This window comes from Hevea brasiliensis, chromosome 8 (assembly GCF_030052815.1).
Source record: "Hevea brasiliensis isolate MT/VB/25A 57/8 chromosome 8, ASM3005281v1, whole genome shotgun sequence".
Classification (NCBI taxonomy): domain Eukaryota; kingdom Viridiplantae; phylum Streptophyta; class Magnoliopsida; order Malpighiales; family Euphorbiaceae; genus Hevea; species Hevea brasiliensis.
Genome location: NC_079500.1, coordinates 97,028,056 through 97,172,234, shown reverse-complemented (window position 1 = coordinate 97,172,234; position 144,179 = coordinate 97,028,056). Strand labels below are relative to the sequence as shown.

Here is a 144,179-nt window from a genome sequence, read left to right as displayed (position 1 = left end):
GTAGTCATCAACCATCATGGCTCCTCAAGTAACATTAAAGAAAAAAAAAGTACCTGTAAGATCATCAACAGCATTTCTTGGATATATTTCTCTAAGGGGAGGTAAAATAGCAGGTACACATGTCTGCAGGGAAAAATGTATTTAGGAAAAAACAAAATAATAGATAGGATGGAAATTCTAACTGCAAAGAATTTATTTTGTTATCAGACGAACATGTTTTTCTTCTTGCTGGAAATTGGGTTGGGGGGAGGAGAAGAGGGCAACCATACACAAAATACTTGGAATGATTTAAAAGGGACATGCAATATTAACTACACAAGTGAATAATAATGGGTAACACAATTTAAATTTTACTGCAATTACAAGGTAATGTAATCAATTATATAATAAAGTAAATGATGCAACAGCCATTCCATTCTCAAGTTTGGTTAAAAAATAAGAAATATATGAAATATAATATAATGATAATTTTTATTTCAATGTCTAATTTCCTTGTGGTGGTATTAACAAGGAAGTGATGGCAGCGATAGTGATTGGTGATGACAGTGATTTATGGCCGGACGGTAGTGGTGGATTGTGTATGGTTGCCGAGTGGTGATGATTGTGGGAAAAAATGTGGCAATAAAAAAATAAATCAAAATAAATAATTATGATTACAATTTTAATTATTTTTATTGGAAATGATCATTACAATAATAAAAGTGTAATTGATTATATGATGTAATTGTTATTTCATATTGTGTAATGGAACAAAGTAATGGAATAAGCAATATAATTGCTATTCCATTACAATTTTGATTAAGTCCTATCAAAATGCATGTTTTAGAGAGAGAGAGAGAGAGAGAGGCTTCAGAAATAACCAGCTAAAGGAGTAAGAAAAGCACACTTCCAATTCCAACAATTATTTCAACTAATTAGTGCAGTGCATATAAAGATGTAATCACCTGAAAATGGAATATAACAAGTAAACTGAGGGAGTATGAGTTCAATGTCCCAGCCTTTGAATTATTGATATTGTGAGTTTTGGCCCATTCCTTGACCTACAGAAGAAAAACATTGCATGAAAATGAAGTATTTATATCTTACTCATTACATGTCATGTTTGTCGCTGATAATGTACTAGTAAGACCATATCCCGAAAGCGCCCATCTATCTGGTTGATCCACAACAAGAATTTGGACTTCATTTGACCGTGCAGATTGTCAACTGAAATATCACAAGAAATGCTCTTGGGGCCACACTCAAATTTTAAGATGGGAACTCTGGCACTTGGGACAAACTGTAACCTGTGAAATTTACCTGCAGATCAAAGACATTATGAAATAATAACAGTGACACTTTTCTAAAGAACAATCAAGCAATAATGAGCATCAATTTACTCCCAACTGTCTCCATGCTGAAATTAATACACAAGGAAAGGATTCACAGCATAACCTAATGACTATCATGCAGCAAAAAGTGAAAACAATTGAATTAAATCACCTTTCTGCCTCAAAGCTCTTAGTAACTCTCCAAGTAAATTCTGTTTGCGCTTCTTTCCAGTGGATGAAATATAAGAACCATTTGATAGCACAATAGAGATATCCAAGTCTCCCCATCGAGTGAAGAGATTGGACACAAATGATCCAAATGGCTCCACAGTTGCACCTGTTGGTTAGCACGAATTAAGTCATGCTTCAGTATTGTTAAACGTAGAACCTTTTATATATGAAACAATCATCATGACTAATTAAAAAATAGATATGAAAAAAAGAGCAGGTGGGTGGGTGGGGAAAATAAATAAATGTGATGCATCTTTTTCAGATGTTTGCAAGAGTTGCATGTTTTTCATTCAGTGGTTAAGGCAGAAGAAAAACAGCATATTGTAGAGGGTTTCTCCAATAAAGGTTATTTAATACTCAAACCTGTAAATTGAGGATAAAGTGTCTTGCATCCGTCAAAGTAGAACTTCAAAAAATTGAGGAAGGTTTATGCCACCAAAAAAATTCATGCTATCAGATTTACCCAAAAGTCACTATGGGATGGATGCAGACATCCTGACTTTACATAATCTAGCATCTTAAGATTAAAGACAATATTGTAAGCAGTTGCTCAGCTAAATCTTAATTCCATACTAGCGGGGGTCGGCTATATAGACTTTTTTTTCTTCTCATCATTTAGCCCTATTAAATACTAGGTCCACTTAAATAGTAGCAAAAAAATATGGTGAAACAAATCATAAAGTTGACCCAAACTAATTTGGAATTAAGGTCTAGTTGTTGTTAGTAATTTGTATGAATGGAAACTATTTTCTGTTTTCAAAAGGAAAAATTCTTCTTGTACCATTATTTACACCTCTACTGGAATTTTATGGAATGCTGAAAGCCTGAAACAAATTCCTTGCCAAGGCACATACAAATAAAATCACCATTAAGCATACAAAAACATTAAAAATCAGAAATACCTCTAAGACTTTCCACAGAGGTAACAACATCTTTTAACTCTTCAATTATTTTAGATCGCACATCCCAATCCTCTTGTAGAGGTTTAATAACCTTGAGCATATCCTTAAGAGTAGGCTCCAATGTGTTGTAGCCATTCATTTTTGTTCACTGTTTGATAAAGCTGAAGACACATTTAAACAAGCCAAAACTCAGGTGCAGCACTAATCACTAGTTTGGGCTTACTCAAGCACTACCCAGAAAGCAAACATAAACATAAGGGAAATTAACACCAACCACTAGTTAGGGCATAGTAAGCACAACCACTAGGTGATGCAATATTCAAAGGAGACCAAATCAAGATTTTATTATGATATATAATGTCCTTTTTATTTAGGAAATTTAAGTTGATTTTGAGATTTCTAATTAATATTGGTTTAGCATTTTTCTTATTTTTGGAATTTTAATCCTAGCAGTAGAAGGATTATATTACACTATAAATACCTATTGTGGCATTTTTATTAATAATTAAAAAAAAATTAATAAGATTTGAGATTTTTTTTTTCTTTAGTTGCAAATTTGTTTTCGATTTTTTTTTCTTTAGTTGCAAATTTGTTTTTCCACAAAATGTGTTTCTCTATTTTCTAGAACTTTATTTCTTACCCTTTTATTCCCCTTGTTCTACCAGTTCTACATCGCTGTATGCATTGAAGTGAATTGCTGGTGGATGTTTCACTGCATGTCATGAAGCTAATGATGACAAACTAGCAGTGATATCATAATCAAACACAAAAGGAAATGCATATGAAATACTGGAAGGGACAAGTAGTGACAGGTAACTAAAGCTATCTAGGTCTGGTATATATAATATGGCATTTTAAGCAAGAACAATACGTAATACTAGACTTATCCGTCTACTTATCCACTCGCTTACGTTCTGCCTACAGGTTATTCTATTGCAGTCATTCTTACGCATACCTTGGTTATTCATCAAGGTACAATATTTTCAATTCCATAATTAAAGCCCATCAATATCAATTCTACCCATCAACAACTCAGCAAACATAAAAACAAGAACTAAGAAACCACATCACCATATTAGAGAATCATCAGCAATAATTAAGAAAAAAAGCACACCCAACATCACAATTGAGATAGATTGATCAAAACAACAAAATTAGGCAACACCCATATCCCCTGATTGCAATCAATACCAAACCAACAGCTGAAATCACAAAAAGAAGAGCTCAATAAATAGAAAACTGATCAATACCAGTAAGCAGAAGCCCTTCTTACTCCTTGACCCTCTTTTGCTATACGGTCAACCTGGAAGTTCTATAACCGAACCAAACAAGAAAAGGGCGCCCACTTCTCACCCTGCGCTTTCTCAAGCTCCAGTGGAGAACCCTATGAATACTATATACGTATATATAAGCAGATTTCATGGATTTCATGGTACGGCACCTGTCCTTTTCAAGGCAGTGGAATTATTAATGGGAGAGGGGAGAAAGGAGGGTCAGCAACAGTGTCATTCGTGGAAATTCCTTCAACCATGACTTTATTTTCCCACTTCGACGGATGATTGGTTTCTTTCTTTTCTTTTTGGTACACATGATTGGTTTCTTTTTCTTGTTGGGATAGAGATGGCCAGAGAGTGGTAGAATTTGGAGGTGGCAAGTTTTGAAATTTACGCAGCTATCATTGTGGTTAAAATCTATTTTTCTGAAAAATTATTTTCGTATTTAAAAAGTATTAGAATTTAATTTTAAATTAAATTAAATATATTTTAATTACAATTTTTTAAAAAATTATCTTTTAATAGCATTTATTTTTTTTTATATTTTTTTGAACTTTCTAATCATAATTTTAAATTGAATCAAATGTTATTAGAAAAAACTGTTTATCTATTTTAAAATATTTATATTTAAAATATTTAAATTTAATTTAAAATTATTTATCTAATAATATTTAAATTCTTTTTTATTGTTGAATTAAGGAAATTACACTTAAAAAAATAGAAAAAAAAAAAGAAATACAGTAGGTAAAAAAAATAGGATGTACTGTAATTTTTTAAATAATTGTATTACATCAAAGTAAATCTTATTCATCTCTTGTACGATTCAATGTAATTACTAAAATTTTTAAAATTTTCTAAAAAATTTACTTTCAGCTAGTTGCCCATGATCCATGGCTTTTTCATATTGCAAATTGTATCCCTTTATTAACATGTTTAAAAATTTTTATCTGGTAAAATTGATATATATATATAATAATTTCATTGTAATCATTTATTATAATAAAATTTATACAAAATTAATTATAATAAAATTATTATACATATATATATATATATATTGATTTTATAGAACTTAACAAGTAATCAACATGTCAATTTTGAATTCAATTTCCATCAAGTTTGATGTAAATGGACCTACGTTGATGCAATGGGTGAGTGTTTTTCTACTGGGTTTGTGCTTCATGTGCAAGGCATTTGGCCCAAAAGAAAAGGCACCCTTTTATCTTATGGGCCTCAAGAATGAATGTGTTGTCTTGGTGGTCGTCATTTGGATTGAGTTGTGAAAAATGCCATTGCCATCCCCAGCTTCAACTTTCATGACTGGGCCTCATGTGTTTGTATTAGTGATATTCACTTTTGAATTTCAGTCTAGTAACATTAATGATCAAATTTTACATATTTATAGTATTAAAGCTAAGGTCATGAATTCGAATTCCTGACAGACTTGGGAGATTATTGGCATTGAATGGATATAACTCAATGGCCTAACATTCTACCAAGAGCCATTTGAACAGTTACATTATAGAAGTTGAAGTTGTGCATATACTTAATAGCTTAAACTTCTAGGACGATATTAAGCGCTTGATACTACATTTATCTATTTAGTTTGATGCAGGTCTATTATTTGTGATAAAAAAAAAGGATTTGAAAAAGAAAAATTAGGAAAAACCACTTATATAAAATGATAATGAGATATCATAAGCATTATTTTTCAGAAATCTGATTCTGTATAATTTCTGGACTGATAACAATATGTGAAAGCAAATATGGAACATTCTCTAAATTCAATACCAAACCAACAGCTGAAATCACAAAAAGAAGAGCTCAATAAATAGAAAACTGATCAATACCAGTAAGCAGAAGCCCTTCTTACTCCTTGACCCTCTTTTGCTATACGGTCAACCTGGAGGTTCTATAACCAAACCAAACAAGAAAAGGGCGCCCACTTCTCACCCTGCGCTTTCTCAAGCTCCAGTGGAGAACCCTATGAATACTATATACGTATATATAAGCAGATTTCATGGTATTGCACCTGTCCTTTTCAAGGCAGTGGAATTATTAATGGGAGAGGGGAGAAAGGAGGGTCAGCAACAGTGTCATTCGTGGAAATTCCTTCAACCAAGACTTTATTTTCCCACTTCGACGGATGATTGGTTTCTTTCTTTTCTTTTTGGTACACACGATTGGTTTCTTTTTCTTTGTTGGGATAGAGATGGTACTGCACCTGTCCTTTTCAAGGCAGTGGAATTGTTAATGGGAGAGGGGAGAAAGGAGGGTCAGCAACAGTGTCATTCGAGGAAATTCCTTCAACCAAGACTTTATTTTCCCACTTCGACGGATGATTGGTTTCTTTCTTTTCTTTTTGGTACACATGATTGGTTTCTTTTTCTTTGTTGGGATAGAGATCGCCAGAGAGTGGTAGAATTTGGAGGGATTTTTTTAGTGTAATAAAAAATAAATTATAAAAAAAGGTGTGAATTTGAGAATAATTATTAAAAAGGATGCTAAATATTATTTATAATAGTATTTTTAAGATTTCAATGTTATTTATAATAGTATTTATATAAAAAATTTTTAAAAAAATTTGGATCTTATTTAAAATAATATTTAATTTTTTTTAAATAATAAATAATTAATTAAAAAAATTTAAAGATTGAACGTTAGTGGTGTTTTTTTTTTAATTATTTATTTTATATTTTAAATAAAATATAAATATTATTTTAATAAATCAAATAATAATATTTAATATTATATATTATAATATTTTTATTATAAATATTATTTTTTAATTTAAAATTAAATTAAAATTTAATAAATTAAAAATTAAAAATTAAAAAAATTTAAGAAAAGTTATAGGCTACTTATAGTAGTGTCCAACTTTTCTTTAAAATTTTAATTATTTTATTTTATATTTTAAATAAATTAAAAATATTATTTTAATAAATAAAATTATAATATTTAACATTATATATTATAATATTTTTATTATAAATATTATTTTTTAATTTAAATTAAATTAAAATTTAATAAAATAAAAAATTAAAATTAAAAAATATAAAATTAAAAAGATTTAAAAAAGTTGATCAATTTTTCTTTTTTTAATTATTTTATTTTATATTTTGAATAAATTAAAAATATTATTTTAATAAATAAAGTTATAATAAAGATATTATAAATAATTAAATAAAATAAAAAATTAATTATTTAATATTAATTATTATAATTTTATTTATTAAAATAATATTTTTAATTTATTTAAAATATAAAATAAAATAATTAAAAAAAAAATTGGACGCTATTATAAGTACCATCCAATTTTTCTTAAATCCTTTTAATTATTTATTTTTTTAATTTTAATTTTTTATTTTATTAAATTTTAATTTAATTTTAAATTAAAAAATAATATTTATAATAAAAATATTATAATGTATAATATTAAATATTATAATTTTATTTATTAAAATAATATTTTTAATTTATTTAAAATATAAAATAAAATAATTAAAAAATTTTAAAGAAAAGCAGCGTCCAATTTTTTTAAAATTTTTTAATTATTTATTTTTTTAATTTAATTTTTTATTTTATTAAATTTTAATTTTAAATTAAAAAATAATATTTATAATAAAAATATTATAATATATAATATTAAATATTATGATTTTATTTATTAAAATAATATTTATATTTTATTTAAAATATAAAATAAAATAATTAAAAAATTTTTTAAAAAAAAGTTAGACAATAGCGTCAAACCTTTAAATTTTTTTTAATTAATTACTTATATTTAAAGAAAAGTTGAACGCTATTTTAAATAGTGTCTAGCTTTCGTTTAAAATTTTTAATGCGGATACTATTATAAATAGCGTCCAGGCCTTAAAAATATTAGTATAGTTACTATTTCACATTCAACTCGTTCAACTCAGCATAATTCTCTCCTTTTTAATAATTACTTTCAAACTCACTTTTTTTTTATATAATTTTTTTATTACACTTTTTGGTAAAAATCCCGAATTTGGAGGTGGCAAGTTTTGAAATTTACGCAGCTATCATTGTGGTTGAAATCTATTTTTCTGAAAATTTATTTTCGTATTTAAAAGGTATTAGAATTTAATTTTAAATTAAATTAAATATATTTTAATTACAATTTTTTAAAAAATTATTTTTAATAGCATTTATTTTTTTTTACATTTTTTTGAACTTTCTAATCATAATTTTAAATTGAGTCAAATGTTATTAGAAAAAACTGTTTATCTATTTTAAAATATTTATATTTAAAATATGTTAAATTTAATTTAAAATTTTTTATCTAATAATATTTAAATTCTTTTTTATTGTTGAATTAAGGAAATTACACTTAAAAAAAATAAAAAAAAATAGGATGCACTAGAATTTTTTAAATAATTGTATTACATCAAAGTAAATCTTATTTATCTCTTGTACGATTCAATGTAATTACTAAATTTTTTTAAAAAAATTACTTTCAACTGGTTGCCCATGATCCATGGCTTTTTCATATTGCATATTGTATCCCTTTATTAACATGTCTTAAAATTTTTATCCGATAAAATTGATGTACATATAATAATTTTATCATAATCATTGGTTATAGTGAAAACTCATATAAAATAGATTATAATAAAATTATTATATATATATATTGATTTTATAGAACTTAACAAGTATCAACATGCCAATTTTGAATTCAATTTCCCTCCAAGTTTGATGTAAATGGACCTATGTTGATGCAATGGGTGAGTGTTTTTCTACTGGGTTTGTGCTTCATGTGCAAGGCGATTTGGCCCAAAAGAAAAGGCCCCCTTTATCTTATGGGCCTCAAGAATAAATGTGTTGCCATGGTGGTCATCATTTGGATTGAGTTGTGAAAAATGCCATTGCCATCCCCAGCTTCAACTTTCATGACTGGGCCTCATGCGTTTGTATTAGTGATATTCACTTTTGAATTTCAGTCTAATAATATTAATAATCAAAATTTACATATTTATATTAAGTCCATTGTTCGCTCCACTCAGTGTGTCAGCATCCTACCCAAATTTTTTGTTATCTATGATGCTTGAACTATTAAATTATAAGGAGTTAAAATTACATCTTTGCTAATAACTTAAATTTTTAACATAGTGATAAACGATCGATCTTACAGTTAGTATCAAATTTAAGGTCATGAATTCGAATTCCTGACAGACTTGGGAGATTATTGGCATTGAATGGATATAACTCAGTAGGCCAATATTCTGTCAAGAGACATTTGAACTGTTACATTATAGAATTTAAAGTTGCGCCTCTACTTAATAGCTTAAACTTCTAGTATGATATTAAGATACTATATTTATCTATTTAGTTTGATGCAGGTCTATTATTTGTAATTAAAAAAAAAGGATTTGAAAAAGAAAAATTAGGAAAAACCACTTACATAAAATGATAATGAGATATCATAAGCATTATTTTTCAGAATCTGATTCTGTACAATTTCTGGACTGATAATATAATTATTCTCGGTATAAGTTTACAGGATTATCTGAAAACTAATAAGTGACATAAAATTAAAATGGAATTTCACTTGTAAATTTTCAGCATAAACTTGTTATATTTTGTGAAGGCAAATATGGAACAATATGGGTATGATGCTTTTGTCAATTGGGAAGAGGATTTGGTTCTTGTTCCGAACCCCCTGGAAAATTGACAATACTAAGATTAGGTACCCTTTTCCACATACAATCAAACTGAATCGGCCGATTTTGATCTAATTTAAACTTTTTTTTTATTAAATTGATAATTTTTAATAAATTTTAATTTTAGGTTGCATCAATTTAATTATAATTTCAATTTTAAATCGAATCAAACCGTAATCATATATATATGTTGGAAACACAAAAGGGCATTAAAGAGATGCAAAATCTAGAGCAAAGAGAATGAGGGAAAAGGAAAAGGTATGGAAAGAGATAAGGTTAGGTCATAGAGCAATTGTTGTGATGATGTTAGAGAATGTCTTTCTACTTCACACCAACATAAAGTAGAGACAATATGCCATTTTCTTTTATTTTTCTCACATATAGTAGAATAATATATTTTTAATCAGTTAAGTTAGGCAATATTTTAGAATTTATTACATTTTCTGCAATGATATCAAATGTGTTACGTATCTAATATAATTTTTCGTTTTTTCTGTAATATATTGTGATTTTGAAGGAAGAGAAAATTAAAATAGCTTAAAGATTAATTTCACTATGTATTAATTTAGTTTAATTTATTTTTAATTTTTTATTTAAATTAATTTAAATTTTTTAATTTAAATTTAATTCAGTTTAAAAATAAATTAAGAAAATTAAGAGATTGAATTTTTTGATTTTTTGAGAAAATAAAGAAATTGAAGTTCTTGATTTTTAAACTCAAATCAATAAATTTAACTCGTAAATTTTAATTTTTAAATTAAATTAAGTTTAAATTGAAGTGTCTAAATTAATTTAAATAAAAAATTGAAAATTGACTAAATTAATTTTTTTTCAATAAATACTGAAGCGAAATTCAACATTTTGACAAACTAAATTAAGCCATTTCTTTTTCAAGTAAACTCCATTATAGCATGCCTTCAAAGTCTGCCTTGCATTGCATCTTCCTCTCAGTTGATGAAAGTATAAGTAGAAGGTGAACGGAACCAATGCTCCATCTCGCCACCATCATTCCGATGCTTTCCGCACTAAAATTTGCTTTTTGAATATAAATATTCCATTAATTGAAAATTGGTGCATTACCAGCAGATTTTAAATTAGTTCTTTATTGGCAGCCAAATTTTGCAAGTTGACCTCTAATTAATTAATTCTTGTATAAGGATAAGGAAAAAAAATCACCGAATCGATAATTAATTAAATTTACGAATTCAGTTATATTTGAATTTCAAAAATTAATAACTAAATAAATAAAAAAATAAACTTATTATATTTTTTAGCTTAGATTTTGAATATATTTTTTATAAGCTCGAATTGTGATCCGACCTGAAAGTTTTTCACTGTATTCCGATTAGAATAAAAAATGAGATTTGTGGTAGTAGCGGACAGCACGGACCGATACCAATATAAATATCTTAATATTTTATCATTTATTGTAGAATTATGAAAATTTAAAAAATATATTGAAATTAGAGAGAGTTTTAATTAATTATATATTACTTTTTTTTATTATAGTGTAAATTTTTTTTTTATCTTATCCATTAACATAAACTTTACTGTTGAATCACGTTGAATTCTATGTTATTTTTCTTTTTTAATATTATGTGATTTATATATATCTTAAATTTACATATTTATAATAAAAATAAACATATATAAATTAATATCTTATTATTTAATATAAATTATTACAAATTTAAATTATAATTCCTGGGAATTTCATAGCTGCCGCCTGCTGAGAGACATCAGACGAGTTGTCATGTGTTTTTTGTTCTAACTACTTTTTTTTTACCAAAAAATTAAATTGATTTTTTTAAAACAAAATCAATCAAACCTAATTAACAAAAATCAGTTGGTTGTCGACTGATTAATTAATTTAAACGATTCAAATTATGAAATTAAGAAATTACCGTGACACCCTCCCATTGTATCTCTCCCTTCAGGGCCGCGTGGCAGATGGAGGGTTTTTCCAGTGTAAAGAACCCAGCTGTTCACGTGTTAGGCTGGTCAAAACGACGACACCTAATCAGCTAAAAATATGCAAAATATGGGCCTTAATCATCCAGTCTGATCAAAAACTTCCAGCACAATCACCTTCCCATTTTTTTTTTCACCCCCTCCACATTGATGAAGGGTTCATATGGACAAAAAAATTATTGCATAGGAGATGACTGAGAAGATGGGTTGAGCAACGAAAAATAAGAAAACATCAAAAGATTTAGTAAGGAAAACTGAACTAGAGAATAGGATTAAATGATGAGGAATAAAATGTCCTTACCCTAAGATTTATACGCATTTTAGAACCATAAAAATTAGTATTCCCCACCACAACTCTACGTCAATAATCATTCTCCAGCCTCAAAAACCAAATCCCATACGGAAATTTTCGATTGTCCTTTGATCCTTTATCCCCTTCTTTCAGAAGGAGACTTTACAAATATACAATTTAAAGCTAAATAAAACTACTCCATATTTTTCATTTTTTTCCTTTTCATTATTTTTTCATAACAGTTCCAATTACTATATGTACTATTATTCTTGTTCATGACTGTTGATTCGTTCTTAAATCAACCACGATAACGCTCACATTGTCCGTACTATGCCTGGCCAGGGCTAGCTTCGTCAGCAGCATTGAAGCATCCGAGCAGACCTTATCGGAGCTTTCACCCGTACCACTGCCCACGACAGACTCGCCGCCGGGCAATCCCGGTGGTGATGGCCGCTTCTGCCGCTGTGCACGTAGGCACATACGTGCGACTCCACATGCGGTGTCATTTGATACCACGTCCCACAGGCCATCACTCGCCAGTATCAAACACTCATCCTCCGCCGCCCGTTCCGTCACGGTAACCTCCGGCTCCGATATTACATACGGTTTCAAATAGTTATCACCTGGAAAAAAATAAAATTGAAGATCAGCAATTAAATTTCCTCGCTAATGCTCAAGTATATTGAGTTGATTTAATTCAAGACAAGTCTTCGTCCATACCAATTGCTCTCGACATGGCCAAAACTCCCAGGACTCTTGCACCGTCCCAGTAGATTACACGGCCACCAGCGGCTTGGATTCGAGCCAATTCATCCGGTCGATCAGGCTGCAGATTTACAAAATAAACTAAATGCGTTAAAAATGAACCTAGTAATGTGTATGACACGCTCCAACAGTTGACCCGACCCACATGTTTCACGTCTTATCTTTTGAGTGGCACCACCACTTTTGCCAAAAGCGATGGGCCCGTTAATTCACGAGCTACGCAAAAACAAAGACCTAATCCTGATTCAACAGCGGCGCGTATCGCCGGAATTTTAAAAAAATAAATTCTAGAGTAGTTCGGGAATTAAAACTCACCTTGTGATCGGAAGAAAGGGGGATAGCTACTCCGTTGCGGCATAGTACGGCGCGGGAGTCGCCGCAGTTGGAGACTACGATCTTGTTCGGCGTTACAACTGCAACTACAGCCGTGGATCCAACGGCGTCGCACTGCGGAGTCTGGAGCTCGCACCGGCAGTTAGTGTTCTTATCTCCTTTGTTGCACCACTCCTCCAGCTCATTGTCCATCTTCGCATAGCTTCTCGCCATCGCTTCCTTCCACTCAACGCACTTCACTTCGTCGAATCTTTCGATTTCTTCTTTCATAATCTCGTGTAGCCGATCTTTACACTTCATCGCCACCTAAAAACCAAATAAATTAAATTAAGATTGACGCCAGAGCTAAGTGGACAAACCCTAAACAAAAACCAAAACTAGAAGAGCTAGTGATATTTACATGAGAGCAACCGTGACCATCAAATACACCGAAGAAAAAAGTTTTCCCGCCGGCAAAGGACGTCCTTATCGAAACTGCGTCTTCCATGTCTCTTCTTCTACCACAAACAGAAGTCGTGCCAAATTTGAGGGACTGCTCTGCCGCTTTATGATCCAATTTTTCAGAATCTGAGCTACCGTTGATTGATTGATGATTTGAACTCAAGTACTCGTTCTTCTTAGAATTTTCAATTTGTTCATTTTCATTACAATTATCATCTCTCGGTTTGCAAGTCTCTACTGCGTTGTCGTGGTCACGGGGAGACTTTGATGCATGAGAGCCGAGTGGAAGAGGAACAGGATCGAGTTTCGGCCGTTTCCTGCCGTTTTCCAACGGTGGTTGCACAGCAGCATCGGTGATGACCTTGAATGGCCGGAGTTCCAATCTTCTCCGCCTTGAAACTCGTGAGCTTGGTTCAACTACGGCAGCTGCCTCACTCTCAGCAACAACTTCACAGCAAATCCCAGCCATTAGCGTAATTCTCCCTCTTTCCAACTTCAAAAATCAATTACCAAAATCAGAAGCGCAAATCTCAAATATATGTTATTAGCAAGAACAGGCTCTCAAGAAAATGAACAGAGAAACGAACTTAGATAGAGAGATCTTCTTCCAGAGACAGAATTGACCCATTATATGGCTTTGAGCCTTAAAATAAAAAAATAAAAATAAAGAAAAGGTTTGTCACCTGGGGGCCACGCTAACAATACGGGCAGTCCGCCGGTCCCCGTCACGGGTAAAGATCCGACATGTACAGTTGGTTTGACGTCGAAATACTGATTGCTAGATAGCATCTTCACCGTCCATCTTTCTCTCTCCTCCTGTGATTTAACCACGTGTTCTTTTCTTTAAGACAGTATACGTGGCCCAATGGAATTCCAACACGAGCAGTTTAACGACCTTTCCTTTCCTGACACGCATGCGGTACTGAGAGAGACGGCTTCTCTCTCTCTCTCTCTTCCTTATTATTGGTCTCAGCCGAGGCATTATAATTAATATTTTGTTTTTTTTTAATTATATTTTTTAATAGCCAGCTTACTTTTTTAATTACATTATAGCCAAGGCCCAAGGATTGTAACCACGTGGCGAAGATCGTCAAATACGAGATTCGTGTTTGATTCCGCTCCATTGACGCGCCAGGGCATAGAGCGAGTAACAAATTTGTTAAGACGTTTTACAGAATATTTTCCTCTTCCTGTCCTTTTTCTCATGGGACCGTGAGGAGGGCGCGTGGAGCAATCGATAATCTGGTGTTTCTCGCTTTATTCTGGTGGTTCCAGTTGAGGAAGGAAAGTGTCCACGGCAACAAGTGAGATTAGGACACGTGGTGGGGAGTTCATGTCAAGTATTGATTGACGCATAAGAATATCTGATGTTAGGCAATTTTATATTGTGACACGTGGAAATTAACTGACGAGGAGCTGAGGGTGCAAGTGCAGGCCCCCTCGCCCCTACCCTTCCCTACTACCGGTCTTTTCATTCCTTGTGTATAGACACGTTTCGAGCACACCTCGTTGCCGTCCATTCAATAATTGTTTTATATTTGGGAATTCGGCCGTCCGATACCGTGATTTTTCGACACGGAAGCATCTGCAGTTTGGTCAAAAACGTTAAATAATCTTAAAATTTTAATTAATTACCACATAAATTAATAAAAACAATTGATTGCTATGATTTATAATCACATGTGAATGTATTTATAATGTGACAATTAAGCATTGACAGGATACATATAATTACATATAAATTAATTTTTTTTATATAATAAGCAAATATAATTATACATATAAAAAATAAAATAAAACATCATATATTTTTTAAATGTTAAGACCAAAAAATTAATAGAAAAAATTAAAAAAATGAAAAACTAATTATTAATTTTTGACTCTTAATTATTGACTATAATTATTTAATTTTAACTGAATTATATATTTCATTATTTTAACAATTATATATTTTTATATTTTTTAATTTATTTTATTTTATAAACATTAATACGTTTATTTTTAAAATTAAAAATTATTAAAATTGATTCTTCTTTTAATGGTGACATATATAATTTGCATCTAACGCCACGTTTGGTAACTTTTTTGAGGGGAATAAAAATAAAGAGAGAAAAATAAATAATATTTTCTCTTTTTTTTTATTTAAATAGAAGGCAATAATTTAGGGATTGATGCCCATGTGATGTGCTGACACGTGATAAAGAGATTTTATGTCAGCATGAATGAATGGGTATTTTTATCTTAGTACGATTATTTTAGTATGGCATGATTCTATAGTAGTTTCTCTTTGGAAGAATTTTATTAGAATGGGTGACCCCTTAATGAGGAATGAACGCTTCTTACTCATAGCCATTCTCGTCACAATTATCTTATATATATTTTTTAAATAAAATAAATAAAAAAGATAATTTTATAATTTTTTAATGAAAAAATAACTTTTTTCTTTTTTTTGTTATATTCTCTTTAAATTAAAGATAAAATAATAAAAATAATATTTGTTTTCTTTCCTTTTAAAGGAAAAGAAAAAGGGGAAAAGAAAGGGCGGAAATCAGGAAAAGAAAGAAGAAAGGAGCCACGTGGGTAGAAATGCAAGGAGATGCCCATACTCCTTATCACAAGTAGAGATCTTTCCTTGCACATAACTGCATTGGAATCCCACCCATCTTCCACGTGTGGGGTGTCCACCATCGGGCTATGATAGCTTATGACAGCGGCAAGCAGATGTTGGGTGCCACGCCACTCACAACTCGCCACAGTATGATGGTAAAGCGAAGCTGTCGAGCATTGACTCGCTCTCTTTCTTCCCTCGTGTGGTGACCAATGACGTAACCGAAATCAGTGCCACGTGACTTAGCCAGCAGAAGAAAGTCAGCCACGAGACCTAATCCTCACTTTTTTTTAATTAAAAAAAATTATTTACTTTTTATTGTGACAAAAATAATTATTTAATCTTTCGATTTAATTTTATATTTAACTTTCGTTAATTAAATGATATATAATATTAATTAAATTATTATTTAATTTATATATTTTAATAAAATTAATTAATTATTATATTTTAAAAAATAAATTAATTAATTTACATAATTCAATTTTATTAATTTTTAAAATTTTTTTATACTTAAATTATGCTTGTGTTATGAAAATATATGAATTAATTAATTAATTTTATTAATATAAAAAAATTAAATAGTATATTTTTAAAATATAAAAATTAATTAGTTATTTATTTATTACTAAAATTGAAAGACAAATAGTATTTTAACATGCACAGACTAAAAGAAAACTTAATGGAGATATTAAATAATTTAATAAAAATTAAATATAAGAATTAAATAATATATTTTTTAAAAATTTAAATTAAATATTTAATTTTTATTAAAATGTATGATTAAATAATAATGTTTACTTAAAAATTATTATTGTTATCATTGTTGTTTTTGTTGTTTAAATTAGGTATGAAGGAGGAGAAAAGTCTCCTTTCTTTTGCTTAAGGTATTTGTCTGTGTCTTTGCTTATTGGGAGACTGTCAAGCATTATTGAAACATTATTGATAGGGCGGCACGCAACAGTTTAAATTGAAAAAGTAAATTAAATTAAATTAAAATAAATTAATTTTTAATTATTCAATTTAATATCGATAATAATTTATTAGAATTTTTATTTTTTAATTAATTTTAGTTATTAAAATTAAAAAATTAAAATAAATGAACATATGAATAATACACCATCATTTATTTGTTTGTGTATTGAAAGTCCATGAATCAAATCGATTTCATTTAATTTCTTGTTATACTTTTTTCGGTTTGATTATCATAAATTTTAGATTCTATTTCTAAATTATTTTGGTTAGCTCGTCTTAATTTATTAATGTAATTATTATTAAAAAAATTAATAATAAATTAAAATTTAATGTGTTTTAAATATTAAATTTTAATATAATTAATTAATTGTTATTTAGGTCAATAATTGATTAAATTCAAAATTGATTGATTCTGTTTTCAACCAAATCACATATATATATATAAAGAATATAATTTTTTTTAAAAAATTATTTATTAAATTTGATGAGAATTGAAACTGAAACTAAAAAGACTCTAGGAAGTCGATTTCGATCCCACTTGAATTTGAATAATTTGTTTACTTACAAAATAGACCATTGGCACTTAGGGCTATAACAAATCAAGCTGTTTGTGAGCCACTCGAGGTTTGACTCGATAAAAATTTAACTCAATTCGATTTATTTAAAAAATGAGTTAAGCGAGCTCGTTTAATAAACAAGCTAAATTTGTTTGCACTATTTGAGTTAAGGCTTGTAAACAGACTAATTTATAAAAAAATATTTATATTAATTATTATATTATAAAAATATTTATTATTTTATTTATAAATAATTGAAAAATAATATATTATTTAATATATAATGTACATTTTGTTAAATATAATTATTTGTAATTTAAATTACTTTTTTTTTATAGAAGTTAAGTTATTTTTTATTTGATAACTAATAAAATTTACTTAGTTTGAACTTCATAATAAAAATTTAAAATTTACCATTTAAATGAGCCGAATTGCTAAGACTTAATTTAATAAAAACTCAAATAAACTAGTATTATTTTTTAAATAAATTAAATTTAAATTTATTAATATTTAGTTCAAATTTATAATTTATGAAAACTCGACTCAGTTTATGCCATTTACCACCATCATTAGTCAAAAATACCCATTTATCATATAAAAAAGAAATTATAATTTAAAAATTGGAACAATGGATAATCACAATGTAATAAATCCATCTTTTAATCACCAAGGGCTTTCTTCTGTATATCACATCAAAATGACATTATAAATTGACAATTAAAAATAAATTATTTATATGTTAAATTAAAAATTAGCCCCTTTTAATCTTCAATTACTAATAATTAACTATCTGTTTCAACAAGTATGATGTTTGTTTTTTTTGAATTTAAAAGTCAGAGAATGAAGATTCTGAATAAATCTTTTGCTTAGATGAAATGACAGTTAAATGAAACAAAATTAAATCTAATGGCTGATATATTGTCATGTTTATTTTGTAATGCTCTCAATTTAGGTAGTCCGTATATTCTATTATTTTGAGGACTAACGTCTATTCGAACAGTTAATATGTCTGAAACTACATTTAAACTAAGGTGAGAAGACAAAAATTGACTGAATTAAGACTAAAAAAATTAAGAAAAAATAAAAAAAATAAATGTTAATAAATTAAATGAGCTGAAAGTCACAGCAATGGGTGGCCCTGATGGAAAATGACTGCAAAGACAATTGCCAATCCAAAATCAATGGGAAAACCCTATAAGATAAATATTGAAACTTAATTGAAGAAATTATGAAGTCTAAAAGGCAATAAAAATCCCAAGAAAATTTAAGAAAATTAAGTCAATTGATAAAGGAAATTATAACCCGATAAGTATAATGAAGGGCATTTTGATTATTTCACTCTCAGTGATAAATTTTGATCTAAATATTAATCAAAATGAGAGAGATTAAAATACATAAAATAAATGAAAAAAAAAACATGAAATATGCAATGGAAAAAGGAAAAAGAAAAGAAAAGAAAGAAAATCAAAATCTAAACGAATTATTACATGAGTATGATGTCATAATGACATCATTAAAATTTATAGCCAATAGATATTAGACAACCACATATCAATAGAGATAAAAATCACATAAATGAATAAAGAAATGATCATCTTCTTTATTTTTTTTTCTTTATGGCTGAACCACCATTTCTAAGACCCTTAACCATTTTCTTCTTTCAAGTTTATTCTTCTCTTAATTCTCACCATATTTTTCATAGTTACTTTCACTAAAAATTATCACTAGACCTTAAATGAGAGTTTAGAAGTAAAAAGAAGACAAGAACTTGAAGTTTTGGTTGGCTTAGACTTGAGCTACAAGAGATTAGTGCACTATACACACTATTTTTCTTCTTTAATTAGTATAAGCATGCCAAACCAAATTAAAATTGCATGAAATTAAAAAGAATATCATGTATATAGGGAACCCTAAAAAATTTAGTAGCCATGACAAGATAAGAGGTTTGATGATTTTGATGAAATTAATTGAACTTATTGGTGTTATTGATGAGTATATGTGATAATTAAGTTAATTGGCATGTGTTTGCAAGAGATTGTGATTTTGAGTTATGGTTTTTTTACCTAACTTTGGGGAAATTTGTGTATGACATGAAATTGATGATGTTGATATGAATTGTTGACTATTAGAAATGCTATAAATGTCAATTGAAGTTTAAGAGTTGGGTGAAATTGAAATTGGGAGTGCTGATTTTCATGCAGGATTTTCGGACTCATGAGTTCAGTGTAGTTTTTAAGCTACAAGTAGAGTTGTGTTGCTCCAATTGGTGTGAGGTCAATTGGAGATGAAACTAGGGTCATAAAGTCTCATTTTTCATGAAGAGACCATGCCCAAAAACTGTCATAGCCTGACCTAAAAACTACTTGAATCTAGACAACCTTAATATGGACTTAGGAAAATGACTAAATGAATATTAAATGTTCAAATGGCCATAACTTTCTCTAGAAAGGTCAGAATGACTTGATTTTTGAACCCATGGAAATCTTACACATAGTATAACAACTTTCATGGAGAACAGAAACTTAAATTCTGATCATAACTAAGTCAAATTGCTAATCAAAGCTAGCTTGTCAAGACTGCCAGAACCAAAACTGCCCAGAATTTCTGGACCTGAACTTATCCGACCTGTTTTGGAAAAAATGTCATAATTTGGTCCACAAAACTGCAAATACAGTGAAACCAAAGCCAAAATCTCTACAAGACCTAGAACTACAACTTTGGTACTTTGACCAAAACCCATAACCTAATGGAACTAGGCCAATTAGCTAAGACAAATCAACATATCAAAACCTGAAAATGAACCAAATAACCACTTAACTCCAGAACAGTATTTATACCACAACTTTTAGTAGAAAACTCCAAATGGGATGAGCCCAACTGTTCTAGAAATCTAAGAGATAGGACTCCAACTTTGATTTAAGAATCTTCCTCAGATTTTGAGTGTAAGAAACCTAAAATGGGAGACAAAGCCATTGACCTGAACCTGGAATCCTGAAGGTACAAGATACCTAAGTCTAGGCCAGTTAGTTTGCCATAATTAATTCTACAAAATTTAAAAAATTATAAATCTTAAATCTGAGTGATCCTAAGATATAGGGTAACAACTCTTATGAAGAACATTAGGCCTAAAAGTGGCTGTAATATGTCCAAATAATTAGGAAAAAATTGACTCCAGAATCTGTCTGGTTCTAGAACTAGAGCGAGTTAATGAACCAGTTTTGGTTATTTGACCATAACTTGAGTTCTAAAACTCCAAATGACATGAATCAAAAAGAAAAACAAAGACAAAACATCTAGGAACAACTTTCATGAAGGAAGTGTGGCTAAACAGTGGCCACATCTTGAATAATTTGCTAGGTGAAGTAAAGATACCAAATTTGGACATTGAGAAAGGTTCATAAAATGACTTAGCATATGATATGAAATTAATCAAAATAACTTGTTAAACATAAAAATGATATGAATATATATGTGGGACTTAGGTTTCCCATTACAAGTGACATGAAAATACTATGAAATACAATTAGTATATAATATGAAATAATGAAACTATAAGTACTTAAAAATATTATTTTGCCCAAAGTATACCTAGACTTATTTATATAGTATGGATCAATTGGTATACCAATTAGGGACTGCATATTATAGTACTGCCTACAGGAATAATTATTTATAGACAATATATGTCTGATATGGTTATTCTACAGGCTTTATGCCTGCCCGTTGGCCATTGTGCCTGATTTTATTTCTAACTTTATGCTTGCCCACTGGCCTTGTGCTTGAAGCGACAGATGTATACATGTTAGACATACGGATATTTAACTAGTATATCCAGTCTTTATAGTTTGTTATAGGTTACTTGAGCACAGATAAGAGTAATAAGCCTTAAATTTAAATAAGTACACAAAGAAATCACATATATGGGAAATAAGACTGAACATGGCATAAATGAACAGAAAATATCATGATTAACTTAATTGCTTCCAAAGTTTTATAAACATGTAAAAGACTACAAATTCATGAAATCTATATTTCTTTATAAAGCTGTACTTAGAATAATCATTTCAATTATTTAATTATTTTTATTTCAATTATTGCACTACTAAGTAGAAATGCTTAGCGCGATAGATTGTTTCCTTGCGTAGGTACAGGATACCACTGGTAGCAGCAGCAATAGCAGTAGAGCACCAATAGAGGATTGATCAGATTTGCTAGAGTATCGGTGTCACCTCAGCAGTCCATTTTGGTAGGACTCATGTATATTTAGATTTTGCATTTTGATTCTTGTATATAAGTAAATGATGTAAATTATTTTAAGACCTGTAATTAAATTTTTTAGATTGTATATAAATTATACATTATGATATGTAAATTTTATATGAATGAAATAAAATTTACTTTCTTAAAAATTTTATGAATAATGAGATGATATGACATGGCATATAAAATGAATGAGATGGATAGTATAGTATATGATATAAAATTGTTTTTAACAGGTGAATGGTGAAACTCGCCATGCACTAATAAAATATATGAGACTCTGTTTGGATATTCACAAAAATTAAATGTGATAAAATTCTCATACATGAAATAATATAAATAAATAGAATTTAAATTAATACAGTATAAGACAAGATAAGATAGAGTGCTCCAGCACCGAATATAGCACACGTTGCTCGACTACACTGTAAACGAGTGAAGGGTGTTACACCTTTCATAAAACTAATTATTTTTAAATTATGTGCAAAATGATAATAATAAGTAATGTGAGGCATAAAAATCTTCTCCATAATCATTCATAATCTTCTAATAATAATAAAAAAGAAAAATCATTATCAGTAAGATATAGCTAAATTATAATATCATAGATTAGTTTACTAAGTAATAATAATAAAGCTGTAAGTCTTTTTTGTTAACTTAATTAAAATTTAATCACAGAAATCGCTTATAGATAAGCTTTTTTATGTATTATGAATTTTTTTAGGCTAATAAATCAAAATAAAAATATGTTTATCGTCTCACATTAATTTAAATTAAAATATTTAAGTAAAATTTATACAAATCTCTTCCTTCAAATTCATTTTTAGGTGAAATTAAATTATGTCAAATTTTCATATTGAGTCGCCTGTAGATATATTTATTTATAAATTTTTTATAAAAAAAAGTAATTTATAAAGAAGCGTTTTGACTATAGTTAGTAATATTATATTATTATTTATTATATTTAATAATTAATTTAATAATTATTTTTATTAAATATATTTATTTTAATAATTATATAAATAATTAATAATTAATAAAATAATTAATAATTATTAAAAATTGTTAAAAAAAGCGGTGATTTCAACTATGGAAGTTTTGTCCATGAAAAGAAGAAAAGATACAGACAGATGCCCAATTCTGCAAGTGCCACCGGTGACAAGAGCAGTCATTCCTTGAAGATACCATCTTGGTTGCTTAAAACTGCTCTCTGCCTCTGCCATGATACTGTTATGTGTTGCAAGGAAGATGAAGATGACATGGTGACTAAGTTCAGTTTGTAGCTTCTGCTGTATCTAGTTTAACTTCGTTCAATGAAGTATAGCCTTTATTTATTTATTTATTTTTGAAAATTCGAAACTCTTTAAAATAAATCAAAGATCCCACATATGGGCGCCCAACGTTTGATCCACTGATCACAAACCTTATCCAAGTTCATATGCATGGCCTAGAACCTGCAATCACAGGTTAGGTTTCTTGCCCTTCAGTCTCAAAAACACCTGCTCGATATTATAGCCCACTGGGCCTTAGATGAATCTGAATTCTAAATCCGACTCACTTTTACTTTAGCGGCAAGCCTTAATTAAATCGGATTAATTAAAAAAAAAACTATAAATAATAAAATATACATGATAATTGTATAAATTCATATGAGTGAAGGAAAAATTAGTTGATAAATAATTAATAATTTTTATATTCCCTATAAGGAGCCTTTATTGTCACAACCAAAAAAAAAAAATGGTCACAGGATAATATATTAATTAATTAGTCTAAAATACCCCTGTGAATGCTTTGGTGTTTGCCCATTAAGGTAAATTATTTTATTAAAAAAAATATTATTAAATTTATCTATTTTAATAAAATTAATTATTTAATATTTTATTTAAAAATTACATTAATTAATTTTTGTGTTTCTATTTAATTTTCTTCACTTTTTAATCACTTCAATCATTTTAAGTGTTAATAAAGTATAATATAGTCCATACCATTTAAAAAATACAATTATATAAACCTTCTCTTTTTTTATGCTCTGTTTTTTTTTCATGAAAATTTTCATGGAAAATATTTTTTATTGCTTGGTTATTATGTTAAATTAATAGCATGTATTTATTTTATATATATATATATATATATATATATGTATATATATATATATATGTATATATATGTATATAAGTATTTTCATATTTTAATAATATTGTAAAGTTTTAAAAATAGAAAATGACCTTTTTTTTTTGAAAAAAGAAATTATTTTTTAAAAAATTATTTAATTTTACTTTTAACTAAGAAAATATTATCTGTTGATAAATTTTTTTGAATGCGCTAAATGCTAAAAAATATTAAAAAATATTTTTTAAAAATATATTTTTCGTGAAACAAATGGTGCCTTAAATATTAAATTATTTGGTGCCCATAAAAGTAATTTTTCTTTTTTAATTATACATTTAATAGAAAACTTGATTTAAACTTATGAAGAAATTAAAAAGCAAATATAATAAAATATAAAGATTAATTAATATATTTTTTAAAATAAAAAATAATTAATTAATTTTAGTAAAATAGAAATTAAATAATAATTTTCTATCTTGTTTTGATCATCACCTTTTTATGGTGCAAGGAGTTTTTCGTAATCATTCATAAAAATAAGTGAGGACTTCAAACTTTTAATTTTTTTTTAACCATTTTTCCTTTCTCTAATATATTTGTTCTTTTCTATTTTTATTTTATTTCTTACAGTCAGTTTTTTTAACTTTTATTATTTTTTTAAATTTTCATATTTTATCCAGTAAGTTAAAATTTATAAAGAAAAGTTTGTAAAAATTTTTATATTATTTTTTTTAAAAAATTAAATCTAATATTTTATATATTACAAAAAACAATAAGTTTTACGATCGATTTTACAACCGATTGAAATTAATTCCTATGAGCAACTGATTTTGTAACTGATTTGTGATTTTGATTTTTTTTAGTAAAATAGTTAATTTTTAAAAATTTAGCAACTAATTCAAAAACAAGTTATTAAATCAGTTGTTATTGACAACTGATTTATAATTAGTTACTAAATCGATTGTTAATTGAATTGATATTAAAATAAATCTAAGATATATTATTAGCAATCAATTTCGAACATAAATGTATCAAGTGAATGATGTACTTTTAATTATATAACTGTCACGACATAACCTATGGGCCAGCCTAAAACTCCCGAGGCCCGTAGTAAGCCTAGCTATTCCTCAATCCAACTCTAAGGCCTATTTGGACCCAATTTCAAGAATTCAACCGGACAGAGTTCGGCCGTAAAAATGGACCTTTCAACGGGGAGTTTTTGACTCACCGGACCTGTAAACACAATATATAATCAATTGGGGAGCTCAGCTCACCCTCCACATACTTATAACAACATAAAAATAAATGGGAGCTTAGCTCCCTCATCAAGTCCAACAAACATGCATAAAATAATAAGTTTACAGGTCCAAAATAACAATTTATATTACAGACCCAAATCAAATAAATATTTCTAACACATGCGGAGTTCTAAGAGTTAACAGATTTATACAAATATTAATAAACGACCTGCGAAGAAGAAAAGCAGGTTAACCTCAACAATTATCCTCCTGTAGCCTGGAAAAATATTAAACAGGAGTGAGCGTTCGACTAAGAGAGTAAAATATCAATTTTAACCATAATCTCTATAACTATCTAAAGCTAATGTACCCTGTAGAGTGAAATGCAATATCGGCAATATTTTCACATCATAACAGTAAAAAGGTAATTTGAAGCGCTCACACACCCGATAATGTCAAACAATACATATATGGGAGCTGATCCCCTATACAGCTCTCTTAATCCAACCTGTGCCAGTGAAGAACTCAACTCGGACTTCCACTTAAATAACCAAATCGGGGTCCCAGCGAAGAACTCAAGCTGTGTCTACCCCGAATGACCGGGTTCCAGCAAAAATCTCAAGCCGTGTCTACCTGTCCTATCCATAGCCAACACCATATCACACGCACGCCAATGCACGCACAATACTCCAAATTATCACAACAGCATCCATGGTACTTTAACAATTATGAATGCAATATAAAATGTCGCAAGGGGTTTTGCGGTCGCCTGGACGAACACTCACCGAAGTGGGAAAGAGTAAGGAGTCGCCACTTTAATTTTGAGGGAAATTAAAGAAAACCATTTGTGAATGTAAATTTAAAATGAAACCACTTCAGAAACAGAGATTCTAGGTTCGGAGTCCGTAAACGGGTGGGGAAGGTGTTAGGCACCCCACCTCGTCCCTCAATGAGGGTAAGCAGATTTAACTTCAAGCTCTTTATAAACTAAAGTTAATAGTTAGGAGGGTTCGAATGGAAATGTTAATCCTTTTTGGTAAAAGGGAATATTTGATTTTTCACCAGTTTGGGTTACCCAGATACACGAATAAATGAGATGGCCCTTAGTGAGTTGCTGTTGCGTATCAGTTTTGTTTAAGGGGTTATTTCGCATATTTGTTAGAATTCAATTTAAGAATCGGATAAGAACTCTCCTCCGATCTCTTTTTGATTAAAGTTTCAATTGGAAATCGGATAAGAACTCTCCTCCAATTTCTTTTAGATTAAAATTAGAATTTTTGGATTGAGAATCGGATAAGAACTCTCCTCCGATCTCTTTTAAATATTTGTTAAAATTTTGGATTGAGAATCGGATAAGAACTCTCCTCCGATCTCTTTTTAAATATTTGTTAAAATTTTGGATTGAGAATCGGATAAGAACTCTCCTCCGATCTCTTTTAAGTATTCATTAAAATTTTAGGCTTGAGAATCGGATAAGAACTCTCATCCGATCTCTTTTAAGTATTCATTAAAATTTTTAGGTGAGAATCGGATAAGAACTCTCCTCCGATCTCTTTTATTTTAATGGGAGTCGGATAAGGACTTTTCTGACCTCTCGAAATTTGATTACAGCTACACATCATAAGAGCCTAAGACTAAGGGTTCTGGCATTCAAAGATGCCGGGGGTCGGAATAAGGCTTCTTTTAACTCCTTGGTACCTCGTGACTAGACAGGGAATACCAGACTGAATTTTACCGACCTCCTATGTGGTCGCCTAGCCAGTACCTTTTGATACCTGATCTGTTCCATTTATTTATCTGAGATTTGGTTTTATTCCGCCTTATGGCGTCTTACCCAATCGTCTTCTGTGTTAGCCTAGTGATTCAACTTTACTATTTTCCTGACTTATTATTAAGACCTTCAATTTTTAAAGAAACACTTAAGATACAGTTACCTACATTTTATCCAACTACTTATACGCTACTCGGGACTAGAACTCTTGCATTTAGAAGTAACGAAGATTAACTAAAAGAATGGACTGATTAACAAAGAAGTAAACTCGGGAATAACCTTCTTCGCATTTTTTTTAACGCAATATAAACTTGGTGAAAATTACAAACACAAAAATAAAGGAAATACGTAAAATAAAAATGAGCACTTGATAAAGCAGCGATATAAGCACTCACCTGTAGGGAGTCGAATCTATTGAACTAACTACGGGATCACAAAACGTAATAGGGCTACGGGCTGATAGCTTGAGGACTAAGGTTCGCCTTGAAATGAAGGATACTTTGCTAAAATGTAGTCCGATCAAAATTATAACCGAGTTTGAATGAAGTTGAGCTTGAACAACGGGAGTGGAAATAACGATAACAAAGACAGAAAGTGAGAGTGTCATAGGATAATGAACGACCTAAAAATGGAGAGTTTCAGTATTCAAAATCCCTTTGCAAGAAAATACTTCAGAAAACTAGTTTCAAAAGTTTTTCTTATGAAAGCTCAAAAATAGCAGAGTAACGAACTGAATTAAGTTTCAGAGTCCTTTCGCTATAGTCACTACCCTTTTTTCGTCCTCCCTGAACAGTTTTCATGCAGGTATTTATAGGAACTGGGTGCTCTCCATGAAGGGTCAGGATTTATTTTGAGGGAGATGGAAGGTTAGGATTTTAAATGACATGATCTGAGGCTCGGGAATTAAAGAGAATCAAAACGAACGGCTGAGATCCCTTCCAGAATATTTGTCCTTTCTCTCTTCTAATCTGACGGCCCAAAATTTTCTTGTCAAGGGCGATCCGAGGGCTAGGAGTGAAAGGCGCTGGTCTTGTCGTCTTCTTCTTTGATCCAAGGGCTCCGAGCTCGTCCTTACAAGTAAGATCAATGGTGGAGATTAGGATGTACAAACCTTTGTCATGACATACTCGGCACATGTCGATGTCACGGCGATTAGGGCATGCGGTGGAGATTTAAATGCAACGCTTTAACTACCTCGGCTCTGATTATGACGACAGTTAGCGGAAGTTGTCTTATTCCCTTTGTTTTCCGACCTCCCCTCCTTTCCGATCTTTCTAACACGATCCTTTTCCGCTCTCTCGTGCCGGGCTCCCCTCTTCCGACTTCATCCGGTCCGGTTCAGTCAAAGCATTTATTCCTTCGATTTTTGAGGCATCCGCTTCGTTTTCTACTTGCAATAAATGCTCAAATTTTCCCTATATATATACCTTCAACCGGGAAGCCCCCCCCCGCATTTGATTTTCTCCTCTTCCTTCTCACATTTCCTGTTCTAACTGCTCCGGCAGTAGTCCCGGCCATGATAGTGGCTTTTGATCTTTTTCCGATTGTTCTTTTTATTCCCCAACTGAAAATTTACGATCCCGGTGATCGGGAAATTATGATAACCTCATTTGATGACAGTGAGAGAATCGGACTAACTTACCGACCTGGATCGAGGACTTCGATCGTGTCGATCTCGAATCGTTCGACCGATATAATCGACGAACTGACTTCGGGCGAGAAGACTGTTAATATTCCCCTTAACATCAGTGACTGCCCCTTGAAGTTCATTTGGCTCCTCACCACATTGGGCGTCCCGACTATAGCTCGGTTCTGGTCGATGACAGTGGAGATGACTGTCCATCCTCATGGGAGTCATAGTCACCCCATCTGAGCTGTACATCTATCCGATGTCGATGGCCGGTCTCCTGATCAAACACATCTTTTGATTCAGCCACGAGACTAGGCTTTGACATAGGTCTTTATTAGATGGGATGTACTGCCGATCTCTAGAGATCACCCAAATGATGTAATTTGACTTTCAATGTAATCCGATCTCTAGAGATCGCCCAAATGATGTAATCCGACCTTTAATGTAATTCGATCCCTAGAGATCACCCAAATGATGTAATCCGACCTTTAATATAATCCGATCCCTAGAGATCGCCTAAATGATGTAATCCGACCTTTTCGGAAAAAAAATTTTATTTTGACAATTATCATTTTTATTATTATCGCATTGATTATTTTCCAATATCTGATGTGTTTATCCGATCCGGTTCCTAACTGAACAACCCTTAATCGATCCACCTTAATTCACCGATCTGTAACTAGCCGATCCCTTTTATTATGGAATTTCTGGAATATTTGTGAGACGTGTCAGAAAAGCTGGCGAATCCCGCTAACTGATGCACCGCCTGGAACACTGTGAGCATTAAATGCTCAGACGAGTATAAATAGGGGATGGGTCAGCCAGTTGCTCTCTTATGTCATTTTCGAGATCCATGAGTGATTCCAAAATTCTCTCGATTTTTCAAGTTCTTCCGACACCGATCAAGCTCCGGTAAGGGTTTTGATCCTACTTTTAGTTTAAATTCTCTATTTCCTTTGAAAATGAGCGGCGCTGAGGGTCAGAGAGCGGCAAGCCCCCCTTCCATTCAGATCTCGTGGTCGTCTGATGAAGTGGAGGTGGTCGGACCAAGTGTGCGACCTGAACCTCCTAGGGTCTCTGTTCCAGCTCGGGGACAAGCAGCACCATCAAGGCATGTACCTTCTTCAGGGAGAGAAAATCTTCCCATGGACGAGCTGCCATCAATCCTGCAAGAAAGCGACTGCGATCGTTCGGCCAGAGTACAACATCGGCTTTGATTCATACGAACTGATTAAGTGTCACGGCGATCTTCGTGCCGATCATTTCTTCGAGGAGAACGATATGATCATGGTATACGAAGAACAATTAAAGGCCAGGCTGCGGTTCCCCCTTGATGACTTCTTCAAGGAAGTTTTAAAATTTCACCAAGTGTGCATCGCCCAAGTTCACCCGAACTCGTGGCGGATCCTAGTAGCCTTCAGAGGCCTCTACCGAGCTAAGGGACTCCGTCCTACAGCTAAGGTATTCACCGAACTACATAGGTTAACTCGTCGAAAGGACGACGAGTATTGGTTCTTCCAAGCGAAGCCACATTGCGGGCTTTTTACCGATCTGCCCTCCTCCCTGAAGAATTGGAAGAATTGCTTCTTCATTCTGAGGAGCAAAATTCCGAACGGCTTTGAGGGCTTCCCTCGCAGTTGGCTGCACCAGGGCCCTTTACTTCTGAAGCGCATCACCCTAAATAGGGAAGAAGGCCTGATGGTAATGGAGCTGATAGATCAGGCGGCCAGAGAGAAGTTCTCTTGTTTGGATGTAGAGTAACTATCGAACTGCATCACTGGACAATGGAGTTGATCACTGGTGAAGATCGCGGGCTTCAGCTCTCTGACCTGGCATCGATATTTTCTATATCTCAGATCTTTGGACCTTAGCGATCTCACTGACCTCTTCTTTGTGCAGGTATGGCAAGCGGCAAAGCTTCCAAGGAGAGCCGAAAGTGGAAGAGGGAGGTCTCCCAAAAAGTGCGGGAGATGAAGCATTCCGAGCTGCTTCAAATGCCCAGTCATGATCCCGGGGAGATGCAAGGAGGCTTGTCTCAACCTTCGGGACCGTCGGTCATAGAAGTGGTCCGATCTCCTCCTCGCCAAGAAAAGCTGCCTCCACCTCCTCCAGTTGCTTCTAGTGCGGAAGGGGGTCCTTCCCAACCTCCTGTAAGGACCCTTTCCCGCGGTGCCCAAATCTTGATCCACTCGCTGGAGAAGAACCGCATGGTTCGAGAGAACCCGGGTTTTGCTAAGGTTTTGGGGTCCTCCATCTGCCTTCGGGACGATCGGGATAGGCTGTCCCCGGACAATCTTGATGATATCCTGACTCGATCTATGAGCCTGAACGTGGAGTGCTTGGTGAACCAGCACATTATCCGGGAGAAGGCTCACCGCCTGGGTAAGGAGGTCGAGAAGATGGGTCATGAAGTGGCTTCCCTCCGATCCCAACTCTCATCCACTCAAAACTACATATCTGAAATTGAGGGGTGGATAAAGTTCTACGAGGATAACCTGGCCGAGCAAGCTCATATTCTGGCCGAGCGAGCTCATGTTCTTGAAGAAGTTCAGGTGCTCCGGGCCGGTGAAGTTGCTCACCTCACTGAGGAGCTCAAAGTGAAAGAAGAAGAGGTGGTGACAAGGGAGGCCGGCGCTTATGTGAATGCTCACAGGGATCTCTTGGCCGAGCTCAAGAAGCGTTATCCCGAGGAGGACTTCTCCTGGATGGTCGACCTGGCTCCCCAAGACGAAGAGGAAATCGAGGAGGAGGCCGAAGGTGAGAGAGGGAGCGAACAAAATATAGATCAGGCTGGGAGTGATCCCCCAGCCGAATGACCTGTATAAATTTTAATATGAAATGAAATGAAATTCCCTTTTTGTTCAATGATTGGATGTGATCGGAAAGTCTCTAAATTGCATAAGCACTTGATTGTCTGAGCATATTAGAACAACATCTAAAAGTGATTATTAATCTAAGTGTAAGAGATCAGAAAACACAATAAGCATGAGATCGGCTGGGAACCAACACTAAACGGGACTCGATTAAAATTGGAAATTTAATTTGGATACTTAAGATCGGAATCATCATTAAAGCAGATTGGAACCTTAACTTGATTATTCCAAACCTTTTAAAAGGGAGATCGGTAATAAAACTGGTGACATAAAGATCTAGTGTTGGTTCAATTTCGTTTGACAAGAAAGATCGAAAATGTAATTGACTGGTCAGGGGATTTGACAATTAGTTTGAGAGATCGGTGAGACTTTAGATGATATGGAGACTTAGTATTGATTAGATTCCTTTTGAGGAGAGATCGGAAATGTGGTTAGTTGGCGAAGGGAGACTCAATGTTAGAGATCGGTTTCAAAGTTTATTGATTTTAGGGATCGGCCAAAATATGGTGTCGACATAAAACATGCCTATTATTTAACTACATAGATACATACATATAAGTGATGCATGGGCATGCTTGAAAATATAATAATATCGAAATTACAATTAAAATTAGTATTTTACTCACAGACTTGACAGTAGTCACTGTGGCAGCTGGGCGAAGAAAGAAAGCTGTCTCGACTCACCTGACAATTTTATTATAATTATTTAATATAATTGACTCAATACAAACCAAGAAAAGACCAAATACGTCCTAAGTCGTGCCGAAAATCCGACAGAGTCTCCCCTATACCTAGAACCTACTCAACCTGCAAATGGGTTTAAAACACACTTCTATATTCACCAACCATACACCCACAACTCAATCATATCACACAGCCCCTCCTGGGCCCATCCAAACAGTCATCAATCACAATATGTAAAATTATAGTTTAGTCCTTATAATTGACATTTTTTGTAAAAACTACCTAAATAAACTCTAAAACTTTGCCCCGCGGTCCTTAGCAATATTACTAGGCTAATGCAAAAAGAATCATAATTTTCTGAGCTACCATGAATATTTTATGGATTTTTAATCCCATTTAAGCACTAGAAAATTATGAAAAAACAAGGTTCGGGTTTACCTATGCCGATTCCAACTCCGGAGACGGGCTTGGGACGTCTGACAACGGTGGGGTAGCCAAAATCCTGATCTAATTCCAAGACTTTTTAGGTAGCTGGTCTGTCTGGCTGGAAATTCACAGACTCGGACAACTATTGAATTTTCGCAAATTGAAGATGCCTACACGAAGCCCACAATACGGGGGTTAGTAAAAAATTTTTACAAAATTTTCTAAGCTCATTTAAAGCTCGGAAAAACACTACGAAATTTCGTAGAACCCATCGAAAAATGGTGTCGAAAAATTTTGAAATTTATATTGCCGCGAAGCTCTTGACGAGTGGAGCGCTCTGGTACTCTCGGGTTTTTCATGGGGTTCACGATTTGCGAGAAATCTAGCCCAAAAGTCGAAATTGGCTAAAATTTTCCGGACAAAAATTGGATAAACCGCTCAATAGATTTTGGCGTTCTTGGTGTCTATAGAAAGCTCTCGAGGTATAGATGGTGTTTGACATAAGACCCGGCCCAATAGGTGGCCAGATCGGCCGGGAAGCTGAAGCTTCGCGCTCGAGCAGGGGAGGAGTTTGCGTGTGTTTTCCGGCCACCTGGGATGACGGCCGGCCTTGGGGAGGCACTGGGGCGGCGCGCCGGCGAGGTGGGGAGGCTGAAGAGGCGGCGGCACGGCCTAGAGAGGAGGGAGGAGAGAGAAAACGGGAGAGAGAGAGAGAGAGAGAGAGAGAGAGAGGGCGACGGAAATGCACGGGGCAGAAGAAAAAGGAGAAGAAGGTCTGTCCGATTCGATCGGTTCGATTCGGCCAGTCCGATTCAGGATACAAAATTTTGAATTTTTACTCTGCCTTGGGACAAAAAACGAGGCTCAAAAATTCTGAAAAAATTCTAAAAAACTCAGAAAAATTCTTAGACTCCAAATATATTTTTAGTTTTGCCACGTGATCTTTAAATTAATTTTTAAAAATTATCAAAGTTTTATATTTTTGGGAAATCAAACCCGATTTCTAAAATCTGAAAAATTTCAAATAATTTCCTAAAATTTAGATAAAATTAAAATATTAATATTACTCAAAAAATAATACATTTAAAAATTTGGGGTGTTACAGTAACTAAGCCAAGCTAGCCAATTATGTAATCCAACTTGGGAAAAGAAAATGATTCAAAAAATTTTCTCATTTTGTGTTATCTGTTTAATCAAAAGTTATCATATATAAACTATTAATCTTTTCCCATATATGTAATGATATTGGATTCAACTTATAATGTTTAATTTATAGAAGGACTCATGAAAAGGAAATAATAAATTTTATGATCAAGTTTGAAGAGGTAAAATTTACGGTTATTTTGAAAAAAAAGTGAGATGAATTATAAAATGAAAAGTAATATTAAATTTATAACATAAATAGAATTGCATTGCGTAATCTGATTTGATTTTGATTTAGTGGCTAAAATCATATTATTTACCCTTAGACGGAATAGAAAATGCTGAACAGCGTGTATTGTCTACCTTTAAACTGACCATAACGTAATTGGTATCCACTGTGCCATATAAATTTCTCTTTATGTAATCAGGAACCAATAAAAATAAGGTATTAAAAGGCAACAATTAAATTGTATCAACCCATATTTAGGAATCTCATCTCCTAAAGAGTATGGTACCCATTTGGACTATCCTGTGTATTTTAATCCCTCCAAAGAAGATGAGAATAAAATTGATGATGAATTGGACTATCTCATCTGATGTTCCTCTGCATTGCAATGTGGAGAATTTGAAGGAGAAAGTGGAAGACAAATATCAGAATATCCTGCAAATTCCATGCATATGTACAGTTCTATTTTTCCTGCATGAAGATGTTCATTTGTACTAAAAGTGCAAGGTAAAACTAGCTAGCATAGCCATTTCTTCCTCTCAGTTCTCACACTCTCTCTAATCCAGCAGACTAGATACTGCTACCCAATAGCCAAAAGCTGTCAAAAAAGATATAAAAAGTAATCTAAACAATACACCGAAACCAACAGAACCATGTACTATATATAAACACTATCCCATTTTTCAAACAACCCCAAATAAAGTAACAAAGCCGATAGCTAGAGAGAATATATCCCTCATTCCTCTCTATATTCCTATATATTGAATCTTTGAAAGCAACACAGAAGCAGACGTATCATATGCCCCATGTGCAACTTCTCAGACACCACTGAGTCTTGTCTCAGATTCATAATAACTAAGCAACGCTACTCCTTAACCTCCATACCAGACAAAATCCCCAACCAATTCTCTTTAACTTCTGTTACACAAACCAGGTATTTCATAGAAACCCAAGTAACTAACCTCACTTTCCCTTTATGTCACTCCCTGTATCTATCAAAGCCTAGAAAATTGAAGAAACCCCACCTCAAGAATCACGCAAGAAAACACCAGAACAATCTTGAATGTCGTTGGGTAACTCAAATTCTCTGTGTTAGCGCTAGCTATTCCCTCCTCCTCCTCCTCCTCCTTCTACGTACCCATGAAGTCAAAAGCCATGTTTCATCAATTTTTTCCCTTAACACGAAACGGGGAAAAAACGAGAATAGAACACTAAGAACTCGCCGTGTATTGTGGAAGAACCATCTATGTCAAAAGTTGGCTAAATGGCTATTCGTTTAGATACTAGTGCTGAGATCCTATAAGCAGACAGGTCTCCAGTGTCTTTATTTATTTATGGACAATTTTAGGGTACTAGGGTTGGTCGTTTGAGAGTGAAAACTGTGAAATAGCCAGCATAGTAACACGTACTTACAAAAGTAGAAACAAGAGACGCGTAAATATTGTCAGCGATGTGATATAGACATGTAATTTTTATTTTTATTTTTTAATTTTCTTTTTTCCCTGTGGGTAAGTAATAAATTAATATATTCGGTTGCGTAATTCTTTATTCAATTTGATTCCATGGAGTTGGTGGACTTTTTGGAGAGTCTAGACAGAGGAAAGTAGATGAGAATCGATGACAGAAATGTTTAGGCTCAAGTTGAAGGGAAACTGAGCAGGAGTAGCAGCTTTTGGTGATAGTAATGATACAGTTAAAGGAAGGGAATTCACATAGATATGGTGATGTTTCTTGAAATAATTGTGAATTTTTCTGTTTGCCACCCATTTCAAAGTTTTGAAATATAGAAAAGGAAGAGGGAACTCATGCAATGATATGTCCCTTGTAATGTTAGACCATTAGGCAAGTATATGTAGCTGAAGTGACTAACTGTCATGTTCTTTCACCTCTTTTTATATAACCCCACACTCAAGCTCTTCCGTCTCAGGGTGAAAATGGCTTCCTTACACTTTGGGCATAACCTCATGATAGATTTGGGTTCCAGAGGTCCATCTTCATAGCGGTGTTGTCAATTAATGGTTTGAATGTTTGTTTCAAATATACTTAATTTCCATTTAGTATGAGAATTTAATGAACTTAAATTCAGCAGAAGAGTAGCAATCTTTATTAGCACATGAAGATATAATAGTATAGAAGAATTTATGGATTAGAACTTTAATTTTTTTTTCTTCTGGATCACACGCACACACACACACACATATATATATATACACACTAGTTAATAGTTTATAACTCTTCATCAGGCAATAAACACATCGGATTGAGTGCAAAATCTTGGAAGAAAAGCTTTTCATTCTACTCAAAATTCAATATTTATACAAGATTTCAGCAGAGGCCTTTGCCTGTCATTCTTTAGATCAAAGGGGAAATTCTAGAGAAGAGGAAAAGAAAAGAAAAGAAAAGAAAAAAAAAGAACCAAATTAAGATGAACATTAATTTTTTTTTTCCTCCTTATTAAAGAACTTCAATTGCATGCACCACTCTACTTCACCTTTGGTGGCTTACCAAGCCTGAGCTCAAGATCTATGTCTTCCATGGACGTAGAATTAGGCTCAATTAACTCTGGTTGGTAATTGTATCTATCACTAGAGCATGGTTTAATCAAGAAGGCAGTGGCCTTAGGCCTCTTGCAGCTGAAATCACCATAAGAACCACTTGGTGGTTTTCGGCTAACAACAGAATTGAAGCCCATAAACAAATCAGTTTCAACAAAATCATCACGATTCAAGCCTGTGGAATCCCTTGGATTCTTCACTTCTAGTTTTGAATCTGGAATATCAAGAAGCCTAACTCCTAAAGAATCTGACCCAGATAGATCATGGATATGAGGAGATACTTTACGCTTTTCTTCAATTATGGTACAAGGATGGGGTGACACAAACGTATGATCACTTAAATTTTCTTGAGAGGACATGGCTGAAACCCTAGAAGATGTAAGAGTGGAAGCAACAAGACTAGAGCCTGAGTCTAAAGTGAAAACCTCAGATGGGAAATGAGAATCAAATGATTTAAGAGGATTTTGGGTATGATTTTGATATTGAAAAACATCATTTTGAGGACTAAGAGATTGCTTAAGCCTAGCTCTATCCCTCCTATGGACATTCATATGACCACCTAGGGCTTGAGCTGACCTGAATTCTCTTTTGCAGAAGCTACAGGAATAAGATCTCGGAGGCCATATGCATCCGCCAAGAGTCGCAGAAGCATCTTCAGCAAAAGCTTTCTCTTCCCAAGAATCGATAATTGGGTTCTTCCATGCTTGAAAATTCGAATTCAAGAATTGCCTCCTCTTCATCCACATCAAGTATTGAGCTTGCTCCATTGCAGTACTCCTAGAAATGAAAGAATTGACAGGAAATTAAAGAAAACAAGAGGTAACCAGCAACAGCAGGTAATTGGTTGATGGGAAACTTTAATGGAAGGTCAAGAGGTAAATATAGAGGAAAAAGAAGAAGGGCAGTCCTGTATTCAAAAATTGAATAAATGAAAGCTACAAGAGAATCTATAGATGAAGGGAAAAAGTTGGAACGAAAAGGTCTTATTATTTGGTACTTGCAGTGAAGCTACACTGTTGGTATTTAGCTGGTTTCATACACAGTCACTATTAGGAGGTATTATTTTGGAAATTTTTTGAGATTAGGACCCATAGAAGCAACTGTCAAAGTGATTGATACACATGCATGAAAGACCTAACGGCCATTAATAATGGAGGAGACATTAGATTATAATCAATTGGCTGGAATCATAATATGCATTTAATTTATTCTAAGGCATTATTCTAGCTTAGGGGCAGGGTTGCAACTAGAGTTGCATGAATGGCCGGGGGGCCATTTTTTACTTAAGAATGAAAATAAATTAAATTATTAGTGAAGACAATAGGAATAGCTTATTCCCTTTTCTTAATATATAAAAAAAGGAATTACATAATATATATCTTTGTAAATATTCTGGAATATAAGTTATAAATATTAATCATAATAGGCTTTGTTTGTTTTGTTAAAATACTGCAAAGAAATTATTTTTTCGTTCGTAAGAAAATATATTTCAAATTTAGGAAAATAATTTTTTGTTCTAAATTGAGAAGTCATTTTTCTCGCTTACTTACTATCATTTATCTTCTTTTTTTTTTAATTTTTAATCTCTTAAATAAAAATAAAAATAAAATAATTTTTAATTTCTTGAATATGTTAATTTTTTTGTAAATTTTTTCAATCTATTTTTACTAAATTAATAAAAATATAATAAATGAAACTAATAAATCTCTCTACTATCATATAACATAAAAAAAATATTTATAACTTGGATGTTTTTACCATATAAAATCAATCCAAAAGCCCTTTAATACATTTTAAACTCTTTTCAATGGGTACCAAACACATCCAGAAGAATAAGAATGAGGTATGAATAAGAATAATAATAATAATAATTAAACCATTTACAAATTTAATTTTCTCCAGCCAACAATTGTCTCAATCTGCAGCGGTCTTTCTGGTCTCATCTCCGCAATATTTATATGCCCATCTTTTCTCCACTTGTATTGAGATTTCATATAAGAAAATTAAACAAATCTCTCTCTATATTATTAGAGATAACTAGAAAATTATATATTAATTAAAGCCTATATTGCTATAAATATGTAGAGATGATCAGTAGGGGACAACACCTACCCATGAAGACTAAATCATGACAAGACAAGCACTTGTGAAAGATTTTGATTAAAACATGCAAATTTTTAATGATAATTCAGTAGGTATTTGTCATTTCTTGAATCTTCCAATTCATCAACTTAAAGGGGTTTCTCATTTCTCACTGCAAAAATGATCTAATTATTCCTTTTGGAAGTATACATAATATAAACAAATGATTAATTAAGTACATATCTATAAGATAAGCCTAGTCTTTGATTTAATCATGTTTGTCAAGACCTATCTTTTTGTATGTTTATTGAATGTGTATAGAATCTTTTCGTTTTAAATTTCTTCCGTGTCTCAAATTAACAAGTCAATGAATGAATATCTCTATTTTTCATATAGCAGAGCCGAAAGAGAGCTCTGGGTTTAACTTCAATTCCGAGAAGTTGATTTCAATAATGAGATGACTTGGGCACTGAAGGTTACAAGAATAAATTTGTAAGGAGAAGCTACACAAATTTGACCCTTTTAAGAATCTGAAACATAAGATCTGAGATAGATAATCAGAGCTCTTTATGTAAAAGCACTATCAGAAAATTTCCAAATGGAATTGTACTTGAATGGGACAATAGAGAACAGACAAAACCACCAAGTTAACGTATTGAATGGAGGCACTAAGGAAACAGAATATATAAAATTTTTGGACTAATAAATTTGAATGGTCGTAATTGTTTGATCTTCTAGGACCAATGAAGAACCTGTTCAAAATTGGATGACGATTTTTTTTAAAATTTATTTTATATAAAAAAAAAATTATTACCTTAAAAGCCGTTAAAGAACCCAAGCTTCATTTCGTATTGAGGTTGAAGATTTTTTTTTTTAGAGGAAAAGGTTTAGATATTATTGAAAAGATAATTTAGAGAAATTATTTTATTATTTTGGTGTTTTTATAGTTTAAATAATTAAAATTTAATTTTAAATTATTTTTTAATAATTAAAATATTTAAAATTATGTTTTTAATAATAACAATTTCAACAATAATATTAAATAAAATAAACTGAATGGCCACATCATATTCGAAATAAATTTATAAATTATTAAAATTATTGTTTAATATATTTTAGTGGAATTAATTAATTAAAACAATTGTTGTGAGACAAAGAAAAGGACTTGTTAATTTTGAAAGAACTAGCCCTTCCAAAAGGCAGTAGCAATTTTATTCCATCTTCAATATGCCATTCCACAAAGCAAGACAAATCAAAGACAAATCAATCTCATGTATTCAAATGTATAAGGAGACAATATTAATTTCCTCTTTAAATCTTATATATTTTCTATCATTGCAATATAGTCTTATTAACCATATTAATTAATTATGTCCAATTGGTAATCTCATGTGGAATTTTCTTTTTTTTTTTTCTCACACGTATTGTTGAAGAATTTTTTTTTTCTTTATTATAATATAAATTATATATTATTTGCGTGTAATATAATGCGTAACAAAATATCTAAATTTATATATATAATGACAGGATTCACACAAGCAGTGGAGCATTAAGTTTAATTCGATGCAAAACAAAGAATCTTATTAGGGATTGACATGTCGCGAATCCTCTTAAAAAATAGAGGAGTGTCTTTGGGAATGCGGACACCGATAATACATGACTGTCATCAACTTATGCCATAAGATGTTGGGTTAAGACCCGCAATAAATGCAATCCTTATATTTAATTATCACTGTTGAGTTTAAAATCTTGAGCAAATTTCCGAATCATATACTTTTGAAATTTCATATAATCCTTTCTCCTTCTAAAATTTCTCATTACAAAACTAGAATCCATTAAAAAATTAATGATTCATGATGTGGATTAGGGTTTCGTTAGTCAACCTATTGCCTCCTATGCAATAGTAGGACATTATTTTAAATTATGGGATTTAATATGCTCTTCTCTATAAGTTGGATTTTTGGATGTACACGGTAATTGGAGTCAAATGTGACATCACATTGGCAAGATAATTGGTATATATCTAATGGGATTTCATCAATCTATCAATATCATCACCATTACCATTTTTTTAAACATGGTTTTGGTTGAAATTTTGTTAGAAAATTATATGACAAGTAATAATGGGATTCATCCATTCATATTATAGCAAGAATCACTTAACCATAGAGTCCCAATAGGCCATAGAGCTAGGCAGCTGATGAAGTTATTATACAAATTTTTTGTAAGCAATAATGTTATTAAAAAGAAAATAATTCAAGAAAAACTTAGCATCAATCATCCTTCTAAACTCGATTTTAAATATTCTGATACATCTAATTTAGGACGATGCATGAAATTATTATGCAATTGAGGATTCAATCGGAGATGAAAGAGAGTCACCTTTTTCTTTATTTATACCATTAGTTTTGATCTATCGGCCAAATAAATCCAAACATTTACTTGTTGATTATATCCAAAATTTTTAATTTTGAATAATTTAATCTTTCAAAATTGAAAAATTTGGTATGCCATGTCGCATTTTCTGATTTTTTTATTTGATTCATCTCTCTTTGTCATTCTCTCCCTCTATTTCTCATTCTCTCTCTCCCAGAAGGAAAGGAGAGAGAGAGAGAGAGAAAGAGATGAATCAAATAAAGATAATTAGAAAATGTGACATGACATCTCACATGATAATTCAGGCGTAAAAAATCAAAATTCTCAAATTAATTTTTAAATTTTAGATAAAAATTCTTTAATTTTAAAAATTATAATAAATTATTCAAAATTAAAAATTCTGAATATAATTAGCAGAAAACGTAAAGGTTAAGATTTATTTAGCTAAAAGGTCATTAATTTTAATTGAAATTCAAATTCGAGACTTCACAATTCTATAAAAAAAATAGATTTTGACAGGCATCTTATATCTTGAATTAAAAAAAAAAAGGAATCCATAAATTTCATTAGTAGAGTCACCCCTAATTAATCCACAATTGCTTGGTGATTGGATTTTGAAAGAACAAAGGGCCCATAAAATCTCAACAGGTAGAAACTGTTCACGGTTTGGTATAATATTGAAAAATTATAATAACCTTAGCAACTTGCCTAGCCATGCATATAGGCGACATGAAATGGATTTCTTTTCCGAGTATTTGGATTGAGTTTCCTTGAAGTATTCACTACATACAAATCAAATGCAACTCTTGTATATATTTTTGGTTTTCTATTGGCTTCTAGCTTTATATTTATTAACTCATTTAAAAAAAAAATTTAATGTATTATTAATCACTAGACTACGCCAATTATCGGGACAAAATTGCAAGATAAGATTCCTTTCCACCAATAGCTAGAACCCCATACACATTTTCATTCTTTATTGTGGCATAAGTCAAGGTTGCATATATAATTCCAAGAGTCTAAGCAAAAGTAGAAGGGGCATGTAGTAGTATTATACTTACATTAATTATCAAAATCATTGAATTCTAAAGACTAATCCTTAATTAAAAAATACTAGAAGGATTGTCTTCGTACATTGATGGATTGGATTCCACCTAAAATATGTCTTCATTCTTGATCAACTTGTGGAATAAGTAATTTAAATATAAAATTAAAATTCAAAAACATGACTTGATTACAAAACAACAAATAGATGGCCTAAAATAAAACCTTTTATTTTGTGGATATATATATTGCTTATACTAAATAATTATTTAATTTGGGCCGACTAAGAGGAAGAACATAGTCATAGGCGTTATTATTATGACTATTACACTCCATGACTTGATGAATAATGCAGTTAGGCAATTGATTAGTAGGTTTTGCTTATAAATTATATATAAATATGCAAAATTTTCTTCCATTTATACTATACTTACGTTTTGCAGTGGATTTTGTTCTCAATATTTTCAGTCTAACCAAATGACATAGGAGGAATTTGCTAATCTTTTTATGCAATAGATTTAAGTACAGGTACTGATCCATGGTGTATGGTAGTAGAATGATATAATCTAGTTCCAAAAAATCGAGCTTAATGGATCGGATCGATCGAGTCTAGTTTCGATCTATCATTGACTTGAACTGATAGGATTAGTTAAGAGGCCATCTCCAATAAGAAGGCTATCCCCATAAGCTTGAAATAAAATATACCAATAAGGAAATTGGCATTCTTGGAGATCAAAATGACTAGAAATTACGCTGAAAATCACGGCTAAGATCAAATAAGATAATAAATGTGCATGTCGTTATATGCAAATAAGAAAAAGGCAAAGATTCAGCCGGGATTTCGGATAATTACCCATAATCTCTGCATAAACAGGTGGAGAAAAGGAGAATCCAGGAACATTTTCTGAATATCTTGAAAAGCTAATCATATTCCATTATCTTAAAAAAAAAAAAAGAACTTCATTGCTGATTTGAGCGTCGAAGTGACTATCAGATAGCCAACGGACCGCACTTTTCTTTTTGGTTATAGGCAATCCAAATATTGAACATCGAGCATTGATTAGGGATCCAGAAATCCTTGGCAACATCATACAATCTATTCCTTTATTGATGTTTGATGGTTTAAACTCTTCTGCAAGTACATAGATAATAAGTTCTCAAAAGAACAATATTTTAAATTTTTTTTATATTAAAAATAAAAAAAGGCCTGTTATCATTCAGAAAATTATTCTTCCTTGCTCATATCATCTTTAAATAAAAATTTTTGATATGGGTTCAAAAATTATTCAAAAATTTTTTATTTATCAAAACACTTTTAATTCAAGTAGTATTCAACTTTTTGATATGGGTTCGTTGGATCATCGTGGAAACTATTCGAAACTCTAGATACTGTAACAAGCTTCTTCAAAACCTAACCAGAGCTGAATTGAGTCGTTGCTTGTTGAATTTCAATGGGCCTGAACTAGTCCCCTTCAGGTTACTGCTTCGTCTAATTCATTCCAATTTTGCACGTATTATGGATCAAATGTGAATATTCTATATGTGACAGTGGCTCTCTGGCTAGCCTAAAAATAGTTCCACGCAATCTAACCTATGGCCCAACATCCAAATATCCACAATTTCTTAATTCAGAGCCCAATTGCAGTTTTTACCCAATAAACAGAAGGAAAAATTTACAATTTAACCCTCAATTTTATTCTATATTATACTTTAATTTTTAAATTTTAAAAAATTAATCATTTAATCTATATATTTTAATATATAAAACATTTAGTTCTTGTAATAAATTATTCTATATATTAAAATATATGGACTAAAGTGTGATATAGTGTAAAATTCATTGACTAAATAATTAATTTCTCAAATTTAGGGACTAAAATGTAATATAGTATAAAATCTAGAGCTAAATAGTTAATTTATCAAAATTCAGAGATTAAAATATAATATCAAGTAAAATTTAGGATGAAGTTCTAGTGGAAGTACATCAAATTAAAAAATGAATATGGTTAATAATATTAATGGTTAAATTTAGAAAAAAATTTGGATAATAAAAATTGTAAATGGAATCTATTTCTTTATCATTTGATCCACCATGAATTCGATTTTACAAGAAATTTTCCGTTAAATAGAAGTTGTTAATTAGAAGCCATGGAATTCTCCTTATTTCAAGTTTTCCATGGCAGATTCACATTGCTCTTGCATGTGAATGCTTTAGTTTTATCTAACCCTGTGCAGTTCCGGTTTTGATTTGATTATTGTAAGAATTGAAAACAGAATCGAATTTTGGTTTTTTTTACTTTTTGAAATAAAAAAGGAATCAAATTTCAGTTTTGGTTCTAGTTCAGTTCTAAGTGCTTCTAATTTCGATTCAATTATAATTTTGATTGTGCTTTCGGTTTCAATTCCATTTCCGATTGCAGTATAATTATATTCCTTTTAAAAAGATAAAAACAATCATATACTTTTAACATTAAAATATCAATGCAAATAATAATACATTAAAATATCAATGCAAATAATAATACTAATATTAAAATAACAATACTAATATCAAAATAAAATATCAATAAAATAACATAAACATAATAATTTGCTCAAGATAAATACTAAAATTAAAATAACAATTATTACATAAAAATGCAAGATGATACCAAATATCCATAATATTGGCACTGCATGAGGATAGCTCAATGAGCTAGCATCATGCTCAGATCCCTTCAATCCATGGTGTTTGGGCTATTACACTATAAAGGGTTAGAGTTGTGCCTCTAATAAAAGCTTAAACTTTTGGCATGGTGGTAAGCACTTGATCTTATAATTGGTATCAGAGCTAAAGTCATGAAGTTAGATCCCTGGCAGGTGTGCTGAGGGTGAATTGTTGGCATTGAATGAGGATAGCTCAGTAGGCCAACATTCTACCCAAATCCTTTCGACCCATGGTGCTTGAACCACTATGCTATAAGGGGTTACAGTTACACTTCTGCTAAAAGTTTAAACTTTTAATACGGTGGTAAGCGCTTGATCCTACACATAATGAGTTCTATAATATTTCTATCCAAATTATAAAACAACAGCAAATCAATGAATATAATATGAGTTAGGATTTATGTAATCTAAGTCAAGAGCACAAAACTACATAATTTTTTACTTTAGAAAAATTCATTATTATATTCTCATTCGACTCTTTAAATTAAAATTTTATTGGACAATGTATAATTTTTACTAATTTAAATTTTGATTCACAATAGTAAGTATTAAAAATAAATTTAAATTTAATATAATTGATGTTTATAAAAATTTTTGTAGATTATAATTAAAATTTTTTTAAATTAAAAATAAAATAGCTAATGTAATCTTAAATTTAGTGAATTTAATTATTAATATTGATTCTTAAATATTATTTTGGCATATGCTTTCCATAATTACCATATACCTTACAAAATATTTTATTCAGATTGCACTACTGACATTTGAAATGGGCCTTAATTTAATTATTTGAAATAACACATACATAAATTAAGTTACTTTATAACATATATCTTAATAAATATATTCTACTATCTTATACATATTTTTTAATCATATAATTTTTAATAAAAAAATATACTACTTGATTAAAAGGCAATTTAACAAGATAATTAATAATTATAAAGTGATTTAATGTATTTATAATTAAAAATAATAAAAGTTAATATTATGTTACATATATATACTTATAATTAATAATAAATTCAATTATATATATAACAATCTTAATTGTATATAATATATGTAATTTTATTTAAGTTATCTAAGATATCTAAAATATATATAAAAAAATTACATATGTATAAAATCGATTTCTCGATTCAGTTCAATTTCAATTCGATTTTAGCTCAAATTTTAATGAAGAACCAGAACTGAACTAAAACAGTAAAACAACTTGGGTTTAGTTTAGTTTGGTTCCATTAGTAATAGTTTTTTTTAAGTAACGATTCGGTTTAGTTCAATTCGGATATTCCAGGAATTGTGCACAGCCCTACTTTTACTACTATATAATTTTCTTTATTTGAAGAAAAAAAATTTAATATTTAGTCCTTACATTTATTGAAATTGATATTTAGTACTTCCATTTTAAAAGTATATTGTTTAATTCCTTTATTTTTAATTCGTTAAATTATTTAGTTTTTTTTTATAATTTTTTTATTTGTTTAAAATTTTAATATCAATCAAACTACTATTTAGTCTATCTATTTTAGTGAAATTAATTAGTTAATTCTTATATTTTAAAAAACATATTAATTAATCTCCATAATTTGATTCAATTAACTCTTAAATCCCTTTAATTATTTTTTATACCCAAACTACTCTAAATCCTTATTTCTCTTTTAACCTCTCTTATTTCTCTCTCTCTCTTCATCTTTCTTTCCTTTTGCATGGCTGTACCCATACTCTTCTCCCCCTAATTCTCTTTTTGTTCTTCATCTTTTAATCGAAAGTGGTGCAAATTATTTGCAAAACAAGATTAATCAATTCCCTCAGATCTCCAAGTAATCAAAGTAATAATATAGAAAACTTGTTTCGCAATAGAAAAAAGACAAAAATAATGTGCAAGGAATTGAATTAAAAATACTTGAATAATTTGAAAAAAAAATACTAATTTAGATTTAGTCTCTACACTCAAAGTTTTTATTTTTATCAAAGAGTATATTTTTTAAATAATATTTTTCAAAATATAATAACTAACTAATTAGTTTTACTAAAATAGAATGATTAAATAATAGTATTTTTTAAAATATAAAAAATTAACTAATTAGTTTTATTAAAATAGGAGATTAAATAGTAATCTGACTGACATCAAAATCCATTAACTGATAGAAAAATTTAATGGAGAGATTAAAAATTTTAATAAAAATAAAATACAAACTAAGTAATATAATTTTCAAATATATAACAATTAATTGTCTTGTGTGCAATCCGTTTTTGTCAAATTGAATCCAAATTTACTATGGGTATTATCAATAGTCCTATGTATAGACTGAACATAAGCTAACTACAATACTAAATTTAGAAGTTGGAAATTGCAAGTTTTTAAAAAATTAAAATAATTGTCTATCTTTATTTAAAAGTATCATTCATCTGACAGAGTTAAATTCGAATTAAGTTTTCACTTTTTTATTTTTCACTAAAAAAATAAATTAAAAGTTTAAAAATTTTCCTTTATAAATTTGAATAAAGTTAGGGGACCAATTGTATCATAATCATGGAAAAAGTTGATAGAATATATCTATCTAGCAATAAATATCAGGATTATGCATAAATGTAATTGTGCTTGGTCTTTCTAGCTATCTCGTGAGCAAGAATTCTATTTCCTTCTTTTTAGTAATATCATCACCTTCTGCATCATTTTTATTTTACATTTTATAAAAAATTAATCACTTGGAAATTTATATTTATCCCTCTTAACAATGTCTTATCAAGAATCAAATTATTAGAATTCTTCCCTTAGAAGGGTAGTGAATCTTATCACTGCACCCAGCTAGGGGAGAGCAGTTTTCGGTTTAAATCGAAAAACTGAACCGAATCGAGTCAATTCGGTTCAATTGGTTCAGTTTTAAAACTCAATTGGTTCGGTTTGGTTTATAATTTTAATAATTTTGGTTAATCAGTTCGATTCGATTATTTTCATAAAAAATAAAAAAACCGAACTAAACCAAAATTATTAACATATATATATATATCAAGGAAATCAAAGAAAATCGAACCGAACCATAAGATTGAGGTTTGATCAGTTTAAAACTGAACTGAACCCAATTGGAAATCAAATGCTCAATTTATAAATTTCGGTTTGATCGGTTTAAATCCGAACCGAATCGATATTTATCGGTTTGGTTCGATTCAATTTTCTCTTATTAATCGGTTTGATTTGATTTTTAAAATTTTTCATTTTTAGTTTTCGATTTTATCGGTTCGGTTCTGTTCGGAATCGAACCGACTGTTTGCACACCCCTACACCCAGCACAACACTTATTAGTTAATGTATTATTAATTTAATGATTTTAAATTAATTAAATATCAATTTAATAAAAATTTAATTTAATAAATTGTTTTTATAAAAAATATTTATACAATATTAAAATTACGTATTTGAAAATAAATTATAATTATTAAATAAAACTTTTTCATTATAAAAATAAGGAGAGAGTCCATCTTGAATTTTTCAAATTCAACGTATATATAGGTATCATTAAATTATGCTTATTCTTATTGTTAAATAAAAATTAATTAATAATCCAATTTTAAAAATTGGGTGAATAAAAAAGGGTGAGTCAAGCAATTCGTGGATTAAAAAAAGAAGAAGACTTGAAGGCCCACATTAGAAATCAAACATGGTATACTTAGAAAAGCTAAAGAGAAAGGTTTTGATTGGATTAATGTTTGCAAAGGATTTTCTTCTCAATCATTAATTATTAGATGAATGAAAGTAAACTCAATTAAAAATGAGAAGTATACACATTCTCAATCATACACACAAATAGGAGAGAGTAGTTTTCGGTTTAAACTAAAAAATCGAATCGAACAAAGTCAATTTAGTTTAATTGATTTGGTTTTAAAATTCAATCAGTTTGATTCGGTTTATAATTTTAATAATTTCGGTTAATCAGTTTGGTTCGGTTATTTTCATAAAAAATAAAAAAAATCGAACCGAACCGAAAATTTTAATATATATATCAAGGAAATCAAAGAAACCGAACCAAACCCTAAGATTTAAGTTTGATTGGTTTAAAATCGAACCGAACCCAGGTGGAAATCAAATGCTCAATTTATAAATTTCGGTTTGATCGGTTTAAAACTGAATTGAACCGATATTTATCGATTTGATTCGGTTCGATTTTCTCTTATTAATTGGTTTGGTTTGATTTTTAAAATTTTTTATTTTTGATTTTCAGTTTTATCGGTTCAGTTCAGTTCGGAACCGAACCGACCGTTTGCTCACCCCTACACACAAATGACTATCATATCTTTTATTTCAATTATAACATATAATTTATAAGTAATAGAGGAATATTTTCAATATTAATCGAAAGAGACAGTCAATTCACTGTTTAGATTTAGAAAAGAAAATAACAGAAATCAAGGGTTAAAGTCGGTAAGCCTGCCATCTTTGTCTCCAGATCCAAAATTATGTGGAAAGTAAATTATTAATTAGTTAGACCGTTATTAATTTGATTTTGATTGAAATTTGAATTTAATAATGTATAGGTTTAGGTATAATATTAATATTGTTAAATTAAAATATAGCACTATAAGAATTTATGATATAGTAATGAAATTTGTTGTTAATTTATGAAAAAAAAAAAATTGGGTATTGAATTTAACAACCAATTTGGAATTCATTGGTAATTTGTAAGACAAAAAAAATTGAATGTTGAATTTATGAATGAATTTGAAATCCGTTGATAATTTACTAATGAATTTAAAATCGGTTGATAATTTACTTTTCCCTTTTAGTTTTTACCTTTTATTTTTATTCTCATTAATATAATTTTCCATAATTTCATTTTCTCATCTCTTTTTTTTTTAAAATAAAAATAATAAAATAAAAATATATTTATAATAAAAAAATAATTTTACAATCTATTTATAATAATTATTAGTCATAAAATAAAAACATTATTGTAATAATAAAATAATTTTATAATCTATTTATAATACTTATTAGTCATAAAATAAAAAAATATTTATAATAATAAAATAATTTTAAAGACAAAATTAATCTAAAAAATAATAATAAAATTTATTATTCTAACTGAAAATATATATTTTTTAATTTTTTAAATTGCCAATAAATTTTAAATCCCTTGATAAATTTACCAACAGATTTTAATATTTGTTGTTTTTTTTTAATTCTTTTAAAATTATAAACAAATTTACCAACATATTACAATATTTGTTGTATTTTTTATTTTTATTTTTCTCTCTATTTACCAACAGATTCTCTAATATTTAATCCATTGGTGACCCTAAAAATTTTTTGTACTATAGGTAATTCAGTATATATACACAAGCAACACAAGAATTCCTATCAGCATCAATATGTAGTTCATGTTTTGTGCTGTGGCTTGATTTTCAAATCTCAAATTAGGTGCAAATGCAATAACCCAACATGTGCACCACTCAAAACTTTTAATTAGTCCTTTCCTCCTTTCTCTGTTGTTGCACTCTTTTCTCTTTTTAATAAAGGCAACCTTTTCTTTTTTCCAATAGATGGCATCAATGACGGCTTGCTTGGTATTACTGTTAAAATTGTTATTGAAAAAATAAAAATTTTAAATATATTAGTTAGAGAATATTAAAATATAATTTAAAATCAAATTTAATAAATTTTAATAATAAAAATATTAGAATGATAAAATAGAATAACATCTAAAATAATGCTTTTATTAAGAAAAATAATTTCAACCTTGCAGAAATAATGCCAAACAAACATTACATGTGCTTTACTTTTATATGAACACAAATAGGGATGACAAATTTTAACTCTATTCATTAATTCACTTTTAATTCGCTCAATTTAAAGTAATATTAACTCATTGTAATTTACACAATATTCAAATGATCTATAACTCATGTGTGCATGTTGTTTATCTCTGATAAAAAAAAATTTAAAAAGTCGAGAAGAGAGTAAGTGTGCGTAAGTCTGTGGCAAAAAAATCGAGGCAAACCCATTTGTTAGTGGGCTAATCCTTCACAATCTTATATCGATTGTGATTGTGAAGTATATGAGTATGAATTATATGAAAATAAGAACTCTAATAAAATTATCATAGTTTTAACGATAAACCCGATAATTCGTATATCGATCTCGACCTAAAGATAATTCATTTATGTTAACTTGATTGATATGCATTTTGATTCAAAAATTAAATTTGATCAGAAACAACTCGGAATTCACAAATTGATTTGAATTCTTTACATAGAATAATTTAATAAATAACTTGAATATAACCACAATCTGAAATGATTCGATCTTAACCTAAATTTAAATAATTCAAGTTTAAATCCACAATTATCCAATCCGTTTACCTCTTTACACAAAGAATTATTTAATTTTTTTTTCTTTGATAGGAATGTGTTTATTTATTTTATTTATTTAATTTTAATTGAGATGGCTAAAATTTAAAATTTTATAATCTTAAAGATAACTCTAATTAATAATTTAAAATTCATTGGTAAAAGAAACGTGTTTCATACAAAGAATGGTCCACAATCAATTAATATAATATTTTAGGAATTTAATTTTTAGAAAATAAGACCTCAGAAATATCAAGCTTTATTTATGAATATGTGTGTTTCTTAAAATTTTATAAAATTATATATATAGGCAATCTTTATTTTTTTTAAATATTTATACAGAGACGTCTTTTAAAATAAATTATTTATAAAAAAGAAATTCGATTGAACTTTTATATAATAATATTTATTTTTATTTTTTTTAAATAAAAATTTTATAAATTAAAAAAATTAAATTCTTTAATTTAAATATAAAAATTGATAAAAAGAAATTAATTGAACTAAATACTCATAAAATTTTAATTTTTAAACAGAGATAAAAGAATCAACAAAGAATTAGATCTTAAAAATATGAGCTAGCCAGAGACGTACAAAAGCCATCTAAGCCTTAATACTTATGCGGCCAAGAACCTTGCCCTGCCCTAAGGGAAAGGATTCATGTCCTGAACCCTGTTGAGTTTCTTGTCTGCTATCAAAACAACAGCATGGGCGGAGTTAGGTGCCGGCATTGACTTAATATAGGGAGCCTGGTGGACCAATTAGCTCAGAATTACCATTATCGATCCTATCAAAATTTTTACGTAAAATTTGTTTGTCTTTTTATTAAAAAACATAGGATACTACAAAAATTGGAAAATGATATTGCCGTTTTTCATAATTTGGCAGTCACTAGAAGGATCGTATATAAATTCAATTTCATTCCACCATATTTTTTGGCTTTTAACCTCATCTTCAAATCATTCGATTCTTTCTAAGTCTTGTTTGTTATTTTCATTTTTAAAATATTCACCTTCTTATCTTTTATCTTCTTTTAAATGGGTTGCCTTACATAAACAAGTGATACGCTTCTGTACGAGTAAAAGGCCAAAGTCCAAGGCCATGGCATTTGCAGGCAAAGAATGGCACATTTAATATGGCACATGAGGATGACCCAACAGGGACCCAGCCCCATTCCCTGCGTCCCAATTATCAATCTACACGCCACATGGTTCGACATCCACCTATAAAATCTGGCTTCCTCGAATGCTCATTGATGATTAAACTCCTTGTTTAACTTTTTTTTTCATTCACAATAATTTTCACTTCCTCCTGTCTCTTCAATCTTCATCATTCGTACGTACCGCCCTCTCTCAACCTTTCTTCTTCTCTCTCTTCCTTGTTTCAACCGAAAAAGCTGAAAACAACCCACTAACAGGGAACAAGTCCCTTCTTCACACGCAGGAGAGATTCGAAAGCCACGAAAATTTACACCGCACCACCCAAAATTCTGTCACCCTCAGATAGGTTGCTATTGGGTATCAATAAAATTACATTTCCTGCCAATTCTCGGCAGCTTCGTCATTTCAAATTCATCACGGACTTATCCAATTTTATGGGTTGATCATCGTACGGAACTCGGAAAATCTTCGCCACCTTTTGGCTCCTCCGAGTTTGGTCTCAGATGAAAAGATTTTCTGCAATCATGGGTACTTTCATAAATTAAGTTTTTGCTTTTATTTTTTCCCCTTTTGGTTCATCAACATCATCGATGAAGCTTTGAGCTTCATCTCTGGACGTAAATGAACATTTTTCCGGCGACCATTGGTAGTTTCAGAAAGGGTTTCTTGTTTTCGTGCACTGTAGAGGAGGCTTAGGAGCCCAGAGTCCGGGTGTAATTGAAGAGTTTTTCAGGCCTTAAGAGGCACATTTATAAATTAGAATCTTTCAGGTGTACGGAAATATATTTTTTCTGATCAGGGTGTATCTGAAAAGTTCTCCGGCGATCAGCGGTTGTTTTGTTAACTAAGAACTCCACGGGGCGCTATAAATTTTCAACAAGAAGAGGAAAATGAGTCAGAATCGTGTGCAACCGAGTCACGACCCGGTCAAAAAGCTCAAATTATTCTCTCCTCTCGACAAACCGTGCGATATTTTCGCGAGAATTTTCATCCTCTCCTTTCTCGTCTCCTCAATCTCGCTCGTCCTCTACACAGCCTTCTCCCCCCAAACCCACTCGCTCCGCCTCCGTTTCCCCGCCCCAAAACGAACCGTACCAGTGCCCGAGTCCAAACACGATTTCGGTCCCACTAACATCTCCCACATCCTCTTCGGCATCGGCGGATCAGCCGCGACATGGAAGGATCGCAGCCGCTACAGTTCTCTCTGGTGGGACGCAAACAAAACCCGTGGTTTCGTCTGGCTTGACGAAATTCCTGAATACAAAATTAACGACCGCCCCGAAATATCGGTACCGCCTTATCGGGTTTCGTCTCCGGAATGGACTAAGTTCAAATTCTCGAGCTCGAGATCGGCGGTGAGGATAGCGAGGATAATAAGCGATAGCTTTAGATTGAATTTACCTAGCGTGAGGTGGTTCGTGATGGGAGACGATGATACGGTGTATTTCACAGAGAACTTAGTTTCGGTGTTAGCTAAACATGATCACAATCAGATGTGGTACATTGGAGGGAATTCAGAAAGTGTTGAGCAAAATGTGATGCATTCGTATGATATGGCATTTGGCGGTGGAGGATTCGCGATCAGCTATCCATTAGCAGAGAAATTGTTCAACATACTGGACGGTTGTCTTGATCGGTACTATTATTTCTACGGTTCTGATCAGAGGATCTGGGCGTGTATCAGTGAGATCGGTGTGCCGCTCACCAGAGAACAAGGGTTCCACCAGGTACGTGTTGGTGTTTCCGCATTTTGTTTGGGTAGTTAGCGGTTTTCTTTTACACGTGGCTGATTGATTGTTTGCGTTGTGGCGTTTAGTCAAAAGATTTCTGCTTCTCACCTGACTGTGCTTGACGGCTCCGTCGGTCTTCGCCACGTGTAAATTTTCATATAAGAAAATTTTAGGAATGTTTTTGTTGTTTTGCACACAGAATAATTAAATCCATTTAAAAATCATACGCCGTATATATTAATTAATTAATTAATTAATCAATTAATTAATTAATTAATCAATTAATTAATTAATTGATATGTACTTGGAAGAACAGAACTGCAAGTAGGTGGCGACAATGCAATGAGTCAAAGTCTTTCCAAAACTTTAAAAATGTTCCAGGTCCTGCATGGTGATGAGATTATTTATTAGGCAGATACACAGTGTCGTTTGTTTGCAGCCCTCCAATACAGTGGGATTGATTTAAACAGAAGTTATTCTTTTCATACCGCAGAAACACAAATGGTTGTTCTTATTATTATTAATTTATTCAAAATAGTTTAATTTCATTTACTGCTCTCCCACTTCAAACTGTGCATTGCATGTTTCATGATCAGAAAAATAATGCTGCTGATTGCTTTTGTTGGAAAGGTTTTGAGTTTTTTTTTTTTTTTTTTTCCAATATTCAATAGTCATCCTAGTGATTATAATTGCAATTGCCTATGATTGGGAGTGAATGTTAGGATTTAGACCTCATTGTGGATTTTTCATCCATTCTTGCATATCCTTGCATCATTTACTTCACTTGTAGTACCATTTATCAGATGAATGTTGAAGGAGCAATCAAGTGGTACTCTGAACAGTATCTTTTTTCTACCCATCCCTAGAATAGGACCATAAAGCTTTTTTTCTTTTTTTTTTTTGGAAAGGGAAAGATAATGTACCAACACAAACATTTAACTTTTGTGACCATGTGTGATGTCCATAACACAGCCGGAAATGTACCGCTGCGAGATGGCCTCTAGCAGGGTCTTGAAAAATTTAAAGTTTGCCTCTGCTCAGTCTTTTTTCCTAGTACTGCTTTGTCCACATACTTTCAATAAAAGTAGGTTCTTCCCATACTGTTGACAACTAAAGTAAAGTTTCTTTGGGTGCTTCACCCACCCATATATATTCTTTGTATCTGTGTTAGCCAAGTCGAATTGGGATTCATTGCTTTTTCATTTACAATAGGAAAAAAGAGTAAAAAAGAATTACTAGGTAGTGATTAGAGTATGACAAAAAGTATTTCTTTTCAAGATTTCATCACACGATTGTGTCTTGATGTCGACACATGGCCATTGCTGTCTTTCCACTCATTTTTGGGTCGGCTGTGGTTTGATGTCGTTTACATGAATACTTTACATTTAAAATCAATAGTTATCAAGGAAGTTGTTAGAGATTCATAACTTGGTAAAAGATTAAATTTTGAAATTCACGGAATCTTTTACCTTGGAGTTAGGGCCTACATATGCATGAGTACAAGCTTGATGGGTTTTTTTTTTTTATTTTTTTTTATTGCTTTAAGGTTAGTTTAATATAGTTTCAACATTTCATTGCAGGTATCATATTTCTTTGGATATGCTTAAAAAACAAAGCGGGTCACTAACTAAAACAACAGCTTTTTAACATTTTATGTTTTGTTTAATAGTTAGCATTGGACTTTGTAGCCTTGATAATACTTTTTGCAAAATGCAGTTAAGACTGAAGGTTCTGGGTTCAAATAGAGAAACGATGGAAACAATGATATGACTAATTAACCAAACTCTTTAAAATTAGTGTTACTAAATTTTCTCAAGTGTATTTGACTAACTTTTCCTGGTGTTTTACATCTTACAGTTTGATATTAGAGGGAATGCATATGGTCTTCTGGCAGCACACCCAGTAGCCCCACTTGTATCCCTCCATCACCTTGATTATGTGGATTCATTGTTTCCATACAAGAACCAAACGGACTCCCTCAAGTCTCTCAACCGTGCATACCGATTAGACCCGCCCCGTATCCTTCAACAAACCTTCTGCCATGACTACAACCGCAAGTGGTCAATATCAATAGCATGGGGCTATACTGTTCAACTTTACCCCTTCTTATTGCCGGCCAAGGACTTGCAAACGCCATTGCAGACATTCAAAACATGGAGGAGTTGGAGTGAAGGGCCATTCACATTCAATACCCAACCCATGAAGTCTGACCCATGTGAACTTCCTGTTGTTTTCATGCTGGAGCAGGCTGAGGAAGTAGGCCAGAGTGGGTCCATGACTAGTTACCAGAGGCTTGAGCCCAGGCCAGAGAGGAAGTGTAACAGAACAGACTATGCAGAAGCAATGTCATTGCAGGGAATCATTGTATCAGCACTGAAATTAGACCCAGAATACTGGACTAAGGTCAGTCTCTATATGTTTGTGTCTCTAAAATTTGGGTCACCCGTCATCAATGCATATGCATGTATGCGTGCACCCGTGTTCAAGCATACATGCTTAGCATTATAGTTGATCATAGTGATGCATGAGCATCCGTATATCGAAACAACTAGCATATATGGTATTTAATCTCTGGAGATTTGCCTTGAAACTTCCATTGGCTCCTTTGACTTCATGTATTAATAGTTGGGATAAATTTTTTGATGTGATTGTAGGATCAGGCAAGGCGAAGACAGTGCTGTGATCTTATGGGAGGCATAAAGAACAACAATATGCAGATTAGGATTAGAAAATGCAGGCCTTGGGAAACTATTACTACTGAGAGGTAGGTCAGCTCTTTAATATTTCTAATGTAAATAGTCAATTTTTACAATAATGAACTAGGAAAAAGATAAAAGTGAGAACAGAATCCCTTTTTTACAATTTTTTTGCTGAGGATTGCATATTTTTATCCGAGCATCATATTCCTATCATGTGCTTTTGTGAAATTAGTGAGCCCCCCAACTCCCTCTTGTTTATTTTTTTATTAGTGACACGGAGAAAGAGCAAGAAAGAAAGAATAGAAATAGCAAGACTTGTATTTGCAATTTTGCAGATAATGTCGTTAATTAATGGGCTACTTAACCAATGAGCTTAATTTAATTGTACTTAATGGGCTACTTAACCAATAGAGTGAAAGCAACTCGACCCACAAAATGTGATAAAAGTCTAAGCAATGAGGGCCACCCAACAAGAAAATGCAAGATTTCCAAGCCACCAAATAGAAGAAACTATGATTTATGGAGCACCGATTAATAAAAGTGGCCATTAATTGTGGATGGCTCTAGTTGAATCACCCAAGATGAGGCGGAAAAGGGTAAATTGTAGCTTTTCAGTATTTTAAACATAGCTACTATTCCTTGATATCATTATATATATTTAGGGTAATTTATTTTTTAGTCCCTGAGTCTTCACTGATATTACAAATTAATTTTTATATTTCAAAAATTGAACGATTTAATCTCACTTATACTTCCGTCAAAATCAAAGATCCTTTCATTTAATATTACCGTTAGTTTAAGTGAAAAGACAATATACCATTTCTTCAGTTAAGGAAAATTTACTATTTGGTCAATGAGTTTTAATTGATATTATAATTTGATTCTTATATTTTAAAAATTGAACAATTTAATTTATGTATTTGATAATTACTGAATTTTATTAGAATTTTTTTTATTAACTTTGTTATTATTAAAATTTTTTCTTGAATTCTTTCTATAGAATAGAAAGAATTAATTTATTTAATAACAATTAATTTTAATTAAAGGGAACATAAGTGAATGAGTAAATAATTGAATTTTTAAAATATAGGGATCAATTGTAAAACCGATAAAAATTTAAGGGTCAAATAGTAAATTTTTCTTAATTGAATAAATAACATATTTATCTTTTTGCTTAAATTAACGGTAATATTGAATGGGAGGACCTCTGATTTTGATAGAAGTATGAGTGAGAGATTAAACCATTTAATTTTCAAAATATAAAGACTAAATTATAATATCTATTAAAACTTAAAAATTAAATAGTAAATTTCCCAAACTATATTTACCATCCAAAAGGAAAATAAATGATTAATCATATTGACGATTAGGATTTGAAATGGTGAAAAGAAAGGGCATTTAATTGATTTGTAATTATAAAACCAGTTTAATCGGCAACTTTAAATCACGTAAATTTGTGAAGATTGCGCTTGCGCTTCACTAAGTACATTATAATCAATTAAAAATGTCTTAAAATAATAAAATAAATTTAATTTGATATAATATGATTTAATTTTTATAATATCAAACATTATAATCAATTGAAAAATTAAAAAAAATAAATCAAATAATAATTAACATTATAAAAATTAAATCATATTATATAAATTAAATTTATTTTATTATTTTAAGACATTTTTAATTTTTTATTAATGGCTGAATTAAAAATTATCAAAATTAGAATCAATTTTATACATATATTTTTAATATTTTTAGATATATATAATTACATTTATATTTACACATAATTTATAATAAATCTGTTTAAATTTTATATCATTTTTATTCTCTTTAATTTTTTTAATAATTTACAATTATATGTACACATTAAATTAATTAAATTGTAATTTATCTTTAATTACACTTATTTATAATTAAAAAAAATCTAATTATTATTTCATGATAAGAAGCCTAATATTATGAAATAATTAGTACAAATCTTAAACACATTAAATTATATAATTAAATGATTTATTTAAATTAATTAAATGATTAAATTTATTATGTGATAAAATTAAATAAATTAGCAATGAAAAATAAAGTTTGGTATATTAAAATTTTAACACAATAAATAAGAAAAAATTATATACGTTTTGTATTATAAAAAAATTATAAGATAGAAAAATAATTAAATAATACAACAATAAAATAAATTATTAATACCATTTGTTAGTTAAATTAAAAGCTGGAAAATTAAAAACTTTTATTTATTTATTTTTTTCCTTATTTATTTGTAATTGCCACGAGTTCAAATTGCAGTGCAAGTGAAAGTATGCATTAATAGTTATTAATTATTTTATACTGTTAAATGAGAAAATCAAAAATTGAAAAATCACCATTTTAATTGTTGAAAAAAAAAGCTTTTTAATTGTTGATGAATTAAAACATGTTAAATCATATTTTAACATCCTCTAACTAATAAATTTAAGAATATGTTTTTCTCAACATCAATTCTAATAATAATTCTAATAATAATATGATATGCAGACATAATTTAAGTTCATAGGAAAAAAAAAAAAACCATAATTCAATTTTAAGCAATTTCAATTTCAATATAATTTTTTTTTAAAAAATGATATTCAGTTTTACTCCAAGGTCTTCTCAAAAACCAAACCGAACCAAACCCGTTTAACGTGAAAAATTATACAATGAAACTGAATGAAATTGATGTATGTACAACGGTTCATTGTAACCATTGATTATGGTGGATCCCGTGTCGGTCTCATCATGATCAACAATTATAATAACCCTTTGTATGATATCAGTCACTGTATATATTCCATATGAATTTAACATTAACTAAAGCAAATTGCAAGTGTGAATGCATGTGTGCGTGCATGAGAGAGAGTCTTTAATAGAACCCATGATGATTGGCAAAGAATTATAGATTATGAATTGACCATGATAATCTGATTAATGACAGACTTTTAACTCATTACACCACTATTGATTAGTATTATATATTTACTTACAACATAGTAATTTTCACAAACTTGAGCTCACATGAAAATTGCAGCTGTTATGGATGCAGTGCAGCAGAAGCCTCTTCCCTATACTTGAATTTGATAAAAAAAAAAGGAACTAGCTGCAAAGCAATGTATCACGGGTAGCATTTCCAGTTGTTGAATTCACCCTGACAAGAAAATGGTTTGTGTTTTCTTTCAAAATAAATGGACAATTCTGTTAAAATAAATAAATACATACGCACACATACCCATCTGCAACTTTGCAAAGGTATTCCCTTTGGTCATCTCGCAAGGGCACATCTGTGAAATCTGATCAGATAAAATGTCAATCAATTATGAAAGTTACTAGGAATTATTAGCCAAAAACCATGTGAAATAAAGGAAATATAAAACAGTTCCCTCAAGTAATTCATTTCATCAATTTTCACCCTCACCAGGTTGCTACCAAAATTTCAAGAACAAGTAATTATCATTGACTAATGTCTAAATCATGTACTTATTCAAATATAATCACCCCAGATATATCGGTAGTTTGTTACCATTATATTTGTAACACGGACAGTAATATTTCTGGGTTATGCAACTGGAAGTTCAATTCTTCCTTTCATATGCTATCTCTACCGACACAGCAAAGATGCTTTTTGGACATCATTATCTTTTCAACTGGTTGAAATTCTTGATATTTGAAACCAGAAATTAGCTTGTCCACATACCTGCTCCAGTTATGTTTGAACCCCTAAAAGATGTGTTTCCAGTAGCAAGTGCGCCTTCTAAGTTAGCATTGCTCAAATTTGCCTGCAGAAAGAGGTAAAGTCATGCAGTAGGACATCACCTGCAGCTCTATCATGAAATACTAGATTTAGAAGGTTAATCTACAAGAGATGCTAATTGGCTGAGCTTCACCAAATCATTTTTGAGGCAATAACTCCGCAGATAGGCAATGTCTAATGAATTACAGTGCACAAAATACATGGCAAGGTCAAGTTTGATGACGAATGTGGAGAAGTGATAAATCATTGACATTTCAAAAGCATTCATTCTCCAAAAACAATTTACGTGGAATGGTAACTAGAAAATAGCCTTTTTACTATTTCTTTAGTTCCTTCTCTTTGTACATTTAGATGAACTACTTTCAATCCTATTGTTGGGCATTTAGAATCCTAGCTATTTGAGAAGCTGTTTAAAATGATCACCTTTGTCACATTTGCCAATGAAAAATCTGCACCTCTAAGATCAGCATCTGAAAGATCAGCGCCTGCATTACACCCCAGAAAACCAAAAAGGGGGGGAGAAGAGAAGACATTAACCAACTGGCCTAACAAGACAGTAACTAAATTTAACAAGTTATGAGCAACAAAGCTTAGAAAAATGAAACATTGAATCTAACCACACTTAACATCTTGTTTCAGAGGCATAAAATATATAATTATTTAAATTTGGATTATATGATAGAATGAAAGGCAATCATATTCAACACAAATATAATTTTAATTGATTTTCAATCATATATAATCATAAAATGCTTAAATATATAAATATAGCACATGCAAATCATATATATAAATTAACTAGAATCTAAGAACTACATCCTTTGAAAAAGAAATTTAGTAATCTATTTTATAGATAGAATGTGATATAAAGAATATGACTAGAAAAAAAAAAAGTGTCCATCTCATGTTCCACAAGTGTCTGAATTCCAACACTCCTCCGACACATACAGAATCGTGTTCGACACTTGTCAATGTAGTGTTGGATGAGTGTCCTATCAAAATACAGACACTTCATCAAAAATAAAATGCTTGGTGCTTCATAGGTCACCACCACTTTAGCATGTGAACTTCAAAGAAAATAAGGTTCCTGTTTCCTCATGAAATTGGTTGCACAACTACATATTAAAGCAATTAGTATCAATTGTATTTCACTAAAATAATTAGAAAAAAAAAAGGATAAGAATAATGGATGGAGATTGCTGAACTCCCCTCCAGCATACATACATCAACATTCAAGGGGTGCATACATGCCCAATGGTCTGATCAGGTTACCATTCTAACGTCTCATTTTTATCAAAATCTCTGGCCCACGATAAAATGGTGACCAACTCTAGCCCCTCCATGACAAATATAATCTGTTACCTTATTCAAAGTAGTTACTTATTATTGATTCTATATAAATTAAGAGGTTATTCTATTGCATGCAATAAAGAACTTGTACTAATTCTTCAGTTCAACAATGGCCATTTATAAAAAGAACCCACTTGGATTACATCTATAAAAATAAAAGCATGACATTGGGTAATGATACAAATGTACATTATAAGTGTCTTAATGAATTTGGGTGTGAAGTTGAGTTCCAAAAGGAACTATGAAGAATAATGCCAAAAAACTTCACCCAAGCATAAAAAGAAACAAGCGCCAATTAATACCAGCCAAGTGAAAGGAAAACCATATACAAAATCCTGTTTTTATCCTGCGTTGTTCTTGAATAACTGGGATGTTTTCTAGAACAATACATGGGGTTAAAACTTCATTAGTTGACAATGAAAACAATATTATTAGTAAAATTACCATCTTTCTGGATAATGGACACATGCAGCAATTTTTTTTTAGTAAAGCAAATTCATTTTGTAGCCTGCAAATCCACTTGTTTTCCTATTAAAATAACAGCCTTTTCACCCCCAAAACTAACATTTTTCCCCAAATATAGCCACCACCCAAACTTGAAGTTGCCAAACCAGCTTTATAAGTCCTCATAGCTCCTTTGCGTTGCTTGGGAAGTGAAATAACTTCTATCACTTGCTTCAAAGGTGAAAGTTTTCTCGCTTATGTTGCTTGCATTTGAAACATGGAGGCATCAAGGATACAGACCATCCTAAATCAAAGAACTTTGCCTATACTGCTATAGCAAAACATCCAATTTCAGAGTCAATGGAGATGCGTAAAGGTTATCATCCATCCTAAACAAAATCAAACACTCCTAAAAATAAGGACCCGGTAAGGAGAAAAACCTGTTAAATCAGCATCAAAGAAACTAGCTCCCAACAACTTTGCCCCTTTGAAATTTGCTTTTCGTAATATGGACTGCGCCAACGAGAAACAACAGAACTCAATGACTCCATGAAAAGGAAAGTAAGGAATGAAAATTTCATTAAGCATTAAAAAGAAAATCATGAAAGAAATAAAACTCAGACACCCAATTAAATCATACCGTCTTAAAATCTTCTTTAATTAAGGTCTTTCCACTAAAATCCCTGCCTGTGAGATCTTGGCCCCTCGTCACTTCAGCACCATAAGGGCCTCCCCCCTTCCCAGAAACCCACATTGCCAAATCAATCAGTCAACGCATGAAACAAAATGGAGCATTAAAGATTCAAATTCTCTCATTTTCGAGAGTTTGTAATCAGCAAAACAGAGAAAGATAAGCAAAAAATGAATTGACAATTAAAGAAACCACTCAAACTACCTTAAATGCAAGTGCGGGGTCAATCAAGAAGAGGGAAGCAGAAAGGGCAGCAAGCAGGCTTGTTTTAGCTAAATCTTCAGCTAGATGCTTGCTTAGAACAACCTGTTAAAAAGATGGGAATAACATGAGTGAATTTGGATGAAGGAAAGAAAAAGAACAGAGCATGGATCATGGATGGGTTACATTACTTGGGATTTGATAGAAGAACGAGAGAGAGAAGGGAAGAGAGGTTTGGTGGAGGAGAGGGAGAAAGGGGATTTTGGTGGGATTTTGGTGCACAAGGATACGTTGAGAATAGCCATTGAAAGAGGGCAAGCTCAGCTCCTCTGTTTGGGACTGAAATGGAAATTAACGGATAACGAGATAAATCCAATAGGATGTCATGTGAGGATTTGTTTATGCCGTTATCGTGCCACCAACTAAGTTGCAATTATTTTATTACGGTTCCTAAATCATAATTTATTTTAAAAAATTATTTAAATTTTAATTTAATATCTAAAATCCGTTTGACAGAATTTTATTAGATACTCCGATTAGAAATGTCTAACAAGTTAGATATAATAAAAATATCTGATACATTGATATAACGCTTCAGTGTGTGTATGTGTGTGTGTATATATATATAGCTCATGAGTCTGATAATATTTAATGGTTCAATAATGAGATTTATTAAAGCACTAAGAGTGTTAAAGAGTAGTTTAAGGAGATGGAGATAGTCATCATTAGGGCTAATATTGAGGAAGACCATAAGGCTATCATGGCTAGATTTCTAAGGGGATTGAACCTTAACATTGCTAATGTGGTAGAGTTACAACACTACCTTGAGTTGGAGGACATGGTCCATATGGCCATTAAGGCAGAAAAGTAACTCAAGAAGAAGAGGGCAGCCAAGTTTGGGATTAATGTAAATTCAACTACTACTTCTAATTGGAAATCAAAGTGGCCTAAGAAGAAGGAGAAGGATGAAAAGGTTATACCTAAGGAGAAAAAGGATGATGGTAGAGGTAATGGTGAGCCACAAGCAGTAGAAAAGTGATAAGGAATGACTACTACTTCTAGTGGTAGGACTATAGACATTAAGTGTTTTAGATGTACTGGAATTGGACATTTTGCTTCACAATGACCAAATAAAAGGGTGATGATTATGAGGAATGGTAAGATAAAGTCCAAAGATGATGATGTTAAGGGTGACGATGATGCTAGTAAGACCATGCCACCATTAGAAGATGCTACTAATGTGGAGTATGCAATGGATGCTAGTACTTTGGTTGTGATGCATGCTTTTAATGCACAAGTGAAGGAAGATAGTGAGGTTGAATTACAAAGGGACAACATTTTCCATACTAGGTGCTTGATATAAGATAAGTCTTGTAGCATGATCATTGATAGTGGGAGTTGTGCTAATGTAGCTAGCACTTTGTTGGTGGAGAAGTTGGGACTGCCCACTAAAAAACACCCTAGACTTTATAAGTTGCAATGGCTAAATGAGTGTAGTGAAGTGAGAGTGAACAAATAGGTGATGGTTGCATTTTTTATTGGGAAGTTCAATGATGAGGTACTTTGTGATATAGTACCCATGCATACTGGTCACATTCTACTCAGTAGGCCTTGGTAATTTGATAGAAAGGTGACACATGATGGGTCTAAAAATCAGTACTCATTTGACATGGATGGACGAAAAGTCACTTTAGTGCCTTTGACTCCTAAGCAATCTCGTGAAGACCAAGTGAGAATTAAGAGGTCCATTGAAGATAAAATTCAAAGAGAGGTCAAACAAAGAGAGAGTGAAAAAAAAGTGAAGTTTGAGAAAGAAAAAGAGTGCAAAGAAAAGAAAATGAGGAGAGTTGAAAAAGGAGAGTATTTGGGGCAAAAGGAGAGCAATGAGAAAAAGAATGAGAGAAAAGTGAGTTTATATGCAAAAGAGAGAGATGTGAGAAGTGCATTTTGTGCAAGTAGACCTATCTTTATATTTATGAGCAAGGATGCCTACTTGAATGTTTCTGACATTGACCTTTCTTTGCCTAGTTCTGCTATTGTTCTTTTGTAGGATATAAAGATATATTTCCAGAAGAGCTGCCTAGTGGATTGCCACCCATTATAGGCATTGAGCATCAAATCAACTTTATTCCTGGAGCAATCATACCAAACCGGCTAGTATATAGGACCGATCCTAAAGAGGCTAAGGAACTTCAAAGGCAAGTAGATGAGCTCCTAACAAAAGGACATCTGAGGGAAAGCATGAGTCTTTATGCCGTACCTATGTTACTTGTGCCAAAGAAAAATAGAACTTATAAGATGTGTGGGGATTGTAGAGCTATCAATAAAATCACTGTAAATTATAGAAATCCAATTCTTAGTCTTGATAACATGCTTGATAAGTTGCATGGTGCAAGCATATTTTCTAAAATTGATCTGAAAAGTGGTTATCATCAAATTAGAATAAAAATTGGTGATGAATGGAAAACTACTTTTAAGACCAAGTATGGATTGTATGAATGGTTAGTTATGCCATTTGATCTAACAAATGCACCAGCACTTTTATGAGATTGATGAATCATGTCTTACATGCATTTCTTAGAAAATTTGTTATTGTATATTTTGATGACATATTAGTGTATAGCAAGAACATGGATGAACATTTTCATCATTTGAAATCTATTTTTGAGGCACTTAGGAAAGCATAATTGTATGCTAATTTGTAAAAGTGCACATTTTGCATGGAAAAAGTCATATTCTTGGGGTTTGTTGTGAGTGGCAAGGGTATTGAAATAGATGAGGAAAAGGTAAAAGCTATTAGAGATGAGCCTATTCCTAAAACAATAACTAAGGTTAGGAGTTTTCATGGACTAGCTAGTTTCTATAGGAGGTTTGTGAGGGACTTTAGTACTATTGCCGCCCCCCGTAAATGAAGTTATTAAAAAGAATGTTGGGTTTAAATGGGAAAAAGAATAAGAACATGCATTTAACTTGATTAAAGAAAAATTGTGTTCTACTCCATTGTTGGTTTTACCTGATTTTGCCAAAACTTTTGAGATTTAATGTAATACCTTGGGAATAGGTATTAGTGTTGTTTTAATACAGGAAAGGCACCCAATAACTTACTTCATTGAGAAATTGAGTGGAACCACCTTGAATTACTCCACTTATGATACGGAAATGCATCCTTTGGTGAGAGCCTTGAAACATGGCAGCATTAGCTATGGCCTAAGGAGTTTGCTATCAATAGTGACCATGAGTCATTAAAGTACTTAAAGGCAGAATAAACTCAACAAGAGGCATGCCAAGTGGATTGAGTTCATTGAGTTCTTTCCATATGTGATCCAGTACAAGCAAGGTAAAGAAAATGTGGTGGCTGCTACACTTTTTAGGAGTTATACACTTCTTTCCATACTTGATGCTAAGATGCTAGGCTTTCAATATGTGAAGGATTTGTATGCAAATATGCTAATTTTACTAAAGTTTAAGATGCATGTGAGCATGTTGCATTTGATAAATTCTATAGGTATGATGGATTCTTATTTATGTGTGCCGAATTGCTTCATGAGGGAATTGCTTATGAGGGAATCACATGGTGGTGGATTGATGGGACACTTTGGGGTAGCTAAAACTTATGTTTTGAAAGAACATTTCTTTGGGTAACACATGAAAAAGGATGTAGAAAGAATATGTTCTAGGTGCATAATATGTAAGAAAGCAAAATCTAAAGTTTTACCTCAAGGATTGTATATGCCTTTGAATGTGCCTAGTGAACCATGGGTAGACATTTCTATGGACTTTATTTTGAGTTTGCCTAGGTCCAAGAGAGGGCATGATTCCATTTTTGTTGTTGTTGACAAATTCTCAAAAATGGCATATTTTGTACCATGTAACAAAATTGATGATGCATTGCATGTTGCTAATTTGTTTTTCAAAGAAGTTGTGAGATTGAATGGTATTCCTAAAACTATTATTAGTGATAGGGATGTGAAATTTTTGAGTTTCTTTTGGAAAGTGTTATGGGGAAAGTTAGGCACCAAACTTGTTATCCACAATCGGATGGACAAAAAGAAGTTATGAATAGGACTGTAGTAATACTGTTGTGTGCCACGTTAAGCAAAATTTGAAATCTTGAAAGGATTGCGTACCATTCATTGAATTTGCATATAATAAAGCTGTGCATTCTTCCACTATTTTTTCTCCTTTTGAAATTGTGTATGGATTTAACCTTTTGAATCTTTTGGATTTATTGTCTTTGCCTATTAATGAGCTTGCTAGTATAGATGGAAAAAGGACAGCTGGATTAGTCAATAAGATTCATGAGCTAGCAAAACAGAAAATTGAGAAGGTGAATGAAAAGAATGTTGCCCAAGCTAATAAGGGTAGAAAGCGTGTTGTCTTCCAACTAGGAGACTTAGTTTGGGTGCGCTTGAGAAAAGAGAGGTTTCCTACATAAAGGAAATCAAAATTGTAGCCTAGATGTGATGGTCCTTTTGACGTGTTAGAGAAGATTAATGATAATGCCTGCAAGATTAATCTCTCGGATGAGTATAATGTTAGTACTACATTTAATGTTACTGATCTTTCTCCTTATTATGCAGAGGATGACAATTCGAGGACGAATTCTTTTGAAGAAGGAGAGGATGATGGAGATCAAGTAACATCCTATGAAGCAAATCAAGGTCGCATCACAAGATCAATGGCGAGGAAGATTCAAGGTTTAGTGTAAGAACACATTGGTTGAACTTACATAGATCAATTGGAGCACGGTTGGATCATATTGGTGCAAGTTTTCTTGGATGGAGAACATGTGCTAGGAGTTGCATAGGATATAACATAAAGCATATAGCTAGGTAGTTTCACATTTTCAAGCTGGTCGAAATTTTTAGATGACTTAACATGGGACATGTTGAGTTCGTTGAACCTGACACTTGGTAGCAACACGGGGCATGTCACTTCTCAGGAAAATTGCTGCCCAAAAATGAACTTCACATTTTTTTTTAATTTTAAATGTTAGCCATATGTCAATGCTCCTATACATGAAGTTTCCCCATCAATTATTACATGGTGCAAGTGTTTAATGTTCAGATTGGAAAGGAATCACTTGTTTTTCTTATTTTACTTTTATGTTATCCATTTCTATTAATGTGTCAATTTCAGCTTAATGTAAAGTGTGTAAAAGAGGATTGTTTGACTTGTTGTTTACCTCTTTTAGTAGAGACAACTTCTAAGGCATAAAAATAGATGTTAAGGTGCTATTTTGAGTAGAAGAATATGTTTTCTTCCACCTCCCTTTGTTTTGGCTGAATTTTTGTAAGGGCATAAAACTCATTTCTTCTTCAATTTGTAATAGAACTTGAATATTTCAAAAATACAAACTCCATTGAGAGGTTTTTCCTTCAAGTGTTCTTGAAAACTTAAATCAGTCTTGACAAATATGATCAATTTGTCAAGTTTTAGATTATATTTTTGTTCTCACTACAAGTTAGTGAAGGGTCTTGAATCTGATTATTCTACAATTGTTTTTTTTTTTTTTTTCCTTTGATTTGCACTTTGTTCAAGTGTTGAGTCAAGGAAGATTAGTGTCCATAGCTTGGTTTTGAGCTCTGCTTGGAGAATCACCAACAAAGAGGTGAAGGATTCCTTAGTTCTTCTTTGTGGGTTCACACCAATAACTCTTTATTTTATGTATTTTTTTCTTTATATTTGAAAATATTAAATTCTGAATTATTTTTTATTGTGTCGAATCTATTTAAAATGTAAAGCTCAATTTTTTGTCAAAGTGTACAATGAAATATAGCTAAAGGTACTTTGAGTAGTATTAAATTGAAATTGGAATTTTTTTTTAATATAAATTGAAGATAAAGGATGATGATAAAACTATCCTCAAAGTTAAGGGACTGGGGATGACATTAAGCCAAAATTTTACATATATTAAAAAAATAAAAATAAAAAACTGATAATCTCAAAAGAATTTGGAAAGTTTTTTTTTTTTTTATTAACATTATTTTGCATTTTTAACCTTTCTTATTAAATCTATTAGAATAGGGCTTAATATGTAGAAATTAAAATAAAAATTAAAAGACTTAATAAAAAATAATAATTCTTGAATAATTTAATAATAAAAATTATAGTTTCTAGATTCGGTCCGATCTAAGAATCGATGAAAATAGAGTCTTAAAAGTTTAAGATTCAACTAGAGTTGAACTAAGGTTTAACTGATATATTATTAAATCAATATCATAAAATTAATAATAAAATTTTATTACAGCCTGACTTAGCTCGGTTCAATGATTAAAGGTATATCATTTTGGAACCCCATTTTTCTAATTCTTTTATAAAATTTTTTTTATTAAAATTAATATTTTTATATATTTTATAAATAATTATTAAAATAAATTAATTAAATTTACTAATAAATTTGATTATATAAATGATAAATAAATATTAATATATTATAACACAATAAATAGAACTTTTTACTGTATAAAATAAAAGAATAAAAATATTTTAATAATTTAATTTAATATATTATTAAAATAAATTAACATTATTTATTAATTATTTTATATTAATATAATATAATATTATTTAACAAAATTGTAAAGTATTTAACAAATTGTTGTTGTGGTTCATGCGGTAACTATCACCATGAAATAGCCTCTCATATCATGATTAATCAAATCGAACTGAATTGGATCAAAATTTAATACTGATTAAATTAATCAAACCTTCAATTCAAATTTAATAATTATAATAAAAATATAAAATTTTGTTTCTATTAAAATACCAATTTAAGATCTCATAATTTTACAGGCGATTCTAATAATATTAACTTACTCTATTTTATTTTTCTGGCAAGTCCATAGGATTGCATGAAAATTATTGAAGTAAATTGTCCATTTTGTAAGCTATTATAGGCGAATAATATGTATATTAAATTTACTTTTTTTCACTTCTGTAAAAAATAAATTATTCATTGTTAAAATTTTTAAAAAAATCTCATTTATGACATAATCTAAAAATTTAAAATTTTGATTGATAAAATAAAAAATACAAATATTTATCATTGAATTAATTTAAATTTTTTTTTAAATTATTCACTTTTTATAGAAACAGAGATTATAATGTTCATTTTATTTTTATGTGATTAAGAGATTATAATATGTGAAATCTCAATCTTAACATTAACACCCATTATAATCAATAACTTCACTAGTACTGTCACTAAAAGATTTTATATCTCTTAAATAAAATCGAGTGTTCGATTCTTATAAATTGAGAAAATTGCCATTCAAAGCACTTTACTAGAAAAACACTCGTTTCAATCAATAATATCACTAAACATTAATTATACAAGTTTATATTTTAGCTGAGAAAATAACTTCAACTGCAAATTTAATTTAATAATTAAAAAAATTATTTGCATCAATTAATTTCAATTTAATAATATTAGTTGTTCACCCCAAAAAAATTTTTGAAAAAGTTTTTGACACACAAGACATATGGGGCTTTTTAATATTATTTTTTTTAAAAAAAAATATATAAAAAAAAAAAAAAAAAAATTTATTATTTAAAATTTTATTAATAAAAAAAATAAAAAAAATAAAATAAATTAAATTTTAAAATAAAAATAAAATAATTCAATTTAAAAAAAAAAAAAAAACAAAAACAATTCCAAATTTCCAAAAAAATGAATGAGAATGAATAATTTCAGTGAAAAAATATTGGAGAGAGAGATATGCGAATGAAGAGAAGGTTTAGAGCAGGTTGAGTTAGGGGCGGCTCGGTTTTTTATGGTCGAATCAGCGTACATGTGTAGAGTTTGATATTACTGTTAAAATTATTATTAAAAAAATATTTTTTATAAATATATTAATTAAAAAAATATTAAAAAGTAATTTAAACTTAAATTAAATAAATTTTAACCAACACGAAAATGAATCTAAAACAATAATTTTTTTAAAATTAATTTTAACTCAAATTTCAATATCAAACAAGCACATAATATATAAGTTCTTGGCTTTTGATCTTTTGCGAGGACTTGTAAATAAACGGATCATCTCTTTCTTTCAAATTAAATTTGATAAATTTTAATTTATATAAAAATAATAAATTAATTTTTTTAACTGCATCTGAAATAATGATTTTTTTTAAGCAGTTTTAACTCTAATCTCAGTATCAAATAGTGTGTAAGTTCTTAGCTTTTTGGTCTTTTTATAGGTACTTATAGATAGACAAGTTTCACTCAACACCTAGCTCTCTCTCTCTAAAATTAAATTTAATAAATTTTGAGAACTTATAAATAAACAGATTTCACTCAACACCCAACTCTCTTTTTAAAATTAAATTTAATAAATTTTAATCAACACAAAGGTAATAAAATAATTTTTTAATTACTTTTTTAAATCACATCTAAAATAATGATTATTTTTTAAAAAAAAGCAATTGACCCTTGTAGGGACTCGTAGATAGACGAGCTCTCTCTCTTGGTCACGGGACTCCCTAGGGAAGAGGAAATCCACCTTTGAAGAAATGAAATAAAATGCTGGGAGCTACTAATTTCATGGCATATAGATACTTAGTTTAACAGTTGAAGCAATTAAAATATGTGTCAAAATAAAATGTATTATCATAAATTATGGTTAAATGACTCAACTCAACTCAACTAAGCCTTTATCCCAAAAATTTGGGTTCGACTATATGGATTCGCTTTCTCCATTCGAAATGATTTTGGGTTAAATCCTTAGAAATATGTAATGCTTTTAGGTCATGTTATATTATTCTCCTCTAAGTCAATTTAGGTATATCCCTTTTTTTCTTTCTATCCTCTAACCTAATGTACTCTACTTGTCTAACTGGAGCCTCCATATGTTTACGCTTCACATTACCAAACCACCTCAATCTTCCTTCTCTCAACTTATTTTCAATTGGCACCACTCCTACCTTTTCTCTAATACACTCATTATGGACTTTATCTAGTCTAGTATGGCCACTCATCTACTTTAACATTCTCATCTCTGTAACTCTTATCTTAGACGCATACGACCTTTTAGTGCCCAATACTCACTACCATATAACATAGCCGATCGTATGGTTGTACGGTAAAATTTTCCTTTCAACTTATTGGGAATCTTACAATCACATAAAACTCTCGTGGCATGTCTCCACTTCAACCATCCGGCTTTAATCCTATGACTAACATCCTCCTCACATCCCCCATCTACTTGAAGGACTAAGCCTAGATATTTAAAGTGATTACTTTGGGACAGTACAACTCCATTTAAACTAACTCCTTCCCTATCATTTGTTTGGCCTTCACAGAACTTGCAATGCATGTATTTTGTCTTGGTTTACTTAAATTAAAACACTTTGACTCTAGAGTACTTCTCCAAAGCTCTAGCTTTCTATTGACTCATTCTCGTGTCTCATCTATCAGAACAATATCATCCGCAAACATCATGCACCAAGGAATATTCTCTTGTATATGTTTCGTCAATTCATCTAAAACTAATGTAAAAAGGTAAGGGCTTATAGCTGATCCTTGGTATAATCCAAATGAGATCAGAAAATCTCTTGTGTCCCCTCCCACTGTACGCATAATAGTAATTGCTCCTTCATACATATCTTTCAACACTTGTATGTACCTAATACATACCCTCTTTTGTTCTAACACATTCCATAAGACATCTCTTGGAACACTATCATAAGCCTTCTCCAAATCAATAAAAACCATGTATAGATCTTTTTTCACATCTCTATATTTCTACATCAAGCTTCTAATGAGAAAGATCGCTTCCACAGTTGAACAATCGGGCATGAAACCAAATTGATTGGGAGAGATAGAAGTATCATGACGTAGTCGATGCTCCACAACTCTCTCCCACAACTTCATAGCATGACTCATGAGTTTAATTCTCCTATAGTTTGAGCAACTCTGTATGTCTCCCTTATTTTTAAAAATAAGTACTAAAATACTCCTCCTCCATTCATCAGGCATTTTCTTTGAGTTTAGAATCTTATTAAATAATTTAGCTAACCATGCCACTTCCATATCTCACAAACACTTCTACACTTCAATTGGTATTTCATCGGGTCCACAGGCTTTACTCACTTTCATTCTCTTAAGTACTTCCTTTACTTCTAAAGATCTAATCCTTCTAGTATAATTCATATTTTTTTTCTATTGTTCTATAGTCTACATTCACGCTATTACCATTTTGACTATTATTAAAGAAATCATTAAAATAATTTCTCCATTTTTCTTTAATGTCTTCATCTTTCACTAACACTTTTCCTTCTTTATTCTTAATGCACCTAACTTGTTTAAGATCTTGACATTTCCTTTCTCTCCTCCTTGCTAATCTATAAATATCTTTCTCCCCTTCTTTAGTTCTAAGTTTCTTATATAACTTTTCAAAGGCCTGTACTCTTGCTTGATTAACTGCCTTTTTTGCCTCTTTCTTTGCTATCTTGTACTGTTCATATGCCTCATTATTATCACATTTAGGTAATTTCTTATACCATTCCCTTTTTCTCTTTACTGCCTTTTGTACTTCCTCATTCCACCACCATCTCTCTTTTGAGAGTGGTCCATATCCTTTAGACTCTCCAAGTACTTTTCTAGCTACTTCTCTAATCTTTGATGCCATCTGTATTCATATATCATTGGCCTCCATACCCAACTTCCATACTTCGGACTCGAGAAGCTCATTTTTGAACTTCACTTGCTTTACTCTTTTGAACTCTCACCACTTTGTTTGAGCTATGCCATTTTTTCTGACTTTACTTGAATTATTCCTAAACTTGACATTCAAGACCACCAACCGATGTTGACTTGTTAAAGCCTCTCCTGGAATGACCTTGCAACCCTTGCATAGAGCTCTATTTGTCTTCCTAGTTAAGAGGAAGTCGATTTGGCTTATATGTTGCCCACTTTTGAAAGTCACTAAATGTGACTCTCTTTTTATAAAGTAGGTATTTGCTAGTATTAGGTTGTATGCTATAGCAAAATCCAGGATTCTTTTTCCCTCCTCATTTTGACTGTCAAAACTAAAACCTCCATGAACATTCTCATAACCTTGTCTATCACTTCCTACATGTCCATTCAAATCTCCACCAATGAAAACATTCTCTTCATTCGGTATGTTTTGCATTAAATCATCCACATCTTCTCAAAACTTTTGTTTACTCTCACTGTCTAGTCCTATTTGTGGGGCATAAGCACTAACTATATTTATTGTTTCTCCTTCTAGTTCTAACTTTACTAGTATATTTCTATCTCCTACTCTTTTCACAGCTATTACTGCGTCTTTCAATGTCCTGTCTATGATTATGCTTACTTCGTTCTTGTTTCTCTCCTTTCCGGTAAATCACAGTTTGTACCCTGAATTACCCACTTCCTTACTTTTCTCTCCTACCTATTTAGTCTCTTGAATGCAAGCAATATTCACCCTTCTCCTTTCCAAGGTATCCACAAGCTCCACTAATTTTCCTGTAAGTGATCCAACATTCCAAGTGCCAACCCTGATCCTCCTCCTATCCTGCTCCTTCCTAATTGGTCTCCTTCTATGATATCTTCTATTGTTTTCTATGTCTATCTCATGTTCTGTTCTACTATCTGTTCTTCTATCTGTCCTATGGACTAACTTCTTTACCCACACCCGTCCATGATGTAAGAACCCTTGCTCACTTAACACCACACCCGAGCGCCGGCATGGCGCGTCATTTTCAGTGAACGCCCTATACCCTTGCATATTTTTCACTACACCCGGGCTCCGATGTAGCCCGTCGTTAGCAGAGGACGCCCCAACATTTTATATCATTTGAATCCATATTATAAGGTGTGACGAAATTTTTACGCTGGTTGTCACCTACAGCAATCCTCCTCCTTTATCCGGGCTTGGGACCGGCTAAACGCAAACTACTTAGGCAGAGTTTATGGTTAAATGACTAAAAATTTTAATTTTAATCAAATTTTTTAATTTTTTCAATTTAGCCATCAAATCTGCACACTATTTTTAATTTTAACAATTAATTTAATTATATAATTTAATCAGTAAAAATAATTTAAATATTTACATACATTATTAATATTAATTAATTATTTGTATTATTTTAATCATTATTCTTAAATAAATAAAAAAATATTATTTTAGTAAATCAAATATTTACCATTTTGAAGGTTATAATTAGATCTATTTTGGTTAATTTTATTATTTATTATTTAATAATATTTTATGTTTAATAATATCAAAGATGTGAATAAAAGTATAATAAAATAGAGAGAGGAAAAATTAAGATAATAATATTAGATATATTATTAAACTATTATATTTTTTTTATCACGACCCAACCTATGGGCCAGACCGGCACTAGGACCTGGGCCAGCCTAAAGCCCCCGAGGCCTGTAGTAAGCCTTAACTATTCATTTACCCAACTCTAAGGCCCATTTGGGCCCAATTTCAAGAAACCAACCGGACAGAGTCCGGCTATAAAATGGACCTACCAACGGGGAGTTTTTTACTCACCCGACCTGTAAACACAATAAACAATCCATTGGGGAGCTCAGCTCACCCTCCACATACTCATATCATCATAATGATAAATGGGAGCTCAGCTCCCTCATCCAGTCCATCAAACATGCATATAATAATTTTACAGGTCCACAATAATAATTTAGTTTACAGACCCAAATCAAATAAACATTTCTAACACATGCGGAAATTCTAGGAGTAAATAAAATTACACAAATATTAACAAACAACCTGCAAGGAAAGGAATCAGGTTAACCTCAAAAATATCCTCCTGTGGCCTGGAAAAATTATTGAACAGGAGTGAGTGTTCGACTCAGAGAGTAAAATATCAATTTTAACCATAATCTCTATAACTATCTAAAACTAATGCACCCTGTAGAGTGAAATGCAACATCAACAACATTTTCACATCATAACATCAAAAAGGTAATTTGGAGCACTCACGCACCCTATAGCATCAATCATAATATATGGGGTGATCCCTATACGACTCTCTTAAATCCAACTGGTGCCGTGAAGAACTCATTTCGGACTTCCACTTAATAACCAAATCGGGGTCCCAATGAAGAACTCAAGCGTGTCTACCCAAGGACCGAGTCCCAAGAAGATCTCAAGCGTGTCTGCCGTCCTATCCATAGTCCACACCACATCACACGCACGCCAACGCACGCTGCTGCTCCAAATTACCACAACAACATCCATGGCACGCTAACAGTTATGAATGCAACATAAATCGTGCCTAGAGTTTAACTACATAAATATATGCATATAAGTGATGCATGGGCATGCTTGAACATATAATAATATCGAAATTACAATTAAAATTAATATTTTACTCACAGACTTGACGGTGGTCACTGAGGCGGCTGGGCGGAGGAAGAAGGCTGTCCCGGCTCACCTGACAATTTTATTACAATCATTTAATAAATTTGACTTAATACAAACAAAGAAAAGACCAAATACATCCTAAGTCGTGACGAAAATCCGACAGAGTCTCCCCTATACCTAGGACCTACCCAACCTGCAAAATGGCTCAAAACACACTTCTATATTTACAATCCATATATCCACAGTTCAATTATATCACACAGCCCCTCCTGGGCCCATCAAATCAATCATCTATCACAATATGTAAAATTTCAATTTAGTCCTTATAATTGACCATTTTTGCAAAAACTGTCCAAATAAGCTCTAAAAATTCTAAAACTTTGCCCCGCGGTCCTTAGCAATATTATTAAGCTATTGCAAAAAGAATCATAATTTTCTAAGCTATCACGATTATTTTATGGATTTTTAATCCTATTTAAGCACTAGAAAATTACGAAAAAGCAAGGTTCGAGTTTACCTTTGCCGATTCCGACTTCGGGGACGCGCTCGGGACGTCTGACAATGGGTGGATAGCCAAAACCTCGATCCAATTCGGAGACTTTTCCAGTGCAGTGCATGCGGCGGAAATTCACGCACCGGACAACTGTCGAATTTCCGCGAATTGAGGATACCTACACGAAGCCCATAACACGGGGGTTAGTACATAAATTTTTCAGAATTTTCTAAGCTCATTTAATGCTCGGAAAAACACTGCGAAGTTCCGTGGGACCCACCGAAAAACGGTGTCGAAAAAATTCAAAATTTATGTCGCCGCGAAGCTCTCGACGAGTGGAGCGCTCGGGTACTCTCGGTTTTCTCGTGGGGTTTACGGTTTGTGAGAAATTTAGCCCAAAAGTCGAAATGGGCTAAAAACTTCCCGAGCAAAAATCGGACAAACCGCTCGATGGATTTCGGTGTTCTTGGTGTCTATGGAAAGCTCTCGTCGAGTAGATGATTTTAGACACAAGACCCGGTCCGATTGGTGGCCGGATCGGCCGGATTTTGGCCGGGGAAGTCGAAACGCCGCGCGCGCGAGGGAGGGAGTTTGCGCGCGTTTTCCGTGATTTAGCGCGGCCGGTGGTGAGGAGGCGAGGCGCGGCGCCGGTCAGGAGTGGCAGGAGGTGGGTGGCCAGGCGGCGAGGAGGAGAGAGAAAAAGAGAGAGAGAAGGAAGAGAGGTCGACGCGCGCGGGGAAGGAAAGAAGAAAAAGGAAAAGGCCGGCCCGATTCGACCGGTCCGATCCGGTCCGGTTCGATTAGGCCGGTCGGATTCAAGATACAAAATTTTGAATTTTTACTCTGCCTCGGGACCGAAAACGAGGTCCAAAAATTCCGAAAAAATTTCAGAAAACTCAGAAAAATACGTAGACTCCAAATATATTTTTAGTTTTGCCACGTGGTCTTTAAATTAATTTTTAAAAATCATCAAAGTTTATATTTTCGGAAAATCGAACCCGATTTTTAAAATCCGAAAAATCTCCAAAAATTTCCTAAAATTTAAATAAAATTAAAATACCAAAAATGCTCATAAAATAAAAAATTTTAAAATTTTGGGGTGTTACATTTTTATCAATAAAAATTTTGTTAAAATGAATGAAAATTTAAAAATATTAAATAAATTAATGAAATTAAATAGATTAACTAAAATTGATTAAATTGATAAAATTAAAAGATTTGAATAAAATTAATAATTGATGTAAGGGTTTTGATTTTTTTTTCTTTTTTATCATTTAGCCAATAAATTATCATTATTTTTTTCAAGCTGATAATGGATTGATCCTTTATAGTTGAATTTCATACAAATTAGAAGAATTGATTAAATATATTTAAATAATTATCAAGATTCATACTTTTAATTGAATAAAAATAAATGAATTATTAGTCCAAATTTAAAATCCTACCATTAATAAAAATACACTTTAAATTTTAGTTAAAATTAATTATTCAAAAATAGAAAATTATTAATTTTTTATTTATTAAATAAAATCATTTTTTACACGAGTGTAACATTATACAAATGAAATTCATTAAATATATTTATTTATCATTAATTTTATATGGAAACTATTAATATTATATAAAAATGTCATATTATATTAAAAAAAGGATGAAATATATATATGGAAAAATAATTTTTTTATTTTATTGATATAAAACACATTAGTTTGCATGTTTTTTCGCCTATCTAATAAAAAAATATGCATTATTTAAAAAAATAGTAAAAAAAAGGCAAAAATATAAATAATCTTTCTTAATTAGGGCAATGGCATATGTGGAAAATTGATATATAGAAGGGTAATAAATGAGTGGTATGGTGGTAGCTCATTGGTTGAACCTTTTATGGTATGTGGCTGTTGGGTGCAGAGAACGAAAAGCTCATTCCACTAGGAGGTTGAAACTGGTGGAGCACAAAACCATTGCACCAGGGGAGACAAGCTAAAACAACCCTCTGCAAAAACCGCTTGATACGCATAACACGAATTCTTATCGTACGCTTGCTGATTTTTAACGTACGCCCACAACTGAGCAAAGTTTGCCACCTGAAAAATCTGGAGGACCCCTAACTGGAACTGAAGCTACTCTTGCCTTGCCGTACTCAGCTGACTCAATTGAGAGAGAGAGAGAGAGAGAGAGAGAGAGAGAGATGGTGGGATAGGCTCTTTCTTCTTTTGACCAAAAGCTTGCACTATAGTACTCACGTATTCACGTAGGTGAGTTTCATTGCTGTTATATGTCCTTAAATGGGGAAGGTGACAGAGTTTGGCATATATTTTTGTTTGATTTGAAGTAGATTGCATTAGATCTCTATGAGTTGATGGGTATAGGGAATTGGGTTTTTGTTGTTTAAGTTGCCGGATCTGATTTTTTTTTTTTTTTTGAAATTTGGAAGCTGATGTTTAGGGTTTTGATTTTCATGCAAAACAAAAGAAACCCATATGTCTAATGTCTGATTCATGCAAGATATGGATAGCTTGTAGCTAGTTGGGATTGGTTGATTCTTTGGGCGAGAATAAGGATAAGGTTTTGAATTTGTACATATCTATTTTTGGATTTGGGGTTCTTTGTTAGAGATCTATGAATCTGCATGAACAAACAAACAAAGAGTGATAATAAAGCAATACACTCGTCCTTCTTCCGTTGTTGTGTTTTTGTCAGTTTCTGATTCAGCAAGGTACAGATGATGTGAGATAAGAACAACAGAGAGTGACGATACAAAGAAGACTTTCTCTATTTGGGTTCTTGAATTTTCCTTTTTTGTCTTTTTTTCTTTCTTTCAAATTTAGAGGGGTACAGGGCTCTTTTGTCAAGAATCAAACATGGCAAATCGCTGGTGGGCTGGAAATGTTGCCATGAGAGGTGTTGATGCAATATCCCCAGCTCCATCTCTTCACCTGAGAAACCCAGAGGAAGATACTGCTGGTTTGAACCGTTTGGGTCCAAGGAGAGAACGGGATTTTATCGCCCCCAACACAAACGCAAGCAATAGCACCAATAGCCCTAAGACCGCCTCCACGTCCACCTCTACCCCTAATCAAAACCAAAACCAAAACCAGGAAGAACAAGAAGACAGCAGAGACTACAACCACCAAGAATCTGAAGACCTTAATGCAGCTTTTGAAACCATTGAACCAGGTAGCGGAAGCTCTTCCCGCAGGCCAAGAGGCAGGCCACCGGGTTCGAAAAACAAACCAAAACCGCCCATAGTCATCACCAAAGAAAGCCCTAATTCTCTTCACAGCCATGTCTTGGAAATCAGCTCTGGCAGTGACATCACTGAAAGCATTGCAACTTTTGCTCAACGCCGCCACCGTGGGGTTTCAATCCTAAGTGGAAGTGGCATAGTGACTAATATTACTCTTAGGCAGCCTGCAGCACCCGGTGGGGTAATCACTCTTCATGGAAGATTTGAGATTTTATCGTTATCGGGTTCATTTCTTCCTGCTCCTTCACCTCCTGGAGCAACGGGGCTGACTGTGTATTTGGCTGGTGGGCAAGGGCAGGTGGTTGGAGGGACAGTGGCGGGGGCGCTGGTGGCAGCAGGACCAGTGATGGTGATAGCAGCAACATTTAGTAATGCTACTTTTGAGAGATTACCGCTGGAGGAACAAGAGCAGGAAGGGTCGCAGTTGCAGCAGCAAGTGAATTCAGGGACTAATGATAATAGCAATACTACCGCAGGCGGTGGTGGTAACGGTAATAATAATTCCGGGCCTCAATCTTCTCAGCCTATGGGCGAGCATGGTTCAATGCCTGTCTACAATTTGCCTCCAAATTTGCTACTCAATGGGCAAATGCCACATGAGGTGTTTTGGGGTCCTCCTCCCTCTCAGTGAGAGAGAGAGAGAGGGGATAATTGTTAGTTTTGGATTAGCCGACTGATATGTGCAAAAATGTGCTGGCAATTTTCATGTAAGCGTGGCAAGGAAGAGATAGGGCTTTTTGGTTTGGTTCTTGTGAAAATTAGCTACCTTTGTTACTTAGGTTTTGCTATGTGTTAAAAGTTGTTGATGCACCTTTTATTTTCTCTCTAATTAATCTATCTCTTTTTTCCCTGGAAGAATATTGTATTTTTTATGCTGTAGGAAAAGAAGCATATATATCCAAGAACGCAAGTTGGTGCTGGCTAATGGAAATTTATGGCAGGAATCAGCTAGAGGAAATTTTCTTTTTTGTTTTTAATGGTAAGCATGTCAAAGCTTATCTCGTGGTGCTTTATTTTCCTTCATAGTTAGAGATAGTACATATGTGATGTCTGAATAACTATACCTTACAAGTGGAAGGTGGGGTTCATTCTTATCCCTTCCCCCAAATTGGGTCGTTTCGTTTCAAAGACTTCACAATGGGATAGTTTCCAAATTGTTCTGTCTTGCTGCAAGATGAGTTGAATGCTTAACACTCGCTATTTTGGCTTTATATTTGAAACTAGGGGCCATTCGGCCATTCATGTCCATCTGACACCTAGCCCTTTGTAGTACCATTTGAAACTATTACCATTAAGCATTCTTTAACCATATCACGTCTGAGTATATATGTCTAGGATGACTCCTACATTCCTAGGTGTTGAAAGTTGATTGAGAAAAGAGGATGGACGTGGAGATTGTGTCAAGGTTGAATAAGGAAATGTTCAATAAGGGCTGCAAGTGCCTAGTATCTCAAGTCCTCATCTGAAATGATATTTCATTATCCCTATAATGATGTTATTATTTAGCTTTTCCTTTTAGTTTCTTTGGATTATCTGAATGCAACTGTGTGCAATGTGTTCATGAGTTAAGAATTAAGATTGTCTTATAATATCAGTTAATCGAGTCAAATAGCATGCTGTGAAATGGTTCAGAAAAGGTCTTTAAATATGTATTTCAATGCCTTTATTTCTCAAGTCAAGCAGTTGGGTTCATTTGATGACCTTCTTGTTCTCAAATAATGGATTTATGCCATTATTTTTTGTATTACCATGGTATCTCTTTGTATTCAGAAGATTAATCCCTTCGGGTTTGTGGTTGTCCTTTTATTCTTCAAAAATCAAATATGAGTTACAAAGTGAATCTTATTATTGCACCCAATAGTCATTAGTGATTTATGCCATTTATTTATGATTATGTTGGTTGTACATTTTTTATTCATTTCGCTCTAAGTAAAATTTGAAATCCAGACTACTTTAATATAAACCTAGTTGGTTTTATGTATATATTATTAGTTGGGTAATTCACCAATATAATGAAGACTTTGAATCATATTTTTGTTTATTTTACTCTATATTTGGTCACAGATAATTGATGTAATCATAATGGCAAGATTTTCAAGATGGTAGATAGATATTAAAGAAACATGTATGAACTATATATATATATATATTATATATATGTTATTTGTCTGTGTGTGACATTGCCATTCTCCGTTTGCTGGTGATGAAGAGTGACATCTTTGACTTGTACTTGGGGGCAAATTTAATGAGTGAATATGCTTGCCAATGGTCCTGCAACTGGAGATCTAGAAAAAGAAAGAAAGATTGAAGCTTTGTCCTTGTTTATTTATTATGATTATATTACCAAAATGATTTGATTGGTTTTATATAGAACGTGTTGGACCGATTGTGAGTCAATACCTAAAAATTTTTCTTTTTAGAATTACATCTGAAATCTGTGATAGCATACAAATTGTGAATAATGGCATCATCAATCCTGAAAATGTTGACCTGTCGTGCAATACTTGCAGTCACAAGTTATCACTTTGAAAACTTTTGAAGAGAATAGGGGCTGTCAATTTCTAATAATAACATTACTTAATTTCAAATTTTAATAATAGCATTACATATATAATTTTTATTTTATTTCAATAAAATTTACTATTGCATCAATTTTTATAGCAAATCTATGGCTAAGTTAAGCTTGGCCACCGGATTTGATATCAAGATTGGCCACCCCGGAATCGGCAATTCAAGTCTTGGCCAAGAGATGAACAGGAACTAGACCGGTTGGTCGAGATTTTAGCTGGTTTCGATTCTCAGTCGATTCTTGTTCGATTCAATTATCCACATGGTGCCTTCTAAAGTCATTAAAAAAAAAAAAAATTCTAATTTGAATCAGATAAAAACATTCGAACCACCCGTTCCAATCCAGTGCTTGGGATGGGATCGAAATCAATTCCTTATAATTGGTCCGATTTCGATTCAGCTACTTAAATTGTTGACTAAAGCAATTTTAGATTTTGCTTGGGAACCAATTTTAGATTTGCCCGCTTTGGTCTAGTGCCCAAACCGATACCTGACCGGGTCTATTGTATCCTGATTGGGTCTAACTATCATTCTCAAGTCCTGACTTCAAAAGCTTAATTTGATGGTGGTAATCTGCAATTTGTTGATTGCAAATTGGCAGTGCAGGTTTTGCTCTTTAAACTTAGCTGATGATTTTGGACCAACTTATTTTTTAATCAGGACATTGGTCGACAGTGTGAATTATGTATATATATTTGGGCTACGATTAAAGACGGTGGTAGATTCCTGAGTGAGGCAGTAAAGTCTGTAGTTTCCCTGACTACCGTAAGAAAAATTTTATTTTGAAACAAGAAATTTTCAAAACATGGATTCTATTCTTTGTAGGACTACTTTTTCAAACTCTTCTATCTCTTTCTCAGATATAAATAGAGTAATAAATAGTAAAGAAATCAATATCAAATATTTTGAAAACTTGATTGATGATTGGGAAATTCTAAAAGTCCATAAAGATCAAATTTACAATAGCTCCAAATATAATTTTTTTCAAAATAGATTTCACTATTAAAATTGAAAAAATAGATATACAACTTTCAAAACCTTTTGAAGCTATTCATCTACTTTTTCAAAACTCTCTAAAAAAACACAGAGATAAATAGTATAAATACGTTCACATAGGCTTAGTCCAGGTAGGAATCAAACCTCTTACTAAGGAAGGACTAAATACCTCTATCTTGGCAGTCCTTAGAGACTCTAGGTTTACAAACTTTCAAGATTTGTTGCTTAGCTCAATTGAATCTAGTTTATATAGTAGACCTATCTCTTTTGACTGTTATCCAAACTTTACCATTTCTTTGAGTGATAAAAACATTTTAACATTATTTGTTCTACAAATTAAAACCACAATTAAAAAGTGATAGAGGGACCAATTCCTCTTCCATTGATCTTTAAAGTTCATTACAAAAACGTGATTTCTGCTTTTGCTACAAAACACCGTTTTCAAAGCAAAAAAAGAGAAACTTTACTCTTGCAAACAGATCTTACAAAATCAAATACTGTCATCCCTAGGCTAATCCAATGGAAAGACATAACCTTACTAGAAGAATGGATCTTAGAGAGTGCAGTAAAACCTGAACCTCTAGCATCTTCAAAACCCTATATAAATATAAGGCAGATTACTTAGTACACGGATTGTAAAGTCAAACTTAGTTTTAATAGAAAATCTACTAGTTCTAGGTACCCAGATGATGCTTCAACATCTAGTACCATAGATTTAGGAAGGATTTCACAATTACCCTCTATGATAAACATGCCTTTTACAAAACAACCCGAAGAAAGAAACGATCAAAATCTTTCTACAGTTGAAAACTTACCTTACACAATATAACCTAGGCTTTCTACATCAGAAGTACCTAGTACTTCCTTACAAAATGTGAATTACACTACAAACATCTCTCATCCAGTCTATACAAATTTGCAGACAGAAACTATAGAGTAATAGCTTTCACCCTTAACTTCTCTAACTTTTCTGCAATCAAAGAAAATATGGCAAATGAGCTAAATATTTTACAAAAAGAATTTGTTGTAGACAAAAAACTTCTTGCGAATGATTTCTATTCAAAAGAAAATGAACCAAAGATATTGTGGTTTTTCAAAAACTTTTTGTACAGAGACATGAAATGTAAAAATAATTTTGTAAATTTGTTGAAATGCACCAAGTCCATATTTTCTTCTTTGATTGTTTTGAAATATATGCTTCTGAAAACTGTATTTCATACCCATTTTCAAAAACTTTAAAATCTGTCACAGTTAGGGCCAAAAAACAGAATGAGAAATCTCTTATGGTAGGAAGATAGAGTCAAATCATTCTCCTCTTAAGCATATCAAAATAACCCATTCTAACCAAACTGTAAAAGTAATCCCTTACAAAAAAGTAAATGAAAGTGATTTTGTGAATATTAGAAACATTATTCAATAGAATAATTTTACAAATGTCCATCTCAATACCATAGGAAACCAACTCCGTATAATAGAACAAGCCCAAAAGCTAGATGTTTCCTCTGTAGAAACTCCAAAACTTGTAGATACAAAATTAAAAAAACCCTTTAAAATTTCCAAAATTACCCAACAAAACATATAAAACAGCAGAACTAAGTTCATGAAAGCCATTAAGGATCAGCTTAGTAGACTAAAAGCATCTACTTTTACCCCTGTGGCACCTAAAACTCCTTAAGCTTCCCAAAGAAGTGTCAATGTCCTAGAACAGGACTCAGATCAACAAAATCCCCAAGAAAAACCTGAAATACATAGGCTTTATTGGTAAAAAATAGAAACTCTTCCAATAACAGCTCCAGACATAGGCATAAAAAACAAACCCAGTATACTGACTCATTCCAAATTCAATGCCTCTGCTATCTATGAATGGAACATATATGGTATGTCTAAATATAATATCCTTAGTTTGCTCCAACAAATGACCATGGCAGTAAATGCAAATAGGAACCTCAGATAAAGCCATTGCTAAACTCTTGATAAAAGGATTCTCAATGCAGCTCAAAGGATGGTGGTATTATCATCTCACTCCTCAACAACAAATGGAAATCTTAGGTTCAATCAAAACTGAATAAGAAGGAACACTCATACTCGATGAGTTAGGTCAAACAATTCAGGATGCAGTAGCCACCCTAATTGTTACCATTTCGTTACACTTCATAGGAGACCCTTCCCATCTTAAAGATAAAAACGTTGAGCTACTTTTAAACTTTAGATGCAAAAAACTTAGTGACTTTCAATATTACAAAAATACATTTCTTACTAGAGTAATGCTTAGGAAAGATTCAAACCAACCTTTTTGGAAAGAAAATTTTCTAGCAGGACTCTTAACCCTTTTAGGAGAAAGAGTGAGAAGTAAAATCAAAGAAGCTTTTAGAAATCAAATCCCTTACAATCAGTTAACATATGGAGAACTAATTAGTCTCACCCAAAAAGAATGGTTAAAAATTTGTCAGGATTTGAAATTACAAAAATATTTGAAGTGAGAAATGAGAAAAACCCACCAAGAATTAGGATCTTTTTGCAAATAATTTGACATAGGAACAAAAAATCCTACTTTAGACTGTGGAGGAACCTATAACAGAAAACCCGACGAAAAAACATCCCACAAATACAAAAAAAAATTTCAAAACTCAAAGAAAAATCTTATTACAAAAACAGCAGTTCAAGAAAATACCCGAAAAAGACCTCTAGGATTCAACCCAATCCTAGACCCAAATCAAAATTACAAAATGTCACCTATTACAAAATGTCACCTATTACAAATCAACATGATTACAAAGGACCAACAATTCATCTTAGAAATCCTAAAACATGTTGAAAATCCCCAAGTACAAAAAGAGTTTTTAGATAAACTTCTTAAAACCTTTGAAGAAAAATCAGTAAAAAAACTCTTAGTTCTACCTTCTGTGAGTATAAATACATATGACCTTATAGTTATACTAGGTAGAAAAAAAACTTCGAAACAACCAGTGACCATCCAAAGCCTTTAAGAAGAAATAAAAACAATAAAAATTGAACTTAAAACCCTAAAAGAAAAACAAATAGAAGATTCAAAAGTCCTCCAAGCTTTGCTTTCAAAACAGATCCAAGCAAAATCTGAAGATGAAGAGGAAAAATAAAACATAGAAAATTTAAATAAATGTCCTAGAAGATTTTCGCTTGATGCTGAAATAAATAACTTCTAGGAAATATCTTGTACAAATCACAATTGTTTTCTCCAAAGATTTCAAAATTAATACAATTATCCTTTTTGATATAGGAACAGATTTAAATTGCATCAAAGAAGGAATTGTTCCAAAAAAATTTCATGAAAAAAACTAATTAAAAACTTTCAACTGCAAATAATTCAAAAATGTCTATTAGCTATAAAACTGAAGCCTCTATAGCTGTCAAAGATTTTCTTATAAAAACATCTTTTGTTCTAGTAAGAGATATCCATCACAGTGTAATTTTAAGGACTCTTTCATTAATTTGATAACTCCCTATAAAGTTAACTATGAGAGTATTTCTATCAAAACAAAAGGAAAAAAAACCTTGTTTACTCCTTTATAAAAAAACCAAGAACCAAAAACCTCAATCTTATAAAAGCTTACTCCATTTATGAGAATGAGATTAATGTTTTGATAGAAGGAAAGCAAAAACATTTACAGTTTCTAAAATAGGATGTTTCTCTCCAAAAATTAAACATCAGTTGCAAAACGAATTGGTAAAACAAAAAATTTTTTATTTCAAAAACCAAATTAAAAAAGAAATTTGTTTTGATTTACCAAATACTTTTTGGAACAAAAAATAATATATGGTAGATTTTCCATATGAAAATAATTTTGAAGAAAAACAGATCCCCACAAAAGTCAGACCAATCCAAATGAATACTAATCTTGAACAATATTATAGGATGGAAATTCAAAACTTAAAATCAAAATGATTAATTATAAAATGTAGATCACCTTTGAGTTGTGCAGCTTTCTATAGGCCTGTTTGGTTTAGCGGTTGAATACAATTGATAACTATTAGTTGATAGCTGATAGCTGATGATAGCTGATTTATGTTAAGTATTTGGTAAAATTATATTTAGTTGTTGTTGTTGATATGTGAAATAACTAATAAGGGTATATATTATATAATTTATTTTATTATTGAAATAAATATAAAATTATAAATTTATTATATTATATTATTTATTTTATTATTAAATTAAATATACAATTATTAAATTAATATATTATATCATTTATTATATTAAAAAAATAAATATATAATTATTAATCTATTATATTATATCATTCATTTTATTATTGAAATAAGAAAATAATTAATTTTTTTTAAAAAATAATTAAATAACTTTAAAAATATAGATAAAATAATAAAGTAATTGTTATTGTTGATAAAGGAAAAACTTATAATTAATTTTGAGTTTTTAGATATAAATAAATATTTTATATTTTATGTTATTAATAAAAAATATTTTAATAAAGTTAAAACGCGATAATTAAAATGCTAAAATTATAAATGAAAAATATAAAAGTATTAATAATATTAATTTTTGAGTTAAATAAAAAAGGATAATATGATCAAAATAAAAAATAAAATAAAATCAGCTATCAACTGTTGAGAAACAGTTTTAAAAATAGAGTCGATACAAACTGCAGCTGATGGGTATCATATCAGCTACCCATTAGCTATTAGCTTTATTTTTTAAAACTTACCAAACACTATAGTTCACCTATTTAGGCGTCTATCAGCTATCAACTGCATCCAAAATAAAATTTCAGAAATAGAAAGAGGAGCCCAAGGTTAATAATCAATTACAAACCTTTAATGTAACACCCCTATATTCATACATAGTTCTGTACATTTTACTGTTCCGGTGACCGGTGTCGGTCAGGATAATTAAGAGGATTAGGACCATATTTAAGTCGCCTAGAAAAGCCCTGAACAATAATTAATAGTGATTACCAGAAGGTAAATTACAAATAAGAAAAATAGAGTATAAAATGTTAAATGAGCCGGGGGTCACAACGATGGGTGACCGTACCGGGAAGTGGCTGCGACATCAGTTGTAACCCTAATTTCGTACGGGACATTGTGACACCGCAGTCCTAGGAATTATTGCGAAGTTAGTGGAAATGAGAAAACCACATAAAAGAGTTGAGAATTAGGTCAAACCACAAAAAACCACACTCAGCCCTCCATACTTTTGGGTCTTGGACTGCTCTAATAACATGTTGAGAATCACAAACTCAGAATTGTAAATCATTAAACTAGTAGGGCTAAAAGCTGAATTGGGCTTGAAGATTGGCTCCCATCACCAAAATGGCTGTGGTTTAACAAACATATATGTCTTTTAATTTTCTTGTACACTATCGATATGGGACTTGATCCCACAAGTCATATTTCAACACTGGTGAATCTTGGAAACTTGTTTCTCTTGATCCATAATTTCCTTTGATTCATTTCGGTTGTTCTGTTTAATTTTATTTGTTCTGATGTTTCTGGAGATGTGAAGAAACAAATGGAATTCTTTATTTCAACTTTTTTGTTATTGTCCAAGAAGATAAGACCATGTGTCATCCTAGTTCAATTCTTGATTCTTCCGTATCTCAAAATTCGAGGTCGAGTTTTCTCTAACCAAGTGAAAATGGTGCAATCAAGGAAGTCAATGATAATTCAATTTAGAAATTATGTTGATTTAATTTTTAATTGCAAAATTAGGAAGCTTATCTTTCAATTATTTAGGAAATAATAGTAGTAAGATTGTTAGTCTATAAATGCCTATGCAATTTGGGTATTTTTCATGTAGATTATTATTATGACTGTCATTGAGAATTAATAAAATGTTGAGAATGAGTTTCTCTAGAGAATTTGTTTATCTTTCTTTGAATCTTGAGAATTTGTTTTTCTTGATCATACCACTTTACATGGCCATCCTGTGGTTGAGATTTTTCCTTTGCCATAGCTTAGTATTCTTCCAAGGTGTGCTTGATCTCTGATTTTAGTGCAGGGGTGACCAAAGATATTTTTGAAGAGAACAAAAGCTTATTTGAGATTCAAACTGAACTAAGTCTACATCCTTATCTTGAAAATCACGGTATCTACATAAGTAGAATTACAGATGCAAAACAAAAATTTTCCTTGATGGAGCCAAAAGACATCTGTTTCACAAACTGTAACTTGCTTAAAATGCCTTTCTTGGTCCCTGTTTGGCATCAGTTTGCATTGTTTCCACTGTCAAACCATGAACAATATGGGAAGATCTCTTGTTCCACTTCTTCAAGGAGTCTGTCTAAAGAATTTGGGTGGGATTCACAGGAAGGGTTTTGGTGTTCCCATTCATAAAAAGGAGGCAATTGCGCATCCATTTGGCTGTCAGAAGCTTGGTTTCCAGTTGCATATCCTGAATTGTTCACTTGTGCAGCTGATTGATTCTCATAATATTTCATGTTGATGGCGTCTTGAAGCGAAGAAATCTGTATCTCACAGTTTGGGGTTGAAGTTGTTTGTGAACTTCCATGACTAGCAATGCCAACTGTAAGACTAGCCATTTGGTGCCCAAGAATTTCTATCTCCTCTTGTAAGCTGGCTATCTGCAAGACAAGTTAAAGAATGTATAAATTTGTGTTTTTAGTTAAACTGACTTTAAGTTCTAGGGTGAATGAACAGGTGTTGAGGCTGTTGGAGAAAGAACACAGAAACCTGTTGTTGAAGTGCAAAAATATGAGCAACACAACCATATACAGGATCCCGCATCCGAGCCAGTGCTTCATAAGATATAGTGATAGCAGCATCACTTCGATTCTGTACTGGTAGGTGTAATAATAGCTTTGAAACATTGCTTGCGCCAAACACCTTGTGCACTGCTGCGAAGTGGGTTGCAGCCTGGTCATAGCAGAAGTAAGGTGCAAACACGCATTCACTCATGCACTTTCTTCTTAGGAACTTGCATGCTCCACATGAAGAGCCCGGCCCTATCATTGTCCTATGCTTTTTCACTTATCTGTGTCAAGATGATTTTGCTTGTACTAAGGGTGGTTTGTTTAGGAACTAGTGTTGAGATTTGCTCTTTATAATCATCACTTACAAGTGTCATAAGCCCTTTTGTTGTGGCCAAGAGACATTCCTCCCTTTTCATAAAAGTAGGTTTCTTTTGGGTCTCCCTTATGGGCTACACTTGTCATTCTCAAATTGGGTGAGGTTTCCTAATTCATGCCTTTAGAAGGGCTTCTATTCATTAATATAGACCTGGTTATCATCATCATTAGTTAGGCTCTAAAAATGAGATATAATTGCTTTAAATAGTATCTTCTGTTAACAATATCATTGCTAGGCTAGTAAAATAGTTATGCATCCCTTTATTTGGCAATTATGATAAAGTTTGTGTCTGAAGAGCGTGATGATGATAAACAATAGAGAAGGGTCCTTCAACTTGGAATATGAACATGCATAAATTTTAACAGAAAAAGTTTACAAGCTGACTTTGCCTTTTTAGCTTTATTGTACTTCTTGTGCAGGTGCTGCAGAATGTTTAGATTCTGTGCATGAGATGATGTTGTGAATGAAACTGCAACTCTCCATAATAACAGAAAGTTGACCAAAATATTTCCTTGTCAATGTTGATCTTCGTGCTGGGTTCTTTTGTTAATGTTATTTCATTGATTGCTCTGTGAAGGTTTATGAGACTTTCATGAAGAAAAGGGAGGTCAGCAAATAGAGATGCTGGTAGTTGCGTGAAGAAATCATGATATATTGTTTGAAAATATTTTATCCTTTCAGTCAAAATCAAGCTGTAGGAGTTGGTGCATTGCGGCTTTTAAACATGCTCTTTTTATCTAAAGAGAACAAATTTATATCGTTTTATATGCAGAGTTCATAGCTTAGGCATTGGACATAGAGTCCATGATTTATGACAGCATTTTGTCTGGTTGTAGTAATTCCCTTAATTATGCAGCTTATAATCCTACATTATGTGTTTACTCTCCATTATGATGCATATTTTATTGCTACACCTTATCAGGTTTGGCTGTTGGCCACTTATTAATAATGGGTCGGTGGCTGCTGAAGACTTAATCAGTATTCATCTAATTGCTCCCAAAGCCAGAAGAGAAATTCACATGCTTATCTGCAACAGTTGCATATTGTAAGTGCTCTTAACTTTTTATCCCTTCTAATGCTTCAAGGCTCTAGAAAGAAAGCAAGCATGGGCAAATGAGAGAGAGACAGAAAGAGGGCTGGGAGACAAAATGCCATTTTCAGTGACATTATTTCTTACTTTTTGTCTTTTCAAAACTGTGTAATTTTTTTGTTTCGAATCAAATTTATGAATGACAAGGGAGAAAGTGTTCTGAGATGGTGGAGGGGAGCTTTTCGGCTTTCGGGTTTAACGATGAAAGTGTCTTTCTCTATCATGAAAAAATGATCAATTTCATCCATTTGCATGCTAGCTCTTGCCATATATGCCTATCTGCAGCGAATTCCAAATGGATAAAATTTAAGGCTTATAGGCTATAGGCAAAAATTCCAGTTAGTTTCTCAATAATTTGAGCTGTCATCAACTCCAAATTCATACAAGAGAGTCAAGATCTTATTAACATGAAACATTACTATTTTCCCTCCATTGAGAAACTACATTATGATCTTCTGTGAGTTAAGAATTGATATTTATTCCTTGATTACTCATAATCTGCTTCAATTTTCTCTGTAGGATTGGTGGATTCTTTTATTATTGATTCTATTCTATGGAACAAATCCTTGTGTCAAGAACATAGGTACTCTACCTGCTTGATCAAAGCCAACAGCAACATTGTTCTAAGGATTACCAACTGTTCCAGTCAAACAAATCTATATGATTAACTGTTAAAAGTTTGTGTAAAATTTTGAAAAATCATAGTGAGAGTTTTCAAGATCAATATGGGAACTTTTCATTTAGTTTTATTTATTAGGCTTAAACCATTTGATGTAATTCCACTCATCTTCTTACCAAATGTGGAACATTTTACTCCTTTGTACTATATATGTGATTTTTTTTCAAAACTAATTATGGAAACCTAGAAAGATTGAAGGTGCTAGGATAGGTCACTATGTTCTTGCATTGAGCTCTGAGATCAAAACTGCTACCCAGTTAAGCGAGCCAATAACCTTTAGGCCTACTGTGCGATTGGACCAACTATGGCAAGGGCTGCGGGAGTCTAAGCGTTTGGTTCCCCCAGCCCTAAGCCAATACCTAGCACCCTTTGCTCGGTTTGAGGGAAAAATTTGTATTCTTTCTAATTGTCAATTTGCTTCTTAGCAGGTACCAACAAGCAAGCATGGGCTTGTCCATTAGAAGTTTCAACCTTCCAGGCCATCCTGCCCCAAATTTCATAGACCCCTCTGTTTCAAGATGCTCGAAAGGTTAAGATTTTGATGCTATAGGAGGATATGGGCCTCGATGTTATCTATGGCTGCATTTCAATTTCTTTTTATTTATTTTTTAATTGTTTCTTTTGAATTGAATTGTTCATTAGAAATTATTTTTCTAATTCAAGCAAAAATAAAATAATTTTTTAAAAGAAATAACTCTTTTCAAAGGAGAAAATTAAAAAAAAAAATTATCAGATTCGTTCTAAAAAAACTATAGAAGAACCTTTAGTCTATTCTTCAATAGTAAATTAGAAGAAAACGAAGGTAAATATTTTTTGAAGAAAAGTATATTTAATACTCTATAATTTAAGCATTTTATTAAAAGGGAATTGAATTTTTTTTTTTATTTGAAGATTTGTAATTTAACACAATTTGTATTTAAGGAATTCAACATTAAAATATGTTAATTAAACATTATATGGCGGAAAAAAGATAATGTGATATTGAGATACATGCTATATTAGTAATTTTAGCACTTATTTTAAAGAAATTTTTATTTAATTTCGATTTATTATGAATCAAGACATAATCATATGGGATCTAAGATAAGAGCATTAATAAGTAGATTTCACCGTACATATTGTGTCTCGAGTTAATGGTTGACTAGATCTAGACAAGAAAAATCTCTTATTTTATTTTGATACATAAATCAATTTAAAAGGTTGAAAATATATATACCCTGAATTTTCAATAAAAAAAATAACCCCTTTTAATTGAAAAAATATAAACCATGGGATACCTAAACGTACTTCTGCATATTTTCTAAGTACTTCTATGAAAACTTGAAAGAAAGAGAAAAGCAAAGCCAGTTAGGTGATGGATATCAAAAACACAGAACAGGAATTTGAGGGAGGTGGACTACCATCATTCTCACAGAGCTCCAATTCTATTTATGATAACCATAAAAATTTTTGAAATTTCTTCAGAAAAAAACAAGAAATTGATGGGCTTTGGCCCCTAAATAGACTATTCACAATGCAAACCCACCTCTAATTTTACTTGAAACAGACAAAACATGAAAACAATTGGAAATCACATACTGTTCATTCACCCTCTCTTCAAGTTTCTAAAACGTGTGGCAATAAAGCCTCCTGATTTTTTGTGGTAAAGGGACCACCTTAAATGCTAACCTCAAACAAATGCTATCCTTCCAAGATGGTTGAGGACTCAAGTTCTATGCCACTGTCTTTGCGCCACGTGGCGTTCAGGCAATCTTGATTGTGTGGCGGTTAGAAGATAATAATTTCTGTTCACTGAAAAAAACTGCTATAAGTCTCCACTCCACTCCTATCTGCTCTGCTCAAAGACCACTAGTTTTCTTGCAGGTGTCTCTCCAACTCTACAACTTTTCTTGTTTAATTAATCAACGCATGGCTGCCACCATCTCCACCGTTGGAGCTGTCAACAGGGCACCAGTACTTTTTTATCTTTCCCGCCTTTTCTATGTTTTTTTAATCATCATCTCCACGTACTATAGAATTCTTCAATCATGCGGTTGCCTCTGTTCATATCTGGATATTGCATAAGGGAAGAGTTACTTCATATGCATTTATGTTCTTACTTCTTATGAGTATGTTACTGTAAAAGTGTATATATATGAGTAAAAATTGAATAGGGATGCTTGCATGGTTTTAAACTGAACATAATGATTGGAAAATTATCTGTATAGCAATTTTAATTAGATTGAAATCGAAGCTTATTTAGTTGAATTTAGTTTAAATATATGCTGGTGGGTAACTTTATTTATACAGGGAAAAATTACGCTTGGATAATTACCATATGAATTTGGAAGCTTCATTAAGTTTAGCCGCTTAAGGGTTTTTAACTATTCATTGAAAAGAATACTGATGGGTTTAGTTTCTGGTGCTGTGCTACACTTGAACAGGGAAAAGATTGGAACTTGTTAATGAGTTTGATATATATATATATATATATATATATATATATATATGTGGTTGATTGTGTCTAAAAGAGTTGAATTTGTGCTGCAGCTAGCCTTGAATGGCTCTGGTGCTGGATCCTCTGTCCCAACTTCGGCTTTCTTGGGCAGCAGCTTGAAGAAAGTGAGCTCAAGGTTGACAAACTCCAAGGTTTCATCAGGAAGCTTCAAGGTTGTTGCAGAGTACGATGAGCAGAAGCAGACTGACAAGGACAGATGGGGAGGCCTTGTCTCTGACACATCTGATGACCAACAAGATATCACCAGAGGGAAGGGTTTGGTGGACTCTCTCTTCCAAGCCCCCATGGGAACCGGAACCCACCACGCCGTTTTGAGTTCTTATGAGTACATTAGCGCTGGGCTTCGTCAGTAAGTGGTTTTTACAATTCTTTTGCAAATTAGAGCTTTAACTTAATGATGGTAACTCTTGTATAAACCTTAACCTTTCTAATTTAAGTTGGTGACTGTTTCTCGTAGATACAACTTGGACAACAACATGGATGGTTTCTACATTGCTCCTGCTTTCATGGACAAGCTTGTTGTTCACATCACCAAGAACTACATGACCCTGCCAAACATCAAGGTATTTAATATCGTCCTTCTCTCTTTCTATATATTCATAATAAGTTTAATTAGAACCGTTCTGCATTATTTAGGTAAACTTGAACAAAAACTCTTTCTTTGTCTCAGGTTCCTCTCATCTTGGGTATCTGGGGAGGCAAAGGTCAAGGAAAATCCTTCCAGTGTGAGCTTGTCTTTGCCAAGATGGGAATCAAGTGAGTCCATATCTTGTTATTTAGTAAATAGAAAAAAATACGGGAACCTGACTTCACTGCTTCTATGATACAAATTTCAGTCCAATCATGATGAGTGCTGGAGAATTGGAAAGTGGAAACGCTGGTGAACCCGCCAAGCTCATCAGGCAAAGGTACCGTGAAGCAGCAGATATCATTAAGAAGAAGGGAAAAATGTGCTGCCTCTTTATCAACGATCTTGATGCTGGAGCAGGTAGGCTTGGAGGAACAACCCAGTACACTGTGAACAACCAGATGGTGAATGCTACCCTTATGAACATTGCTGATAACCCAACAAATGTGCAACTTCCTGGCATGTACAACAAGGAGGAGAATCCCCGTGTCCCTATCATCGTCACTGGTAACGATTTCTCTACATTGTATGCTCCTCTTATCCGTGATGGTCGTATGGAGAAATTCTACTGGGCACCCACCAGGGAAGATAGAATTGGTGTCTGCACTGGAATTTTCAGAACCGACGGTGTTCCTTTTGAACACATTGTCAAGCTTGTCGATGCCTTCCCGGGTCAATCCATTGGTAAGTTAATGGAAAAAGAAAGTCTATTTCGTTGTAATTCTATGTTTAATTTGCTGGAATGATTATATATATGGGGTGTGCCATTTGCAGACTTCTTCGGTGCTCTGAGGGCAAGAGTTTACGATGATGAAGTGAGGAAGTGGGTTACAGGCGTTGGAGTGCAGGCCGTTGGGAAGAAGCTTGTGAACTCAATCGAAGGACCCCCAACATTCGAGCAGCCAAAGATGAACCTGGAAAAGCTCCTTGAGTACGGACAGATGCTTGTCCAAGAACAAGAGAATGTGAAGAGAGTCCAATTGGCTGACAAGTACTTGAATGAGGCTGCTCTTGGTGAAGAGAACCAAGATTCCATTGATAGAGGAACTTTTTAGGCCTTTTTATTAGGATTTTTATGTTGTTTGTGGAAGGATAAGCACTTCCCAACTGATGCTGGAATGATCATCCTATAGTCCTGTATTTTTTCCTTGTCTTAAATGGATTGTTGTCCCTCTAATTTTGTTTGTTTATTACAACATTCAATCTTGAAATCTGCTTCGTTTCCTACCACCAACTTCAATTAGTCTCTTGTTCATCTTTTTTCTCAACCACCAACTTCAATTAGCCGTATAATCTCCATATAATTGAAATTATTTGATACATTCATTATAATACGCTTGGTACATATTTGATAAGATGTGACTGAAAATAACTAAAGATTGAAATGCATGCATATCTATAATATTTTCCTTTACCTCTTGTGCAATTTTAACAAAATCATTTGTTTCTAAACATTTATGATAAGCAATCAAATAATTAAACAATTCATCAATTTTATATTAAGGATCAAAAACAAATGCAACAAAGTTAATTGTTGGAATTTATCTATATAATTGAGCTATTTTTCTTTCATAAATAGAATATCCTTCAATTTCTCATTTTTTTCATGTTATAAGATCAATTAACCCCTAGATTTTTAATATACTATTTGTATATATACATATTTATATAGGGTAAATTCCACCAACTATTTCTCAACTTATTTAGTTATTTTATTTTAATCACGCAATTTTAATTTGTTAAAATAAAATATCTTAACTTTAATTTTGTTTCAGAAAAAATACATATAATCTACAATAACATATTTCTATATTAAAATGAATAAGATTACCCTTTTATCCCATTTTCTTTTTTTTTCTTTCTTATTTTATTACCAATAAAATTATTAATTAAATATATGTTATTTATTATTAATTAAAATTTAATATGTAACAACCTGGAAAATAATAATAATAATAATAATAATAATAATAATAATAATAATAAATTTTAAAATAATGTTTTATTAATATATGATTTTTTTCAATATTTTAAGTTTTGCATAAAAATAAAAAAATAATAAATAATAATCTATAGATTTATTTTGATTAAATATTAATTTAGGATTAATTTTTCAAAAAAAAAAAGAAATTTGATATAACAGGTTTGAGATTTTTTTCTAAAATAAAACTAAAGTTAAAGTTTTTTATTTTTTCAAATTTAAGTTGAATCGATTGAAATGAAATAACCATATAATTGTGAGATAGTCAGTGCAATTTAACCTATTTTATGTTAGCTCCCTCATAAGTTTAATCACTAAACTCTCTTTTGGAGAAAATTAAAAATTAATTGAGACAAAAACAAATATTGTCCATCCAAAAGTTTATTTACTTTTAGAATTTTATTGTAACTTTTTTCGAAAATGAACTTTATCAAGTAAAATGATATAATCTATAATGTGATGAATTGATAAATAATTTTTAATTATTTATGTAAAGAAATATATATTTGAAAGCATTAATAGTAATATAATTTTAAAATTTTTCAAAATTCGTTGATTTAGTTATTTTCAGATTTAAAGTACACTTAGTAATAAATAGGACCATTTCTAATTTTTTTTTATACAAATTATTGCTTTTCTATATATATCATTCCTATGAAATAGCTTATTAATTATGAAAAACTTCACAATAATTTTCATCCTATTTAAACTATGAATCCTTCTTTTTCACAGACAATCAGATGAAACTATTAACATAATTTTCAAGACCATTGAATGAAAGTTCTTCACAGACTCCAGAGTTTTAAGGAATTTTCTCTCTAACCTTTTAGAGAAAGAGTTTTCTCTCAAATTCTGGGTTAGTCTTTAGAGTTTTTTCCCTTTTTCCTCTGTCGATGCTATGGTTTCCTCGGTCTTGACAAGCAGTGGGTTTTACCTTCCAGTATGAATTGTAAGTAGTAGGTTTCGATTATTCTGAAAGCAAATCGAGGATATTTGGTAAGGGAGTTCCTTTATTTTACTAGCCGATTTTGTGTGGTTAGTGTGCTGCTGTGTGAGTGTATTCTATTCTAGCTTACATGTTCTTGTGTAAGTGCAGCGACGAAGCCAGCACGAGGCCAAGGCAATCCAAGTTTTCCTTCACTCTTTTCTCCTTCTCACAAGATTATTAAAACTACAACTATCAAATCTAAAACTAAGTCTTCTCTCAACTCAAGTAACCATTCTTACTCAATATGTGTATTTCAGTTTGTGTTTTTTCAGTTTGGGTATTTAATTTTTCATAATGCATTTATATATTTGAGTTTGATTTTCATAAACTAATTGAGAATTTAAAGTTTTTACCTCTTTATAAATATTCAACCACTAAACACTAATCATGAGAGGATTAGACTTTAAGGAAGAGCAATTTGTGAAATTAATTCAAAGCTACCACAATTTAAATGCTGAATAAGCTTAAAGCTGCTGGAGCAGCCAACAATATGTAGCTTTTATCTTCCTTGTTTTCAAAAATGGTGGGTGAGGCTAAAATGGAACTCTAATGCTTTAGTTGCCTCAAACCCATGTGAAATAAAATCTTAGAGGGTAAATTGTATGGACTGTACTCAATTTAAGTAATTATTTTATTTTATTTTATTTATTTTTAATTTATTTAAATAAAATTTTTTATTTTAATTTTATTTCAATAAAATTCTGTTTAATTTATAAATAGTAAGTTTTCAAGTTTATTTTTTTAATTAACACTAAATTAATATTTAATCAAAATAAATTTATAAATTATTATTTCTATTTTTTTATATATATAAACTAAAATATTAATAAAATATTATTTTTAAAATTTATTATTATATTATCATGTTTCCAAATTGTTAAAAATTAAATTTTAATTAATAATAAATAACAATATAATTAATCATTTTATTAATAAATTTAGTTAAAATAAAATAATTTTATTAATAATAATTGTTAATTAATTTAATTATAAAAATAAAAAAATAAAGATAAGAGAATAAAAAAGTAATTATATTATTTTAAAGAAAAAACTTGCTTTTTCAGACTTTTTTAAAATAAAATTAAAATTAAAAGATTTTATTTTAATAAATTAAAGTTAAGTGGTTGAACACTGCGGTAGGCAATTTACCAAAATCCTACATCTCCCTTCCACCAACCACGAAGCAGCCACTGATTCCTTTCCCTGCTTTTCTTTGTCTTTTCTAAACCAAGTTTAGACGCATGTTGAATATGTAACAAAAACCAAAGGCTAAAGCTTTTTGAATCTTGCAGAAAACAGAGCATCCTCTGTTTCAGAAATATCAAAATTTTCATTCTATAATGTCCCAGAAACTCTCACTTCTCTTGTTTTTTCTCTTTCTTGTTTCGAACCCCGTTTTTTCCCAGCTAGATGAACTCTTCTCCCATGGTTTTGATCGTGCTAAGAGCAATATGAGCCTATATGATGGTGCTGAGATTGAAAATAATGGCGTACTTCGCTTAACAAACAACACTCTTCGCTTGAAAGGTCATGCTTTTTACTCCAATCCAGTCCAATTTAAGAGCTCTAGCAATGGCAAAGCTTTTTCCTTTTCGACCGCCTTTGCTTTCGCAATAGTTGCCGAGTACCCAAAGCTAGGTGGCCATGGTTTTGCTTTTACTATCTCTACTTCAAAGGAGCTCCCAGGGTCTCTTCCAAGCCAGTACCTAGGCCTGCTCAATGCAAGCGATATTGGTAATCTCTCAAATCACATTTTCGCAGTTGAATTTGATACAGTTCAAGATTTTGAGTTTGGTGATATAAATGATAACCATGTTGGTATTGATATAAATAGTCTGGTATCAAATAAATCTGTACCTGCTGCTTATTTTATTGATAATTCTACGAAGATGAATTTGACTCTCCAGAGTGGTAGTGTCATTCAAGCTTGGGTAGATTATGACTCAACCAACAATATAATAGAGGTTAGGCTTTCCCCTTCTTCCATAAAACCAAGATCTTCCATCTTGTCTTTTGAAGTAGATCTTTCTCTTTTCCTCAAAGATTATATGTATGTTGGGTTCTCTTCATCAACCGGTATCCTTGCAAGCACACACTATATTCTTGGATGGAGTTTTAGTATGAATGGAATGGCTCAGTCTTTAGCTCTATCTTCTCTTCCTTCTATTCCTGGGCCCAAAAAGAGTCACACAATATTGATTGCAACTGTCACAGTTTCAGCTGTTGTGTTTATAATCTTGGTTATTGCTATGTCTTTTTACCTCATTAGAAAGATCAAGAATGCCGATGTGATAGAGGAATGGGAGTTTGATGTTGGTCCTCATAGATTTTCTTATCAAGAACTCAAGAAAGCAACAAGGGGCTTTAGAGACAAAGAGCTTCTTGGTTTTGGTGGATCAGGCAAAGTGTATAAAGGAACTCTACCAAATTCTGACACTCAAGTTGCAGTTAAGCGAATCTCTCATGAATCTAAACAAGGAGTGAGAGAATTTGTGTCTGAGATTGCTAGTATTGGTCGTCTGCGACACAGAAATTTGGTTCAGTTGCTGGGCTGGTGTAGCCGGCAAGGTGACTTGCTACTTGTCTATGATTTCATGTCTAATGGGAGTTTAGACAAGTACTTGTTTGATGAGCCTAAAACCATTCTCAACTGGGAACAAAGGTTCAATATTAGTAAAGGTGTTGCTTCTGGCCTTCTGTATTTGCATGAAGGATGGGAACAGACTGTGATTCACAGAGACATAAAGGCAGGCAATGTGTTGTTAGATTCTGAGCTAAATGGAAGACTTGGTGACTTTGGCCTAGCCAAATTATATGAGCGGGGCACTAATCCCAGCACCACTAGGGTGGTAGGCACTTTGGGTTACTTAGCACCTGAGCTAACGAGAACAGGCAAGCCCACTACAAGCTCAGATGTGTTTGCATTTGGTGCATTATTGCTCGAAGTAGTGTGTGGAAGAAGACCTATTGAGCCTAAAGCATTGCCCGAGGAGCTCATTTTGGTGGACTGGGTGTGGGAGAAGTGGAGAAGTGGTGCAGTTCTTGATGTAGTGGATCCAAGATTGAATGGTGAGTTTAATGAGCTTGAGGCTGTTGTTGTGTTGAAGCTGGGCCTAATGTGTTCCAACAACGTTCCCGACATGAGGCCTGCGATGAGGCGGGTTGTGAGGTACATGGAGGGAGAAGTGTCATCGCCTGAGGTGGTTGCAGGCCCAGATGCATATGATGGGAAAAAGGGTGATGGTGGTAGTAGCGGTAGGGAGTTTGAGGATTTTGTACATTCATATCCATTGTCATCAAATTTTGAGAAAGTCAGTATTTGTTCATCTGGGGGTGATTATGGGGATATTGATATTGAAGCTGGTTCAACTTCACCCCTGTCACATTCTGGTAGAAATGAAGGCAGATAACCATTGTGTAGAGAACTAAATTTTCTCCCTTTTATAATTTTTTAGCATTGAGATTGGTTTTCTATATAAATATTTTGATTTCTCTTTTTTTTTTTTTTTAAAAATGCAAATTAATCGATTGATATCCCATATGTGGGCTGTAAATTTCCAAGTAGATATTGTTTTCTTTACATTCATTGTGGGAAATTTGACATCATTGATTCTGTCTTCTACAAACATTTCATGATGTGGGTGCTGTCATTGTTATTCACCAGAATACTCATATATTAATGCGACTTCATGCTTTTTGCTTCGAAATTTTTGGATGCCAGCTACTGGACTGCAGATTCAGGAAATCAACCAATAGTTGTGAGTGCGATTGAACGAGACATATTCCAATATACAAATTTCTTGAGCATCCAACTTGGTTGATTTTCGTTTCTTTTTTGTTTTTTTAATCAAAATTTAGGGGCAACCCTGCCAACCACCACAGCATCTTTATCCATTACATATAATAATCCAAGCAAGGAATGAAACACTATCCTAATTTTATTAATAGTATCATCTTTAATCCTCTTTATTAATGATGAAAATCTATTTTTCAAAACATTTACTTTAATTACATCATCATTATCATCCAGTACGTTCTCAAAGAAATGTAGTGCCATGATTTGCAGAAAGGGTTGCCTGTGAAGAACGGTGCCTTTAACATAAGCTCTAGATTGAGAAATTGGAAATTTGAGCTCATAGCTCAGTTCTGCACGGATAAAACATGAATTACCATTGCAGAAAAGGTTTTGACGGACCTATTAGAATGTTCTTGAGGTACCCTGCTAAAGTTTACTGCTCCCGGCAAGCTAATGCACCAAACTAGCCTTTAACATACAGATGATCAAGAGAACTTGACTTCTGTAATATCTGTGCACTGCAGAAAAAAGTTCTGTCCCTGGAATCTGCCAAAAATGCAGGGAGACCGCACTTTTTGCCGGGGCAGCCGCATCGCTAAATGAGGGAACAGTCCATACCCATCATTTTCTTCCATCCACGACACAACATTGTTGTAAAGTAAATTAAGTAATTTTATAGAGAAGTCCATGCAGTTCCCAAACCTCTTAGCTTGAATGGCTGATCAGATTTGATAGAGACTTCAGGTAACTATCCAAACTTTTGCAAAAGAATCAAGGAGTTCATGACATGAAACAAATTGCCTTTGATGGATAACTCATTTTTAACACGCCATTTTCTTTTCCTGTTATTACATATTAAAGATCTAGGAACTTCTAACATGAAAAATTCTTGGCAAAGATTGGGAACTTATATAGGATAAACACAGAAAATAAAGAAAAGGGTTAACAAATTTTCAACCTGGCTTTTGATCTTTTATTAGAGTAGGATTAATTTTCACATTTCGCAATGTCCAATAAGTTGCTCTACTTTCCGTGAGTTGACTCGATGCAGAATGGTTGCAGCCAACACAAAAGTATAAAGACAACATGAACAAGCAAAAAGGAAGGTGGACGGTAGAAGGCAATTGCTGGTCAATAAATCATGTTTATTATAAGTGAAGATTTTTGGTCGTCAAGTTCAAGAAAATCACTGGTTAAACTATTGGAGAAAACATGTCAAATGAGAAAGAATTCAAGAAAAACCATTAAGGGAAAGAGAGAGAGAGAGAGAGAGAGTATTTTCCTGTGCACGAGTCAGTTAAACAATGGCTGCCTCAAGTGAGGTTTTTTGATGCCACTATATGACCTCAGGAAGGTTAAGAAGTCAGAGTCCAGCCAAAAAATTGAACCACATACTTGTAATTAAAATATAAAAAAAAAATTCCTTTAATGGAAGAGTAGTGGACAAGATCGAACTAAGTCATCAAATGAATATTAATATCCCTTCTAGTGGGTTTTTTTTTTATTTTTTATTTTTTTCTTTTTTCCTTTCCACTTCATGGTCTCCAATTCGACTCCTAAAATGTCTTTTTTAAAAGCACAAGTAAAATCAGTATCAAACTTTGCTTTAGAGCCAATCACGCCATCAACTTTCAGCATTTGAATCAAACAAGAAATCATCAGCTCATCATGGCTCACGCATGATTCAATCTTCCAAAGGAAGAAAGAACAAGAAGACATTTTTAAGCAGCATGTTCTTTCCTTCCTGTCAGACATGCTTGCATATCAGTTAAACGAGCTATTCTACTAAGACTTCATTCGACTAGGTAACAATACACTGTATATCAGTTATCGTCAGGTGCGTTTGCAGGGATTCCAAAACAAGATCTTATATCTCTCAATGAAGAGCTAGAGTGTAAATAACATGTTCATCTCATTGCATATATAGCTCAGCATTCTCTAGATTCAAAATGCTTAAAAAACTTCAAAAATCTATTTGAATACATGTGAGATGAAATTTACAGGAGTATGCATAATATACAGCCTTATTTCTCTATTTATAAACTAAGTGCAATTTTTTCAAACATCAGGCCTATCTAACTAGTACTTAAATACTTCAAAAAGGTATTGAAAGAACCGCAGCCAATGGACGCTGAACAACAGTTGTTATTATCAAATCTTGTTCACCATAATCTAGTTTAGTCTTCCTAGTGATGCTGTCTACAGTTACAGGAATCCTAATCCATTTACATCTGATAATTGTCTCTAATGTTAATCATAAATCACTACTACAATGGATTATAGTGCAAAAGCAACCAGTCATCCATGTAAATACTCCAAACAAAATGTGTACTTCTAAGCTGTTCTACTGATTGTCTTCCACGTTGTTTTCCTCAGAGTCTTTCATTCTATTGAAAATATCATGATCTTCAAACCCTGCACATACTAACTTTAATCAGCATTCACCAAGAATGCTTCTTTAAGCAACACTAGCTTACCAGAAAATCAAGCTTAATATTTTTCACATCAAAGGAATCATGCATACCTACACTCAACTCTTCAACTTCATCATATGAATGTCCTAGGAACCTTGTGTTAGCAGCAGGTGGATCAAGTGCCATCCAATCTGTGTTTTCATAGTCTTCTGAGCTCATGTCTTTTTCCCTGACCCAGTCCTCCAAAGCACTAACGCTATCAAATGATATGGGATCAATGGTGTCTTGTTCTTCATTCTTACCAACCCTGCAAAAATATGATATGTTGTTTTATCTAATTCTCAAATACTATCTATAAGCATATTCAATCCCATCAGAAAACTTACATTTGTTTCAGTCGCAAATTATACTGAGCAAAGATAAGGTCACTCAGTCGTTGGCGCTCCAAACAATTTTTTGTGTCATATATTTGCTCAACAAGAATATGATTTTGCTTATACCCAATTAAACTAGAGGTTTGGCTGAGGATTCGGATAGCCAACCGCACCAAATTTGGGCAACTTCCTCCATATGTTGACCACCATTCAACTACAGCAAAAAGATAACAATGGCCAAACTATTGCTTTTGACGCCGTATAGTCATGAAAATACAATTTCAGCATCCGATATAATTTCAAGACATACAAAAAAGCTATTTGATCAAGTGCATGATGGACACCAGATTGGCCTAATAGATCACAAAGTCTCCCCCAATATATTCAAGATTTGGAATTTCTTTAGGGCTTTGCATAGTAATGATCCTGCCTAGTGGCATGCATAAGGGAAAAGCTCCGGAAAGGGTTTTTGTCATACCTAACATAGCATTATTAATCATCTTCACCAGGTAAGAGTAAGTAAATAGAAATAAAGCAAGGTTTCTGTTCCAACTAAGTGTCTTAGCTATATGCATGGGCAAAGCAAAATTTTATTTACACTCAAACTCCCACTTGGACATTTGTAGTCCTGAAAATGCAAGTATATTATCTTACAAGCAACAAGATAAATTGTAACTCAGAAGCTGAATAGAAATTCAATCGAAAGAAAGAACCTCACCAGGAAGCAGAGTGTCTCTAGCTCTAACTGCCATCTTCCTTCCAAAATCTCCAGCAGCATTCTTGTAAGAGTTTATCTCTTTGGTGATTTTATCTTGAACACTAACATCAGGAACCAGTTTTTCTATGCAATCAAACATCTGAGACAGAATCTCATTGTGGACATCTCCTTCAATACTATAAAAGAACTTGGGATTAAGGAAGAAACCAGCAGCATGAAGAGGGAGATTATTTTGTTGTTCCCACCAATGATCTATAATATTCCAGTACACCATATAATCATTCCTCTTTACAAGTTCCTTCTTAATTGCTTCTTTTGCTCGGTATATTCCTGCATAAACATACCCCATTGCAGGCCTCTTATTGCCACTAACTATTCTCAAAAGTCTCAAGAGCGGATTTGTTAGATCGGTTATCAGGACACAGTTGGACCAAAATGATTGATTACTTAATAAATCTAACATCTCTAGTCCCCCTGGTTTCTTTGCATATGGACAATCCATCCACTCCTGTGAAGTAACCATGGCCTGCAAAGTATGCTTAAGATCAACCATTCGTTTCAATGTCGCAAAGTTTGTAGCAAAACGAGTGAGACCTGGTTCTACAATATCATTGCCAGCAGTATACTTTCTCACCATATTCAATACCACACTGTAATTGTATACAAATCTTGTTATAGACCTAGCTTGTTCAATTACTGTATTTATCCATCCAATTTTTGCAAAATCTTTGAGGATCAAATCTAGACAATGAGCTGCACAAGGAGCCCAATATAAAGTAGGAAAAGAATCAGACAACCTTCTACCTGCAACAATATATTGCTCTTCCATATTAGTTATCACTTGCAAAACATGTCTAGCTCCAACTTCTAGCACCACTTGTTTAAGCAATTCATATAGGGCATCAGACGAATTTATAAAATCAGATGCATCGACAGATTTCAAAAACACCACTCCTTCAGAAGAGTAAACCAAAAAACTTAGCAGAGTTCTACCCATTAATGTGTTCCATTGATCCACCAAAACAGAACAACCAGTCCTTGCCCAAGTTGCCATGTGCTTATCAACATCAGTCTTCACTTCTTCAACTGTATTCTTCAATATCTGACCACGAAGGTCATGATACGAAGGCATCTCAACCTCTGATCCTCCCGAAGCAATAGCATCAACCATTGGCTGGAAATAAACCGAGTTCACAGCATCCAAAGGTGCCCCAATATCATATAAAAACCTTCCTATTGCCATATGAACATGATCATTCACTCTTTTACTACCTAATGCCATCCTATTATTCATAGTAACAATGGCATTTATATTTGCAGCGGAACCTTTACTTCTTCCCTTCTTTCTCCTCTCCCCACTCTTACTAATCCCTCCTTCTTCTCGACCAACTAATAAACTTGGACCAGGCTCTATCACATTTGAAAGTTCGATCAAGTCCATACCGTTATTAACTTCAATCTGATCATTACCAAAAACCTCTATCTCATTACCAACTTGGTTCAAATTCGAAATCTCCTCTGCAATCTTTTGCTTCTTTCTCTTTTTAACTACAACTCCATCCAAACTCTGTTGCATCATAAGCCTAACATCAGGAGGAACTCGTAAACAAGTAGATGCATTACCCTTTTGACCGGCTAAATGCTCCTTAATCCTATGAATCCCTCCCCCCTTAAAAAACTTGTTACAATACACACACTTGAGCTGCACTCTTTCCCCATTCTTGAACATTTGGCAATGCTTCCATGCCGGGTCATGTTTTTGTGATGTTATCGGGACTGGTTCCAAATTAGAATCCATCCAAAGCAAACCTCAATCCAAAGACTCTAACCAAAATAATCACTGAAACTTTATCCTGGCTATAAGGATCAAGAATTTATAACAAGAACAACTTTCCCTTTTGTTTTCCTTAATCCAAAGATTCTAACATCAAAACATAAAGAATTAAATACATGTAACAAAGAAAGAAAAACAGAGAAAGGGTAACAGAAGACAGAACTTACTTGTCCTTGCTTTTGCGTGTTCTTGGTAAGAGAATCGCTAGTGGAACCGAGTTGAGGAGGTTGATCTGGATTGTAAACCGAACGATATCTTGACCGGACCGACCGGTTAGGGCTTCAGGGAATAGCCGGTTTGGTTTTAACCATAATTAGTTCGGCGTTTACCGGGTCATCCGGTTAAGTGATGAAGTGGACCGGCTCTAGTAAAGGGGTAATAAATAAAACCGGAACTCCCGGTTGTCTCGCGAGAGAACCGGAAGACGGTTGAATTAAATGAGAAGACAAGCTGGACCAGCAGGTGAACGGCGATTCATTTTGAACCGGCCAGTAATTCTGGGTTCATTACAGGTATCTGGTTTTCCTTCTTTGAGCTTATAGATTCTGTCGCATGGAGCGTTTCGAAAGTTCATATTTTCTTTTGTTTTCTTTCACTTTCCCAACAACCAAAAAGAACCTTTTTTTTTTCCTTTTATTGGAGAATTCTAGCTTCAATGTCTATCTCAAGATCAAATTGCAATATTGTTGAGAAATTGTACAATATTGAAAAATAAGAGCTTAAAGGGGTAAAATAAATTTAAATTAATTAATAATATAAACTGCACGTCGTTTAATGTGGCCAAATGTGGTGTAATATAACATCAAAAAATGAGAATTTTAATTAGATGAACTGTCATTTTGATGCGTATACCATAAAAATGTATTAAAGGTTTTGTCATAAAAAAATATATAATAAAATTGTGTTTTCATGTGTACAATTTTATATGAAATGATAAGTAAATAAAATTTAAATATAAAAAATTATATGATAAAACTGTGATTTCGTATAGACAACCTTATATGGAATGACAAGTAAATAAAATTTAATTATATAAATAAGAGCGATAATCTGCGCAATTCTTTGAAAAGCAATTCATCTATCACCATATCCTATTATTATAGTCAGAAAAATCATTAAGAAAATTAACAAAGTTCATTTTGGCCTGCATGTTTCTTCAATCTAAGGGATGCAATTCAATGGCAAGATCCTTGTAACGTAATGCATACCCATTTTCCAATGCAGGGGGAGTGCCTTTTGGCCCTTTTCCATGAATTAGCAAATGATTCCAATTGTTTAACTTTAAAACAAGAGATATAGAAGAAAAGAGTGGAAAAAGGTGGCCAATCTCGCCATTAGCACAGGCTTTACAGCTTAGCAAACCGTTTTTGCACAAGCGGTTGTTTAAAGCGAAAAAACCTTTTCTTGGTGGCAGAAAATGAGGAGACCTCTCCCATCTCCTACACACAGTTGTGCAAGAAACCAACAGATTCAATCTCCCAAATTCAAAACAGATGCGAACTTCCTCTTATCTCCTCTTCTCCTTCTTCTTCTTCTTCCTTCTTTTCATCTCCTCCTCCTCTGCAGGTTCATCAAATCTAAATGACCCCTATTTTATTTCTTACTATATGCTCAGTAAAGACGTCGCATATTAATGCCTTTTCCATGTTTTCTTGCAGATGGAACTGAACTCATTATAGTAAATAACTGCAAGGAAAGCGTATGGCCTGGAATACTTGGCACTGCAGGCCATGAAACTCCTAGAGAAGGTGGTTTCCAACTCTCAAGTGGCGAACAAACAGTCCTCCAAGTCCCTGAGCAATGGTCAGGCAGAATCTGGCCAAGACAAGGCTGCTGTTTCGATGAGAACACTGGCAAAGGTTCTTGCCAGACTGGAGACTGTGCAGGCCTTTTACAATGTGGAGGCATTGGTGGTGTTCCTCCAGCATCTATAGTGGAAATGACACTTGGGACTTCAAATTCTGACTTGCATTACTATGATGTGAGTTTGGTTGATGGGTTTAATATCCCAGTTTCCATGGTGCCTATAGGCGGTGGTGAAGGGTGTGGAGTCGCTTCCTGCGAGGCTGATTTGAATGTCTGTTGCCCTGAAGCATTGGTTGTGAAGAGACAAGGGAAGGTGGTGGGTTGCAAAAGTGCATGTTTGGCTGCCAAGACTGATAGGTATTGCTGTACTGGGGACTATGCAGATCCTAAAAGTTGCAAGCCTACTATTTTTGCTCATCTTTTTAAGGCCATTTGCCCTGGGGCTTACAGTTTTGCCTATGATGATGCTTCAGGGCTTAAGACTTGCAAGGCTCCTCGCTATGTCATTACCTTCTGCCCTCCTAATGACAATTGATGGCGATTTAAGCACATTATGAGTGTAGTAGGAAAGAAGCATTAACAATGTACCTTTGGTCCCTCATTATTTCTGCTATTAATTTCTACTGGTTGGTAATCTGAATTTTGCTTGGTAACTCTTGTTATTTTCATCAAGCTTTTTTCTTACTCTTCAACAATTATTCCAAAACTCATAAACTAAAGAGTGTTTTTACCTTCACATACCAATGAACTTGCATACTTCTCACATTGAAAAAAAAAAAAAAAAAAGAAAAACAAGCACAGCCATGCTTCATCTAGAACAAAAACCTGAACATTTAGACATGCTTTTGAATTGGGCCCCTCTTGGTAGGAGATGGTAAAGCAAAGAACACACCCAACGCAGAGAAACCAAAAAAACCAAACAATAAGTTGCAGATTGGAGTTGAAGAGGGAAAAAAAATAAAGCAGATGAGATATTTTCAGTAGGATAGCAAAAACAAGAATTGAACAAACAAACTAGAAAACTTTTTCTTCTTTCTCATCTTCACTTTCAACAGAAACATTTACAATAAGAACTCTACTCTGTTCGGCTCTCACTTCTTCCAATCACAACGACTCCCTTTTATAGGGAAAGAATGCATTTTGCTAATTAACAACCACCCCTAATAAAATGATAAAGTTTTTACAATTTTTTACATGAGAAGCCACTCCTTTGTACTTAAAAAGATTACATCGGCCTGGTACTACATAACCCCTGCAACTCCAACAAGCGCTTCTATTCCCTTTTGGAATAGTGATTTGCTTGCCTACAGTTACCTTGTGTTTAGATCAAAATTTTAAATTCAACTGTGAAATTTGAACCAAAAGGGCCCTCAAAACAATTATACAATTTTTTTTTTTTTTTTTGTAAAAATTTATCCCCATTAATCTCAAATCCTGCCTTCACCATGCATATAATACATTCTCCACCACACCATAACGGCCATGATAACGTGGGGAAAAGTTCTTTAAATAAAGGAGAACAAACGATCCATACATGAGAAAAATTCCAGACTCCTAAACACAGGCCATCTCTACCTGGTAATATTTTGTACAGTCACGATCACAAATCCACTACTTCCTCCCTTTTTACACCCTTAAAACTTGTACAGTAAATTTTATCTCCTCTTGCGAGGGCATCAGTATGTTTCACCATCTGAGCCTCGGCTAGCCTGATCTAGGTATATCTTCAAACAATGTACAGTTTTAAGTACAACTGACAATTTTATTTTCGTTAAGCTCCCATCTATCCAAATAAATAGACAGAGCCATTACTAGATATGAAAAGAAAGAAGAAAGCTAGAGGCGCTCATACTATCCTCAGTTAGCTGTACAACTTCTCCTATGCCATCTAAGCAGCAGGATTCAGGGTAAGGACACTAATCCTCCTCTCTGCAAAAAAATGGAGAGCACTTGTTAAGAGTTATTTCTGCACTAGTGATACAACTTAATTTGTAACATTAGCATTCCGTACCTCAGCCCATCAAAAGTTAATTCTAACATTGAGAAGGAAAGAGCTTAATGCAAGAAATCAAAGATCTTTTGCAAATAATCTGTGCGTAGTTTTCTTCAAAAATGCAGAATCATCAGAAAGCTTTCTAATGCCTACTTGGTTGATGATAAAACTGTATCAGGATTCAGGCAGCTGGGGAACAATACATATGTGGGAAAGCTCATTTTTTGACTCAAAATTCAGAACATTTTTGCACACTTGTTTTGCTCAAGAGTTGAAAACAAAACCGCTTTAACAATTTTTTTCCCTATTATATGCATAGTGAACTTTAACTAATAATAATAATAATAATAATAATAATAATAATATAAATAAAAGCATCATGTCTAATGTCATTCTCATTGACATTGGCTCACTGAACACAATAAAATGCTCATCCAGGAACGTTAAATGATCAGCAGGCAGCCCTAAATCAACTGTTAAACAATGACTGCATGAAAGAACAATGTGAAGAAAAAATAATGTATCAAAAGTTTGCAGCTGATTCTCTTCTTGAGTTAAAAAAAAAAAATGGAAAATCAGACCAAATTATGATAAAGCAGGAAAATGCGTAGGATTACCTCCAGCTGCAACAAGTTTCTCTACACGCGCAACTATATGCTTCCCGTAAGTATACTTCTTCAGAGCATTTAAGTGAACCTTTATTCGATTAAGGATTAGTTCAAGTTGCTGGTCATCACAAGTTTCCAGCACTTTCTGTACAACGTAATTAGCGAACTGATCTTTCATCATGACCTGCATGCAATAAGAAACAGAACTAAACTAAGACCCAATTCTCAAAGACAACATTGAAATCAGATAAGCACTAAATCAAAAAAGAATAGCAAATTATGCAAGCTCAACAAAAGAGTTCACCAAAATGAGAGCCCACTTCAAAAGGACTTTTATATGAAAACCTAGCCATTTGCTGATTAAAAAATAATAAAAGTATAAAGGAAAAGTAAAAGTTAAGCAACATAATCCTTAACAGGGCCTTAAGCCAAGGAACCAATGGGTGTCTAAGCATGTCACCGCACTAAAAGTGGTAAAGAAGTCACCATTAAAACAATGATTTATAGTACAGATTCAATCCTTAAGGATGAATTCCAAAAGACATCTCAACAAAACAAGTTTAACATCAATGAATCATTAGACTAACAATTTTGTAAATCCAAGGACTGAATTCCAACATGATTGATTACATATTCTAACAACTAAAGGGGTGTAGATCTGTGTTAAAGCCAGACATGTTGCTAAAAGATTGTCCAATAACCTGTTTCCACTGCTCAAATCTTTGACATCCAACATAGTAATGTAAATGGAGAACAACGCATTAACTTCTGGACAATTGCCAGGTACCCTGGGGACATTTGGCAAGCTAAGATTACAGATGAGACTAAAGGAAGAAGACAGATCAACCGCATCAGACAGGGCATGATAAAATCCCAAATGTGAAAATATTCTGACAGGTCACATAATTGACAATGCATTTTGAAGAAAAATACAAGAAATTACACTGTTTCCAATTGTAATGCCTTCCACCTCCTAACTCGGAGTAATAATAGTCTAACTGGGCAAAAACCAATTGCATAACAAACTAATATACCAATCTGACACAAAAGAGCTGAGAGCTGTCAATCTAGAAAACCTATTTTTGTTGGTATTTTTAGATGTGTGGGTGTGTGGGGTGGGGGAAGATTAGAGAATGGATACAGATATTCTGAAGAACTCCCAGATCAGCAAATGTATCATTCAGTTTCCACCATGATGTGAAAATAAATTAAAGATAAGAACATATATAAGCAAGAAGCTTCAATAATTATCTGCTTATTAGTCATTCATAAACCTGAAGAGGCTCATTTTCATCAGTGGTACCAAGCATCTCATTCACCAGGGCCTGGCATTCTGCAGGAGTACCAAACGTTAAACACTTCTCTATAACATTGGAGGCAAACTTCTGCTGGCTCATTTGAACTATCTGCCCAGTTAATTTCTTTATTATTGCTGAACGTTCGTGAGGTTTCCCATGCTCTAGCACATGCTGTAATATTATATGCAATAAATTAGAACATGTTAGTTTAAAAGTAGAAAAATAGACTAAGTACATAGAATTTGCATGTGTCTCTATCTCTGTGTGTGTGTGTGTGTGTGTGTGTGAGAGAGAGAGAGAGAGAGAGAGAGAGTTGTCATGTGAAATAAACAAACATTACACATAATTATAGAGTTGTTACTGTTAATGTGAAATGTAATTATAGAGTTGCTGTTTTCATTGTTGATGCTAAATAAATCAAGCTATATAAATTATAGAATATGTGCTTTAATTAGAGACACATGGTCAAGTATTTTAAAGCAAGGATAGCTCATTTCACCTAGCATAGTTTATAATTCTGCCACACATTTGCACAATAAGTAGCATAATCAGTTTTCTCACCAACCAACCCATGGAAATAATGGTTGCCGACTAAAATCAGAAACAAGAAAGTGCCATCCTTCATTGCTATGTTGTTAATTCTTTATGCCCATTTGATAGATCTAACAAGATACCTCCCACAAATTTAATATGTTTTCTTATTAACTGAATAACATTGGACCTTGGTTCCATAATGCTAGATATATCAAACATAGTACAATACCATTGAGTTTACCCAACATCAATCATAAAATTATGGTCAAATAATGAACGTGATTCAGTGATACTTAAACCTAGGAGCTGTAGCTTTCTCAACCTTTTTATATATGCAGCTATTGTATGCCAAACACATACAGATTATAAAAAAATTATCTTAAACATATTGTATTGTCAATAATCAGTATCCTATATCATTTCCATGCTTACTAGAAAATATGCATATATGTCAAAAGCATCAATCATTTGTGTAACAAACCTGTACAACATAATTTCCATACTGGTCTTGTGCCAACATGCAAACAGATTGCAAAATCTCATGCATCATTATATGCTGGGTTTTTGTATTATGGCAGTGCTCCAGGACTCTCTGTCAGAATTCGCAACAAATTGGAATCAATAACTGTTGGCACTTTACAACAGGATTTTTTTTTTTTTACTACACAAACATGCAAAATACAGAAACATATACGTATATGCGTAGATGTAAATGCTTATGTATGCACATGTATATGTACATAGGAAAACAGAGTATACAAACCTGTATGACTCGACAACCATATGGATGAGTGGACAGTGTCACGACTTGATCATAAAATGTTGAAACAATAAACTGTATAGCATCTTCAGGTACACATTCAATACACTTCTGGATGACATGGTTCCCATTCTGATCTCGTACACACCGCATAATATGACCGTCAAGCTCTGTCACCATTTTTGTCTGCTGGTCCAGCTCAACCACTTCTATAGCCTGGTTATCAAGAACAAAGCGTTTTAAATACAAAATCTTAGGATTTAATTTGAAATCAAATATATCATTCTACATTTAAAAAATGCCAAACACTTTCAGAACCAAATCAAGAACTTGGGCAGGGGCGAAACTAGAAATTTACCCCCTTTTTTCTTTTTCTTTTTTTTTTTTTTTTGGGGGGGGGGGGGGGGGGGGGGGGGGTAAATATTAATAAGAAACTAAATGAAATCTTGATAAAATAAATAGGGAACAAAATAAAATATAAAATAATAAGATATCAAAATTAAATAATGTAAAAAAAATATGAATGGAATTTACACAAAGGTAAAAATATTGGAGGAACAAACATTAATTTTTTAAAAATTATAGGGAAAATTTTAAGGGGGACAAACAGTAATTTTTTTTAATAAAAAAATACATTAAAATTATGTTCATGTTTTAAATTTTAAAATTTTGCCCCAAACAAAAAAACCCTAGTAGTTAACCCTGAACATGAGGGACTTCCCATCCCAACTCAAGTGTAACAAAAGATCAGATGTCTATGCATTGAACTCAAAATTAACAATATCCAAAATTTGAGGAATGCAACAGAAACCCATAATTTTGGCTGGTTGAAGCAATTTGACTCAATTCAATTACTCAAACGCTGTGCAGTGGGGATAAATTCCTGAATCCTGCATGCCAATCTGGAACTTTTATAATGTCATGCCTGACTAGGCCCCAAGATACTAGCGGAAATCAATTGGTAGCAACTCCAACATTAGCTATTAAGACAGAACCATATAAGTAAACAGCACTATTGTATAATTGAGAAAAACACTATCATAATGTAAGTATCACATGGAGAGTCACTGAGTACACATACCTTTTGGATCACTCGACAACCATACATTTGAAGGCTAAGTGTCAGGACATGCCCAGTTAGTTGGTCAGCCAGTTCTCTTATTTGGGATGCAGATCCATGCTCAAAAAACTGAAGATAAAATTTTTTTCCATGCATAAGTCGAGTCTTTTTTTTTGTGTAACCATGTGTGATTGTAGATAGCAGCACATGATTTAACATACAAAAACATGCTACTACTGTATGCCCAACAAAATAGTCACAGGAAAATTAAGTTTTGAAATGAGAAATACCTTTTGAATCACATAATTACCGAAAACATCTGTCATTAATGAAAGAGCTTGCGGCATAATTTCATTGAAAACCATGTTTTTCTCTTCTGTTGTAGCAGTTTCAAGTTTCTGTTGAATGAATCGACTTCCGTACTGATCGGCACTGTTTAATAAAGGTATTGTACAATAAAATTAAATTTCTTGAAGCTCAAAGTGAAAGGACAAAAGTTTGACCAGGTGGTATGTACCTGAACTCAACAACATGACCTGTAATTTCCGAGAGCTCAAAACATTTAGTTTTACTGCTTTTGAACTCATCTAGCAATGAGGAAGGAAAACTTTCATCCAGGTTACCACCAGATTCTGAGTGCCAAGATCCCATAACACCCCCTGACAGATTCCTCATTCCAGTAGTAAAACGCATGTTTCGTTCACTGTGCCTAACAGGACTGCCAGATCCAATAGGAGAATTTGGAAGAAGGGGACCCCCTATTGGGCTCCCAGAATAGGACATGCCAAGACCAAATGCTGGATTACCATAGTAATTCTGATTCAAGCTGCCAGATTTACCAAGATAGGGAACACCGTACGGTGATTTTTGAGGTGAAAGCAATGTTCCTAAGTAAGCTTTTTGGAGCAGATCCAGGTATGAATTACCAAGGTACTCCCTGTCTATACAAGGTTCATTAAGTGCCCCAAGCTGTGCAGCAGCATACTCATTTGATCTCAGGTACTGAAGATATAATGGATCCATTAAGGGCATCTGCAGAGCATTACCTGCGCTCCGATTTCCAACTCTACTAAGATTCTGTAATTCTGCTGTTGTAGCCATAAAGTTTGGCCCTAAAGCGCTCAGCGCTCTAGAATCCAATCCAGTTCCTCCCACTGCAGATGCAGCAGCAACATTTTCAAATAAAGGTAGCAAGCTCCCACTGCCAAGGTGGCTTCCCATCATGGATGGTGATGAAGGATTCACAGAATACCCACTCAAGCCATAGCTTGAAAATGGAGAATTCATGTTATCGGCGCTCTGGAGGTCAGAAGGAGAGCCTCCTCGGCCATTGAAAGCTGGTGTTGAAGGGCCTTTTAAGGAGTTAGCATATGAATTAGACTTATTCAAAAAAGACTGTTGCTTTACATGGTTCTGGTCGCCATGCAAATTGTAGAGATCATGGTGATCATCAATGTTATGTTCGCTTTGTGACCGTGAGTGATTCTCTACATCAACAGGTGATAGATTCAACCCAGACAAAGCAGCCACGAACTCAGCAGACTCATCCAAGCTTGATGAGACACCTTTAAATGAGTTTGGCCCACTCACTTCTCTTTTATCCATAGAATTGACCCTACCCCCTCCAATGGGTGGAATGCGAGGACTAGGAGCTCTAGCTACAAGTTGAGGATCAGGTGTAGAGCTTCGTGACAAGGAAGCACCTAAAGCAGAAGCATAGCTATGATGAGCTGTTGCACCAACATTTGGGACCACAGGAATCCCCTGTTTATTTGAAACAGATCGCAAAGCTTCAGCAGATGCTAAATCATGAAGCTGAGCAAATTGGGATTCAGAAGTTTCTACATTATCATCATATGCATTGCGACTAGCTGGACGTGAGGGATGCCTTGAGATGGGATATGCATGATCCATATCATCCTGCATCATAAAAACAAACACCATTAAGTGAACAACAAAGCCACGAGAAAGTAAAAGACAAAGAAATTACAGAAAAATTCTGACATTAAATATCGAGAATAAGAAGAATGCAATGTATATGCTGCACACACCCCCCAAAAACCTGCATATGTATATTAATGCATTAATTCATGCAAAGAAACATGAACAAAATTTGTAGAAAGGTAAAATAAAAAGTATTGAACCTCTCTCAACTAGATCCAGGTACTTTTAGGAAATCCAAGGGACAGTAACTATTTATAACAGTTTATAGCAAACAAAAGGATAAAAGAACAGGCCTTCACTTTCTAATCACCGTCAAACTAGATTAAGATATGTTTCCACTCAAAACATCCTAAAAATTCATGCAGAATTGCAGACAGCAATACAAGGTTACTAATCACCAAGATACACATCAGTGCAGTGCCAACAAAAAAAGTATCAATAACAACAAAAAATAATTTGTTAGAAAATAACAACCACCATATAAACAATTATAGATGGGATGTAAAGGGCAAAAGGAACAAGGCAAAGAACAACATAACTGAGAAGAGCTATATCTGCCAAAATCAAGCAATTAACAGAAATTCAAAAACCAAAAACAGTAGATAAATTAACTTGCATTAACAGATCAAGATTGGCAACCAACTCTCAGAAAATGACAAAAAAAAAAAGGAGCAATAATCAGAACTTCCCAAACATGAAGAACAATATATCATTAACCCTCCACACAGCATACAAGCTACATGCCTAAACAAGTACACAGATTACTCCAGGAAACAAACATAGAATTTACATATCAAGCAATGACTATTGACACACTAAAAATCATAGAAGCCACAAGCTCTAACTATCGCTAAAATATTTTGACTAGCTCCAATGCATCGACTATAGCTCTACATACTACAGCTAACAAAAGATCATCATTATTTCAATACCAATAGTAATTATTAAAAAAAAATTCCAAAACAGCTTACGACTAACATAATCCATAGAAAAAAGAAGCATAGTAAATTGCACCCAATGCTTCAAATGACCACACTTCCCATTATCGGATAAAGTATAAGACGCTATTTCAATAAATATGGCATCGAAAATCTAAGAAGCAGCAACTGATTTGGATATATATATATATATATATATATATATATATATATATATATATATATATATATATAAAACGAACAACAGCAACAACAACACAAGACACAAATATTTGAAGTTTCACCTGAATGATTTCTGCAATGCTCTTTTGCCTGCTTCCTAGGCCCAAACCCGGCAACCCAATCAGTCCATCTCCTCCCCACTCCACTCCTCCACCAGTCCCATTCCCATTCTCCTCCGTCTTTTCTCCAAAACCTGGCTGCACTGCGAAAAGAGACCTGTTCCCTTCATTATCGCCACCTCTACTTCCCTTCCTTCCATCCCCAACCACAGAATTAACCCCACCGCCATGTAATCTCTGAGTATACCTCCAATCCTCCTTTGATAACAAAGGAGGCGGCAGTCTTGGATTCAAGTTCACGTTAGAGTAGTAATAATTAACATACGCTGGATCAGACCTTATCTCCTCCTCGCTCAAGAACCCGCCTTTGTTGCTCTTCTTGATACCAGGTAACGCAGTAGCATCAAACAAGCCCCCAATCGAGCTTAAAGACCCTTCTACAGTAGGCGGGGCAGACCCGCTCCGATAAATATTGAGCTCCTTCTCTCTGTCACTCGCTGCCTCTTGTTGTAGCCTTTGCTCTCTAATCAGTTTGCCCAAATCTTCATTTTTGAGCATTGATCGCATCGATATATCAGGCAAAATCTTTGAATACGTGTCTGTGATCATTAGATATGTGCGTAAAGATTGAAACTTCTAACTAAATTTAAGCTAAATATGGCTAAAATTGAACTGGGGCTTGTTTTTTAGGTTCAAATAAGTTGTTTTTGCCGATCAAAACCAACAACCCCTCGAACCCAAAAAAAAAAAGAATTAAAGAAAAATGAAAAGTCCTTGATTGTGTGTTAAGGTGTTGATATTGTGCTAAAGAGTGTACATTTGGTAATAAATACAGAGATCAGATTGACAGTGAAGAGCGTTGCAGATGATCAAATAAGGGTGGCTTTAGCCATGCTGTTAGAGAGAGACGGAGACAAGAACAAAGACACAGAAAGGGAGGGGAGAGTGAACTGATGAAAGAGATGAATGATAAGCACGAGAGATGGCCTGATCTTGACCGTTGGATTGATGAAGTGACGGCAGGGATTGATTCTATGAGGATTTGTTCTTACAAGAGGCCTTTAGGGTTTTATTTCTTGTAATTTAATTCCAAGTAAGCCGAAGTTTTGAGTTGAGTCTCAACTCAAGCTAATTATAAAAAATAAAAATAAAAATAAAAACTTTTCTTTTAAGTTTAGAAATTTTTCATAAAATGTAAAAAGGAGTCGCATATTATAATTTTTTAAAAAATGTCTATTTTTTCACAATTTTCAATTAATTTTATTATATAATATGATATTATCTTATTAATCACAATTTTTTTATCAGATATAAAAAATATATATAAATTAATAATAAAAATAAATTATTATTAAAATTATAATAATTTTAATAGTCCTTATTTTCATATATCTTAAATATTAAATATTATTTTATAAATTACATAATATGTAAATGATTAGAAACTTGTTGCTATCATTTCTCTTTATGATTATTTGTATTATTTTTTATTTAATTTTTTATATTTAAATTAAAGTTTAATATCATAAAAGTTTATTTACTATCAAATTTATAAATTATATTTACATATTATTCTGCATCAAAAAAATCATATCATATAGATATTTATATATAAATAAATAACTATATATATATATCACAAATAATAAAATGAAAATATTTATTCCATAATTATTAAAGTGCCAAACACATTAACATTTTTAGGTTTTTAACTTTTAATTAATATGGCAGAGCAAATGCATGTTTTTCTTCCTAGGCTTGGTAATAATTCTAAAAAAAAAAATGGTAATAACTAACACATTTATTTTCTGCCTCATATATTGATATTAGTTGTTTTTATTTCTTAATTATTTTGTTTAATAAAATTTTTATTTAATCTAATAATTTTATATGCATTTCAATAAATTTAAATTTTAACAACATATTTTACGTGCAGTAAACAAATTAAAATTTACTTCTAATTCTTATTAATAGCAATAAATAGTGGATAAATTGTTTTATTCTTTGATTATTGTATTATTAAATTTTATAATTTTTATTAATGACATATAATAAATATTTTTTTTTGTTAATAGATAGACACACACGATTCAGTGATGAAAATTGACGCTTATTAAAACCATAATAATTTTAATAAAGTCTTTGTTTTTATATAAGCTATACACACACTATCCACAATTGATATGAAATCCTGAAGAATCATTCTTTAAGCATGTCCGACTCACTCGTGAAAATAAAATTGTTAATGTTACCACGTTGGAGCAACTACAAATTATATGTTATGGCAAAATTCAAATGATATATTTTTAGCAATTTACCTTGTATAACAAAAAAATGAAAAAAACTTAGATTATGTATATGATCTATTATTTTTAAATAAAGCTTTTAATAGGTTATTTTAATTTATTAATTTTTATATTTTCATCATGCATGTTAGCTTTTCATTTAAACCTTAAAATTTGAAGGCTTTAATTTTATTTAAGAGTATTTCTAATGATAAATTTTCTTCAAATTTTAATTCAATGTCACTGAAAGTTACATGTGATTATAAATAAAGCCTTTTAAAATAATGTGTATGATTAAAATAGCATACACATAATGTATTATTGTTAAAATTGCTATTTAGAAAAATACTTTTATAAATAAATTAATTAGAAGTATCAAAATTAATTTAAAAATAATTTTAATATATTATAGTTATAAGAATCATAAAATAATAAAATAAACTTTTTTCTTGACATTTTTTTACAATATTTAAAATGAAGATTTTTTAAATTTTTTCTTTTTTTCTAAAACCTCAATGACAAACAAAGCTTAATTAAGCTCATTGGAGAAAATAAACAAGAATGGAGGCCAAACATGATTGATATGCAAGTTTAATTATTTCATCTCATGATAAATATGACATTGCAATATACCACTAGTACTTAATTAGAAATTTTTTATATATAATAATATTATATTAAGATTATTCTCTTTAAAAAAAAATAAAATTTATTATTTATCCACGAATTTTACTTTATATTATTCTTTAACCCTTAGATTTTAAAAAATTAATTATCTAATTTATGAGTTTTGTACTATATTATATTTTTATCTTTAAATTTTAAGAAATAAATTATTTAATTATTTTAATTTTAATATAAAATAATTTAATTTTATAATTTTAATATTTATAATAATTTTAATTTTTTAAATAATAAATTATTTTATATATTAAAATTATAGAAATTAAAGTATAATAAATAATTAATTTATAAAAATTTATGAATTAAAATAAAATATAAGTATAAAATTTAAGTATTAAAATAATTAATTATTTAAAATTTAAAAAATAAAATATAATACAGAGTAAAATTTGAGATCAAATTATAAATTTTTCATAAATTATGGCAGAGATAAATAATGGAACAAAAATAAGGGTAGGGGTGAGCATTCCGTTCGAATCGAATCGAATCTAATCGAACCGAATTAAATTATAAAATTAAATTTTAATTTTAAAAATCGAACTAAATTGAATCGAATCGCTTTATTTCGATTTAGTTTGGTTTAAAACAATCAGTTTTCATTTTTAATTGATTTTTTAATATAGATTTGATTTTTAAGTTATTTGGTCTAATTTTAACTTTAGTTTGAACCTAATAACCATTAATCAATAAAATTAAACCATTAATATATATATAATTAAATATAATTCATAATTTTTTTATAAAAATAAATTAATTTAAAAATTAATTAAATTTAATTTAATTCGATTTGAATATATAAATTATTATTTAATTCGATTCATTTTAATTAATTTTTTTTAAATTAAATCAAATTTAAATAATTAAAATTTTTATAATATACAATTAAACTTAATAAATTAAACTTAATAAATTAAATTTTAAAATTTCATCAATTAACTTAATTTAATTTAATTTAATTTAATTTTTCGATTTGAATTGAATTTCGTTCACCTTAAACAAGGGTGTGCGTACATACACAGTTGAGACAACGACAAGGAAGTTTGTTTGAAGGAGCGACGTTTATCTGAAATCGTGATAAAGTCAAAGAGGCACGCTCCTTTTTCGCGAGTGACAAATAGAGAAGACACACCTGGCCTATGGTTACACAATGGCAATAGGCCCCATAATTACTCTATTTTGACCACGCGCAGTGGATGTCTTTTGGGAAGTGATGATAAATGACTTTGAAATACCCAAATATCACGATGGATGCGCTGATTGCTACTGTCCAGTTCCTATCAATACACCATCTTGGCTCTTGATATTTTTGCTGCCTTTATTTATTTATTTATATTTTTATTTATCTTTTATAGTGCTGCGAGTTGGAAGAATCTTTGTTTTGGAATTTCAAAGATGCTTTTTTGGATTTTTAAGCAGTAATTAGATATATTATTTATTTATTTTTTAAATGAACTGCTTTATTAAAATGTTAAGTTTCTATTTAATATTTGAAAAAAAAAATTGCACTTTTAAAATTTTTTAATTTTATTTATATTTTAAAAATTATTAATTAAATTCTATACTTTTAAACATTATATAATTCTATCATATTATTATTATTATTATTATTATTAAGTAACTAATAAAGATGTTACATCAATTACCATATCAAATATTATGTGACATATTAATATAATAAAATTTTACAATATTTAAAAATATAAAATTTAATTGATAATTTTTAAAGTATAAGATATAATTAAAAAAATTTTGAAAACATAAAAATTTTGTTATCAATTTCTCTAAATTTATTAATTAAAATTATTAAATTTAAAAATATTATTTATTTATTTTATATGTATTATTAAATAAAATATATAAATTTAAATGAATTCTAATATTATTCAAGCAATATAATCAAGTTTTGATCATTTTTTTAGTATTTAAGAAATTATTTGGATTCATATATGATATTTTAATATGTACTTTATAATTTATATGTTACCATCCTTAGCATAACCTAAATAATAAAAAATAATTTTCCTTAAATATTTACTATAAAAATTATACATAATTAATAAAACTATATATAACAATAATAATTAATTCTCTCAAATTAGTTATTATTAATTATATGGATTCTTTTTCATTTATGTTCAAAATCAATTCTATATTGATATTCAAGATTATAATATTTTTTTGCCGTTTATTTTAATTTTGTATAAATTAAAATATTATGAATAATTTTGGAAGAAATTATCAACTTTAACTATTTTTAAATTATTGTTTTGTATATACTTTAATTAATTATATATAACTTTTTATACTAAATATTTAATAAAAATTATTATTTTATCTTTAAGTTATACTATAGATGACAATATATAAAGTATCTATTAAAATCATCATATCCCAATACAATAGTTTTTTAAATTTATATATTATAATTTACAGAAAATATATTTATAATTAATAAATTAAGAAAAATTACAAAAAAAATCATATATTTTCAAAAACTTTTTAATTTTATCTTATATTTTAAAAATTATCAATTAAACTCTATACTTTTGAGTATTACATAATTCTATCCTACCATTAGTGTGAAGTGATAATTGTTTAAATATTATTTTAAATATTAATATTTATTACACTTTTAAAATTTTTATTTTAATTTAACATATCTCGTCATAAATAAATAAAAAATTTTCTACTTTTTCAAATAGTGTTTGAGAATTATTTTTTCAAAAAATTAGTTTTGAGTCATCTTTTAATCTCTCAATCATAATTATAGATTAAATCTAAAATAAATTATGGAATTTTATATTTCAAAAAATTATTTTTATTGTAAATGATTAATTTCAGAGAGTGAGAAACATGACACATGAGACCATTTGTTGTGTGAGTAAAAAAATATTAAACAATAAATTAGAGGCATTTATTACAAATTTATTGCTTATATTAATATAAAAAAATATTTTACAAATTATAAAAATTTATCATTATTATTAAAACAATACAGAGCAATTTTCTTTCATCTTTACTATGTAAAGAATGAAAAATTCTCATTATTCACCATTTATCTCTTATTATATAGTTCATCAATTATTATCCACCTATTATATCTCTACTAAATAAAAATAAATAAATATTCACAACTAAATAATATTTCATAATTCAACTAAAAAGTATATTAATTAAGATGTGATTAAAAATCATAAATAACTTTTTTACATATAGTTTACTTGCTTAATTATTAAATTAATTAATTAATTAATTTTAAAGTGACAGACTTTACAAAAATGAAAACACATTAAAATATGGGTGCAGCTATTATAAAATCGATCTTATATATAAATGAGTTTAATAACCGTTAAATCAAATATTTACATCTATATTTATACATTCATTATAAGTATTATAATTAATTATATATAAATCTCAATATAAATATTTATCTAGCATTTAGAAAACTCATTCTCACATGAAAATTATATAATAAAATAATAATTTTATGTAGGATCTTGTATGAAATGGTAATCTAATTGTGAAGGTATATATATATATATATATACACGCGCGTGCATGTGTGTATATATATATGTCTGTGTAATCCCAACAAGTAAACATATATATATATATGGGTGAGTCCCAAAAATTTGTAACCACTTATATGTCTAATTATCATTCATTTATCATTATATGTCTGATGTAGACATAGAATTACAATAATACTATATATTTTTTTCATTTTCATATTATGTCAATTTTATATTAATTGCAATTTAAAAATATTAAAATATTTAATTAAAAACTTTTAAAGATTTTAATAGTTTAATTAAATATTTGTAAATTGAAATGGGTGTTAAAAATTTTAATAATTTACTTGTTTTTTGTCATGAGATGTTTAAAATTATGAAATAAAATCAATTATCTAATTTTATAAGAAAATATCTTCCCACATCCCAACTAATCAATCAAATTGTCATAAATGTGATAAGTATATAGACCAATTAGTTAAATGAAGTCTGTGCTGTAGATACTAGATATAAAAAATAATAAAATAAATTTCCATATTTTATATAGACCTTAGATGGCTTAAATAGATAGAACTCTATGTGTGTAGAAGTTTATTTTTTATTTTTTTATTACATAATGTTTATCTTCTAGTTATGGGCACTGTGTAAGAACCCATAAGAATGAAACTGATAGCAAATTATGAATTTTTATCTGGCAAAATATTAAATTTAGTTTTTATATTTATAAGAAAGTTTAATTTATATTATTTTTAATTTTTTATTCAAATCAATTGAAATTTTAATTTAAGTTTAATTTAAGTTAAAAATTATAATTTATAAATTAAATTTCTTAAGTTAAATAAGAAGTCAAAAAGGTTAATTCTTAATTTTATAACTAAATTTCTTTATTTAATCTAAAAAAGTTAAGAAGCTTAATTTCAAATTAAATTTAAATCAAAATTTATGAATTAAATTAAATAAAAATTTAAAAATAAATTAAATTAAACTTTTCTAATAAATATACGATGTATTTGAGTTTCAAGTAATTTTATTTTGTTTATAAAAAAGGAAAGGATATTTGAATTGGGCTCTTACCCTATACATATTAATATATTATGAATTGCTTAGAAAGACTTAATATCAATCAAATCTCATTATCGTTTAAATTGAAATGCCATAATTTTGCAAAAGGTGGTTGTGTGTGTGAGATAAGCCTTTATATCAAAAGGAAATTAATAAGATTTATTATATTGATAATCAAATTCACATTGATAACAATGGTATAAAAGATTTTTGAATAAGAATGGTATTACTCGCCCAAAATTTAAGTTAAAATGTCAATTCTACATGAATGTTCAACGTGGCAGTTAGAAAAGTCAAACATTGTTTTAGATAATTGAAAGATCAAGCGAGCCAAACAAAGAACTATGGGATAAGAAAGGCTGAACAAAATACCTTCATTCGCCGCAACAAGATGAACAAAAGACATACCGAGCAACGATCATGCCAATAATCAAGCAAAGTACTGATCTCATGAACCGGGCAATAATCATGTCAGCAATTAAGCAAAGAGCGAATTTTATGGAGATAATCTCGAATATTCAATCAATATCATATCCATAAATAAAGTAACGGCTATTTCCTTAAAAAGTTTATAAATACTAATAAAGTAATCAGAAATAAGTACGTACATTCTCATTCTCAAATTCTTACTATAATTCTTCCAATATTCTCTTATCAAATATTGTAGAATTCTATCATACCATTAGTGTGAAGTGATAATTGTTTAAATATTATTTTAAATATTAATATTTATTACACTTTTTAAATTTTTATTTTAATTTAACATATCTCGTCATAAATTAAAAAAAAATTCAACTTTTTCAAATAGTGTTTGAGAATTATTTTTTCAAAAAATTAGTTTTGAGTCATCTTTTAATCTCTCAATCATAATTTTAGATTAAATCTAAAATAAATTATGGAATTTTATATTTCAAAAAATTATTTTTATTGTAAATGATTAATTTCAAAAGTGAGAAACATGACCCATGAGACCATTTGTTGTGTGAGTAAAAAAATATTAAACAATAAATTAGAGGCATTTATTATAAATTTATTGCTTATATTAATATAAAAAAAATATTTTACAAATTATAAAAATTTATCATTATTATTAAAACAATACAGAGCAATTTTCTTTCATCTTTACTATGTAAAGAATGAGGAATTCTCAAATTTAAATATCTCTATCTACTCATTCTAAGATTATTCACCATTTCTTTCTTATTATATAGTTCATCAATTATTATCCATCTATTATATCCCTACAAAATAAAAATAAATAAATATTCACAACTAAATAATATTTCATAATTCAACTAAAAAGTATATTAATTAAGATGTGATTAAAAATCATAAATAACTTTTTTTACATATAATTTACTTGCTTAATTATTAAGTTAATTAATTAATTAATTTTAAAGTGACAGACTTTACAAAAATGAAAACACATTAAAATATGGGTGCAGCTATTATAAAATCGATCTTATATATAAATGAGTTTAATAACTGTTAAATCAAATATTTACATCTATATTTATACATTCATTATAAGTATTGTAATTAATTATATATAAATCTTAATATAAATATTTATCTAGCATTTAGAAAACTCATTCTCACATGAAAATTATATAATAAAATAGTGATTTTATGCAGGATCCTATATGAAATGATAATCTAATTGTGAAGGGATATATATATATATATATAGATATATGTCTGTGTGATCCTAACAAGTAAACATATATATATGGGTGAGTCTCAAAAATCTGTAACCACTTATATGTCTAATTATCATTCATTTATCATTATATGTCTAATATTGACATAGAATTACAATAATACTATATATTTTTTTCATTTTCATATGATATCAAATTTATATTAATTATATTTTAAAAATATTAAAATATTTAATTAAAAACTTTTAAAGATTTTAATAATTTAATTAAATATTTGTAAATTGAAATGGGTGTTAAAAATTTTAATAATTTACTTGTTTTTTGTCATGAGATGTTTAAAATTATGAAATAAAACCAATTATCTAATTTTATAAGAAAATATCTTTCCACGTCCCAACTAATCAATCAAATTGTCATTAATGTGATAAGTATATATACCAATTAATTAAATGAAGTCTGTGTTGTCGATACTAAATATAAAAAATAATAAAATAAATTTCCATATTTTATATAGACCTTAAATGGCTTAAATAGATAGAACTCTATGTGTGTAGAAGTTTATTTTTTATTTTTTTATTACATAATGTTTATCTTCTAGTTATGGGCACTGTGCAAGAACCCATAAGAATGAAACTGATAGCAAATTATGAATTTTTATCTGGCAAAATATTAAATTTAGTTTTTATATTTATAAGAAAGTTTAATTTAGATTATTTTTTATTTTTTATTTAAATTAATTAAAATTTTAATTTAAGTTTAATTAATTTAAAAATGATAATTTATAAATTAAATTTCTCAATTTAAATAAAAAGTCAAAAGTTTAAATCTTATTTTTATAACTAAATTTATTTATTTAATCTAAAAAAGTTAAGAAGCTTAATTTCTTAATTTTTGAATTAAATTAAATTTAAATTAAAATTTATGAATTAAATTGAATAAAAATTTAAAAATAAATTAAATTAAACTTTTCTAATAAATACGTGATGTATTTGAGTTTCAAGTAATTTTATTTTATTTATAAAAAAAGGAAAGGATATTTGAATTGGGCTCTTGCCCTATACATATTAATATATTATGAATTGCTTTGAAAGACTTGATATCAACCAAATCTCATAACTAAAGATATATTTAATGGTGCATGTTTCCCTTAATTTCTCATTATCGTTGAAATTGAAATGCCATAATTTTGCAAAAGGTGGTTGTGTGTGTGAGATAAGCCTTTATATCAAAAGGAAATTAATAAGATTTATTATATTGATAATCAAATTCACACTGATAACAATGGTATAAAAGATTTTTTACTAAGAATGACATTACTCGCCCAAAATCCAAGTTAAAATGTCAATTCTACATGGATGTTCAACGTGGCAGTCAGAAAAGTCAAACATTGTTTTAGATAATTAAAAGATCAAGCGAGCTAAACAAAGAACTATGGGATAAGAAAGACTGAACAAAATACCTCCATTCGCCCCAACAAGATGAACAAAAGACATACCGGGCAATGATCATGCCACTAATCAAGCAAAGCACGGATCTCATGAACCGAGCAATAATCATGTCAGCAATTAAGCAAAGAGCGAATTTTATGGAGATAATATCGAATATTCAGTTAATATCATATCCATAAATAAAGTAACGGCTATTTCCTTAAAAAACCTATAAATATCAATAAAGTAATCATAAATAAATACGCACATTCTCATTCTCAAATTTTCACTATCGTTATTCCAGTATTCTCTTATCAAATATTTTGACTTGAGCGTCAGAGTAACCCGTCAGAAGGCCATCCACTTTACCCTCTTTTTGTATTACAAGCTTACATGACATTAAATGTCACGACCCAACCTATGGGCCGGACAGGCACAAATACCTGGGCCAGCCTAAAGCCCCCGAGGCCCGTAGTAAGCCTAACTATTCATTAACCCATTCCTAAGGCCCATTTGGGCCCAATTTCAAGAATTCAACCGAACAGAGTCCGACCATAAAATAGACCATTTAACGAAGACTTTTTGACTCGCTCGACCTATAAACACAATATAAAATAAATTGGGGAGCTCAGCTCACCTTCCACATGCTCATGATATCAAAAATCCAATAGGAGCTCAGCTCCCTCATCCAATCCAGTTATACATGCAATCAATAATCTTACAAATTCAATACCATATTATATTACAAAGCCAAATTAATTAAAATACTCCTAATACATGCGGAGTCTAAAATTTAACTCAATTGTACAAAATACATCAAATACTACTAATTGACCTGGGAAGAAGAAGAGCAGGTTAGTCACAACAAGTAATCCTCTTGTAGCATGGAAAAATAAATGAACAGAAGTGAGCGTTTGACTTAGAGAGTAAAATACTAATTTTAACCACAATTTCTATAGCTAACTAAAGCTAATGTATCATAAGGAATGGAATGCAACATCATCATAATTTTCATACAAACCATATCATAGCAGCAAAAAAGCAATTTGGAGCACTCACCCACCTAACACTGTTCAAACAATACATATATGGGAGCTAATTCCCTATACAACTATCTTAATCCAACCTCTACCAATGAGTGTCTCTCAAGCCGAACTTTCACTTAATAAATCAAATGCGGGGTCTCAGCGAGTGTCTCTCAAGCCATGTCTACCCTGACTTATCCATAAAGGACCGAATCCCAATGAGTGTCTCTCAAGTCGTGTCTACCCGTCTTGTTCATATCCAATACCATACCACACGCACACCATCGCACGCACACTGCTCCAAATTACCACCAACAATATCCATGGCACTTCATCAATGATGAATGCAATATAAATCGTGCCTAGTATTTAACTACATTGATACATATTTATAAGTGAAGCATGGGCATGCTTGAACATATAATAATATCAAAATTATAATTAAAATTAATATTTTACTCACAGATTTAACTGAGATCACTGCGGTAGCTGGGCAGAAGAGGAAGGTTGTACCGGCTCATCTGCAAATTTTCATTACAATTATTTAATATATTTGACTCGATACAAGCTTGGAAAAGACCAAAAATACCTTAGGTCGTGCCAAAAATCGGGCAGAGTCTCCCTTATACCTAGGACCTACCCAACCTGCAAAAGGGTTCAAAATCCACTTATATATCCACAAGCCACACATCCACAACTCAATCATATCACATGGCCCCTCCTGGGCCCACCAAAACAGTCAACAATCATAATTTAAAAAATTATAATTTAGTCCCTACAATTACCCCTTTTGCAAAAACTACCCAAATGAGCTCTAAAAATTTTAAAATTTTGCCCCACTGTCCTTAGCAATATTATAGAGCTAACACAAAAGGAATTATATTTTTCTAACCTACCACGAATATTTTATAGATTTTTAATAGAAATCAAGCACTTGATAATTAAGAAAAATGAAGGTTCGAGTTTACCTATGCCAATTCCGACCCTGGAGACGCGTCCGGGACATCTGAAAATGGTGGGGTAGCCTATAACCTCGACCCAATTAGGATACTTTTTCGGTAGCCTGTCTGCTTGGCTCGAAATTGCAAACCCGAGCAACTATTGAATTCCCGTGAATTGAAGGTACCTACGCAAAGCCCACAATACGGGGGTTAGTATATAATTTTTATGAAATTTTTTAAGCTCATTTAATACTCGAAAAAATACTGTAAAGTCTCGCGGGACTCACCGAGAAACGGTGTCAGGAAAATTTGAAATAGGTATTGCCGAGAAGCTCTCGGTGAGTGGAGCACTCCGGTACTCTAGGATTTTTTGTGGGGTTTGCAGTTTTCGAGAAATCTAGCCCGAAAGTCAAAATGGGCTAAAACTTTCCGAACAAAAATTGAGCAAACCACTCAATGGATTTTGATGTTCTTGGTGTCTATGGAAAACTCTCGAGGTGTAGAAGTGTTTTGGGACAAGATCCGATCTGATTGGTGGCCGGATCAGCCGAAATCGGCCCGGAAAGACGAAACAGCGCGCTGCACGTGTAAGCGTCTTTGGGCCCATTTTTCAGGTGCTTCAGGTGGCGGCCGGCGAGGTGGAAGGGTGGAGGTGGAAGGGTGGCCTGTGGGGGAGGGCCGGGTGGCAGCAGTCGGTGCAGAGGGAGAGGGAGTAGAGAGAGAAAACGCACAAGAGAGGGAGAGTCTCAGCGGCGCGCGAAGAAGGAAAAAGAAAATGGGCCGGTCCGATTCGATTCTGTCGGTTCGATTCAATATACCTGAAATTGAATTTGTACTCTGCTCTAGGACAAAAAATAAGGCCCAAAAATTTTGAAAAAATTTCATAAAACTCAAAAAAATTCAAAAAGTCTAAATATATTTTTAGTTTTATCACTTGGTCTTTAAATAAATTTTTAAAAATCATCAAAGTTCTATATTTTCAAAAAATCGAATCCGATTTCAAAAATTCAAAAAATTTTAAATAATTTCCTAAAATTTAAATAAAATAAAATATTAATATCTACTCATAAAATAATTAATTTAAAAATAAGTGGTGTTACATTAAAACAAAGCCCTTGAGACTTTCTGATAGCATCAAAGAAAAATATATAAAAAAATATTTGGTGGTATAAAAGTGTTTTATGTCATTCCTTGTATTGAGAAAAATTATAACATGCACTAGACCTCAAAGGATAATTATCTTTTTACACAAAATTATAATTTTTTTCTGTTTATAAGAAAGTGAGAATCATAATTTTATAAAGAGACCCTGATAAAATGTGATTAAAAAAATATAAGGCATAAGGTTTGCAATAGAATAGAATGTCTATTTAGCACTGTAATTAGAAGGCTAAAATTATTTTTTTTAAAAATTATTTTATATATTATTAAAAATGTTATTAATTATTTTAATTTTTTTATTATGAAAATTTATTAAATTTAATTTTAAATTAGTCTTTAATATTATTTAAATAATATATTAAAAAATAATTTTTTTAATAACAATTTCAATAAGGATACTAACAAAATCTGAGAAAAGAAGCCGAAAGAGGCTAACAGAATCAAGTCAGAAGCTAAAATAAGAACAGCCGAAGCATCAACCCACTTTCTGTTGTTGGGTTTTGTCTCAAACTTTTCCTATTTGGATTTCCCCTTTTTCCACTGCTCTCATTTCTAAGTTTCATCATTCATTTGCCTCTTCCTTCAATACTTTTTGCAATTTTTTTTTAATTTTTAGTATTTGCTATTTAAAATAAAATTTGTGACTATTAGACTAATAATTGAGTGATTTGAATATTTATTTTGTAATATAAGATATTAAATATTCAAATTCTAATATTTTTATATTCTATATATAAATTTTAAAAAATAAAAAAAAAATTTAAGCCATATTATTCAGTATTTTGATCATCACTCTCATTTTTACTGTTTAATAATAGTATAATATTTATATTAATATTTAGAAACTGAATGAGTAATTCATAAAAAATTATTTTTTTTAATTTTTAAAGATAAAGAAAGTATTTTAATTAGTATTAATAAAATAATATTATTATTTTTATATTTAATAATTAATTTAAATCATTTATATTTTAAATTATTATATTAATAATTAATTATTAATAAAATAATTATTAATTATTAAAATAATTAACAACTAGAATTAAACTTTTTTTAGATACTTAAAAACCTAGTTTGATTTTTCTCAACAATAAGTTTATCAATAATACTAAATAAAATCATTAATCAAATATGCATTAAACATTTACTTTACTATAGATTTTTTTATTTAAAACAAGATTAATAATTTTAAATTAAAATTTTATTATAAAATTAACAAAATGTAAACTTTATATAATAAATATTTATCTTAAAAATTATTAATTTATTTAAGATAACGTGTGACAATAGCAAGCAATATATTATTTAACCCTCTAATTTATGGTGATTATGTCAGAATTTTTTTTTCCTATATATATATTTATTCTTTCAACGTGCAACCCATAAAATAAAAGATAAATTTGCAGACATGTGATGCTGTTCAGCGACATGTATGATAGTCACGTGATCTGTCAGTGCTCTCTTTGGTCTTAGCCCATCTAATAAAAAAGAAAAAGAACCAGAGAGGCAGATGATGTTGCTTGAGGGAAGATCACTTTTCCATACTTAGCAATGAAGAAGCTGCTGATTTTCTGTATTGGTTGCTGTCTAAAAAAGCAATTTACATTGAGATATTCCCCTTTGATTAATTTATATTATCCTATGGTTTCAGATTTCTTGATTAATTTATATTATCCTATGGTTTCAGATTTCTTATTTTATTTTTATTTATATTTTTCCCAACTGTAGATATTGGTTAATAAATAAGCTAGCAACCAGGCAAGTACACGTAAAAGATGGTAGGCTGTGTAAACAAATCCTCAAATTAAAATCCTGAATAAATTTAAACTGAAATCAATGATTTTAAAATAATTATAAATTAAATTTTTTATTTAGGTTTAATATATATATATATATATATAGAATATAATGTTTAAATTTGAAATATTTAAAAATAAAATTTATGGGATGTGGTTATTTTAAATTGAAAATAGAATAAAAACTATTTAATATATAATTAATAATAAATTATAATAATATATATAAATGAAATGATTATTTTCTTAATATAATAAAATTTTAATTATTTTAAATTAATGAGTAATTACTCATTCCATTTATAATTTTTAACTTTTATGCTTAAAATTTTTATTTTTATTTTGAGTGTGTTTATAAAAAATTAAAATTCATACAAAGATAAATGCATTTACTATTAGATTGAAATTTTATATATAAATTTATAAATTATATATATATATATATATATATTTTAATTAATTTTATATATATTTTAATATTAATATTTAATTTAATAATATCTAAAATTATTTTTATATAAATTTAAATTTATATTAAATTTATCCTTTTATTTTTATTTTTAAAGAGAGAGAGGGAGAAGGGAGATGTGGAGGCTGATGTCAGCATAAACATGTTAGTACAAGTGTTATAATTGCTTTCTGAGATTCTCAACAAAGTAGCTACAGAAAACGTGTGGGCAATTAGTAAAAAATTAGGTGAAATTTAATTGCTTGTCTCCTAACTTTACACACTCGCACCAACTTTTTCTATTTTCCTTGCCTCAACCCCTTGGAAACCTTTGCCTCAATTACACCCCTTTCTCCCCCTATTATTATCATCATTATTATTATTACTATAAACAATAAATTCATATATATTACAACTTAAAAAAAAAAAAAATATATATATATATATATATATATATATAAATAATTAAAATTTTTTATTTAGAAATAATTTGATAGAAAAAATTGATTTTTATTGTAATTGGTTTTTTTTATATATTTTAAATGATTAAAAAAAATTTATGTAATACTATTATTTTGAAAACTTACTATTTTTGTGAATGCAAAAGAGTTTATACCACTATATGTCAATGAAAGAATAGGCGGTATGATTAGATTCTATTGATAGAAAATTATTATTCATATTTATAATGAGATGATATTTAAATTAATTTTACATACATTTTAATTAATTTTTAAATTTTCTATACGGATTAGAAAATTTAATTTTTAATTGAAAATATCCAAGAAATTAAAATATTTAATCAACTTTTAATTAAAATATTGCTGAGTTCATTTGCAACATTTGGAAACAACATTTTTTTCAATAATATAATCTTAGATTTATTTTCTTAACAGTAATACTAAACAGGTTTTACATTTCTGTATTAGAAAATAATTGTCAAATTGAAAAATGATTTCTTAATATTGATGTGCTAGAATAAAAAAAATCATTATGATAAATTTTTAATTTTAAAGAAATGGATTAGTTGTGATATTTATTCAAATTCCATAATTAAATATAAATTTTTAAAATTGATTTAATATATTAGAAGGCATTAAACTCTTAAAACGCCATGGTATTTTTACTCTAAAAAATAATTTCTGAATTATTCAAAAATAATTATATAAAATAATGATTATAAAGAGATCATATAAAATTATCTATTGACATTAAAAAAATTGGGCTCAACGAGCAATGCATTAGTTGGCCCATCACCCATTTATGAACTTATGCTTGGGCTTGCATGGCATGCCCAAATGAATCACCTTTTATAATTATTTTTTACTTAATTATCCAAAAGAAAAAAGAATTTTATTGTGATATTTAAAATTAATATAAATTTTTTTTTATTTTTTTACTTAAATAATTTTTTAAATTTATAATCAATTAGTTATTGAAATTTGCTAACATAACGTTGAATTTAATTCAAGCTTATATAATTAATTAAATTATTTTATACATTAAAATGATAAGTTAATTTAGTATTATAATCCAACCATTTATATATTATCATTTTAATGATTTTTGTAAATTATATCATATTTCTTGTAAATTTAATTTTTTTAAAATTATATGGATGATTTCATTTATCGAATATATTATATTTTGATATTATTATATACATAATTAAGCCATAGAGTCTTTAACATAATCTTCAATTACTGCCTAAACAGAGGGAGATTGAAGTTGATGGGTCAATATCATCCACTTGGTCCGCACGTAAAACATTTTCTTGCGTTATTTAACATATTGAACTATAAGAACACAAATTAATTAGGGCTGCAGTGAAAATAATTCCTAACAAATTTTCTCATTTCAAACCAACCTTACCTAACTCGGAGAGATGGAGAAAAATTCATGTTGTAAAATTATATCAAACTAAAAAGAAGTCTTGGCTAAACACCATGCTCGATCGCACAAGGCAAAGCAGAAAATTTCTAACCTACTTTAATTTCTTCTTGCAAGCATTCCCCATGACAACCAAATTGCACCTTAAATTTGGGATTTCAATTAGATTTGCATAAATTAATCCACTTTTTGCAATAAAAAGAATGAAATATGTAGGAGAGAGATTGAATTTTGGAAATATGCACCTATCATTAAGCTATGACTACTGCGACAAAGAAAAATGAGATAGTTTCTTTTTCTCTTTTAATCTCTTTTAGAAATAAATTTTTTTTATTAAATTAAAAAGATGAATGTTAACTAAATTTTAGTTGAATGGTGTACGCTAAGTTTTTCTTGAATATCATATATAAAATTTAAGTGCTTAATCTCAATCTCCTCATATCCATTTTGGCCTTAAAAAATGAAAAAAAGGAGAGCAGGTGAAGTAATGACTTGCAAGTTGCAAGCTATGGAAATATATGATAAACGTCATTGTTGATCTATGCATGAAAATTTCATCCTTGCATTTGACGTCATTAGAAGTTATAATCTAATTAACCATTTACGAATAAAATGTTTATAGGCAAGCATTTTAAGAAAATAAGTTGGTTATAACTTACTCAAAAATTAGTACGGTACTCTTATTTCAAATCGATACGAAATATTAATACACCTTCTCACATCTATAGAACTAAACATTTAGAGTATAAAAAATTTATGGGAGGACCAACAACAATCAGAGAGACTTTAATTATATCACTGTAATAAGAAAACAGTCAAGGCTTAACTCACTTTCAAAAACTAACACAAGGAAGAATGAGTGCCCGGAACTTTATGAGGGTCACATTACCTATATCCCAAATTGATTTAGGATATTAACAAAATATATATAGAATCACCAAGATCAATGAATGTGTATTTATGTTTTCTATGTAATAGGAGGAATTCTTATCCATATTTAATCAATTGTTAATTTAAGACAAAACATGTATAATAGAAATTACATATAAAATAAGTAATACTAACATATTTATATTTTAAATTCATGATAAACTAAATATGGGCAAGTTTTCCCCCCATAATAGATATGATTATCGGTAACTCTTGCAATTGCAACCAAGTTAGTATAATTGCTATGTTATTTTTTGCAAGTATTTTTCTTGAATTTTTTGTTTAAATCTCGTCTACCATAAATTCAAGATACAAGATATATATATAGTAGGACCTATCTATTAAATATATAAATATTACATATTTGTATCTTGAGTTTATAGTGGAACGAGACTAGGTAAGAATTTCCCTTTCTTTGATTTTTCTTATTTAGACTCGATTTATCATTGATCCAAGATACAGTATGCATGATGAAACTCAATTATTAAATATATGAATCTTATATATTTATATTTTAAATTTATAATAGACTGGATTTACATAAAAATTTCACTTCTTCCTTTCTATTTATAGGATTCAGAAGCTAGAAAAACATGGCCACAAAATGCTACACCATATCCTCTCAAGCCAACATTTTTTTGGTATGGTTACAAACAATTCGAGTAAAAGCTTAAGTTTTGTAGATCCTAGATGATCAGACTGAGGGTTAATTTTTAATATCTCAAAACATCTCTGATATAGAATTTATTGAATTTAAAACGTGGATAAATACCAGAATGAAATTTGATGGACAAAAATTGTAATCTAAGATTTAATATTCCTAACACTTTTGTGAGATATACCTACAAAATTCATAGCAGTAGTACCTAGAATGACTAGTACCCAGAATGACTACTTACTCATTACCTAATAACATTTATCATAATGCAAAGCTTAAAGGTATATATATAATATACAGGCTTACGTCAGGCAGGACAAACAGATTTTAAGTATACCTTACATCCTTCTCTTTGTCCATCTACAATGTGACATGTTCAGCCCAGATTACATTATCCCTTAAAAATACATAATCGATTCCACAGAGAGTGACACATTGAGACAAGTAGTACAGCAGAAATAAGGAAGAGGACACAGAGATATCTAGGAAAAAAATGAGAAATAACCAGCTGAATGGTTCCCATATAAAACTGTTGATTAACATTAGGCTAGCATTGTTTTAGGTTAGTGACCTAATTAAGGGTGCCAATTCAGATACAGATTCATGTGTACACGTAGTTATACAATAATATATGAAATTTAGACAAAGTTTGTTGGGGTTAAGTTATCAATCTTTGTATGATAACGTGGCGTATAATCCTTTTTTCTTTGCAGATATATCCACCTAAAGGCTAAAGCTTTAGAGTGAGAGAGAGATTAACAAGTATATAAAGGGGTAGTTGTAAACTGATAAACTGCCAAATTCTTGTATCAAAACTCTAATCACATAACCTTTTAACCCATAAAACCACGTACCTTGTCACCTTCAACCTACAAACCAAATCCTAACCCTGATCGATATGGAGCATTCTGTTGTTTCAGAGTTTGAAGGAACTCTTCTCAAAGACCCTGACCCTTTCTCTTATTTCATGTTAGTAGCATTCGAGGCTTCGGGTTTGCTTCGTTTTGCTTTGTTGTTGATTTTATGGCCTGTCATTCGCTTGCTAGAAATGTTAGGGGTTGGAGACTTTGGCTTAAAGCTAATGATCTTTGTTGCCACTGCCGGTATTCATGAATCGGAGATTGAATCCGTAGCAAGAGCAGTTCTGCCAAAGTTTTTTATGGATGATATCAATATGGAGGCATGGAAAGTGTTTAGCTCTTATGATAAAAGAGTTGCGGTGACTAAAATACCTAGGATTTTGGCTGAGAGGTTTGTGAAGGAGCATTTGCGAGCTGATGAGGTTGTTGGAAGTGAACTCGTGGTGAACCGTTTTGGATTCGCTACAGGTTTTATTAAATGTGTTCATGTTGATTCTTTTATCTATAGTCGAGTTGCAAAGCTGTTTATCGATGAAAAGCCCAGTTTAGGATTAGGAAGGACTACTTCAGCTTCTCCATTCTTGTCTCTATGCAAGGTGAGTAATGTATTCTCTTGAAGAAATAATATCAAGAATGATATTAATATGGTGAAATATTTAGTAATTAGGTCGGTTCTTTTTTTTTTTTTTTTCTTTTTCATTTTTTCTTTTTTGTAAGTAATTACAAGCACATGTTAACTAACATAGACATGAAAACTATGCCTTGTTAACAGGAACAAATGCACCCACCATTCATCACCAACCAGAAGCAACATGATCACCAGCTCATCCGCCCTCTCCCGGTGATCTTCCATGACGGCCGCCTTGTCAAGCGCCCAACGCCATCCACTGCTCTGTTAATAATCCTCTGGATTCCACTAGGAATTATACTTGCATTAATAAGGATTTTAGTAGGAATAATGTTGCCAATGTGGGCTAAACCCTACTTTTCTCGATTATTTGGAGGCAAAGTCATCGTCAAAGGCAAACCACCACCGCCAGCTTCCGACGACAGCAGTGGTTTCCTTTTCGTGTGCACTCACCGAACTCTAATGGATCCTGTGGTCTTATCCACAGTGCTCAGACGAAAAATCCCTGCAGTAACATACTCCATTTCGCGATTATCAGAAATCTTATCACCAATCCCCACCGTCAGATTAACGAGAATCCGGGAAGTGGATGCAGAGAAAATCAAACTGGAATTAGCTAAAGGAGATCTAGTAGTCTGTCCAGAGGGCACAACATGTAGAGAACCATTTCTATTGAGATTCAGTGGACTTTTCGCAGAATTAACAGACAGGATAGTTCCAGTGGCGATGAATTACAGGGTAGGATTTTTCCATGCAACTACAGCCAAAGGGTGGAAAGCTTTGGACCCAATCTTCTTCTTCATGAACCCTAGACCAGTATATGAGGTAACATTCTTGAATCAGTTGCCAATGGAGGCTACATGCTCTTCAGGGAAGAGTCCACATGACGTTGCTAATTATGTGCAAAGAATCTTAGCAGCTACCTTAGGGTTTGAGTGCACAAATTTTACTAGGAAAGACAAGTACAGGGTTCTTGCAGGGAATGATGGAACTGTATCATATACTTCTATTCTTGATCAGATGAAGAAGGTGGTGAGCACTTTCAAGCCCTTTTTTCAATAATTTTTAAGATGATATGAGAATAAGATTAATTGTTTTTCTCTTTCTTTCTGTTTCTTGTTATAATTATTTGTGGGATCGATCGTTTTTGTTCTGTAAATGGCCATGTCTACGTATTTTTTTTGGAAACATTGTTTCTGGAATTGTTGAATAATGTCTGAGAGGATGACTAATGTTAATTACTATTGTTAGCTTTAGCTATCCTTTTGATCATTGACTTGGAATGGATAATTCTTTTTTTTAGCCATTTTTTTTAATTTTTAATTTGTAGTAGAATACCATATCAGTGTGAATGTAATGCATGCTATTATTTGTTTTATTTTTTTATCATATAAGAAAAGAAACACATTCCTTAATAAAATTATAATAATTTAATCATAGTTCATACAACCGTAGCAACATAATAATCTATTGCACATACACTTACATGTTAAGATTAATTTTATGCTTGGACCTTCCTTGGGCTTCAGACTACGATTAATGTTAATGTTTAAGCTTGAACGTTAATGTTCTCTTCTTCTAACTCCATTCCTTGTTTTTATTTTTTATTAGGGGGGAAATTATATTAATAAGATTTAAATTTTAATGTTTATTTTTGATAAAATCAATCTATCAAATAATTAATTAATTAAATTAATCAAATTATTGTATAATGATATAATTATAAATAAATATATAATTTAATTTTCAATTATCCTTTTATATTTATATAATTATAGATAAATATAAATAATATATAGTTATTTAAATTATTTTAGTCTATAAATAATTTAACAAAATGAGTCTATTCAAGAATCTCTCGTCTTATCATTACATGTTTTAAATCTTAGATCCGGCTATGGGTTGGAGTTGGATCGGAATCAGTTAAGTTTATGTTTGACTCGAATCATAAATAAACTAATCAGAATTGAAACCGCTAAATTTAGTTCTAGCCAAATCAATTTTTTTATTTGAAAAAAAAATATAAATAATTAAATTTGAATTGAATGAAATCGAACTAAAACTTAAATTAAAATTAGAGTTTCAGACCTATTTAGATTCACCCTTTTTGGTGAGTTGTGAACCAGAACCAGCCATGTGGCGGGTATTAAACCTACCATTTCCTATTTAGTAAATGAGAATTTAAATTTAAAAATGTTTCTTCCCAAATTTTTAAAATTGTATTCAATATGTAAAGAAAAAAATAAAATGAAAGGAGAGGGAAGGAAAGATAAACAAAGGGACCAATGCAGATACTCATCAAACAACTAGCTAAAGAGAATCAGCAATCCTTTTAATTGCAAACCAGGCAAAAATATATAGCTCATACTTCTAATTGCAAAAATATATTAAGATATCTTATATGCTTGTTGTTGCCATGAAAATTTATGAAATATACACATCATCACTATTATTATTATTATTATTATTATTATTATTATTATTATTATTATATGCATGTTCCACATAAACTATAATTCACATACTTCTTTTCTCTTTCTTTGAGAAAATGAAAAAAGAAAAGAAAAAAAGAAAAAAGCTTTTCTTGCATTGAATGAAATCCCAAAATATATTAATTTATAAAATTTAAATGAAAAAGCCCAAAATTTATTAAACTAAATAAGAAAGAACATAAAAATGATGAAAAATACATTTATTTATTTATTTATTATCCTTAATTTTATTATACTATTGCATAAACCAAACAAAGCCGGGATTAAAATTGTCATGATCCGGCCAGGGGTCGTAACTGGTCCTAGAGAATAGGTCAGTTTAAGGCTGTCAAAACCCATAGGAAGCCTTAGACTGAAAACTTTGACCTTTTAAGGGCTCACATAACAGTTTTGAAACTTTCCAAGAAGTCTAAGGATAGTTCTTTCCTCCTTAAGACTTAGACTCAATAAAAAAAGCTTAAAACATTAAGTGTATTATATGAAAATTTCTTTTTCTATTTCTGTCTTTCATTATCAGTTTTATTGTACTAAACTTTCTTTATATAAAACTAAACTCTTTTTGTAACTTTTACATGACTACTTTAAACTACATAACTTCCTACAAATTGTTTCCCTAGGAAGAGCAAACTATAAACCTTTACTTTCTTATCTCTATTATGACTATTTATCATTTTCATACATAAACTATAAAAATGTTCACTTAAAGGGATCTCTTTTACACAATCAAAGCATATTAACTTTAAATGTATCCTATTAATCATACTATCTTTATTTCTTTGTGAACATTCAGCCTACCTTTGGTATTAAGATACTCAAGAGGGTCACTGATTACCGCAGTAGACTTCTATTAACTTTTTCAAATATAGTGTGACTAATAGAATAGTACTTTACTCTATCTTTATTATATAATTGTGCATTCAAATTTTATCATGCTCTTCCATTGGAACAACTCACTACATATACATCTAAACAACCTATAGGCAAGCATATTTTTATGATGTCATCATACATTAGACATACGCCCACAATACAGACATAAAACATACAATCATAATACATTAAATACAATTTACTTACATGACACTAAGACATAACATAAGGACATAATTGGAGCTAAAACTTGTACATATGACATTACATTATTACATAACTTAAGAGAATCTATGCTATTACACATTTAATTCCCTTCAATGCTAAAACCTTCTTAAGTTCTTATGCATTTGCTATCTATAAAACCTGTTTTGGTTCGTTGGGGGGCAAGGGGGGGGGGGGTGTGAGGTGGGAGACTCAGTAAGTATAAACTACTTAACTAGCCACATTCTTTCTTTTCATTTCATACAAATGATTGTCAAACACATGAATGCAACAATCATCAGTCATATGCAAACATAATAGTTATGTCACCAGTGACTCCCTAACAATTCAATGTACTTATCTTATACAGAGGCTCCTCAGGGCTTTGCCTAATATATCCAATATGCTTGGCCTTTACAGAGGCTCCTCAAGACTTTTACTTAAAATATGACATATGTCATGCACCAGTGGCCTCATAGGGATCTCACTTGGATTTATGGATCCATAACATACATAACACAACATAATAGTAACCATGGGGGGAGTCAGTGGGTCATTCATAATCTACCCCATATCATAAATATATATGCAATCACATCAAATATGGTTCTAATGCACTACACCTTAATACTCAGGGCCCAACTTCCTTGAACCTTGATCATCCACTTTGATCAATTGGTGAAACAACAAACATATCAATGCTATATCCTAGACTTTCTAAAAACATATAATGGATCTTTAATATACCTCATCTATGTCCTTTTGGGTAGCAAAATCATGTTTTGGAGCCTTAGAGCTAAAGGAAAAATAAGGCTGGCAGAACCAAA

The 144,179-nt window shown here is 31.3% G+C and overlaps 13 protein-coding genes and 1 long non-coding RNA gene across 16 annotated transcripts in view; 7 read left to right on the top strand and 7 right to left on the bottom strand.

The window, feature by feature from the left end:
* Positions 1–4,060, bottom strand: part of LOC110646772 (protein HESO1) — a 6,195-nt gene extending 2,135 nt beyond the window's left edge. Inside the window, exons 1-6 of the mRNA XM_021800315.2 lie at positions 3,694–4,060; positions 2,444–2,604; positions 1,483–1,647; positions 1,121–1,299; positions 945–1,040; positions 54–123 (exon numbers count right to left, since the gene is read on the bottom strand). Of these exons, the coding sequence (XP_021656007.1) occupies positions 54–123; positions 945–1,040; positions 1,121–1,299; positions 1,483–1,647; positions 2,444–2,582 (649 nt within the window). The 5' untranslated portion in view covers positions 2,583–2,604; positions 3,694–4,060. The remainder of the gene's footprint in view (positions 1–53; positions 124–944; positions 1,041–1,120; positions 1,300–1,482; positions 1,648–2,443; positions 2,605–3,693) is intronic.
* Positions 4,061–11,647: 7,587 nt separating this feature from the next.
* Positions 11,648–13,838, bottom strand: LOC110646778 (protein phosphatase 2C 37). The gene is made up of 4 exons (XM_021800323.2): positions 13,166–13,838; positions 12,748–13,071; positions 12,388–12,493; positions 11,648–12,290 (listed from the first exon to the last, which is right to left on the bottom strand). The coding sequence occupies exons 1-4, from the start codon at positions 13,673–13,675 to the stop codon at positions 11,941–11,943; spliced, it is 1,290 nt and encodes a 429-aa protein (XP_021656015.2). The 5' UTR covers positions 13,676–13,838; the 3' UTR covers positions 11,648–11,940.
* Positions 13,839–35,977: 22,139 nt separating this feature from the next.
* LOC110646785 (zinc finger protein 10-like) lies at positions 35,978–37,249 on the bottom strand. Its single transcript, XM_021800329.2, has one exon. It carries the CDS (start codon positions 37,023–37,025, stop codon positions 36,186–36,188), a length of 840 nt encoding a protein of 279 aa, XP_021656021.2. The 5' UTR covers positions 37,026–37,249; the 3' UTR covers positions 35,978–36,185.
* A 14,811-nt stretch (positions 37,250–52,060) lies between these two features.
* On the top strand, positions 52,061–56,613 carry LOC110646777 (uncharacterized). Its single transcript, XM_021800322.2, has 3 exons — positions 52,061–53,698; positions 55,559–56,104; positions 56,356–56,613. The coding sequence occupies exons 1-3, from the start codon at positions 52,862–52,864 to the stop codon at positions 56,467–56,469; spliced, it is 1,497 nt and encodes a 498-aa protein (XP_021656014.2). The 5' UTR covers positions 52,061–52,861; the 3' UTR covers positions 56,470–56,613.
* Positions 56,614–59,309: 2,696 nt separating this feature from the next.
* On the bottom strand, positions 59,310–63,254 carry LOC110646784 (thylakoid lumenal 15 kDa protein 1, chloroplastic). The gene is made up of 8 exons (XM_021800328.2): positions 63,053–63,254; positions 62,865–62,966; positions 62,610–62,705; positions 62,410–62,482; positions 60,599–60,660; positions 60,119–60,200; positions 59,654–59,714; positions 59,310–59,572 (listed from the first exon to the last, which is right to left on the bottom strand). The coding sequence occupies exons 1-8, from the start codon at positions 63,164–63,166 to the stop codon at positions 59,521–59,523; spliced, it is 642 nt and encodes a 213-aa protein (XP_021656020.1). The 5' UTR covers positions 63,167–63,254; the 3' UTR covers positions 59,310–59,520.
* Positions 63,255–78,548: 15,294 nt separating this feature from the next.
* Positions 78,549–81,032, top strand: LOC110646782 (uncharacterized). Its single transcript, XR_002493218.2, has 2 exons — positions 78,549–78,952; positions 80,825–81,032. It is a non-coding gene; the product is annotated as an uncharacterized LOC110646782 (long non-coding RNA).
* LOC110646781 (AT-hook motif nuclear-localized protein 15-like) lies at positions 78,949–80,802 on the top strand. The gene has a single exon (XM_021800325.2). It carries the CDS (start codon positions 79,559–79,561, stop codon positions 80,573–80,575), a length of 1,017 nt encoding a protein of 338 aa, XP_021656017.2. The 5' UTR covers positions 78,949–79,558; the 3' UTR covers positions 80,576–80,802.
* Positions 81,033–89,703: 8,671 nt separating the features above from the next.
* On the bottom strand, positions 89,704–90,519 carry LOC110646770 (LOB domain-containing protein 33-like). The gene is made up of 2 exons (XM_021800314.2): positions 90,199–90,519; positions 89,704–90,089 (listed from the first exon to the last, which is right to left on the bottom strand). The coding sequence occupies exons 1-2, from the start codon at positions 90,475–90,477 to the stop codon at positions 89,712–89,714; spliced, it is 657 nt and encodes a 218-aa protein (XP_021656006.1). The 5' UTR covers positions 90,478–90,519; the 3' UTR covers positions 89,704–89,711.
* Positions 90,520–94,161: 3,642 nt separating this feature from the next.
* LOC110646773 (ribulose bisphosphate carboxylase/oxygenase activase, chloroplastic) lies at positions 94,162–96,722 on the top strand. Its single transcript, XM_021800319.2, has 6 exons — positions 94,162–94,316; positions 94,893–95,209; positions 95,318–95,423; positions 95,531–95,616; positions 95,697–96,172; positions 96,263–96,722. The coding sequence occupies exons 1-6, from the start codon at positions 94,272–94,274 to the stop codon at positions 96,541–96,543; spliced, it is 1,311 nt and encodes a 436-aa protein (XP_021656011.1). The 5' UTR covers positions 94,162–94,271; the 3' UTR covers positions 96,544–96,722.
* A 2,886-nt stretch (positions 96,723–99,608) lies between these two features.
* LOC110646771 (L-type lectin-domain containing receptor kinase S.4-like) lies at positions 99,609–101,962 on the top strand. The gene has a single exon (XM_058151766.1). It carries the CDS (start codon positions 99,798–99,800, stop codon positions 101,865–101,867), a length of 2,070 nt encoding a protein of 689 aa, XP_058007749.1. The 5' UTR covers positions 99,609–99,797; the 3' UTR covers positions 101,868–101,962.
* Positions 101,963–104,380: 2,418 nt separating this feature from the next.
* LOC110646780 (uncharacterized) lies at positions 104,381–108,121 on the bottom strand. 3 transcript variants are annotated; one of them, XM_021800324.2, is made up of 5 exons: positions 107,761–107,885; positions 105,760–107,680; positions 105,054–105,255; positions 104,778–104,974; positions 104,381–104,668 (listed from the first exon to the last, which is right to left on the bottom strand). In XM_021800324.2, the coding sequence occupies exons 2-5, from the start codon at positions 107,555–107,557 to the stop codon at positions 104,598–104,600; spliced, it is 2,268 nt and encodes a 755-aa protein (XP_021656016.2). In that variant the 5' UTR covers positions 107,558–107,680; positions 107,761–107,885; the 3' UTR covers positions 104,381–104,597. The 3 variants fall into 3 exon arrangements, 2 of the variants coding, with proteins under 2 accessions (XP_021656016.2, XP_058007748.1); XM_058151765.1 differs by having other exon boundaries at positions 105,760–107,914; XR_002493217.2 differs by lacking the exon at positions 105,054–105,255 and having other exon boundaries at positions 105,760–108,121.
* A 563-nt stretch (positions 108,122–108,684) lies between these two features.
* LOC110646776 (thaumatin-like protein) lies at positions 108,685–110,039 on the top strand. The gene is made up of 2 exons (XM_021800321.2): positions 108,685–109,159; positions 109,252–110,039. Exons 1-2 carry the CDS (start codon positions 109,087–109,089, stop codon positions 109,932–109,934), a joined length of 756 nt encoding a protein of 251 aa, XP_021656013.2. The 5' UTR covers positions 108,685–109,086; the 3' UTR covers positions 109,935–110,039.
* An 846-nt stretch (positions 110,040–110,885) lies between these two features.
* Positions 110,886–119,888, bottom strand: LOC110646783 (pumilio homolog 1). Its single transcript, XM_021800327.2, has 9 exons — positions 118,819–119,888; positions 116,170–117,572; positions 115,943–116,084; positions 115,674–115,781; positions 114,596–114,808; positions 114,314–114,424; positions 113,275–113,469; positions 112,010–112,184; positions 110,886–111,328 (listed from the first exon to the last, which is right to left on the bottom strand). The coding sequence occupies exons 1-9, from the start codon at positions 119,422–119,424 to the stop codon at positions 111,288–111,290; spliced, it is 2,994 nt and encodes a 997-aa protein (XP_021656019.1). The 5' UTR covers positions 119,425–119,888; the 3' UTR covers positions 110,886–111,287.
* A 19,197-nt stretch (positions 119,889–139,085) lies between these two features.
* Positions 139,086–141,088, top strand: LOC110647425 (glycerol-3-phosphate acyltransferase 5). Its single transcript, XM_021801235.2, has 2 exons — positions 139,086–139,754; positions 139,931–141,088. Exons 1-2 carry the CDS (start codon positions 139,197–139,199, stop codon positions 140,846–140,848), a joined length of 1,476 nt encoding a protein of 491 aa, XP_021656927.2. The 5' UTR covers positions 139,086–139,196; the 3' UTR covers positions 140,849–141,088.
* The last annotated feature ends 3,091 nt before the right edge of the window (positions 141,089–144,179 follow it).

What these genes read in the sequence shown, in the direction of transcription:
- LOC110646783 (XM_021800327.2), bottom strand. Translation starts at nt 119,424, where the DNA reads ATGATCACAGACACGTATTCAAAGATTTTGCCTGATATATCGATGCGA. An exon ending in ATGGAAATTATGTTGTACAG is followed by an intron (nt 113,470 to 114,313) that starts GTTTGTTACACA and finishes ATAATATTACAG; the next exon opens with CATGTGCTAGAGCATGGGAA. An exon ending in GAAACTTGTTGCAGCTGGAG is followed by an intron (nt 111,329 to 112,009) that starts GTAATCCTACGC and finishes ATTTTTTTGCAG; the next exon opens with AGAGGAGGATTAGTGTCCTT.
- LOC110646778 (XM_021800323.2), bottom strand. Translation starts at nt 13,675, where the DNA reads ATGGCTGGGATTTGCTGTGAAGTTGTTGCTGAGAGTGAGGCAGCTGCC. An exon ending in ATGGTCACGGTTGCTCTCAT is followed by an intron (nt 13,072 to 13,165) that starts GTAAATATCACT and finishes TTTGGTTTTTAG; the next exon opens with GTGGCGATGAAGTGTAAAGA. An exon ending in GGCCATGTCGAGAGCAATTG is followed by an intron (nt 12,291 to 12,387) that starts GTATGGACGAAG and finishes ATTTTTTTCCAG; the next exon opens with GTGATAACTATTTGAAACCG.
- LOC110646771 (XM_058151766.1), top strand. Translation starts at nt 99,798, where the DNA reads ATGTCCCAGAAACTCTCACTTCTCTTGTTTTTTCTCTTTCTTGTTTCG.
- LOC110646770 (XM_021800314.2), bottom strand. Translation starts at nt 90,477, where the DNA reads ATGATAGGGCCGGGCTCTTCATGTGGAGCATGCAAGTTCCTAAGAAGA. An exon ending in TTTTTGCACTTCAACAACAG is followed by an intron (nt 90,090 to 90,198) that starts GTTTCTGTGTTC and finishes CTTGTCTTGCAG; the next exon opens with ATAGCCAGCTTACAAGAGGA.
- LOC110646780 (XM_058151765.1), bottom strand. Translation starts at nt 107,557, where the DNA reads ATGGATTCTAATTTGGAACCAGTCCCGATAACATCACAAAAACATGAC. An exon ending in AATTTGCGACTGAAACAAAT is followed by an intron (nt 104,975 to 105,053) that starts GTAAGTTTTCTG and finishes ATATTTTTGCAG; the next exon opens with GGTTGGTAAGAATGAAGAAC. An exon ending in AGTTGAAGAGTTGAGTGTAG is followed by an intron (nt 104,669 to 104,777) that starts GTATGCATGATT and finishes TAGTATGTGCAG; the next exon opens with GGTTTGAAGATCATGATATT.
- LOC110646785 (XM_021800329.2), bottom strand. Translation starts at nt 37,025, where the DNA reads ATGGAGCAAGCTCAATACTTGATGTGGATGAAGAGGAGGCAATTCTTG.
- LOC110646777 (XM_021800322.2), top strand. Translation starts at nt 52,862, where the DNA reads ATGAGTCAGAATCGTGTGCAACCGAGTCACGACCCGGTCAAAAAGCTC. An exon ending in GAGAACAAGGGTTCCACCAG is followed by an intron (nt 53,699 to 55,558) that starts GTACGTGTTGGT and finishes TACATCTTACAG; the next exon opens with TTTGATATTAGAGGGAATGC. An exon ending in ACCCAGAATACTGGACTAAG is followed by an intron (nt 56,105 to 56,355) that starts GTCAGTCTCTAT and finishes ATGTGATTGTAG; the next exon opens with GATCAGGCAAGGCGAAGACA.
- LOC110646781 (XM_021800325.2), top strand. Translation starts at nt 79,559, where the DNA reads ATGGCAAATCGCTGGTGGGCTGGAAATGTTGCCATGAGAGGTGTTGAT.
- LOC110646776 (XM_021800321.2), top strand. Translation starts at nt 109,087, where the DNA reads ATGCGAACTTCCTCTTATCTCCTCTTCTCCTTCTTCTTCTTCTTCCTT. An exon ending in CATCTCCTCCTCCTCTGCAG is followed by an intron (nt 109,160 to 109,251) that starts GTTCATCAAATC and finishes GTTTTCTTGCAG; the next exon opens with ATGGAACTGAACTCATTATA.
- LOC110647425 (XM_021801235.2), top strand. Translation starts at nt 139,197, where the DNA reads ATGGAGCATTCTGTTGTTTCAGAGTTTGAAGGAACTCTTCTCAAAGAC. An exon ending in CATTCTTGTCTCTATGCAAG is followed by an intron (nt 139,755 to 139,930) that starts GTGAGTAATGTA and finishes CCTTGTTAACAG; the next exon opens with GAACAAATGCACCCACCATT.
- LOC110646784 (XM_021800328.2), bottom strand. Translation starts at nt 63,166, where the DNA reads ATGGCTATTCTCAACGTATCCTTGTGCACCAAAATCCCACCAAAATCC. An exon ending in ACCCCGCACTTGCATTTAAG is followed by an intron (nt 62,706 to 62,864) that starts GTAGTTTGAGTG and finishes GTTTCTGGGAAG; the next exon opens with GGGGGAGGCCCTTATGGTGC. An exon ending in CTTTGCAAAGTTGCAGATGG is followed by an intron (nt 59,573 to 59,653) that starts GTATGTGTGCGT and finishes TTTTCTTGTCAG; the next exon opens with GGTGAATTCAACAACTGGAA.
- LOC110646773 (XM_021800319.2), top strand. Translation starts at nt 94,272, where the DNA reads ATGGCTGCCACCATCTCCACCGTTGGAGCTGTCAACAGGGCACCA. An exon ending in GAGCTGTCAACAGGGCACCA is followed by an intron (nt 94,317 to 94,892) that starts GTACTTTTTTAT and finishes TTTGTGCTGCAG; the next exon opens with CTAGCCTTGAATGGCTCTGG. An exon ending in ATTAGCGCTGGGCTTCGTCA is followed by an intron (nt 95,210 to 95,317) that starts GTAAGTGGTTTT and finishes TGTTTCTCGTAG; the next exon opens with ATACAACTTGGACAACAACA.